We start from the raw sequence: 124,783 nt of genomic DNA, 5'->3' as shown, positions 1-124,783 counted from the left end.
GTGTTCTGTAGCTTAAGCTGGATTACGATATTACGGTCAAAAGCTTGTGTTCTCCACACCTTTTCATATCCTTCCGTGTCTTAACAACAACTGAACAACTAATGTGCGTGATAGACATGCAGCTACACAACTGTGGGATGATGTCACATTACAACTTGCGAGTATAATACTAAATGCTTAAATTAATAAACTTAATGGACTTAATGTATAATGCTTAACTAGCAGACTTAATGCTTAATGCTTTACCAATAAATTGAAATGAATTAAACACAACAACAAATCACAAGAATAAAATATAGCCCTTACATGCTCAATGACTGATTCCCTGCACATATGGAGTGGAGAATTTTGTCAGACAATCGTGCATAAGACAGGGGAATTTTGGTTCTTCTAATCTGAGAGAGTTTAAGGGGCTTTTTTACAAATTTCCAGCGGTCTGTTATTTGTCTTTTAGAAGCGAATGTCTTCTCTGTCCATATATACGGTGCAATGAAAAAAGAATTTTTAATTAAGATAATCTAACAATTTTTATATTACACAAAGATAACCCAAATAAATACAAAATGCAGTTTTTAAATTATGATTTTATTTATTAAGGGAAAAAGCTGTCCAAACCTACCTGGTCCTGTCTTAAAAAGTAATTGCCCTCTTCCTAAATCATGAATGAACTGGGATTTTTGGAAAGCCGAATTAAATTTCACTTGCCACACTCAGGCCTAATTACTACCAGACTTGTTGAATCAAGAAATCACTCAAATAGAATCACTTAAATCACTTAAATCGCTACTGCTGAGCAAAAAGTGTAAAGGAATAAAGTGTTTGTTGGGTTTTTTAATGCCAACTGGGTTAGAAAAGAGGATTTAAACTGAAAGGAAGATGAGGGAGATTAAGACCAGAAGGTGGCAGTAATGCAACATACATTAGTGGATGCCAACTGCTAAACACTATGATGAAAAAAAGACAAGTAAAGCATGCTAAAATACCTCAAAAAGCAACAAGATCCAAATAAATTTGAGAACAGATGAGAAGAAAAGTAATTGACATGCAAGTCTGTAAATGGTTCCCAAGTAATTTCTAAGGCTTTGGGACTTCAGCAAACCACAATATGAGTCATTATCCAAAAATAGAGAAAACTTGGAACAATGCTAAACCTTCCCAGGAGTGACCGGCCTACCAAGTCTTTTTGGCAAATATTCTGTTGACTGATGAGACAAAAAAAGCACTTTTTGGAAGGTCCCATTACATATGACATAAATGTAATACACCATTACATAAAAAGAACATCATACCAACAATAAAACATGGTGGTGGTAGTGTCTGAGGCTGCTTTGCAGCTTCAGGACCTGGACGACTTGCCATAATTGATGGAACTATGAATTATCTGACTCTACAAAAAATACTGTGCGGCCATCAGTTTGTGATGTCAAGCTCAAGCGCACCTCAGTTATGCAGCAGGACAATGATTCAAACACACAAGGAAGTACATCTCTGAATGGCTAAAAAAATACAAAATAAAGGTATTGGAGTGGCCTAGACAAAGTGTGGACTTGTATCTGATTGAGATCCTTAAACATTCTGTTCATGCTTGAAAATCTTTAAATGTGGCTGAATTAAAACAATTCTGAAAAGAAGAGTGGGATTAAATTCCCCTACAGCAATTTGAAATACTTATTTTCAGTTATCACAAATGCTTAATTGAAGTTATTGCCACCAGGAGTAGCACAATAAGGCATTAGATTAAAGGAGCAATTACTTTTTTACATAAGGCCAAGCACGTTTGGACAGCTTTTTTACCCTTAATAAATGAAATCATAATTTAAAAATTGTATTTTGCATTTACTTTAGTTATTTTTGTGTAATCGTAAATCAAGTGTGACAAATATGCAAAAAAATCAATAGGCAAATACTTTTTCACAGCACTGTATATATGTGGTACACTGACAGATGATGTGAATAACATTGATTATCCTGGTACAATGGCAACTGGTTCTTAAGTTAAAACAGTTCTTAAAAATTGACAACTTTTCCTGATCTAGATGACTTGGACAAGGGCCTGATTGTGATTGGGTACAAAATAGTGGGTCTTTTGGGGTGTGCCCAGAATTCACTGGTTACTGTCTAGAAAAAAAGTGGTCCAGGGAAGGACAACCAGTGATCCAGCAACAGGATCATGCATACTCAAGGCCTAGCCCATCTGTCGGTGAGGTATTGTAGCACAGATTGCTGAAAAAAAAGAATGCTTGTTATAATTGAAAAGTGTCAGGACACACAGTGCATCAGAGCTGAGAGAGACACAACGAGTGAGCGTCCATACTTAATAACTGTCCACCACTGAAAGCACCAACAATGAGTAAGTAAAAATCATAACATGGAGCAATAGATGCAGATGGTTTGGTCTAAGAATCTTAACTGGTGAATAGACTGTACCAGGATTCAATTCACTAAACTGATGAGTTTAACCATGGTTTTGCCAGATTCACACCATTTTACAATCAACCTGCTTCACCAGGACAAAGTACCACCAGCTCTGTCAAGTTAGGCCCGATTTTTTTCAAGTAGAAAGGCTTAAAACTTTCACATCCAAACCTGTCAAAGCCTGACAGCTCTGTAGCATAACGCATTAGCAGTATGTGATACCAGGCTATTGTTATTTTTTGTCTAATAAGGGTGGCATGGTGGCTTAGTGGTTAGCACTGTGGCCTCGAACCTCCAGGGTTAAACTTCCGATTCCCACTTTGGGGTCTGTGTGCTTGGTGGGTTTCCTTGGGGTACTCCGGTTTTCTTCCAAAGTCCAAAGACATGCAGATTAGGTTAAAGGACATTCACGAAATTCCCAAAGTGTGTGAATGTGTGCAAAAGTTGGAAATGAATGCAATTTGATTGGACTACAGAGGTTCCTAGATGAATGGATGTCTAAGAGTTCAGTGTTTCTGCTGATTAGATGAACATGACAGCAAAGCCCATGGATAAGAGATCTTGTATATGTTTTTTTTTCCCCATGCTATGTGATGACATAACCCGATGGTGTAATTTATCGTGTTGTGTCAGCGTTGTTTGTCATCACACAGTAGCTGTGCCAAATAATACGTTTATACGTTTTGAAAAGATCACACACGCGCTTCTTTGGATGTTCAGCACAGCACGCACGCACAGCCTCGAGACAAACACACGCGCGCGCGCGCGGGCACACACAAGCGCACACGCACGCACACAAGCGCGCGCTGGCTGAAGAGGGGGCGGCGGCACATTTACTGTTGGGGGAAAATAGCACCGCTGTAATGCACATCTGGCAAGAATGTAGCATAAAACGTCATACTACGTGAGTGATCGTTTTTTCCCCCAATGTAGGGTAAGTAAACGCTACGTTCCCTGAGCTGTCGATTTTTGCAATGAAATATGACTTGCTGTCAGATAATTATTACCTCAGTCGTTGTAAATTACAGTAGGGCTTTGTTATGAAGCCGAACGTGCGTGACTTGCGGTGTGAGCATGCGCACTGAGCTGTGTGTTTAACAGTAAATATCAATCTGTAGATAGATAAAGCTCACTCGAGTAAATTTCCCAACCTTCTGACATGCTGCTTATGTTATTCCCAGCTCATAAAAAAAGTATGGAGAGCATTACCTAGTTATTTTGTATATATTTTCTTTGTATATTTGAAATGGTTTGTGAATACAATTTACAGGGTATTTAAATGTCAGCCACAGATGACAGTATACTGATTGTTTACTTCAGTCATTGAAACAAAGCACATACTGAGCTAGTGGGATCATACAAATGATATAAGAATTACATTAAAATCACAATAAATACAAGCTGCATCAGTACCAACATTATGAATATAATGAGTAACCAGACTCTTAAAAACTAATTGCAATGCAATTACCTTATGTGATAATGGTTTATTGAAATGTCTGTAAGTAAGTGAAACCTCACCTTGGTATTCAGGAACACTGGAATATGTAGAGCCTTTAAACCACAACAGAGCCACAATAATTTAGCATAATTAATTATATATGTACTTTTAAGACAAAAAGTTAATACTTATAAATTTTTCTATTTGCAATTTATTTAAAATCTTTAATATTGCAGTGCTCATCTTATCTTATCCTATCTTATCTCATTCAGATGCTCTAGTGCTTGTTTGCTAATAGACTAGTCTTAGTCTATTAAACATTATCAGTTATTTCATGGTTAGTCTTAGAAGTTTGGATGCAGACGTTTCCGAGATAGAACTTGATTTTTTTTTATTAAATAACATACAAATATATTATTTTTTTAATATTCAGCTACTTCAAATCACCACATAAGAACATCTAAACACGGTTTTGTGTCTCCCACAGAAACAGCACGTTGGTCAGTGTGTAAATTGAAGTGCCATTAGATCAATGGAGAAATCAACAAATGCAACATAATGCAACAAATCAAGAACACTGGAGACTTCACACCCACACAACATTGTCTCCTAAGATCTTACAAACTGAATGCATATATCCATTAAAAGAGACTGCTGCCTGTAATTTTTCTTTAAAGAATCAACTTCATATTAAATTAAATAATGAACAGCTGTTGAGTACCACTAGTTATTTCTTCTGGTGCATCCCTGATTCCTGGAAAAAACAACATGGGTTGTGGAGGCTCTAGGACAGATGCCTTGGAACCACGCTACCTGGAAAGCTGGACCAAAGAGACAGAATCTACTTGGCTGACCAGCACAGATACAGACATCCCACTGTCTTCAATCCACAACATCCCCTCAGAGACCTCTTCCGAGGTTGCGTTTGCATCAGATAAAACCACCAATTCTGGTGAGGAACCATGACAAATAATTATGTAGCTTGTTAGGACCCGTGTAGTGCGAAGGGCCCTCTTGTTCTTCCAAGGATTGTTATTAATTTGTTTACTTATTTTTTTCAATCATCTGGGCACTTTAGGGGGCCTTAAAATATTAAAAAACTTATCAAAATTTGCATACAGGTTGGAATCTGCAGCCGTTAGGATGTCAGTGTGGCGTGGCCCTGGGAGTAGAACACGCACGTCACAGCCCCCCCTAAAAAATCTTGCCTCATAGCTTATACACACCTGCACATATCCTTACAAAATCCAGTATACATTTAGATCTCATCGAGCTGAACAAGTTTCCCTCTGCATGTCATTAGGTCTAATTCACAGGAAGTCAGTTATTTTAAGTTGTTTGCAAAATGCACCCAATGGAATTTGAAATACTGCTCCTAGGGAATTAATAAATTAACACCAACCCAGGCCAACATGATCTCTACACATTCACAATGCAAAATTTAATTTAATATCTTAAACGGTTTAGCCATGGTGATGCTTTAAAATTATGGCACTTAAAAAGAAACAGGAAGTGGCTAATAATTTCTGTGTACATTAAGTTATGTACATGGAACCTTAGAATTATGTTAAGAGTAGAAAGCTGATCACATGATATAAAAACAATGACTCTAAGTCAACTGGCAGCAGGAAGTGTCTCACTCTAATATTTTGTGCCTTACTTTTACCAGATTTGGTTCAAAATCAGTCAAAATAATGGAAAGACATGGCTGATTTGAAATTCTGAGGGATTTTTTGATAATTTGAATTGTGTTGCTATGGCAAGATTTTGAAGAAGAACATTATAGAAAAAAACAAATACTCTTTCATCTTTTGACTGGAATGGCCTAATGTGCTGACCTATGTCACATAGAGAGTGGACCTGGTTTTGAAAAAGACCAGTGTGGCTGGGCCTCGGGCATGGCACAGGGTCTTCACAGCGCCCCCTGGAACTCTGATAGAATCTACCTGCATAACTCATATCCACTTATATGCATGAGACCCAGCAAATATTTAGATCTCATTAAGCTGATCAAAGTTCATCCAGTTGTTGTTGGATTTGCTAAACAGAAAGTCAGTTATTTTGCGCTGGATGAAAAACAAACCCATTGAAATGTGATATACTTCTCTTAGGGGATTTATATAATTTTGACCGACCAGGGTCCAACATAGTCTCAAGACATTGAGGATCTAACATTGTGAAGGGCTGTTCCTTTAGGCATTCTCCCTTAAGTGCACAGGCACTCTTTGCCCACTGTCTTTCTGGTGCGCCCGGGTGACGATCAGGCTTGCAAATATATATATACGTTTTTTTTTTTTAATCAGCTGCACTGATCCAGTGTATTGCCCTTTAGGAAAATACTGTCAAAACACCAGTACATTCAGCTTCAGTTGTCATGGAGACAGTTCTGCGGCTTACTAGAAGGGGATGGGCTTTGCTCTACACAATAAGATCTTTTAAAAATTTTGTGAACAGTGTTAAAGATAAAAGATTTCAATGGTGACAAGGACAATTGTGTATGAGCTACCCATACGCATTTTTTTCATAAAAAAAAATATATATATATATTTATATATATATATATACTCAACTGATATATCAGTTGAGTAAAAATATATAAATAAAAATCCTAACAATCAGTTTAAATATTCATAATTTTCCATATGATTTTGGCTTACAGCTAATGAAAACCCAAAATTCAGTATTTCACAAAATTACAATATTATCTAAATAAAAACTTTTTAAAACATATATAGCACTTAATACTTGGTCAGGGCTGCCTTTGCATGAATTACTGCAGCAGGGAGGCGTGGCATGGAGGCGATCAGTCTGTGGCACTGCTGAGGTGTTATAGAAGCCCAGGATGCTCTGATAGCGGCCTTCAGCTCTTCTGCATTGTCAGGTCTGTGGTCTCTCATCTTTCTCTTCACCCTATAGATTTTCTGTGGTTTAGGTCAGGAGAGTTTTCTGGCCAAATAAGCACAGGGATACCATGGTCCTTATACCAGGTATTAGTACTTTTGGCAGTGTGGGCCGGTGCAGTCCTGATGCAAAATTAAATAAGCATCTCCATAAAGCTGCTCAGCAGCATGAATAGCATTAAGTGCCCCAAAACCCGGTAGACGGCTACATTGACCTTGGACCTGATAAAACACAGAGGACAAACACCAGCAGATGACATGGCTCCTAAAACTACCACTGACTGTGCAAACTTTATACTAGACCTCAAGCAAATTCTGTGCCTCTCCTCTCTTCACCCGGACTTTGGGACCTTGATTTCCAAATGAAATACAAAATTACATTAGTGCACTGATGTTGATCCACTGCGCAACGGTTTAGTCCTTTTTGGTCTAGTCCGGTAAGACGCCTCTGATGTTGTCTCTGATTCAAGAATAGCTTGACACAAGGAATGCGAAAGTTGTAGTCCGTGTCCTGGATACATCTGTGTGTGGTGGCTCTTGATTGTTTCACAATTATCTCAAGGCTGCAGTTATCCCTGTTGTGCATCTTCTTCATGCAGACATTTTCCCTTCCATTAGACTTTCCATTAATGTGCTTGGATACAGCGCTCTGTGAAGAGCCAGCTTCTTTAGCAATAACTTTTTGTGTCTTACCCTCCATGTGCAGGGTGTCAAGGATCATCTTCTGTACAATTGTCAAGTTAGCTGCTTACAGTGCAACACATGAGTCTCCAATATTAAAATATTTTACAATATTCTAATTTTCAGAGATACTGAATTTTGGATTTTCATTAGCTGTAAGTCACAATTATTAAAAGAAATAAACACTTAAAATGTACCAGTCTGTGTGTAATGAATCTATATGAGTTTCACTTTTTGAATTAAATTACTGAATTGAATTTATTTATTCTATGTATATAATGGTTGAAACTTGACCTACCTAACATTTTTGGATAGATGCTTGATTGCCAAAAGGAAGACTTCACTACTATTTTTGCTTCCTCTCTATTTGCACTGGCAGATATTTTCGATGATGGCCTACCAGCTCCTGCTCAGGCATACCTGAAGGTGTGTTCTGCCATGTCTGAAGTTAGTCTTAATGATGTGAAAAGTGGCAGTCCTCATGCTATATTGGTCTCCCAAGAACAGGAAGGGCTGCCCTCATCGCCAGGCACCACACTGCAGAAGAGAAGCGTTGTTCGCACTGAAGAGATTGTAAGTCTGAACTTTTCAATCGACAGAGATGGCTTAGAAACCAAACTTATGATCGTTTAGCTTTAGAATTTAAATAATACAATGTTCCATTGAATTTTGTTAATCTGCAATATACAATTTGCTCTAATGTAATTCTAATTAAAGAGAAAACGTGATTCAACTTACTGGTTCAGGATGAAAGATCAAGTAAATTTTAAGTAAAAACATTGAGATTGTGTTAGATATACAATCCCAGTCAAAAGTTTAATTCCTTTTAATTTCATGTTTTTTTTCTAGTTTTTATTTCTTTTTACATCTGCATAAAACAATGCAGAAAGCGTCCAAAATGTGCAATAATCTCCTTTGTACCGTTAATATTGAGATGTGTCTGCGGCTTATGCTTTGTTAAGATTTCATAGCACCTCTAATCTGAGGTGATGTTAATTGGTGATTTCGAGGCTGGTAACTTCAAATGAACTTCTCCTCTGCTGGAGAGGTAAGTTTTGGTCTTGCTTTCCTTGGATGGTCTTCATGAGAGCCAGATTCATCATTGTGCTTGATGGGATTTGCAAATCCAATTAACAATACTCACTCACTCACTTATCTTCTATACCGCTTTATCCTGTATTCAGGGTCGCGGGGACCTGGAGCCTATCCCAGGAGGCTTAGGGCACGAGGCAGGGTACACCCTGAACTGGTGCCAATACATCGCAGGGCGCATACACACACACACACACACACACACACACACACACTCACACACCCATTCACACACTACAGGCAATTTTGGGAACACCAATTAGCCTAACCTGCATATCTTTGGACTGTGGGAGGAAACCGGAGTACCCGGAGGAAACCCACCAAGCACGGGGAGAACATGCAAACTCCATGCACACAGATGACAGTGCTAACCACTACACCACCGTGCCGCCAGTTAACAATACTGTTCTTGCAAAAAAAAAGACTGCAGATGACTATTCCAGCCATGGTGTTACAATATACACTAATGTTCAAAAGTTTGGGGTCACTTTCTAACTCCATGATCGTTCCTGATTTTTATTTCTTTCTATTTCTAGGGTCTCAGTTTCATGGTATATAATTTGTAAAGGAATGCTGAAGGCGTCCAAAAATTCATTAATCTCCTTTGAACAGTTAATAATGAGATGTGTCTGCTACTTATGCTCTGTAAAGACTTCATAACGCCTCTAATTAGTTTCTAATTATGGTGCTTGACGAATTTTGCAAATGAACTTGACAATACTGTTCTTGCAAGAACTATTACAGAAAGGCTGACCTCCGTGTCATAAAATAACAACTAACTGTTGTTTTTGTTGTTGTTACGTAATTACCTTATTTCATATGTGTTATTTTATAGTTTTAAAATCCCCAGTATTGTTGTAGATTGTAGAAAATAAATCATTAAATAAAAACAAAAACAAAAAACTTTGTAAGTGACCCCAAACCTTTGAACAGTAGGGTATGTAAATTAATATAATATAATTAGGGTATTCCCTGAAGACATCTATTCTACCTTGTGTTATTCTATGTCCAACATAACTTATGTCACTGTGCATAAGTACAAATGAATATGATGAGCAGATGTGCAAATTGCTAAATCTCAAAAGTGTATATATTAATTTCACAATCAGTAATCAACTTCCATTGTTTGTCTTTTTGCATCCTGGTAAACCAAGTGGCAGGACAACAGGATGTCCACTAAGCAGGTGACCATCACAGTAACTCAGAGTATTCGTCAAGTGGACAAGAGTGGGAAGATCAAAGAAAAAACTCACACTACTTTTGAGGTCATGAAACCTCGGGATTGTTTGAAGGAACCAGAAGCAGAATCTGTTCTGAAGTGATACAAGAACTCAACTTAGAGACTGACATGAAAAGATTTACAGTATGTCAAACATCAGTCTTTTAAAAACTGGGATGAACAGAAGACAACATGAAACCAAAAGAGAGGTCTGATTTCTGGCAGAAGAACAGGTCTGTTAAAAAAAAAAAAAAAAAGCTTTTTAGGATTATGTAGTTTTGTGTGATACAAGATGCTCACTATTTTTATCATTCTCCACTGCCATGTCTTCATTGTAATAGGTGCAATGGAGTTGTATCCTGCAAAAAAAAAAAAAAAAGGGTAGATTCGTGACAATCAAAGCACCAAAAAGCCTCTAAAGCTATTAACATGGACTGTTCAAGTCAAACAGGATTGCGCAGAATAACAGAACAGTTATAAAGAGCGTAAAACTACCTTTATTTTTTCTATAATCCACTGCTACACTTATGCGCTTATCCCAGCATTTTCTTGATACGCCAGAGCCATCATCAGCCTCACAGGAGTTCCTGTTATGTGCAAGTAGTGTTGGTGAATGATTGGGTACATTTCCCACAGACAGATGCGTTTCTTGCACGAGTTAGCGACAAGTTATTTGTCGATTTTCAAGAATCAGGAATTATACTTGCTGAATGTTTACAGGAACAACTGTACGGCCTTCTTTAAAACATTTGCACCATTCACAATTTTTTACTGTGGCTACAAGTGTCTTCACCGTACTGTGCTTCAAGTTGTCTATAAATGTAAATGTGCGAGAAATTTCATCCTGGGCTCACTTGGACTGGACTGATTGTATGTGAAAGTATAAACAAAAACATCAGGTTACTTCTGTTTTATGTGGGTAGCACACAAATTGTATGTAATTATCCGGTTAATCAAGAGTGCCTTTTAAAGGTTAAATTACTAATTGACTTTTGCCATTGAGACAAATGGCAGTTTATTGGGTAGTATTTAGCAATTTAATATAATAACTAGGCTGCAGAGTGGAGCAGTGGGTATCGCTGCAGCCTCAAAGCTTGATGGTTTAATCCTGAAATCGAGTCACTGCCTGTGCAGTTTCAAATGTTTTCCCTCTGTTTCCATGGATGTCCTTTGCATTCTCTTGGGTTCTTTCTTACAGCATCCAAAAACATTCAGGATTGGCTATGCTACAGTAAATTGCCCCAATGTATCAACGGATGTGTGAAGGGTGCCTCACTGTGATGGACCCACCTTTTGGCCATGTGTATAAAGACTAGCTCTCAATCTATTATGTCTTTGACCAGAAGAAAATTACTGAAGATGATTGAAAAAATGAATGAATTGCTGTTGGTTTGAAATAGTGTTGGAACAGGCTAAGCTATAACATTATGATAACAAAATGATGTGCTAAAACACCTCCTCTCCTCTCTGCTAATTCATAGGTTAAAGCTGGTTTATTTAATCATGAGCCAACTTTTTGATATGAAAGAAATTATCAAAGGTACGTTTTAAAATCCAAAGCTGTGTTTAATACATGAACAGAATTTTTTAAGTTAACATGACGTGATTTTTTTAAAGTGCTCTGACAGGCACTAGAATGTCTTTAGTATTAAAAGGACCATCACAAAGTGCACTTGATGCACAATTATTTACAAGGATTAATGGCACAAAATGTTTGAAAATAATAAATATTCTATAAAACATGAGTCAGAAAAAGTAGCACAGAAACCTGTCAGCAACCTGATGGTAAAATATAAGAAAATGGCACAATATTCAGAATAAGCAGTGCTTTCAGTTCTTTATATATAGTACATTAGAGCCATTTCTGGTTCTGTCTTTTGGCAGTAGAATGGTTAGATGTGTTTTAGTGCAGTATGGATTTGTCTCTGCTGGTCATATTCGACACGCCCTGCCCGAAAACATGGCTCCTCCACTTCTAACCAGTCCTGAACACTGAACTCGGGAAAGAAGAAAGCAATCTCTCTTTCGGCTGACTCTGACGAATCTGTGAGAGCACACAAGAAATTTAATTAGCTTAAGTACTAGAACGGAGACAAGCAGAAGAACTGATGCTGACAGCAGTATTCACAAGCAACACACACCATCGGTAAATTTCATATCCGTCGGTAAACATCCACTTATATATAATCCAATTCCATTAACGTAACACAGTTTGTTTACAAATGCATGCATGCTGACTGTGTATACAGCTTTATCAGTCTGTTAGATGTGCACAATTGTAAGAAAATGGTCTTTACACAGAGGGAAAAAATAATTGTGTAAAGAAATGGATTTGTACTTGGTTGGGAACAGCAGGAGAACAGATTACTCCCACACCTTGCCTGGTCTGACAAGTCATCTGTATAGGAGGCTTTATATTGTCATCTAACTCTTATATCGGTTCACATCTGCTGACAGCAATTACTCATGATGAATAATAATACGAAAATTGTCGTCATGTCAGCCATCATTCAGGAAATGTTCACATCAAACATTAGAATGGGGGAAAATGTGATCTCTGTGATTCAAAAATGGCACTGTTGATGTCAGAAGGGCTAGTTTGAGAAACTGCTAAGATTTTCACATATAGCAGTCTGTTGAGTTTACAAAATGGTGCAATATCTAAAGAGCATCGAGTTTGCAGAGGTTCTTCAGGGACCTTGTTGATGAGATGGAGGAAAATGACCAGACTGGCATGAGCTGACAGGAACACAAACTCTTGCACTCTTCACAACCATGGTGAGGTGAAAGAATCTTAGCATGCACAACACATCCAGCCCAACCCAATGTTGCCATTTTCCTCTGAACTCTTTTATCAACAAGGTGTCTTCACCCACAACACTTTGATGTTTTTTGGTTCTCCACACCACTCTGTTTAAACTCCAGAGACTGTTGTGTATGAAAATCCCAAAACATTATCAGTGTCTGAAATTCTCAGACCAAGCACTTCTGGTAGCAATATTCATTCCAGGATCAAAGTCCTAGAGATCACAAAGACCCCCCCCCCACCCCCCCTTCTGCTGTTTGATGTGAACATTAACATAAGCGCTTGACCTGTAGCTGCATGATACAGCTGTTCCTAGCAAGGAGAATGGGAGTATACTGTATATTAACATTCAACAGAAATATGGTACTTTCTGTGTTTATACCACTCACATCTGTTCACACGTTGTAGGGGGCTGAGCTTCATCCCAGCTGGCTCCATTACATCAACAGCTTACATCCTGCTAGCGTGTGTTATTATGACGTATGTGACATAAATGACACTGTAAGTCAATTTGCTTTGTAGATCACACTTGCAATCGTGGAAGCATTAAATTATCTTGCAAAAACAGTTTTTTTTTCACAATCTTTTTTTCCTTTTTTTTTAAAGGTGGTTGTTTATTGACGATGTTAGATTTTCTAATGCAAAAGAGCAAAATAATCATAATAGTGATCATCGAGGAGTTAATTATTTTCTGTCTTATTATGTATTAAAATCTATCCATAATGTATTAATTATATGAAGACTTAAAGGACATGTATATACTGTATTTGGTTTTTTTAAGAATCTGTTTAGCAACATTCACTTATTATGATTTTATTGCTTTAAAACGTCACACTTCAGCTGTCAAGAAGACTGTAAATACACAGCCTGGTGTTTCTGTCAATCTGTCTGCTTCCTCTTCACTCGTGTTAAAACATGCAAATGAAAAGATGCGATAAAATGTGTAATGATGAGATTCTCAACACACACAGTATCTCGATTCACTATAGATTTCCCAAGCTGGCACTTATTCGCTATCTGAATATTAACAAACTCTCTTGCTAAGTGTTAAAATTTAATTCTGACTATTGGATTTATTTCAGGATTCACACATTACATTCTGCATGATCATGCTAATAAGTACCTGAGCCATGTGTTGTGTTTCTTGTGTCAGTAAGACCATACTGCGCTCGAATGGTCCTCGGTGACGTGTACTGTGCTCGATACACTTTAGTAGGACCCATCAACTCCCGCCAGTGAGTAACAGCATCCTCTCCTGCTAAGATGTAAGCTCTCATTGGACCACTGTAGTAGGAATAATGAACAAAATAACTGCTAGGGACATTCAAGTTGTGCGACTGATAAAAAAATGTTTTACATTGTACTGGAATTGTATAAACTCTACAATATATTTATTTCAGTTAATACTTCAACACAAAATTCTCAAACCTAATCAACACCTTGTTAGAGATCAAAAAGTTTAACAGCAGTTCTGACACTAGTGGCCGCTGTAATTTCAATCACAGGTTTATATTAATACACTCGTTCTAATATACTATTATTGTATTTCCTCCAAGAGACGTGATGCCAGTCAACTACATCGTTTTGAGCTGCCCCTAGTGCCGCATGCACTCTTAAAAGAAAGTCCTGTCTGCCCTCTTCCACACACATGAGCTCACTATTTTTCTTTTGACTAAAGGGGAGAAAGAGTATGCCACCCTTCCCAATCAAAGGACAGCCAATTTTGTTCTCTAGGAGGGCTGTGACATTGTCATGATTATTACAGAGAGAGAAAAGAGAGGCTGGTAAGGGAACAACCTTTTCTTTCTTCCATGAAGCAAGGAATACCAATCACCACTTCCATGGATGTACCACACACACATAGAAGGTAATTAAAAATGGTTAAAAAGCATGATGCATTATTAATATAAAGAGCAATAAATAAAACATGCACGTGAGTTTTTGCCCTTAAATGTCGGATAATAAACGAGAGTTGGTTGGGTTTGGGAGATGAGTAAATTGAGAAGAAAATAAGGACAAAAAAATAATTAAAAAAGTTAATTGTTGTCAAACTGCTGTGGTATGACAGCAATAAAACACCTTAGAACATGCTGTTATCATCAGGTCACATGACACCACAGTGTTGCTCGTTATATCTGTAAGAGCCTTCTATGTCACATCCATTTTGTGTAAAATAAGATACAGATATGACATCAATGTTATCTATAAAGGACTAGAATGTTTTTTAAGGGTCGATATTAAGCTGTAAATGGAATATAAACAGTGGTGCACATAACTGTTGCTCATGGTTCAAATCAAGAACAGCAGATCCTTTATAAAAGAAGCACTTTGAGAAGACAACCATTAAAGCTCTTCTTTAGCAGAATATTTTCCAGTGTATTTTAACCATGCAGATGTCCATGAGCATAAACATATCGCCCTGTGTTTTTTTAAGTATTTGTCTCTAAAAGATTAAAAAAAGATGTAAGCTCATGCACAATGCATAACCAATATTGTTTGTCCACATGCCAGATATAAGCAGCAGGAATATTAAAATAATGAGCTGCTTCTTTTGTGGAAATCCAAAACACAGAGCCGGCAAACTGTTAGTTCAAGTAGCGTGCTCATTCATCTTTGTTTTCACAGGCTGTAAATCTGCCTAATGACTGGTTGCCATGGTAACAACTGAGCGTATACATCACCGTCTTAGGCTAAGGCATTCTCTAAGAATCAGGCACTACTACCTGTATACCCTACAACATTCACCTAGCTCTGAAGCTTAATTAACCTGACTGTACATTTTTCAGGAAAACTGTACTATAAGATCCCATTTCAGTGAAGAGGCTTTTGTAAATGAAAGATTCAATGACATTCTCTGCAAAAAACCTTGATGTTCACTTATCAGCATTTACGGCTCAATAAGGCATAGACTCTTAGAAAAAATAGCGGTTCACTTTATTTAAACACAATTTATCTCTATTTATTAACTAATGTCTGTGTATTAGACAATTCATATCTATATAGTATGTCACCGTTATCTTATGTTAGCTATAATATTGACATTTCTCCATGCTGAAGACTTTCTAATCTTCAGGAACATTTATACACAAAACCAGCAAAAACAGTCTTACGCTTGCTTTTTATTACTTTCATGGAGCATATGTGGAGCACGACACCTAAAAGTTATTTTTCCCTCTAGCTCACCATACTGAGGCTTTAAGATTGATATAGTCTGTCACAGTATAAATAACACATGGATATGGATTGTTCAAAGCTGCCTATGTTGCTTTCTTGCATTCACACCCAATTAAGATCATATAAAACCAACTTTATCTATGGGATCCAGATGTAGAACGTTTAGAATTCTTCCAGAAAAGTAATTCATTAAAAGTGATAAGTACCTTTGGCATAAAAATTTACACTAATGCACTTACAGTCAAAAACATAATCAATGCCTGCCATAAGGTGAGATCTACTTGTATTTCAACAAAAATAGGTTACAAAGCAAACACCTAAACAATAATTAATTTACAGCCTTATTTTTTTTTTTTTTTTTAATTAAGCAAACAGACTTAAAAGTTTAGTCTTTGAAGGGATAGTTTGGATTTTTTCAAGTCTCTCTTAAATTAAAAGTCAATATGCTTCCAATATGTCTTTGTTGTTATACATTTTCCTGCTCTGTGCACCAACTGTGAAGTTTGTCACCTTGAATATAACTAGATTGTGAGTAATCAGTAGTGGTGGCCAGATAAAGCCTTATTTAAATGTGGAGGCTTCCCAGCCAATAATTTCACTAAAAGGCATTTCATGTAGCTTCATTCAAGGACTCATTGTACTGCCATCTAGTGGACAAATGTTGTGTAGCAATTAGACTTTAACATTACATTACAAGCAGCACAATTTATATGTACAAGTAGCTGCACTGTTCAAGAATATGTTAATGCACATATTTAAGATTGAATCTTTGGAAATTAACAGAAGTGCACGAGCCTTCACTTAAGCGCCGAACGAGTCGGTCACGTGATTCCGGCAAACGTGATTCGAAGCAAAACTTCATTCGGACACGCCCCCTTCTGCTCGACACAAGCGTCGGAGCTTCTGTGTCACAGTTACATCACTAGTAATCAGGGCCAAATTCCACAACCCTCTTTTATTTCCCAGGGAGCAGCCCTGTGACTAACCAGTATGGCTAGTTCCAAGGAAAGAAAAACGTGTAGAATTTGTACTAAATACACTGTAATTTTAAAATTTTTCTAATTTAACTAAATTTAGCTCAGTGGGACTGCAGCTTCATATGAGTCTCAGCTGAACTTTAAAATGCTTTTATGCATGGAATGAGGGTTGTAGAATTTGGCCCTGATTACTTACATTGTACATACATGCCAGATGGCAAACTTCATAGTCGGTGTGCAAATTGATAATGATCAAGACCAACTGCAATGTACCTATATGCACCTGAATTTTGATTAAAATAGACTTTAAAAAAAAACAAGCCCTTAATGCTGCCTGCTTTTTCTTTACTTTTTAATTTGCGAGGTGGAATTTTCATTAGTCTGCTTTATTTAAAATGATGGTAAAAAGATGATAATTATATAATAACTCACTCATACCTTGACATGAATTCAACTAGTCGCTGGTAGAAGAACCGTCCTACACACACAAAGGACACACAAATATAAATGGATTATAATTAAAGAGGCAGGTAGCTTGGGCTTTTTCTCAGTTTTTTTTTTTACTCTTGTTTTTTTTTTAAATGGAGTGCTGAGCAGCAGGCTTTACTGAGGCTGGTGATTCAGCACCAGCATGACTCATAGATGGGTTATAAATGACATATTCAAGGTGGTAAAAACACAGCATCATTTTTGTTGTTTGTGAAAGAAACGGAAAGTATTCCATTGCCCTTTTAGTAAGTAAAATTATTGGTTAGGGAAAAAGATCAGACACAATTTTAACATTTACATAATTTTATTTGGCCTCAAATACAAATTGCAAATACAGTGCATCCAGAAAGTATTCACAGCGCATCACTTTTTCCACATTTTGTTATGTCACAGTCTTATTCTAAAATGGATTTAATTTTCTTTTTTTTTTCCATTCTACACACAACACCCCATAATGACAACATGAAAAAAGTTTATTTTGAGATTTACAGAGACAGGATTGTCTCAAGTCACAAATCTGGAGAAGGAAGGAAAAAATTGTGCTGATTTAAAGGTCCCAATAAGCACAGTGGCATCCATCATCTGTAAGTGGAAGAAGTTCGAAACCCCCAGAGTGGCCAGAGAGTTTCATCAGACCTGAAATTTTGCTTCTCATGGTCTGAGATGGTCTGAAAGTCATTCAAGTTCCTTTTGGCAAACTCCAGGCTGGCTGCCTTTTACTAAGGAGTGGCTTCCGTATAGGCCTGATAGGTTGTCCTTCAGGAAGGTTATCTTCTCTCCACAGAGGACCTCTGGAGCTCTGACAGAGTGACCATCGGGTTCTTGGTCCCAAATTTAACTGAATTTACCAGAGGTGGACTTCAATTAAGCTGCAAAAACATATTAAGGATGATTAGGGCAAACAGGATGCGTCTGAGCTCAGTTTTGAGCTTCATGGCAAAGGCTGTGAATACTTATTATTATAATTATCTAAAAAAAAATTTTTTTATAAATTTGCAAAAATCTCAAGTAAACTTTTTTCCTGTTGTCATTATGAGGTGTTGTGTGTAGAATTCTAAGGAAAAAAATGAATTTATTCCATTTTAGAATAAGGCTGTGACATCATAAAATGTGGAAAAAGTGATGCGCTGTGAATACTTTCCGGATGCACTGTAGTCCACATGTGTCTGAGTAAAAACAAAGATTCTTCCCTACCTTTATGCTCTGCATAAAACCTCTCTGAATCACATGTCCTCCAGATAAGATCTTTCCTTCTAATGATGACAAAGTTGTTCTCTAGAATTTTCTGATGAAGTGCCTTAAACAGAAAAATTATACCTTTTTAAATCCATTTAGAATATTGAAGTGTTCTTTCATTAACTATTAAATAACTATTAATGGGTTAAAGAGTCATTAACTTCTGATATTAAGCATATCCTTACTAGTGCTCTGGTATTTTTACATCAGTGGGATGTCATGGGAAGGTTATATAACTAATGAAATGTCTGTATGTCTATACAGTACAGTATAAGTACAGTATATAAAAAGGCAAAAAGATCCACCTGTCTATCTAAAAGGAACATTAAGACAGATGCTTATAAATAAAATGATCAAAATCGAAAGTCAATAACTCAAAATGTCAAACATTTCAAATAGCGCTGCATGTGAAATTCTGCAAAGAAAACAAAGATGTTTGACTGAAGTGAAATCTATCACTTTCATTTGCATCCATGTGTTCAGATTAAAGCCTGACAGCCTGGGTGTTAAAAGAACTAAAGATAATTGTATCTCTTTGAAGCTGCATCATTTATCATTCATCTTCTGTAACCACTTTATCCAGGTCGGGGTCATGGCAGATCCGGAGTCTATCCTGGGAACACTGGCAAGAGGACCGAAATACATCCTAAATAGGACATCAGTCCATCACAGACACCACATATTCACATTTACACTTAGATCAATTTAACAAAGGAAAATGCCCTGACAGCATTAGATTAACACTGTGACCCCCCACACAGACACAGGAAGACTAGACAGTAACCCAAATTAATATTGAACCAGGGCCTTGAAGCTGTGAGATTGCAACGTTACCAACTGTGCCACCATGCTGCCCTCTTTGAAGTTGAACCTAGATGAAAGGTTCCCAAGGGTTCCAAATTTATGGCCCACACGACCAACCACAAAAGCTCCCACTGGCTTTATTAGGTTGGAACTGAAGTGATGATTAAAAAAGCAATTATAGTATCGCACTGTAATACTAAACCTCGCTCAATAAATCTCACAGTGATTTGGAAATGGACTAGTCAACACCCTATATTTTAGAGTAGGGGGAAAAAATCTAAAATAAGCCATTACTGGTGATGAGACATTAATTTATACCAGTCTGAGAGTAAATGGCAGAGTATGGAATGGAAACATCCCTATTCACCCAGCAAGAGTTGAAAGGACAACCATCAGCTTGAAAATTTATGCTTACAGTTTTTTGGAAAGGAACATTAATAATAATAATAATAATAATAATAAATTGTATTTATAATGCACTTTATATTTAAAGCAAATCTTAAAGTGTTACAAATTGATTCGACCCGAAAGCTCTGATAAAGAGATAAGTTTTAAAACCAGATTTAAAAGCATCAACAGTCTGTGGCATCCTCAGATACTCAGGGAGAGCATTCCACAGTCTAGGAGGCAGCTGAGCAAAAAGCCTGATCTCCCATAGTATGAAGCTTAGTCTTAGGAGGTTTCAAAAGATGTACTGATGCAGAGCGGTGGTTGCATGTGGACATATGTGAGGTAATAAGTTCTTTGAGGTAGGGAGGGGCATCCCCATTAATACACTGGTGGGTAAGAAGGGCAACCTTGTAATCAATTCTGAATGAAACAAAGAGCCAGTGAAGAGATTTAAGAATGGGCGTAATATGGTCGTACTTACGCCCTCTCATCAGGATCCTAGCAGCACTGTTCTAAATATACTGCCAGTAGTCCCAATGAGAAGTGCATTGCAGAGGTCCAGCCTGGAGGAGACAAATGCATGGACTAACTTTTCTGCATCAGCAAAAGTGAGTGCTGGAGGCAGTTTTGCAATATTCCTGAGGTTGAAATAAGACGTCTTAAACAGATGTTTGATATGAGCCTCATATGTCAAATGAGAATTTATTTTAACCCCAAGGTTAATAACAGATGTTGACAATGGGATATCCTGACCAAAAAAGGTGATACTGGTGATGCTAGATGTCCTAAACTGGTCGGGGTGCCTACTAAAATAGTTTCAGTCTTAGAGTTGTTCAGCTGCAGGAAATTTTGCTTCATCTATGACTTTATCTCCTCCAAACAGATGGTCAAAGTGAATAATGGCAGAGTAGATGAGGCGGTTGAATTTATCCTAAGGTAAAGCTGAGTATCATCAGCATAACAATGAAATAAAATATTGTGACGGCTGATGATACAGCCTAGGGAAAGCATATACAAAATAAACAAAATAGGACCGAGCACAGAGCCCTGAGGAACACCACAGGTGGCATTGTGTGTAGCGGATTTAGCCTCTCCCAGGGCAACATGCTCCGTTTTTTTAATAAGATAAGATGAGAACCAGTTGTAAACAGAGTCAAAGAGTCCAACTGTGTGACGTAATCTGTGAAGAAGAATGTTGTGATCAACAGTATCAAAGGCCGAAGACAAGTCCAACAGGATGATTATCAGTAAAAATGTTCAGCAATTAACAGTGCTCATAACAGTGAGATTCTTATTAAACAGCTGAAACCTAAACTTCATATTAAACGCAAAGAAGGCTGCTATCCAAAGACATTGTGATCTTGCATGACGATGCACATCCGCACACTTTTGCCCACACTGTCAACACTGTAAAAACTTCATTTTGAGAATCCTCCCTATAGTCATGATCCTGCTCCACTGGACTTATAGACACCTGTTTGGTCCCCTAAAAGCAGCGCTATGAGGACAAAGACTTACTTCTGATGAAAAAGTGAAGACAGCGGTGCATTTGTGGCTCACAGCTCAGTCTAAACCATTTTCTAATGTTGAAATATGATGTATGATATCTTTTGTAAAGTTTCTACATATGGATTCCTTAACATTACCCACAAGCAACCATCAGGTGGTGTAAGATCAGGGGAATTGGACATTTATGGAAAGGATTTGTTCTGCCACCTTTTTTAAACTTGGTCCCCATTCACGACAACTATTTCCATATGAGCTAAAATAATACTCAACTATAAAATACTTTTTCGAGAGACCCATTTCCAACAACAAATGCACAACACAACTTAGGGTTGTGCCAGGAGTAGGCAGCGTTTTTTATGTCATAAACTCTTATGTCATTAACTTTAATGTCATACTGTAAGCATGTCACAGGCATTCCTCGCATACAGAATCGGGACATTATAACATACTGTACTACAGGCTTGAAACACAGATCGAATCGGCACCAAGGTATTGTGATATCAGGAGGTCCCTGGTCATTGCCATCCCTACTGTATTTCACCCAAAGGTCTTCCATATTTGTAGAAATATCCCTCAACAATCTGTAGTATTATAATAATAATAATAATAATAATGTAATTCTTAACGTCACCCTCCTTTTAAGTACCACTGCAGTACACCCCAAGGTTTGTGCATGACTTATTTCCACCTGACTCCCAGTTCTCCAAGGAAACTTTTTCCGGATCCACCATAACTTTGACCAGGATACCGAGGGGTTACAGAAGATGGATGGCGGATAGATGAATACAACACCACATCCTGATCATGAAGCCTTGCCAATAAACTTATATTATATTATATTATATTAAATATTCTATATAATTATATATCTATATAATAGATGACTCTGGTGTGTGAAAGCTCAGTGACACATCCAGGATCACTGCGGCACCTGTAAACACTGTATGCTCCTCTATCCTTCACCTAAACCACTGATTCTCACTCCTGGAGTAACTTCCCAAACATTTTAGTATTTCTCTTCTCTAACACATTAGCATGTACTAGTAGGGTAAGGGGAAAGGGGCTGAAAACCTGTGTCCTGGACATACAGAACAGATACACAGACGGCAACAGCACTGCTACTTGTATCCTGCTCTCACCTCCAGCATTAGAGGATGAGCGACGGCGTCCGGTTTTACAATCGCAAGAGTGAGCTGCAGCACCTTCGCGCATCGCAGGCGTGACAAACTCATGTTCACCTGTCAGATTAATCCACTGCTGGAAACTTCACATCATCCAGGCGCCCTGTCTTAAAGGCCTCGAGTACCTAACTTTGATAATATAACGATTATTACATTTACGTTGACCCTTTGCTACTTCTGCACGAGTCTGACCGCGGGCATGGGCGCCGCCATTTTGTTATTTCGTAAACGTGGAGAAGCGTCCAATCAGCTTTCTCCCCTCAGATCAAAGGGAAAAGAGCTACAGCTCCTCATACAGCAGCCACATTCTGTCCTACTCAATAGCGGGATAAAACCTAGATGTAATAATATAACTGACTGTTACAGTACGCAGGCATGAGTGTATATACACTTGAGTGTATGTAAGAGTGTATATACAGTATAGACAAATATAGGCATTGTGCAGGTCAAATAAGTAGAGTTATGTGTGTGTGTGTGTGTGTGTTCGTGTGTGTATTATCTCTCTCTCTCTCTCTCTCTTTTGTTTACATATGTCTCTGTATGTCTCTGTGTGGGTACGAGTGTGTATATATATTAAAATAAAGAAAGTGAGAGGAAGAGAGAATATATATATATATATATATATATATATATATATATATATATATATACACAATATATACAGTATATATAACAAAAATATACAGTAATATATATGCGTGTATATATATACACACGCATATATATTACTGTATATTTATATATTATATATATAGACAATTTCTCTCTCTCTCTCTCTCTCTCTCTTTTTTACGTGTGTGTGTGTGTGTGTGTGTGTGTACCCTGCTCTATGCCCTTGTCTCCTGGGATTGGCTCCAGGCCCTCCATGACTCTGTATAAAGTGGTACAGATGGCATAGGATAAAGAGGTATAGATGAGTGAGTGACTTAATATTTGACATACTACCTAATTTGACATTTCCTAAGTATGAATGTAGACCATGTAATGTGTGAATTTCTGCATTTTTTGGATTAAACTGCAAATTGTTTCACTAAATAATAATAATAATAATAATAATAATAATTATTATTATTATTTGTATTATCATTATTATTATTATTATTTGTATTTTTATTATTATTATTATTATTATTATTATTATTATTATAGGTTTTTTTTTTCAATTGTTTTAAATAAAAGGAATTTTATGCCACATACTGTGTGTCTGGCAGCTAGAAGTTCAATATAACAAAAGATGTCTAAGTTAACATGGAACATCTCTGCATCCTCTTCTATTTTCTCTTGCTCTAATTATTATGACTATTCTCATTGTTATAATCATTGCTCTTATTGTATTGATTGTCATTACAGATGTTTTTGTTGTTGTTTGAATATTAAAAATATATTTTTAATAAAAAAATGTTGATATGATGTGTATTAATAAATACAGTGTAATGCTTTCATTATCAATTAAAGGTTTAAACATTCACAACACCCAATTAATCCTTAAATAGTCCCATAAAACCAGCTAGTAGTTAAAAAATCCTCTAGAAAGAACTATTTTTCCGAAATGATTTTAAATAAAGGTTTTGCTCTATTTTGTGTTTTATATAACTTTGCTTTTCCCCTCAACAAACATATAGAGAGTTTTCAATCCACCAGTCTAACACATTACAGTAATGATGCAAACCTTTTAAAATATATTACATGTTATTAAATAATCCGTGTCCTAGGCATCAATTCTCACACGTTTTTCAGGAGATGTCCTGCTTTTACAACACGGGAGCTGACACCAGTTGAAGCCACACACACACTCTTTCTTGACACCCTGTGTTTTTCATGTGCAGTAAAACAGGAGGTGACAGGGTGGGGCAGGTCAGAAAGGCATTTCCTGTCATATTCCCTTTTGGTCTCTTTCTATTTAGTGGTTTGCATGTGATTGCTCTTTTCTTTAGCAGGGCATTGTGGCATAACATGCTTATAAAATGTATTAAATAAGATATTTGTAAAAAAAGTATTAAATGATAATCCAGGAAAGCTTATTTCTAAAGAAGGAACAAAAATGGTATATATTTTTAGTGATCATTTTTCCTCTATGAATCCCTTTTGTCATTGTCTTCCGCTCTATGTATGTCCATGTTTTCTTCTGAGATAAAACTGTCATCTGCTGGCTCTGACTGGCACCTGTTTTAACTTTTACAAGCCTAAATACAGGTCTCCTTTGACCTTTTCTATTCTGATCCCTCTTGCTGTGTGCTGGGGCTCTCTGGGACAGCTGTTTCAAGCTCAGCCCGAGCAACTGGCATCCCCAAGGAAGGAATTCACCTTTAACTCTAACTGTTTTGCCAGCAACAGGTCTTAGTACTGACACAGGTTTAAATGCTACACTGCAATAAAGTAATATTTGAAAATATGTTGAATATACAGTCAGGCAAAAAAATTTAAACACACTTCAGAAAAAGAAAAAATAATATCATCTGCTATTCTGCTATTTCCTCTGACAGATGTGTTGCTGAGTTAAAATTTATATGGTGTTTCCTTTAAAATGTTGATATTCTGCACTGTTTGCTTGCGAGTCAGACATTTTAGTCCCATTGCTTCTCAAAAGTGTTACTGTTTGTGTTTTTCATTTAATTGATAAAAAAATTATCTTAGATACAATACATGCAAAATCTAAATCTTTATAGGTAAATTTTTTTTTTTAAAATGTGTATTGTTGGGTTTTGCATATGATACGTTATTCAACATTTAATTGTTGTTCAAATGATATCTACAATTCTTTAAATTATATGTATGCATTATAACATAATAGTAAAAATATTCTAAACATTTATAAACAATAATAATAATAATACACCCTAGATGTATTATTATTATTATTATTATTATTATTATTAAGCAGTCTTGGGCTTTTGGCAATCATAGAGAATGCTGCATCCATCCATATTCTGTACTCTCATCTTATATACTACAACAACTTATTACAAATGTCAAAACTACAGTGTAGACTGCTATGAATCTGTTTTAAAAGAATGTAATTAGAGGAAATGCTCTTAAGCAGAATAAAGATCCATCCACCTGCTATAGAAAACTTTGCTCAGCTGTTGAATGCGTGGGCCCTAGACAACACTGAGAATAGGAACGGCTTAGGGGATTAGTTTAGCTATACATTTTATCTCATAGCCGAAGATTTGTAAGGTCTGAACTGCAATCAGTGGTAGGTGTCATGCATGTCTGAAATGGCTCTGAACCTTATACGTATGCCATCTGAGCCCAGATCAGCTTTCACACTCTATCATCTCCAGAGACATCACATGTTGCTTTTGCTGCTATGAGTAAAAGAGCAGTGAGCTCCGAAATACAGAGGGATGCTGGCTGACGAATTCATGTGACAGAGAGGAACAAAGTTATTAGCAAGCTGAATCTCATGCAGTGTGTGTCTGAGTTAAAAATAAAAACACTGACCCAGTCTGGAATTGACATCAACACTGAGAAGTCTTGATTTATATTTATGTATTTATTAATTTATATTAAATGGAGCTCAGTAAAAAAAAATCACCTGTTTTTTAATGCTCAGATCACACTTTTAACACATTTTTATTATTTTTTAAAGACAATGATATTAAATTTAGTATCCTGTATACAGCCTGATGAAAATCATCCATCATACTTTGCATAGTTTGGGGTTTGAATTACCAGCAGCATGATCATATGTTTCTCTAGCAGAATATGTCGTTTTTTTAAACGTTTTGTTTTGTGAGTATTACAAGAGTCTAGGACACTGATAGTAGCTATATGTAGAGGGTTTACACAGTTAAAATACTGCAGGGCATTAGGTTTCAGTGTAAGCTTCGTCTGTAGCCCTGCCTTTCTGTGAATGGGTCCAGGGCTCCTGTTGCTCAGGCTCGTTTTAGAACACAGGTGCTGACTTCAGGATAATGCCATGCTTGCTGCAGGGGAAAATAGAGCTGGCACTCTCCTGTTTCTCTTCACTCTCACCAATAACAAGTCAGATGTGCAATCAAATCAGGATTCATTTATGGTAAAAAAATAAAAAAGGAGAAGAAGAAGACGAAGAGAAGAAGGATAGAAAGAAATTGGACAAGCAAATAATAAAAATTCAAACTTTAACTTTATTTTATAATTATTGACTCAGTATTGGTGCTGTTGGAACCACAGTTGTCTTCATTTTCAGATTATGATAAAAAAAAATTGCTCTATATATATTAAAGAAAATAAAGATCTACAGCATCATGCACTCTCTATTAAGTATGTAAATAAGTTAAAAAATACATGATGGATGACACATGTAACTAATCAAAATTTACTGATCTGAGTCTAGAACACAGTAACTATACCCTAAAAACAGGTTGGTTCTAGCCACATACCTGCCCAATATCTGGTAATAAAATCATCCTACAGTTGTTTCCAGAGCCACGCATCAGGATTTGCTGATTTCTTTCAGGAGTATCGGAAATCAGCATAAAAAAGGAGAGCAAAGGGTGTAGGGTGTCTTAGGCCTAGTGTGAACAGCTGAAAGGTGTGACTTGCTCTTCCATGTCATGGCCCTGATTGGGCTGGACAGCAGGCGCAGGAGAGGCCCGGGCTTCTAAAGGACACCAACAGGTGGGAGGCCACCATGGCATGGGGGGAGTGAGGGAGACGGAGGGATAGAAAAGGCCGGGAGGGAGAAGACATGCCTGAGCAGAAACCACAAGCTGGGCTAACAGGAGGATGGGACAAAATGGGCCAGAGAGACGGGTGTGAAGAAGATCGTTAACTTATTCTGGGCAAACTTTTAAAGAGATTGGTGTTAAAATATTTAGGTTTTGTTTTTGTTTCGTTCTGTGATCATGTACTGCTAATTGAGCAGTTAAATCTAGCTCGTAAAGATAAACATACTACCATGGCAAAAGTATTAGATTAATCCATCAAGATTTTTTCTTTTTAAGATAGAGGTAGTGGTTTGTTTGTAAAAGAGAGGTCAATTTAGTTTCCTAGGTTTCAGTAGCCCTCCATCTTTAACGTTTATCTAATGAAGATTTGAGTGAGGTTTTGGAGTTGAACAATATTACTGCATACCTGCTTTTTATCAAACTCACAAATGCCAGATATCACACGTTTGACAGAAGTAATCCATGTGAATAGGTGCGCTGGGAGGAAGCAGAGGTAGAAGTGCCATCAACCTCACACTTATCGTTGCTTACCTTTGATCTACTGTAGGCTAAGAGCACTTTTCCACACCTCTGCAACGTAAAAGGCAGCGGTACAGTTCACGGATGTCTTTCTAGTTCTGTAGATAGTCAACATTCCAGCTCGAGAGGGGATTGTTTTACATTTGCTTACTAAAGCTAAATATACCTTATACACTTCTCTTTACTTGAACCAGAGATGATGACAACAAATATACAACGCAGGACTCCAGTAACATTCAGTAAAGGTAACCTTTAATTTCAGCTACTATTTTACAATAACATTACACTTGAGATTATTTCTTGAGTGACTGCTATATACTTACCCAGAATAAATAGCCTTTTCCCCTTTTTCTTTAGTTGCATGTATATTAATATTTTCACCCTCCTTCTTATTGTTGCACTTAAATTGCTATAAAGTTAATGTAGCGGAGATGCAGTTCCATATAAGAGGGTATTTTGTCTGTGCAGTGCCCCCTGAGAAGACATGCTTCCTTATATCCCCATATGAATAATCCAGTTATGGAATGTAAGGAAGTGTGTGGTTTCAGGGGGGATTTATCATCAGGATTAAGGGTCAACAAGAGAAAAAAAGCTTAAACATTTATGCGTTTTTTTTTTTTTTTTCTTCTTTCAGAAAATACGTTTATATGACTGCATTTGTATCATTGCCCTGTGCAGGGTTGATAGGCAAGCCCTGGATACCAGGTGCTATTACTGTTGTTTATGTGGTTGGTTGGCCAAAGGCATGTGCTCATCACCGTCTGCTCTATCTGTCTCATTGAGCAGACAGAACAAGCAGCTGTTCAAATCTTTCTGTTTAACCTTATGAGGCCTGTCCTCTACATGTAGTCAGAATCCATGTTCTGCTGTTTTCTTATATTTAAATTTTTATTATTTGTGCACGTCATACAAAGTAACATGATAAAAACAAACAAACAAACATCTAAAAAAAAAAAAAAGTTTACACAAAGATACACGTCCCAACTATGCTATAAGTGCCACAAGACTTTAAAACAGAGACATCTAGATACATATGAAAACTAAAGCTATAGTGTAACACTGGGTCAAAAGGTGCTTTAGTCAAAACTGTGAATAATAAACACCACAAAAGGGTTTAAAATAATTATATTGACATTGATATATATTGAGATTGCATCGAGTGGCACTGTACATTTTAATTAGAATTTCTTTCTCTCTCAACAGGTAAATGTCAAGATCACTAGAAAGGATGAAAAACAGTTGAACCCTGCTACTAATACCAGCTTTTCTTCTGTCTTTCCCTTACTTGTCATGAATCCACACACCTTGCTGTGGCTGGTCAAATGGAACCAAGTCAGGTGTTTCTGTGAGGTTTGGTCCCCTTCAACCAGCTACTGCGCTGTGAGTTCAGCCAGCAATTCAGAATTATAGCTAATAAAAACCTGGCTATTTAAAACAAACCAAAAATTAAGTGCCATTTTTAAATTAGTTAAAAGGATAAAATAATTTTTAAAAATGCAATATTTAATATTTCTTTAACCTTGATATAATATGCACAGTTTTTATGCTTATGTAACTTACAATTACAACTGAAAATAAAATGTTAAATGAATAATGAATGTTGTGTAAGAATCACTTAAGTTTTTCATAATATTTTATATTCCATGCCTTTCATATTTTCTGTAAATAAAATAATAAGAAGAACGAATATCTTGTTTAAAGTGATTACTGATTTCTTGCTCTTAAAGCATAATTTAAATTAATCGTGTTACTGTTATAGCAAAATTTTATGACAGTTTATGACAATAAAGTAAAGAAAAAAAAAATTAAACGCACTACAAGCAGAAGGCTACTTGTGTTACAACATATTTTTCCAAATACATTTATCAATCACTGCGATATTATGCTTTTATTTTAAATTCAAAAATAAAAATAATAATAAAAATCAACTGCTGCTGAGTCACATCACAATCAAATTACATATTTAGATCTGCAAGTCAGCTCATACATATAACCAATACAAAGATCCAACTTGTTCACGAGGATTACCCAAATAGTTTTAACTAACTGCAGGAAACAATTACAAAAAAAATTCTATACTATTCTCAGATTGTTAGTTGTACTCGAGTTGATTGTGTAACAGAGCTGGAACAGCCTGAAATCACAAACTAATTTGCTTAGACAGTCTGTTCCTCCCTGTGTCTGTCTGGGACTGAATGTAGGTACAACAGCAGGTGTTATTCCTGAACACGCAATTCTTTTCTGTACTCTAATGAGTTGTGACTGCTTATTTTTAAACTTGACAAAACAGAGTTTAAATTTCTCCCTTAATAAGGGAAAAATAAGATACATAAAATGTTTTTGCTGTAACAGTACGAAATATAATGCAAACATAAAAAAGTAGCATGCATGATTTTTAAGAATTTCCACAAAACCCTAAGTTTTGATGAAACTTATTTTATGTGAAAAAAATCACGAGATCACTATCTTTTAAAATGTGGTTTTAACAGTTTTCCCCTTTGCTTAAATTGTCTCTTATGGGTACATTTTACTGTACATCTCCCCCTTGTCTAATCTGGTACTTTTTGCTTGTGTCTCTTTCTTTTCAATTCTACATCAACCATGTTTCTTCCTTAAATATCACAATGATCCCTATTAAATATCATTTAAGGAACAAGATAAGAGATATTGTATTAAATTTTTTGTATAAATATTATCCCGTTAAATTTTTATTTCTTAATTGTTAAGATTAAGTAAGGACATTTACACCAGGTGCCCTTTCTGTAACTCTGGTTCTAAACCAATTGTATATTGTCCAAATAAGATCAGATATTTTATCCAAAGAAGTTCTTTGAGACTTGCAGCGTATGTGGGTAAGCAATCGCCTCTGGAGTGAAAGGTTGTGTGTTCGAATCCCCCAGCCAGTTCTCTTCTTTGAGGGCAGCAGCGGCTCAAATGGTTAAGGCTCTGGGTTACTGATCTGAAGGTCAGAGGTTTAAGTTGTCACTGTTGAGCCCTTGAGCAAGGCCCTTAACCATATTTGCCCCAGGGGTGCTGTATCCTGACTGCCCCTGCACTATGACCGCAGCTTCCTAACAGGAAATGAGAAAAAATTATTTTCCTGTGCAGTAAGATACAGTTTTTTGGGGGGTTTTGTTCATTTTTCAAAAAAAAATTTCTTTGTCTACAAGAAGTAGGAGAAAAAAAACAGTCATTACAGTTAAGTTATTTGTGAATGCAAATTTAGTCACAATAAACACCTTTTCTTTGTATTTATTAGAATTTTACATTTATGTGATTCCTATGGTAAAAACTAAACTTTTACTTATGTGGTGTATATATTTTTTGCTGAATGCAGTGAAAAATAGATCATAGCAGCGCAAGCAACATAACTAATCTGGAGAAATGTACATCTTTGACAATTGTCAGTTTTTGTGTGTGTGTGAATATATACACAATATATATAGCACCATGATGAAACTGGCTCTCATGAAGACCATCCCAGGAAAGCAAACTCTTTTAGAGTTGCCAGCCTTAAATCACTAATTTACAGCACCTCAAATTAGAGTCATTATAAAGAATCAGACACATTTCAATACCTCAATAACTGTTCAAAGAAGATTATTGCACATTTTTTAAATGTGGAAAGTTACAAGGTGTGTCCAAACTTTCTTTTTACTACATAGTATATATATATATATATATATATATATATATATATATATATATATATAAATCATTGACATATGATATCACTGATGTATGAAATGTTTGCATGTCCATATAGACATATAACAAGCAACACTGTACATAACATATCATTACATAATTTACATACATTACATGTAACACTTTGTGCACATAACTACCATCCCTGATCCTGAAAAAGCCTCTGACTGAGTTTTAGCTATTTATTACAGTAACTGCCTTATTTGAAGATATTACGCCTCTTTCTTGGTGTTTTCATTCAAAAAGCATGTAGCATGTGTTAGAGCCGGACAGTGTGCGGCCACCTAACACTGTTGTAACACGGGAAACTGTCCCTTATGCCCGACACAAGCTTTGGAGCATAGGAGGCATAGTACATCACTGGCAAAACCATAATACTGTAAGAACAAAACTGAAAGATAGAAAAACAACTGAAATATAGATTTAATAATATATGGATAATAAAAAGAGAAAAAACAGATTCAGTGTGAAATCTTAAAATCTCTTATGTGTGTGCTCGTGTGTGAATGCTAACTAAAATTCTTAAACAATAAATTCTTTAACAAGAGTCATAAGAGGGACAGCGACTGGGGTAAACTCAGGAAATGTAAGAGGACCTCAGTACACAAGCCAATAGTAAATATAAGCAGCAAAATAATCTGTAAATGTGTGTGTGAGAGAGGAGAGTGAAATAGGGAGAAAATTTATTTATTATAAAGATAGATACAACCTTCCTAACCTGATACCAGGGGCCTTTCTAGGATTTTCAGTTAAGGGAGGCTCAGCCCCTAACGATGTTTAACACATATTTGGCTTGTTCAGAATCAGCACTCAAATGAGTCTTCTCGATCACACACTCTTTTTACCGTATAAACCTTTTTCTATAACCAGGTACAATCTGAAAAATGTAACCAGAAAACAGCATGTAACATTAAACTTACATTGATTAGCAATATAAACAACACACCTATGAGGCTGGACAATTAAATAAACTGTGTGGGTGCCAATAATGTTAAACATTTATCTGTTAATTCTTTGACAATTGAAGGTTTTTCAAGTCACATGGGAGTACTGTAGGTCTCCAAATGAACAGCAGGTAAGAATAGTACATCTTTTTTTTCATGTGACTTGAAAAACCTTTCATCTACAGTTAAATTTTCTAAGGCTAATTAATGTATTTTACGATTTGGGACATTATTTAATACAATACAAGATTTATTACAAAAAAAAGGATTTTTCTATCTCTGTAAATCACACTGCTATGCAGTTAAAGCGGGTGAACTGAATGCTGTGTCACTATTTTAAATAATTTATGTGCATAACTCTATGGTAGTTAATGCCATATGCACTGTGCAATGTTTTATATAGACAGATAGATTTTCCAATTAAAACAGCGACGGCATGATGGTTTTATAAAGTAGACTATATGTTCATAGAATATGTATTAAGGGGTTTATTTTCACTAGAGGAAACAACTGGTGTGATGAGGGTGAACACAGTGAAGATTTAACTGATTAATCCCTTATGACGTTTTGTAAACTGTATTTATGAGAAAGGACTGCACTGATGCAGATATAACAGTTTATCGAAAACCACACACCTTGCCTTAATCCTCGCTCTGTGATGGTGAACTGAAGACCCGCTGAACGACGGGGAGGAGCCGAAGTCTGCCGCCGCCGCTTTCATATCAAATTTAAAGGGGACGATGGGCGAGCACCAATTTGTGTGAAGTTTATGGAGAATTTTTAGGAGGATTGAGTACAAATGTTAGAGGGGCTAAAGCCCCCTTAAAAATGGCCTAGCGACGCCCATGACTGATACTGATACTAAACTTACTAAAAAAAGAAAAGAAAAAAAATCCCCAGACAAACTTGACTTCTTAGTGAAAGATTATTAGTCACGTGATTATTTTCGCCTTAGAAAGCATAGGAAAAAAACGTCCTAATTTTGTTAAACAAATTTGCTTTAGGTTGGATTTGCGATGCTGTACAAACTGTTTAAACTTAATGACCGTTTAAACATTCAGGTATAAGCCGAATGATAAAATTCGCGCGCACAGGTCAGTTCAGGGCGCACGTCTCACTCCAGCCGCTAGGGGCAGTGTGGTGTTTTTGAACGTTTCTCGACAGATCTTAACCGTAATGTTCGCAGGAAGCTGGAAACATGGCAGACTCAGAGGGAAGAGGTGATTTCAAACAGACTGACATCAGCAGACACACTGCAGGTAAACGAGACAAGCACGTGTCCTAACGGTGTTTGCATTTAAATTAACCGCCACTGACGAATTACACCTGTATTTTAACACTGAAACCATGCTATTTTTCCCCTTTAGTTAGCATATTCTGTGTGACTCAGCTAACGCTAAGTGAACTGAGAATTGCATCATGTTTCTCTCTCACCCGTGTTGTTGTGCGACTGTGATCTGTGTTAATGTGTGGTCTAAGTATACTTCTATGATTGCGAAGGGACAAACGGTTGGATGTTATTTACTATTTAGAAATGTTGATCATTTAATATTCCATAACACAGTTTAGTTCCAGTGGCATGCTGTCTGAATATGCTGCATCATTTTAGTAAGGCTGAGTAATCATTTTACTTTGATAACCGTGTCATGATAAACTTAATCTTGTCTACAGATGGAGACGGGAAATTAGAGGACCTAGTACGAGTGAAGGTGAGCATCATTATACATGATGTAGGATGTGTCTTCTTCACCCTAGGTGTTACAGTGTCTGAAGGTCTAACTGTTTGCAGAATGAAGGCAGGGAACTGACAAAAGAAGAGAAGCAGCGTCTGCGAAAAGAGAAGAAACAGCAAAAAAAGTGCAAAAAAGATGACAAGGGTCCAACAGAAAAAGGACCGGACAGAGAAAAAAAGGCAGTCCCCTCCTCTGCTCAGCAGCCGCTTACACAGGGTCCAGCACAGAAAGGTGGGCAGTATGGAGCTTGGCCATTTAGAGCAACATTTTAGTCTCAGTTGCAAAACGTTTTTAGGCAATTAGTAAAATTCCTCTATCCAAACAGAAGTCATATTCTATTCTATTCTATATATAATATTCTTTAGCTGTAAAAGAGTGGTTCAGATGCCTCAGGTAGTGGAGTGCCACACTATGCATTGAGATGGAAGTTTAGATTAAATTTATTTCATTTTAATTTTTGTAATCAGGCAAAATTTGAATCAAACTACTTGCCTTGTTTCCTAATAGATTAAATAAAATCAAACAAACAGGGATAAATGTTTTACTGCAATAGGCTGCAAAGTTCCTAAAGATACAATTTCAGAATTGGTTGTTCATGCCTTAGCAGCAAACTCGTTTCCCCTCTTGTCTATTCCATCCACTCAGCATTCACCATCACCAGTATACTAATCTCTGGCCTGATCATCTGTCATCAGCTGCACTTGTTTTTTACTTAATGCCTTAAGTCATGCTTAAATGATTCATGGGTCACTGTGTGGCTTAACAAACAAAAACATTACAGGAACTAGACTAAAAACAAGAGCCAAAAAAGTCCTACAGGAATTCCGAAGAACTGTTTCTCTAGACTACATTTAAAAAATACAAAAAGTCTGTCTCTTTGGAAGCAAAATATGAAGAAAAGAATGGTGGCTCTAGATCTTTGCACAGTCTTGTATATTGATGTAAGTTCCTCATTGGAAATAGGATGAATTTGTTGTCATTGATACTGTGGGTATCAATGGCAACAATCTCCATAGCATATTTTTAGCTGCCTTTAAGCAATCAAATGGGCATCAAATGTAACATTTAATCACACACACACACAGAATAATTGAAATGACCATAATATTGTTGAAGAGATTAACAATTAAATAAGACGATTACAACAAATTTGCACTCTCCAGAGTATTAAAAAAAGTGAGTGTGGGTGAGGAACATGCGAAGGTTTTGAGACATATTAATAAAAGGAGGGGAATACATGTGTATATTAACAGTGACATTAAAACATGTGTTGAGATAATCAAGCAGAAAAATAAACAAAAGTTTTTTTTATTACTATTCATATTCATAAGAACACATAAAGGCTAACAAACCTGATTAAGAGAGAACAAAACAAAAATTCAACGTTCAGTGATCTAGCACATGCTTTTTTTCTGATTGAGGATTTGCGTCTAACAAACAGGAAGCAGGATTAGAGGGTTAACTAATTATCCTTTTTTTTTTGTACTAAATATTTGTCTTTCAACATTTAGGACTTATTTTTAATGGATTCTCAAATGTGTTTTAACATTTAGCATATTGTGTAATGTTAGCATTACACACTATCCACAGTTTTTATGTACTTTTATATGCTGTTCATTCATGTGCTCCTGCCTGCCTTTGGTCTTACAGCACCATCAGCGGTTGCAGGTCCTATCAGTGTACCTCCAGCAGAGAGCGCAGCGTCTGCGGACAAGCCGGCTAAGAGTAAAGCAGAGCTGAAGGCAGAGCGAAGGGCACGCCAGGAAGCAGATCGCGCAGCAAAACAGTCTAAGAAAGAGCCAGGCGCCACTTCCCTGAGCAAGACTAAACTTTCACAGAGTGACCTTCAGTCAGGTAGCAATCACTGTGTAAATGAGTAGATGTGTGTTATTTATGTATAACATGTAAGAAATTGACAGTATAATACAAAGACTATTTGCTCCTGCATTGATCTTTCTTTAGACACTGCCTGGTAAAAAAAAAAAAAAAAAAAAAAAAAACTTTTCACCTTTAGCTTTGATCTCAGAACACAATGTGGTTGCTAGTTCATGTGTGAAAATAATTTCTCATGCTCCCAGAAACACTCTTTTACAATTTGAGTTCTGGAATATTCCTGTGCCATCAGAAAAAAAAAAAAATCAATGGATGTGATACCCTGGACATTCACTACATTCAGGTTGTCACCTGACTTCATTTTATTGCCACGTAGACACTGCATGATGTGTGCATCACTTCATGTGCTCCACTTCTTACCATGAATCACGCATCACTCTGGAGAAGGTCCAATTTTGATGCTCGCTAGCAAACTAAAGCTTTTTTTCTGATTACTCTCAGTAAAAAGATTAACAGCTGTTCAGCCCCAACTCTGAGTTCTCATCACATTGTGTGTGTACGGAAATCCTCTTAGTTTCACTACTAAACATAGCTGTGGCTTTTATTGTTAATTTGTTACCATGCAATGTCACAAAGTGTTTAATGAATGATTTCCATTCATGAGTTTCCTTCCGACCACAATTCTTTCACAAAGTTGATGGTTCAACACTATCTTTCCATATTTTAATAATGCACTGGAAAATTCTTAACCCAGTTCCAGTAATGCAGCCCAATAATTTGACCCCTGGTGAGGTTTTTTTTTTTTTTTTTTTTTTTTTAAACCAGTAAGTGTTTGAAACAGCAAATGTCCATTTTCAACATTTCATAAATTTTGTAATGCATACCTAGAGAACCTTCCTTGATATTTTTCGACTTATCCTACTTCTCAGTGGTTAAACGATTACCAGAACACATCCAAGTAGATGATCCTGCAGTGGTGAGAAAGCTGGCCAAGAAGCTTGAAAGACAGCAGGTCAGCAAGTTTTTAGAATTGTTATTTACATGTCTTTGTCACTGCTCTTTCTTTATTCACTTCCTCCCTACTGACCATGTAGCTACTACATCACACTTACTACAGATGCTTTACCTCCCATTTCTTCCAGAGGTCAGGGCAAGCGACCCGAGTAAATGTGTCTCAAGTCAAGGTCTGGCCCCGTACTGTGTGTGTGCAGTGGAACCTCTCTCTCTTTTTATGACTTTTTTTTTTTTTGTATTCGCTTCCTTAATTTATTGTTATTTTCTTTGCACATTATTAGAACTGAGCAAGGCTAGATAAGATGTCACTAATATGTGAAAATATTTATGTTATGTAGATGTTTATTTAAGCTAGCTGGCTGTTTCATTGTGTGCTGGTGTTACTTAGGCTAGTTCTGTTGGGGTTTGAGTTTGTTGTGTAGCAAACATTAGTTTTCTGTTTTGTTGCAATTTTATTCTAAATATAAAAAAAAATGATCTGTATTGTTGCAGTAGCGCTCATCTCAAAGAGGAAAGAATATTCTCTGCACAGTAAAAGCTGACTGTGGCTTTCATTGTGCTGCAGACTGACAGAGTTCACTTTTGCTCTTTACTCTTACAGATTCCTCTGAGGTCAGAATATGGCTACAAAGTCAGTCTGTTCTCTCACCTGCACCAGTACAGCCGCAAGGCACCTCTCACACAGCTAATCAGGTACTGCATGAAGTCCATGATGTACTGCATGAAGTTTTTTGGGGGGATATTTGAGTACAGTGAATTTTGTAAATATGAATATTGAATTAAAAGTAAAAAATAAAATGCATATGATTACCTTATACTCAGATGCAAAGTGCAATTATAGCATGAAGACTGCTTGATTTCACTGTGATAAATTCACTGTGATAAATTCTTTTTTTAACATATTGTTGAAATTTCACTAATTTTTCTTAACAGATAGTTTAATGCATAAACAACCAGTAATCAATTAATCGTTAATTATTAATAAAAACAAGATGCACTTTCTCACAATGCCAATAAATTAGTTATGTGGGAATGAACCTCCAAATAGTTTAAGTAAACAAAATAATGATTGCAAGAAAAGAAAAACAGTAACAATAATGCTGTAGCTCACATGTGGATAGTATCCTATTTATTGGAAAGCTGTCCAATCTGGCAACCATGTTTGCTCAACTTTGAACAACAAGGTAAACTCTAATTGGATGTTTCTTTTCCAGTATGTTAGTACCTACTAGCCTGGGAGTTTTGTAATCTGTTAGATTAACAAAATACTGTAATAATCTTTTTTCTCATTCAACATTAAGGCTTCTAAAAAACATTTAGTAAAAATTATAATACCGTAAATATGCATTCTAATATTGTAAAAGTGAATAAATATGTAAACTACAGAAAATTATGATATATAAAATTGATTATCACCACTTTTATGACAATTCTTAACGGCTATCAACCGATGAATGATTCGTTATAAAAATGTCTAATTTGATAAAATATCTGCTTTTCATATAATTCAGATCCATTGAACAGGTTTTGGATCCTCAGGTTCATAAATCCCCCCTCCCCCCGGACCCTGTATGTAGTATAGCATGTAGCATAGGATATTAACTTGGGGCATATGACATGTTAGCCATCAAACAGACCAGTATTCTTTAGGATTTTATTTCAGTTTCAGTTCCTGCCATGTGTTTTGTTTTATTACTGTAATATTGTGTGTGGTTGCAAACTTTTTAATCAAGTAATAAAATAATAATAATGAATTGTGCATCGCTGTATCTGTTTCATGCCAGTGTTGTGGTCCCTGCATAGAAAGTGTTATTTTATTTAAAAGATAAGGTATTATAATAATGTTACTAATTGAGGCGTCATTTTCAGCATCCCTGCCACAGTTATACACCCCTCCATAGTTCGGTTGGGCCTGCAGTACTCCCACGGCATCATAGCGGGCTCAAACGCACGCTCTGTGGCTCTCCTGCATGCCTTTAAACAGGTTTGATACTTAAACTACTTAAGCATTTTCATTTACAAATTTCTGCAAAACCGTATAACACCAATATCGTTGCAGGTGATTCAAGACTACAGTACTCCTCCAAATGAGGAACTGTCCAGAGATTTAGTGAACAAATTGAAACCTTACATTAGGTAATATAACCATGTCTAGTATATCAATAGTGTGAGAGTTTCAGTATGCATCAGTTTGATAAGATTAATTTGGTGTATAAGTCGTTTCATATTTCTATATTATTTTCTTTATGTAAACTTTACCAGATGTTTAAAATGACACTGAATTTTGGTCACTCTGTCCTTCTCTTCAGTTTTCTCAATCAATGCCGCCCCCTGTCCGCAAGCATGGGTAATGCAATCAAATACGTCAAGAAAGAGATCTCCAATATTCCAAATCAGTGCAAAGAGGAGACGGTGAGAAATATAATTAAATAGTGACATGGCTGTGGTATGTCTGTAAAAATATGAATACATTCTATATGTGAATGTGCTTTGTGTGTTTTAGGGCTTAGCTTGGTTTGCTTGCTAGATGTTTATATCTTTTGTAGCATTATTATTGCCCATTATTATTATTAGTGTCTGTACTGTCTGACCATGTTCTGATTAAGTCAAGAACAGGGAGGATAAACATATCTTTTAGATGAAATGCTAAAGGACAGGGAATTAGATCTTTGTTGTTAAATGAATGAATGTTGTTAAATTCTGTTTTAGAACGTATAGTAATAAATTAGATCAAGCAGCTGCCCATACACTTCAGCCATACAATTGTCAATTGTCCTAAAAGTGAGTTTTTACACTTGTATAACTACTACTTTAATAGATTTTGGCTTAATAGTTAACAATATTCACAATATACAAGGGGCATTCACAAGTCAAATCTGGGCTTGTGATGGAATTTTTCTTAAATGAAAGCATAATACCTTTCATAAAAATTTACAGAAGACTACAAGCACAGAATGTTGAGACTCTTGGCTGCATTAAAACATTTAAATGGTGCAAATGTTTTAAAGTAGCCCGCACCTCTGTGAATCAAAATCCCGGCCGAGGTGGCTCGGGGCCCATTGCACTCGTTCTCGTGAACATTTAGCGAGTGGAACGCCTGATATTGAAATTGGACAGATAAATTATAGCCAACTTGTGGAAGAGACGCACATGTCTGTGGGAAATGTACACACAATCACTCAACACCACCACTAGCACAATCATTCAGTTCCTGGGAGGCCAGCGTTTAAGATGTTAATCAGACAGTCCGATCATGGCTCCGGATGTACTGAGAAAACCTTCTACCTTGATGGTATTTAAGCACTAAATTCTGAAATAATAGGTAAGTGTATTAGTGTAGTAGGGATTACATAGAGAAATAAAAGGAGTTTTTATTCTCATAACTCTGTTCTGTTATTCTGCATAATTAAAAGTCCTGGTTGAACTCCCCTTGTATAAAGGCTTATTAAAATACATGATAAAATGTAAAAAAAAAAAAAAAACCTTCATATGGTAAATCTTTGGTCATTTCAATTATGTAAAAAAAAAAATTTAATGCAAATGTTTCACAACAGCATTAACTGCTTAATGCTTACTGTGCAAGGAAATCACATGTTCTGCAAACAAACGTCTTTAGGGGAAATAAAGCTTTTTTTGAGTGTACATGTATGGCTAAACAGTATTCTGCAAATATATTTTTCATAAAGCATTTAATAAGCAGGGTAAAAACAGCCACAATGGCTTTCAGGAGGTTTCAAAAACCACCACATGGTAAAAAAAATGCCACAGCTTTTTAATTAATATTTAAAAAATATTTCCTGGCTTTTTTTCTCTTTTTAATGTCTGTATAGGCTAAGAAGAAACTCTTGTCGTGTATTGACAACTACGTGAACGAGAAGATCAAGTTGGCAGCCGAAGGCATCTCTAATAATGCAAGTGAAAAGATTAGCGACGGCGATGTCATACTCGTTTATGGGTGGTATGAAAATCAATATCTATCTGGCTGTTTTAACTGCAAGATGAAGTTACCTGATCGTGGAATGTGCAATGACTTAAATGTGTACTGGCATTGTGTTTATTTTCCAGCTCCTCACTTGTTAATCATATCCTGTGTGAGGCGTTTGAGAAACTCCAAAGGAAGTTCCGAGTCATCGTGGTGGACAGTCGGCCCAGACTGGAGGGCAGGGAGGCACTGAGGCGCTTAGTGAAGAGAGGCATTCGCTGTACCTATGTCCTCATATCTGCGCTGTCATACATTCTGCCTGAGGCATGTGACATACACAAGTAGACTGCCAACCCTGTGTCTTATCGCACTGTACTAAACAGTATTCTTCTAATTACATTCGTCTACAGGTGTCCAAAGTGTTTCTTGGAGCCCATGCCCTTCTGGCTAACGGATATGTCATGTCAAGGGTGGGAACTTCCCAAATTGCCCTTGTTGCCAAGGCATACAACGTGCCCGTGCTGGTCTGCTGCGAGACCTACAAATTTTGTGAACGAGTGCAGACCGACTCGTTCGTGTCCAATGAGCTTGGTAATTATGAACAACCTGGATATTAGAATACAATCTAATGATCTGGCATTTTTTAACTAGGTAATTATTATTATTATTATTATATATATTTTTATTTATCTATGGGCCATATTTTTCCCCCTTCAGATGACCCTGATGATCTGATCGTGACACGTAAGGGAAAGACCCAACTGGAGAACTGGCAGAGCGTAAAATCCCTAGGCTTGCTGAACTTGGTTTATGATGTCACGCCTCCAGACTTTGTCGATTTGGTGATCACAGAGCTAGGCATGATCCCCTGTACCTCTGTGCCTGTAGTGCTACGAGTGAAGAATGTAGATCAGTGATGAATGTAGATCAGGCTTTCCTGTTGCATCTGTTAATTCACAAGCCTGCACACACTGCGCATCTGGTCTAGAATAAATCTTCATCTAAAAAGCCAATTCCTTTTCAGTTCATGCTGTTCTGTTATTTTGTTCTTATTGACAGGACATCAACTGCAGCACTTAGCAGTTTCTGTACTTGTACAGTTTCTGACTTTCCTTCAGAGGTTTAGATAGGTGGGTTTGTGTGTGTGTTTGGGGAGTAAAATGGATTGCATTACTATAATAATATGGAATAAAGTGATGTAAAGCAGACACGCTGAGAGCGGGAAAAGACCTGGTAGTTTTTTATTAGTCTAATCATTTACCCAGTAGAAAGGGCTGACTGAATATATTAATACAAGGAGCTCCATGGACCAATTTTAAGCTGTACGTTTCTCACCGAAACAGGTCACGTCTTCAGCTTGTATGTGTGAGGCAGTGTAAGAAAATTTAGAGAATGGAAAAATTAAGGTTGCATTTGACTTCAATGACCAGGGTTGGGATTTGCTATTTATAACTCAGGCCAAAGCTGCACTTCAATTCACTTATTTAAAAAAAATTTTGTTCTTTTTCATACATAGATTTGAAAGTATATATGTATTTATGTTATCTGGAACAGAATTAAATTTGTTAGTAAATGTTTTTGACTACAGATATGACCCAGGCCTTCATACAAATTCAACTGCACTTATTTGCATCTTATATCTGGAGAAAGGCAAAAAAAAAAAACATGCACATGAAACTTCTTACAGCATTTATTTTAACATAAACTTTGTACAGTTCATATATTAATACTAACATTTTTATTTCATGTGAGGAGACAAAGCCAGCAATAATACTATTGAATATAAACACTGTTGGATTGAAGAAAAGTGGTTACTGTTAGACGTACATGTAACATTCTAAGTTTTAGCACTCCTGTCTTTTTGAGGTTCTTTGACAATAAGATGCATATTAGAAGGTGACTAAATTCAGTGTAAACATATTTGGCAAGCACAAAATCATTATACGAGGGTGGGTCAAAAATGATCCGCATTCTGGCTGTAAAGTTAAATTAACTTAAAGACAAATACAGTACATTTATTTTTTGTAGATAATCTCCTTGCTTTTTAATACACAAGCTTTTGTATTCCCTTATTAAAAAAAAATATTTTAGGCCTAGTTGCGAATGACAAATGCACTGCATTGCAACATCATGCAAAATCACAATGCCCTTGGATCAGTCCTCTGCATTTAATCCTCAATTTAGACTCCAGCTCGTCAATAAGCATCTCATTGTAACGAGCACTGTTGATTGTTAAACATTTTTTCTGAGAATGTTTCAATACTGGCCCCAAGAGATGCCTACAAAACTCTTAAGTATAAAGTTTCAAGCTGATGGTTGACTTTCAGTGATTGAGGACGTTTCCGGTCCATACTCTACCGTTTAGTCTGAGGCTCGTATTGATGATTCCGTGTCACTAGTAATGATTCTCTTAAAGAAATTTTCACCTTCCTTAGAGTATCTGTTTGCATTTTGTTTGCAGATATCCAAACACTTTTGTTTATGCTCATCAGTGAGTCGTTGCACCCACTTTTCGAAAACAAATCACTGCATGCTGCTCTTCTGTTGTACAAATCAAAAGTGGGACATTCGTTTTTGCCATTACAAATAAACTGATTTAACATGTTCACATCTGCACAGCGCTGATAAGACAGTGCAGCCAATAAAAGGTTTAATAAGACTAGAGTGTGGATAACATTTGACTCACCGTTGTATAACCTGTACTGAGTAACTATGTATATTTCACAACAGTCAAAAAAACTGCCCCCACTTTATTCCAGGCCTAGTAGCGTTACATTTAGGTTCAATATTTTATCCCATATCCAAAAGACTATCAATGCTTCACTTGAGAAACAGTATGTGATTTAGACCGAACATAAAGAGTCATCGCCACACTTGAGTATTTATTCTGTATATATTTTGTACAGACACACACATTCTCTTAATGTGCACTGCTCAGTAAAACTGATTATGAGCCCCGAATGAAATCTAGTCATTTTGATTAAGAGTATTTACTCCACGCTACAGTATATACCTGCAGTCCAAACGATGCTGCATCCCAGTGTTAAACATACCTGTATGATCATGCAGTTTTTAAGGTGTCGGTTATTCATTGAGCATCAGCAGCTCTGAAGCAACAAGCAGCATCTAAATGACGCATTGCAAAACTTCTCAACCTGATCATGTGATTAGACCAAAGTCTTACGGGTTTTTTGTTGTCGTCGTTAAAAACAGATCAATATTTCGTGTGTCCTTCAGCTTTCTACCAGCTGCCGGGTGACCCAAGAAGGCTGATGTCTTTGATTTTTCGCCTTTGTGTGATCCATAGTAGCACTGAAACAACAACTGTGGATGCACATAATATTGCCAAGACTTCCAGCATAGGGAAATTGCCCTGCAGTTCAGAAAAGAAACACTGTTGACATAGTCTGAACCAATTTTTTTTTTGGTCTTCAATCTTATGAACGGTTTCAGTAATTGATTTGCTCTTTACAGTATAGATGGACTGTTGTAAGCTGATATTCTTACCTCTCTTAGGCACTTGTATCCGTGGAAGTTGTGAACACAGCTGCACTGAGAAAATCCCGGCCCATAAGGCATGCAGATGGAGTTCTCAGGGCAGTCCAAGGCTGAAGTCAGGATGATAAAATCTTTGTAAAATCTTAAAACTGATTACAGAAATGTTCTACGGTATGATTGACTTACACATCTGCCCAGTTTGATTGCAGGCATTCCTCTGTCCTTCACACAGCCGGGTGTCATCTTTAACATCCACTCTGTCCCATGATGTGTTGCCACCAGGACACTCCAAATTGATGGGCAGTATGCTGTGAAGTAGCTAATGTTAGATTAAGTACATAAGACTAACTGAGGTCTAATATGTGATTATATAATTACTTACAGATGGCTCAGATTATTAAAACCTTGGAATATAAAATCACTCATATTGGAAATAGGGTTGCTTGAGAGGTCTCTGCAAAAGAACAAAGGTAACCAATTAAATTCCAAACAGATTATGTGTATTTACACTTATTTACTCCAACCATATACAGTGGTGTGAAAAACTATTTGCCCCCTTCCTGATTTCTTATTCTTTTGCATGTTTGTCACACCAAAAAGGTTTCTGATCATCAAACACATTTAACTATTAGTCAAAGATAACACAAGTAAACACAAAATGCAGTTTTTAATGATGGTTTTTATTATTTAGGGAGAAAAAAAATCCAAACCTACATGGCCCTGTGTGAAAAAGTAATTGCCCCTTGAACCTGATAACTGGTTGATTTTTTTTGGGCCACCCTTAGCAGCAATAACTGCAATCAAGCGTTTGTGATAACTTGCAACGAGTCTTTTACAGCGCTGTGGAGGAATTTTGGCCCACTCATCTTTGCAGAATTGTTGTAATTCAGCTTTATTTGAGGGGTTTTCTAGCATGAACCACCTTTTTAAGGTCATGCCACAACATCTCAATAGGATTCAGGTCAGGACTTTGACTAGGCCACTCCAAAGTCTTCATTTTGTTTTTCTTCAGCCATTCAGAGGTGGATTTGCTGGTGTGTTTTGGGTCATTGTCCTGCTGCAGCACCCAAGATCGCTTCAGCTTGAGTTGACGAACAGATGGCCGGACATTCTCCTTCAGGATTTTTTGGTAGACAGTAGAATTCATGGTTCCATCTATCACAGCAAGCCTTCCAGGTCCTGAAGCAGCAAAACAACCCCAGACCATCACACTACCACCACCATATTTTACTGTTGGTATGATGTTCTTTTTCTGAAATGCTGTGTTACTTTTACGCCAGATGTAACGGGACACGCACCTTCCGAAAAGTTCAACTTTTGTCTCGTCGGTCCACAAGGTATTTTCCCAAAAGTCTTGCCAATCATTGAGATGTTTTTTAGCAAAATTGAGACGAGCCTTAATGTTCTTTTTGCTTAAAAGTGGTTTGCGCCTTGGAAATCTGCCATGCAGGCCATTTTTGCCCAGTCTCTTTCTTATGGAATCGTAAACACTGACCTTAATTGAGGCAAGTAAGGCCTGCAGTACTTTAGATGTTGTCCTGGGGTCTTTTGTGGCCTCTCGGATGAGTTGTCTCTGCGCTCTTGGGGTAATTTTGGTCGGCTGGCCACTCCTGGGAAGCTTCACCACTGTTCCATGTTTTTGCCATTTGTGGATAATGGCTCTCACTGTGGTTCGCTGGAGTCCCAAAGCTTTAGAAATGGCTTTATAACCTTTACCAGACTGATAGATCTCAATTACTTTTGTTCTCATTTGTTCCTGAATTTCTTTGGATCTTGGCATGATGTCTAGCTTTTGAGGTGCTTTTGGTCTACTTCTCTGTGTCAGGTAGCTCCTATTTAAGTGATTTCTTGATTGAAAAAGGTGTGGCAGTAATCAGGCCTGGGGGTGACTACAGAAATTGAACTCAGGTGTGATAAACCACAGTTTAGTTGTTTTTTAACAAGGGGGGCAATCACTTTTTCACACAGGGCCATGTAGATTTGGATTTTTTTTTTCTCCCTTAATAACGTAAACCTTCATTTAAAAACTGCATTTTGTGTTTAATTATGTTATATTTGACTAATAGTTAACGGTTTTTGATGAGCAGAAACATTTAAGCGTGACAAACATGCAAAAGAATAAAAAATCAGGAAGGGGGCAAATAGTTTTTCACACCACTGTAGGTGTACTTTTTTTGTTAAGTCATACAGTAACCTATAAATCTAGTTTTTCAGCATTAAAAAAAAATCATTTAAGCATAAAAAATATCTAAAGTACGGAATGAACCAGTGAGAAAGAGGTGTAGATGATGACAGACGATTAGGTTGGTGATTAATATATGAAGATTTAGACTGTTGAGTTTTAGGAGCTTGTTACCAAATCTAACAGGGTTTTATTCCCATTTGACAATAAAAATCATTCCATAAGGACTTCATTTGGTCTAATTAGAGCTACAACACTGATATTGTAGTGTGTTGTACTTGTGTAAGTGCATCAGTTAAAGACCCATGAATCAACAATATCTGGCCTTGTTTTGTAACAAAAAACTCATTACCACGTACACACTCATGTCTACAGTGTGTGTGAGAAAGCTGTACTTGGATTGAGGCACCTTCCTGGCACCCAATTAAGCAATAAGTGTATAGTTTAAAAGAAACATAAATACATATTATAATTTTTTTTTTTTTACTTACATGATAACCGCTGCAGCAGCTGCATGAAGGTCATCCACTTGTCTCAGAGAACAATTAGATAAATCCAACCTGAAGGATGATGATATACAGTATATCTTAGACACAGCTGCATTTTATGACGTCACACACTTAAGGAGAAGTTATTGCACTGAGTTCCTACCCCAGAATATTCTCCTCTGCATCGTGAAAACAGCACCGACCCTCAATCCTGCCTTCTGCCGCCTGGCAGAAGCTCCACACAGCACTCTGGTTCTGTACAGCTCCTTCACACATCTGGCATAACTACAGAAATCATACATGTACTCTTAACATAGGGGGGAAAAACACTAATCCCAGTTGTTTTTTCTGTCATAACCAGCCAACGGGAAAAAAATAGCGTACTTATAGCCGTACCTGAGCATCCGTAGACAGACAGTCGACGTAGATGATGGATAAAATAAATAAAATGTTAAATAAATATACAGTAAAAGAGGTACAAATGCAAACCCTAGCTATCATTTTAACCCAAAACTCGCGTCACATGACATACTCTGTGTCACGTGACCTGTTCATTGATGGCAAACCACTCGGCGCTGCATTTGCGCAGAAACCACTTATTTCATTAAGAAAAACACTAGTTGTACAAACATAATCACCCAAGGAAAAAAACGCAACAGTTTAATTATTTTTTGGACTGACATATGATACTAAATATTAATTATATCATTAGATAAGAATACGTCTAATTTGATGCATGGATTACTAAAGTTTAAAAGCAAGTATAGACATATTTGAACAGGAGTTCATGCGTCTAGATGTTGTCATCTGATCCTACTAACATCACACACAATACTAGTTAGACCTAATTAGATCTCTCTGATTTAATTTTATGCCTTTAATGAAACGCGTTTTAATCTACCCTGCGGACTCGGACCGTACCATGACTTTATTCGAGGGTGGAAATGTGTTTAGAAGTAAAATGATATTTGGTAGCACAAAGTAAATGTATCACGTGCATGAATGATTAAAGGTTGTCTTGAAATAACGTGTAACAAAGTATCACACAAAAGAAACATTTAAGGCGGTACCATGTAAAGTCGAATCCCCCCCTCTATTTTTCTTTTAAATGGCTTGAACCGAAGGACTGTTGCAATGCTTAGAGAGAGACTGAACACACACATTGAATATATTAGCGACCTTCGGTAGAGTGGAAGGAAGGGAGGCGTTGTAATGCTAGCCAGGGTGCTTCCTTATCATCGGAGTTAAAGATCGTACAGGCGATTTTGGTAGACAAATAATTCGCCGTTTGTACATTTTTTATTTTTTATTTTGCATTCGTTTCATTTACTCGTTTGTACCGGGGATTTTGCACACCGCACATTTCCATGCAGTACGGTGTTTCGAAGTTTATCTGGTTTGGGCGTCTATTAAAAAACGAGTTGTTGTTTTTTTGCTGGTTTCTTTTTTTGCACTTTGCATGGGAGACAGATTTTGTCTAAACATGCTGAAAAAGAGCCAACAATGAAGGCGGAATTACTTCCAATTGCAACATGGCTGCTGCTGCTGCTTCCCAGACGTCTATGGGAGAAGTTTAGTCCCTGACGCAGAAGTTGTTTTCTTCAAGGTTTGTCTTTTCCCCCACCAAAGCTCAGGACTTGTCCATCAATCTTGTCTTTTGCTTTTGGGTTGAAGGAGATAAAACTGCGCAGTGAAAGAGACAAGGGCGCCTCGGATACTCCTGTATCCAATCTCTGATCACAGGACTTCACTCGGATGTACAGATCTGTTACTTTGTAACATCTGGTCCTTGATCTCCAAATCCAGTCTTATTCCATTTCATCTCATCTCTCAATCTTTGTTGAAGAAGACAAAACAAACAAAAAAAAACAATGCATTTTTCTATTCCTGAGACCGAGGTGCGATCTGGTGAAAATGGATCTACATATGTGGTGAGTGCTTTGGGAGTGTGCTGATTTATTTGCTTTGCTATAATAAATATTTCTTTCATTTATGTAACCCTGTCTAGTGTGCACACTTATTATTCATGCTTTCCATCCTGAACATTCCTCAGCATTCGAATTGTTCTACAGCTCTCTCTCTCTCTCTCTCTCTCTCTGTGTTTTATAAACATGTCATTTTTTTTCTAGTCACATGGAATAATTATGACCAGGATCTTTAAAAAAAAAAAAAAGAAAAAAGAAAAGAAGCCATATAAAAGGTCATCAAGGTTGTTACCATGTCATGCAAAGGGCTGTTCAAGATAATTAACCTCAGTCTTTATGGAAAGTGTGCTGTCATCCTCCTGACAGTGGAGTCCAACAAACAGCACACTCAGGGAAAGGTTGCTCATGGGAAATGTTTCTAGCTTTCTATATAAAAATAAATGGATAAAAAAAACTCTTTAAGATATCCATCAGAGAAGCAAGCGGAAACATAATATAAAAAAAAGGGGGGGGGGGGGGGTTGCAAATACTTTTCCTGCTTTCTAACTGATTAGTGTATGTGCCTTTGTGTGGTGACGCAGACAAAATCAGATTTGGTAAACAGGTACGCGTTTTTAGTCTGCCTTCCTGTCTGGTATTTGTTTTTCCTCATGTACAAGGCTTCATTTTGAAGAAAGTGCACTGTATGTCCTGATAATATGTTTTACCTTCCTGCTTAAATGAGGAGTCAGCCGTACTGGAGGAAAAAATATATATTTGATGTCTACAGTTAAACAAGTACACACAGTGCCCACAAATTAATGAATGTACATTACCATGGCAGGGCCACCAACAACTTTACTAGCTGACCGATATTAATATAAAACATCAGGCTACAGAGTTAGGGCTGTGTACAAACATTTATTTATTATTATTTTTTTAAACCACAGATGGTTTTCGAACTGTTCGCTGTAACTGACAAATTGTATTGGAATAGAAACGCTGACTCCTCCTTTAATTTGTGTATCTACAGTAAATGTCCTAGCAAGGCAAAGCTTCTAGTCCTTCAAAGACCATTTCATCTATAAGGTTGCGTTCTTGGCATGGACATTAGATTATTTCCTTAGTAGTTTATTTGTACTTTTTATGGGCAAAAGTCCAACAATACCAAGGTTTTTTTGTTTTCAAGCATAGACAGACATGTATAGATGTAATTTGGGAGCCAATTTCTTTCTAGACCAGACTGTTGATTCATGCAGTGATGGTCAAGTCAGATGATTAAACGGAATGAAACACAGCCTGGTATTTTTCAGCCCACTTCATTCACATTGAGTTACTGATCAGAAGATTGAGGGTTTGAGCCAACTGGGTTATGCGGAAAAAAAAAAAAAAAAAAGATTTTTTTTTTTACTGTGCTATAAGGTCTACATGACAAATAATTGAATTTAAATTCAATGAGTACAGAGGACAGAACAAAAGGTTACAACTTTTCATGTAACACCTAGTCAGCCAAATGTCTCCCAACACCAGTCTTATTGTGCGATCAGTGCAACCTTGTGATATAATATATTGCTTAACCCTAATAGTTTCATTATTAATCTATTGATATTAGATTTTTACCCTTTGTCACTTCCAGTTCCTGTAAAGCACAAAGAGTAAATAAAGTAGGGTTCACTGTAAAGTGCAGTTAACAATCAAATGGCTTATCAATTTATAAAAAAAAAAAAAAAAGTGGCATGATGTGTGTGTATAGTAGTCCATAGTCTACCTCTATTGGAGTAGAGCAAAACTTTAAAGGCTGGAAAATATTATTCTCTGAACACTTTCTTTCATGTTATATGAAGCTATACTTTTTAGTTATTTCTGGCTTTGGAAAACTGCTAAAGAGCATCGTAAGTGACTATCAAGAGCACTAAGCAAGGAAAAGATGGCTGGATGCCAATGCATCGCCTTTATTTAGTCCTTTCTGAGCATTTCTGGACCTCTGAAATGCACAGCATGGACATGTGAACATATGGAGCTCAATTTATTTGTTCCCCCTTTTTCTCCACTCAGTAATTTACAGCAGAAACGTTTCATCCAGGTGCAGCATGTGTGGAATGTGTATCAGTAACGCTGCCAAAATTCCTGCCGTCTGAGTGAATATTTTCAGGATCTCTCCTCCTATTTTTCACTTCGGTACCCGATTTCTCTTCAAGAACAGTCTTACTGTTAGCATGTTAGTGTTAGCATCATTTAAACAGCATGCTTTGGCTCAAGTTGGCTGCATGTGGATGTGGACGAATTGTCCCTGGTGTGTGTTCGCTCGCAGAAATGTGCACACTCTGCACTTGAAGACTCCAGCGGGGGGAAAAGGGGAGGATTTTCACTCTAAATGGCACACTTCCTGCGCAAGTGAAATGTATTCTCAGTGACCTCTCACACTTCCTGCGTAATTAAGGGCATGGTTTTCCTTCCTTTTGTGTGGAGTGGAGATGCAAAACTGAACATTTAGTAAGGAAGGCATCAAGATCTCACATCTTTTTGACAAGTCACGACATGACTGTTTTAATGCTGTTGCTGGTGATTGATGTTGACTCAAAAGAATGAACTGTTATAATATGAAAACTTACATTTAATATACAGTACTGTATTGATGTAGTTATGTAATGAAGTGTATTTTGTTTTTTGTTTATTTAATAAAAGGACTGTTACTTATTTGTTTCAGAAAACTGGTAAAAAAAAATCTAAAATCCATAAAAAAATATTCCCAAAAAGTAACCAGCTAACTAGAAGTGGAAGAAATGTTTGTTTGTTTTTTTTCGTATTGGACATTTATTTTTTCATTCAGTTGTTAATCTTTTAGCTTTAAGAAAGAAAGATGCCTGCGAGCACACGCACTAGAAATGAGATGGAGAATGCAGATTTCTGCCTACTAGTTGCCAAATCTTTATAAAATATGATTGCGCGTTTAGAGTTAAAATGCTTATTATTATTATCTAAAATAGACATGGTCATTGTTTGTTATATTTTTTGTTTATATTAACTTTTTTTTAATTGGGGGAAAAAAATACAATGTCCATTAGAGCTTTAAGGAGGATCAAATAAAACAAAGAGACTGAACTGTTCAGAATTATAATTATCCATTTGTTGATCTTTAAATGTCAACAGATTTCTGACATTTGTACCTGCTTTGTACAAAGTTCAGATGATTCCTCAGATTTATACCTACTTCTGGTGAACGTGTTCAGACGACACTCCCGTGGTTTTGACCGAACATGAATCATCAGGGCTTGCAGTCCAAGACAGCTCAAGTGCAGTCGTGTCATTTTAGCGAGTGGGAGGATGTACCAAATACTAAGCAGATTTTACATTTATGTAAATAAATGCTAGTATTTTAACTTTTCGCTCTAGTTACTAGAGATTGGGGGTGAAACATCTATTTAAATGATTTATCTGGATTTTTTTTTGTGTAGCAAATCATGTATGGCCACACTGACTTAATTTATTATTATAATTTTTTTCAAATTTCTTTAATGTACATACATTTGCCTTCAAGGTGGTAAAATGCAGCAGTTTCTCTATAGCCCTACAGGTGGTGCACTCTAAACTATTCACACGTTGACAGGCAGCACATCATCCTGTGTTGTAGGAGCAAATTCTTTTAGAATGATAACAATGTATATTAAATAGGGATGTTTTATAAAATAATTGCAGTATTGTAATTCAAATCTAATCAGGACCTAGGTATTGTGATATTGTATCAGCTGGTCCCTGGTTATTCCCGTCCCGACTAGTTACTGCTGATAATTTAAATTGTAATGAAACATTTTGTATTCAGTTATTAAAGAATGCAGAATGGAGTCTTTTTTTTTTTTTTTTTTTTTTTTTACTGCATTTGGTTTGTAGAGCCGAGAATGATTGACTATTTGCTTGTAAACCTTGCCACAGTCCAAAGCCTTGAGAATGTTTGAAATGATTAAAAGCTGCCTTACTTAAAGGAAACTCATAAAACACTGCAAAAAACGAATGCGTCAACCGACCTCTGTAACAACATAAATGCTTCTCGATTATTCATTCCTCCTTCCTCATTTTCCCACTTAGACATGGTCATTGGGAAGAAATGGAAGTAAGTTGCATTTATCTTTCGAATGACAGGTGAAAAACAGTTCATGGAACAACTTTGAATAATACAAGATGAATTGTAATATCCTCTTTGTTCCTAAAAGAAGGAGGAGGAGGAGGATTTTGGCTGGCGTACAAAATCACAGTGATGACCTAAAATGTGGGGGGAAAAACATCTAAACATGATCCATTACGCTTCCCTTTGTTATTACAGCAGAAAGGGAAGGGCAATTACCAGCCACCACCCGTTGTGTGTATTGGCATGGGTGCAGTGGAAGCAGCATGAAGCTGACTCTGTTCTCTGCACTAAGGCTGAGATGAAACCAAGGCCTCGTTTTCTGGCGCGAGACACTTGGGGGGGGGGGACCAATTTTCATGGTTTGCGGATCTCTTTTGTTTATGGCCTTAAGGAAGCTGAAGCTAGTTCATAAACTCCCATTGTCTTTTTATTTATGGTTCCACCAGATATGCTGTGGGTTTTTAAAGTTTCCCAAACTCATACCCTTATGTATGGTTTGTGCGTCATCACAAGTACTTTTGTTTTTAGTTGTCTTTTAACCAATAAGGGCAGGAAACCCAGAGAAGCGACAGGTGAAACCACATATTAAGTGAACCGAGGATGTGGAACTGTGGCCTCTGAACCGGTCTCATGGGAAATTCCAGCCTACTACATGATGCGAAGATTTAAACTGGCTTGAAGTGAAATATGAAAAAAAAGAATCTAACAGTCAAACTGCATTACGTTGACTTTAAAAAGCTTTCACTGAACTAACAAAGAAAACTGCACCCTTTATGCTTAGTCATTCAGAAGAGTAAACTACAAGGGGCATCAAACCGGGAGTTGTAATGAAATTTCTTGTGAAGTCATAAAAGTGATTGACGTTTACAGGAGAATTCAAGCACAGTATGGTGATGAGACTGTCTTCTTCGCTATAAAATATTTGAATGATGCAAAGGCGCTGAACCTAATGCAGTTGTTCCTATGAACATTTGGCAAGTGGAACGCCTTGCGCATTACAGGAACTCGGCTGGGAGTTATTGCCTCATCCTCCCCCCGTACAGGCCTGACCTCACTCCACATGTTTGGGGCATTAAAGAAGTTCCTTTGTCCCCAGCATTACAGATGTTGAAGCTGGCAGTCTGATCATGGCTTCCTTCCTACCTTGGTGGTGTCCAAGCACTAGTGAAACACTGGGATAAGTGCGTTAGTGTAGCAGGGGGTTATACAGAGAAATAAAGGGTGTTTTTACTTTTATAACTGTATTCTGTTATTCTGCACAGTCAAACGTCCTGGTTGGAGACTTGACACCTTAGTAATTTATCACACAGCCATAGTAAATTATTAAATCTGACTGGTCAGATGGTGTTTATTTTTGTTATGGTAGTTCCAGCTGTAACATTAACAGTAGTTTCATATTAATATGCCAGTTCTAAGGCATTATTGTTTCTATAGTAACAGCTCATACCCATTTATGTATACCTATCTATACAGGAGACCTTTATTTAATGTCGATGGAATGAGTGATGGGTCAGTACTTTCCTTTGCCAAGATTTGCAACCCAGGAAAGTCTTTAGGATAGGTGGTACGGTGGTGTAGTGCTTACTGTGGCGTCGCACCTCCAGGGTCAGGGTTCGATTCCTGCCTTGGTTCTGAGTGTATGGAGTATGCATATTCTCCCCATATGAATATCCACCAGGCTTTTGTCCTACTTTGTGGAAAAGAAAATGTTTGTGATGAAACAATTGCATATCGTTAATAACTGGAACTTGCTGGTCCCATGGACATTCCACAATATTAAACCTAACTGTAATCTCTTGAGATGTGCATGTGTTGTTCTGTAATAAAGTAAATAATATAATTCTTGGCAAATTTCTGTGATATAACTTGCCAACGTGAATAATGCACTCCAGATGGAAATAATCCATCCACAGTCCGTCATGTGTAATTGCGAACATAACTGAACTCTTTGCAAGAGCAACGTCCAGCGCTGTGGTGTTAGAAATAAACAACTTCAGGAGGAAAAAAAGTTAACTCTTGCAATAGAATACTTGTCGGAGGTGCTGTATATTGTTCCAACCGCATGCATTTTGCAAACATTTACTGAATCACTTAAAGTAAATGTTCTTTTTGGATCTTTTAGATTAGTAGGTGTTTTTAAGTGAGCGCTTTTAAGAGCGAGCACATAGTGTGCAATTCCAGATGTTGATACAGGGTCAGACACAACGTCGAGGCTCTCGCCAGTGTTTGCTTCTGGTTGACACGTCTGTTCGGTGGCAGTTTTTACACTTTTAACGTCTGCTAAAATGCACCCGTTGAAATTCCAGATGACTTTAACGACAGATTTTACTCTTCATTCATTTACATCTTTATTTTAAGCTCTTTTTTTTTTTTTTTTTTTTTTTGGAAGCATAGTTTACCATGACGCTGCAGATTGATGGCATATAATTATAGAAAGAGCTCTGAACCCTGCTTTAGAGATCATCACTCACAACCCTGCAGCCATGAAATCTTTTGACACGACCCATCCTGTTTTGGTGACAGATTAGTGAGCTGTAAAAGTGGCATTACTCTTTTCAATAATGCATGAAGCGTTAAATGGATAGTAGATTGAAAGGGGTAATACTGTGGCTGTGAGGACGCCCTTGGAGCTTTGTACGGTGTCTGTCATTAAATGTCTCTCGTGGCATGTGATCAGAAAGTCAGTCTTTGTTTGAAATCCATCTTTACACTGTGCACTTGTATTCCTCCAGATACTGATGCTTTCTTATTTTTTTTTTCTTTCTTTCCTCCTCAGGCCTACAACATCCACGTCAATGGGGTCCTGCACTGCCGCGTGCGCTACAGCCAGCTCTTAGGCTTGCATGAACAGGTAACGATCTCTTGGGGGACTTTAATCAAGGGGTCTTGGAATAGAGAAATAAAGCACTTTATGTCTTGTGTAGATTAGTAGATGGATAGAACAGTATGTTAATGGTTTCTCCTCTGGTGAGAATAACATTCAGTTCTTTTAAAGCATTTTTATGTTTCGTGTACAAGCACACCAGTGTTTTCCGGTGAAAGCGTGTCTTTGACCTTATTGAATAAGCTTATTGCAAAGAACATTTAAGTCATGTGGATATCCAAGCATTTGTTGATGAATGGAGAGAACTTGTGTGTTTCTGCCAGCAAAGCCGTGTTCAGTTCTATGGCTGCTGCTGTTGCTAGGTAACAGAGCATGTGTGGTCAGATGATGCACCCTGGTTACTGGGGTTGCCATGGTGGAGGGCTGTGGTCGACTCATTCTCATTGGCCCCAAATCTAATTACCTCCATTAAATTATGAATGGTGTGAAGATGCATTATTGTTTGTGTTTAGTAATATATTTCCTATTATGGTGCATATACAGAAGTGTGCTTCTATAGGATGCATCGTGCACAAGGCGTTTCTATTGGTTTTTCAAGCTATATAGCTTGTTTACATTGAAACAAATGTGGACTAGTGGTTAGGATACGGACTTGTTCAAGTTTAATTCCTGGTTGGGGAACCAAATGCAGCCACTCGGGTTAGCACCAATAAGCTCTTGACCTCTAACATGAACAACAAAAGTGGAACAACAAACCGTGCGCAACACATTATAGTACAGTGGTGTGATATGCAGGACTATAGAATGTAAAAGTACAACTGTGTGCACAAATACATGTTAAAGCATTACATTGGCATTCCTCAGAGATTTCTTACTAAAACAAATGTGAATAGTTCACCTTAAAATCCTTGTTGCATTTCCTGCAAACCCTAAATTCAAATTTGATTTGTTATATACACAACCACACACAGTATGGTATGCAGTGAAATACTTATGACTGTCTGTGACCCAAAAATGGAAAGAAATTCCCTACAGTTGTAAATATTGCACTAGAAAATACAGGGTGATTCACTCGAAAGAGGCCCCGAATATCCTGTAATAACTCTCGCTATGATAAAGCAATCTGAACCAAAAAAAAAAATGCACTACATACCTTGATGTAGTCTTATGCAAAAGTTTAGGCACCCCTTGATAAATAACAGATTTTGGTGATTTTTTTATTTTTTATTTTTTTAATTGAAAAGATGGTGAAACTTGGTCTCTCTTGAAAATGGAAAAAATGGACAATATTTTTAGCAAACATTGATGCATAGTTACTTTTTGTCTTTGAACATAGATAAAAAATAAAAACATTATTGTGGCACTGTGCAAATGTTTGGGCACCTTAATCAGTACTTGGTAACACTTACTCTGGAAACAATGTTTCCTGTGCCACTGGCTGCAACACAACCCCAAAGCATGATAGATCCACCCCTGTGCTTAATAGTTGGCAAGGTGTTCTTTTCATGAAATGCTGCTCCAAACAGGTTTTTTGCAGTCAAATGGGGGTTTTGATTTGTCTTTCTGACCAGCATACGAGCAGTTCTACCTGAGTTTTCATTTCTCACTGCGGAAACGGCAAGCTGACAACGCTTTGCTATCTTCTTGTAGCCTTTTCCTGCATTGTGGGCATCAATAACTTTCAGTTTCAAAGTCTTCTACAGCTGCTTAGAGGAACCCATGGTTGTTAAGTGTCCGCAAGTGTGTGCCCAAGATTTGAATAGTCAAAGTATTTGTAAAGCTTCGAAATTGCCATTTACTAATGACAGCTGTTGTCATACATTAGACCATTTTTTTCCATTTCCAAGAGAGACTGTGTTAACATCTTTAAAAAAAAAAAAAAAATCTAAAATCTGTTATCATGGGGTTCCTAAACTTTTGCATAAGACTGTATGTGTAATCAATTGTAAGACAAGCGATGCTGGAAGTGATCTCTGGTTTCTGCCGGACACATTTCGACACAGTGCTCAATGTTTCTGAACTCTGTGAGGGTATCTGACCCTTTTCTCCATATTAGCACGATGGCTATGGCGCCTACTGTACCTTATCGGTCTGACTCCTAGCCTATATGAAGCTTCATGTACTGAGGAGGACAGTGTATGATGTTTCGTTCGGATTGCTTCATCTTTTGTCAGAGTAATTAAAGAATATTCAGGGCCTCTTTCAGGTGACAGTGTGATTGTCTGTATCCTAAAGTGTCCTTGTTTTATTAACTTGGAACTGAGAATTATTTTAGCTTATGACTGGTCTATCTAACTTGCACCGAGATTATGTTTTTATGATATTTATTATGTGGTACAATGTGTCTGCAATTAGCCAAAGTAAAATCCTGTACCTGTATCGCACACATACTGTAAGATACAAATAGCCTCGCACTCGGGACTTCCTTTTCTCAGTTCCAGTAGTTTTTTGGCGAAAGTGGTTGCTGCATTTAAAAATCCCCAATTTCTCTGAACACGCTGGATCAAGGCAGCTTCAGCAGACACTGTTTAACTGTCTGCCTGGCTGCGGTAAGCTTTGCCGCTGCATTAAATGCTTCAGCAGTTACTCTGCCTGTCTTCCAAGTGACTTTATGGAGGTCGCGGACCACATAAATTATAACGAAACGGTTTCGGAGGGGGGTTGTCGGTCAAGCGTAGGTTCAAAAGAAGGAATGTTTGGTTTGTTTATGCATGCATCTTCTTTGTGGTCTGGTTTCAATTCTGAATGTTTATGGTTCATTGTATTTACTTTTGGAACAGATTAAGAAAGAGTATGGAAACAATGTGGTACCGGCGTTCCCTCCAAAGAAGATCTTCACCCTCACACCTGCAGAGGTGGAGCAGCGTAGGGAGCAGCTGGAGAAGTACATGCAAGCTGGTGAGTTTGACAAAATGACAATGTACATGTAAACGCTCATGCAGTCTTTGATGTAGAAGTCAAATTGCATTCGGAAACTTGTATAGAGATGTGGTAAGTCCCTTAACTGACGTCCTGATCCTGTTTTGCATTTATAATGAAAGTCCAGCATGGATACTGGTATCTTCTGGTTCAGTACAAATTTGTTTTTACTCTGTACAGAAATACTTTTCCAATGTTACTTTTAATCAGATGGGAGGGCTGGTTATCATCATGTTTACAAGCCAGCCAGGGGTGAAATTCTCTGCATGTAAAGGCAAATCACTGGAGTATGGCAGCACCATGAGCCGTTTGTTCTAATCCATTTCAGTCCTGGCTCATGCATCCGAACAAGCTAAGCCTTGTTGAGCGTATTTGCTTATAGTCTGGGAGCACACAGGCTGTTCTTGGCTGGCCACTTGCACCGTTACATCATGGTTTAATGCGGTTCTGGAAAATTAAGCAACGCACACACGGCCTTTTCAGAGCGCACACGTTTGTTTGTTTACACAAATATGGTGTGCGCCTTTGAGGCCTGCTGATGGTCAAAGTGCTATAAATGTGCAAGTATTTAGGTTTATCCAACAATCCATTTGAAGCTTTTCAAGTCCAAAAACAAAAAAGGGAATAAACTTTTCTGATGTACACAAGGTTCCATTTGGAGAAACAATAATACATAAAGCCTAAACAAATTTGTGTGTATGGATGGTAATGGCTATAATTAAAGTATTTAAGAGCAGTATTTTATTTATTTATTTATTTATTTATTTATTTGCATTTTATAGATTGTTTAAGAAATTTTTTATTCCCTTTAAAAATAGAGAGGCATTTATAATTGTAGCTAAAATAAATATTTATACGCATGATTACTACTTTTTCGGCATAATAATAAGCTAACATTTATGACTGCTTTGTGTCTGTACATATTTAAGTGTTTACCAATGTACAAGGGTCGTTCAAGTCACACCAGGACTTTTGATTTACTTCTCTCTATAATCCCCTGCTACACTAATGCACTTATCCTAGCATTTCACTAGTGCTTGGACACTATTAAAGTAGAAGGTTTTCTCAGAGTGCCAAAGGCATGATTGGACTGACCTCACATTTGGAACGCTGGCCTCGCAGGACCTTCTTTAACGGCTCAAACGTGGAAATGGCATGGAGCGAAGTCAGGACTGTACGAGGGTTGTAAGCCATAACTGATTAGCGTTTCACTCGCTAATTGTCCACGGGAATGACTGCAGATGGGCTCTGAACCACCTTAGGCTGGATCGGCATTCACGGACACCCGGCCTTTTTTTTTTTTTTTTTTTATGTTTGCAGCATTTAAATTCTTTACTGCGGCTAAACATGACATTTGTGCTTGAAGTTTTCTGTAGATACCAGTAAGTCTGGGGGGGGGAAAGGGCCTGGTTTGACATCTGAAATCCATAAATCATAATATAAATAAGGGTGAATGCGTCACGCAATATGATCAACATAAATGCCATCAAACCATAAACTTAACCATAAAAAGTAAAAATGAGTGATTTATGTTAGAAATGCATTACTAGATACGTGTTTGCCTGTTTAATTTTGTTTTCAGTGTTGTATTTTTCTCAACTTTCTTTTGCTATATTTTTCTGGCACTTGAACCTGTTAATGAATGTCATTAAAACTGTGTACGTGTGCGCTTTTACATATCACAGTGTTCCTGTCAGAACTTGACTTTTTTTTTCTTCTTCCCTCTATTGTAGTGCGTCAGGATCCTCTGCTGGGAGCTAGCGAAATGTTCAACAGCTTTTTAAGAAAAGCTCAGCAGGTATGAACTGCTGTGGTATTTAATCATTTTGTCCTCTAATATTTTTAAATACTGTGCATGTGGGATAAGAATCATCTTAAGAGTGCTTTATTAAACCCTTTTTTAATTTTTTTTTTTTTTATAACCTTTGTTTACTCTAGTGCCCGTGTGTATGTGTGTGTGAAGTCATTTTGGGTTGCCTGGCTCCATAAAGTGTTGTTTTGGACCGGTTTTCATGTGCATGTTAGCTGGTCTGAGTGAGGAACAGAATGAGAGATTATGCAGGCTTTGCTTCGTTGTTTCATCTGGTCCACAGAGAACTGCAGCTATTTGAGAATCCTCCCACGTTAGCAGAAGTTTATGATTTTAATAAGCTGGAGTATTCAGCCAAAGGTTTGGTTATGTAGATCTATGATTCTCATAGACGGGTCTGGGGAGGCCTGAAGCATGTTAGAAATAATTATACTTATAAATAATGTCAACTGGAGTCTAATTTAGATTTAATTTAGTTCAGAAATACAAAACTAGGGCTGGGTGATTTTGATTAAGAAAAACATATTGCAATTTTTTGTTTTTATATAAAAAAAACAGTTAGAGAATTCCTGATAAATTTGATGTTAACATCTTAAAAAAAAAAATTCAAGGATGCAGATGATTCCTGGCTTTTCTTTGTCCACAGCATATACATTTTCAATCATTTCCCCAAACATCTATTTGCACTGCCTGGTCAAAGAAAGAATTTAATTTGATCACCTGTACAGCTTTGATTAACAGCACACAATGTGGTGACCAGATCATGTGTGTAAAAATGATTCCCCTTGCTCTCAGACCCACTTTTTTACAATATGAGTCCTGGAATAGACCTGTGCCATCAGGTAAAACAAAGTGCATTGATGTAATAACCTGGTCATTTAGTACATTCAGGTCATCAGTTGACTTTATTTATTGTAACATAACGTTGCTAAGCCTAGGCCGTAGACGAAATGCATGCCAAGTGCATCGCTTCATGTGCTTCCCTCCTTACCCTGACTATTCTTACCATTGCTCTGAAATAGGGTTAATCTGAACTCATCAGACCACATGTCCTTTTTTTTTTCTTCTTCCATTTCTCCAAAGTCCAATCTTTATGCTCCCTAGACAATTCAAGCATTTATTTTTTTGATTAGTCTCACTAAGAAGTGATTGTCTAATGGCCAAACAGATGTTTAGTCCAAATCCAGTGAATTCTCATCTGTGTATGTGTGTGTTTGTGTAAATGCTCTTACTTCCATAGTTTAATAGTGTTCTTCCACAAAGCTGACGGTTCAGCACGATCCTTTCAGTTTTTCTGTTAAATGATAATGTGTTGAAGGCTTCTTAACCCAGTTCCAGTAATTCCATATCTCAATTGTTTTCTTTGCTTGATGCAACCCAATTTGACCCTTCTGAAATGTGAAATGGCAACCTTTTTTTTTCTTTATTGTATTTATCAGACATCTGATGTCTCTCCTCAATGTTAAGTTGTTTATCTACTTCAGAGGTTTATCTGCAGTTTTCCAAAGACACGCTGTTCAGACGCTTGCTGTTTTCTCACTGCCACAGGAGACACAACAGATCCCCACTGAAGAGGTCCAGCTGGAAGTACACTTATCCAACAGCCAGAAGGTCAAAGTCAACGTTTTGACGTCAGACCAGACTGAAGATGTCCTTGAGGTAAAGGCGCTGTGGTCTGGGATGGTTTTGTGTTATGCTGTTTTAGTACTTGTGCAAGAATTTAAGCTATGGTACAGTATAAGCTAAGGTTGACAGACGGCGTTATCAGGAGGCATTCCTATGGCTTATCCGTTTTTCCAGCTGGGATTCTTCAACTGATGCGCGTTTGTGAAATTTTTTTTTAATAAAAACGTACAATCGGCTAGCCAAAAAATAAATGACCATGATGGCGGCTTTAAAGCCTGCTGGGAAATGTCCGGTCAGACTTGAGCTTCACTTGAGTGACTCATGTCTTTGGAGAGAGAAACATGCTCCAAATTTGTTGTTCACACAGAAAGGATTTACTACTGAGAGCTTAAGATTCCTGCCAACCCCCAAATCCAGAAAAGATTAATTTCAAGGAGCTTCATGTTTTCACATTGGCGCTTGTTCATTTTCTGCTTCATTTTATATCCAAATGGGAGGTGCAGTGCCCAGCTGAACGCTGTCTGAAGAGTGTGAGGTACACTTTCGTGTTCGCTCGAACACTGTTTCTCTTGCATTGCATGTGCTAAATGTTTCTCTCCATTGAAGATACTCTGCGTTTCTCACAGGTCTAAAATATACTCGCGGTGGTAGGCCTTAGACAGGGCTGACATTTTTATATTTGCAAGATAGAGACAAGGAGAGAGAGGCATTAGGGAAGAGGGTTTTATAGCATTATATACAGTATAGTGCTCAGGGTTGTGCACAACCTAGGGAACCAGCTATACAAACATGACTTAAAAAATAAATTAATATATATAAAATATATTTTACATATTTCACGTAGGCAAAGAAATAGCTCATATTCGCTTGTTTTTTTTTTTTTTTTTTTTTGGTTGCTTCTGTGACCAATAACAAAAATACGCGCATTTTAGGTTTGCATTTTTGTGACGTCATTCTCATATTCCAGACAAGATGCTTGTCTGCAGAGCACGTGCGATTTTCACTACGGCCTTTCTACACGTTTTACGGCAGCTGGTATCCGCTGCGTTTCCCGCCTCTCAGTACACCGCGCTCACGCTACCGCTCCTGTACATGTTTGTTCTGCTAGCGCGCGCGATGTGTCCGCTACTAATTAATCAATCGCGAAAGGCAGATGGACATTTTTTTTAAAGTGTCTAAAAAATGCTTGATACAATAAACTAATACTGTTGTTTTACAGTACTGTTTTCTTCTTCTCATAAACATTTTACTGCATTTGTCAATGTGTATGCCCTGTGCACGTACGTTTGTGATTGAGCAGTTCAGGGTTGGCGTGTAGCCCAGTATAAATGCACAATCAGCAACAAAGTCTTCCTTTTATACAGCTGAGTTGGGAAGATTTGAGTTGCTGTAGCCACCAACCTGAGTCAGCAAACACGTTGCAGTTTTAATGTTGCGCCATATAATGTACAGTGTGATATATATATATATATATATATATAATATTAGAGAGAGAGAAAGAGTTCATTGTAAAAACACAAGCTCATCAGAAAGCTAATATGACTGCTTGATATGTTAAATTCGTATAAGCCTTTAAACAGACATTTTCTGCTCGTCATTTGCTACGGTGCATTGCAGAGCTAAAGGGTTTTATTATGCAGCACTCATCAGGTCTTCACTGTGGCCTTGTACAATTGAGTGCCAGCTGTGTCACCTGCATAGTCCTCTCCTGAAGTGCATTTGACCGCACAGATGAGAAAACAGCAAGCTTGCCTTCTGCGTTACAAGGATCAGTCGTCAGATCTTTAGCACCTAATGATGCAACTGTGTTTATGCAAGCTATCAAATTTTTTTTTAATTTTTTTTATTTCATGTCTAACCTATCCTATCTACATAGTTTAACATGTGTCAATTGCATTGAATGTTCAAATTCATGATTTATGATAACTGTCCTCTCTGTAAGCTGGCAGGTTGTCGTGCTATTGATCCTAGTTTGTTCGTCATTTATCTAAACACCATGAGATGTTTCTGAGGTGGTGTATTACCAGGCACAGTGAGTATTGAAGATTAATTCTCTGTGGTGTCTTTTCTCTCCTTAATAGGCAGTCGCATCGAAACTGGAGCTGCCAGATGATTTGGTGGGTTATTTCAGTCTCTTTCTTGTTCAGGAAGGAGCAAACGGAGGGTATACATGTGAGTACCCAAATTTTATTTCCTGGTTGATGTGTTTAATAGAAATTTCTGTATGAATATGCTTAATTTGTAAAATCTCCTTACATGCTGGATGGAGCTGAGCTGTGAAATGCAGTTTAATTGATCTCTTCTTGGTCAGTTAATTGAATCGATAAGTCAGCTGGTGAAACGGTGGCTTATTGGTTAGCACTGTCACCTTGCACCTCCTGGGTTCTCTGTGTGTGTATATATCTGTGCATATACGAGTGTGTGCGTGTGTCCCACCCAGGGTTTTTGTATATAGAAATACTGAATGATTATGCAGACATGACAAACATATATATATATATATATATATATATATATATGTATGTTTTTCTTTTTAATTGTACAGATATGTGACCTGTACTTTAACTGCATGCGGCTTCTATTTGCACTTCTGGTGGATGCTAAATTGTGTTTTGTTGCTGGTCACCTTTAATGCGCAATAACAAACTTCATCCATTTATCTATCTTATTTATTCTCGCTTTCTCTGGTCTGTTCGGTAGGTAAGTCAGGATGTTTTTATCCAGTGTTCGTATATTAAATAGTTTCCGTTGTGCATATAAAGGATTTAAACATTAAATATTTAGCAAAATAATTCATATTTTCTCAAATCTGTTCATCTCATGTCATGTGTATTAGGAGTTGGGAGGCTGTTGGAGCAAAAGCTGTTCATTTACAAGGGGAAAACAGAATTCCAGAGGGGAAGTTATAGTAAGCCTGTATTAGTATGACATTAACAACCTTGCTGCAGGCTCATCACCTAATTAATGACTGTTTAAGAAGCAAGCGAACTTTACTTTATTAATCAATAGCATTTTTTTTTTTTTTTTTTTTTTGCTTCAGCTAGCTGTTTTTCAGTTTCGCAGTCAGTTGCTTTCCCTTCAACATACCTGACATAAAGGGAAACATAAAGAAAAAGGAAATCAATGACTTTGTATGCAAAAAATATTTCTGTACTATATATTTAGGATTCAGAACATGGTATTTAGTGTACAATAATAGTTTGTCACGTTATTCCCTCGGCTTACTCATCAGGGACAATCTAATAATTTTGATGTATACAGTACATATTTTTTCACACAGTTCAAAGTCCTTTCTCTAATTTTCTTTTTGATTCTGTAAACCTGATTTGCTGACAATGACTATTGGTAAAAGAGCTATATAATTAAAACTAATTAAATTTAAGGTATTGGAGGCCCAGATATAAATACTTTAGATATTGCTTAAAAAAAAAAAAAAAAAAAAGTATGATTTGTGTCTTTTTGTGCATCTCTTTTATGTTCAGGAAATTATCACCACTTTACCACTGGTTGCACATTTCTTTATGGTTAAATTCTAAAATATATATAGTAATATTAGTTAAAGTAATGGTTAAATTCACAATAAATGCTAAGAAAACCGAACCATGACTTTTGCATACCGTTATACCTCTATTTAAAACCAAGGCTTTTTAAGGACAGTGGTCTGTAAACAGTGAGATGTCCTGTTATTGTGCTTTTTTCTCCTGAAGTCTTTCACTAAATAAAAATCTATTCTTGGCTGCCAAACCTGCAGCCTCAGCAATATGCAAAGCGAATTAGATTAGATCTATTGTCCTTCAGCTGAGATGCCCTTCACAGCTTTCTTATTTCTGATTTTTCTGCATTGTTTTTTTGTTTTTGTTTTTTAGTCTTTGCTCTTTCCTTCTCTCGTTCACTGTCTGTATATCCATTCCTGCTGTTTCTTTAAGTCTTCCTCATTTTGTTAGTATAAGTGTATTTTAATGCAAGTTTGATTGCTACTTTGCAATCTGTCTCCACCAAGTAGAAATACAGACGTGCACTTTTCCTAGAGGAATTCTTTCTCTCTTTAGTCTTCCTATCTCTTATGTTCACTCTTTCTTCTCTCTCACTCGCTATATCCGTCTTTCTCCCACTCATTTGTTTGCCAAGGATTTCTTTGGGAGCAGGATCGAGAATCTGTCAGATATGAGAAAACGCACGATCTATAGGAGGCCAGAGCAGCTGGAGAGTCATAGGGGGCTGCATATGGTCTGTAGGGAAGTGAAGAAAAACCGTATCAATTTTTAAAAAGAGCAGATGACCATGTTAAAACAATTTAATAAATAATGATAATGGTTCAATTACTTGTCACATGTACCTTACAGCTCAGTGAAATAATTTTCCTCGAACCCCCGACCTTCCGATCAGCAACCCACAGTCTTAGCCAATTGAGCCACATCATCCCAAGTTAGCACTGAAATAGATAGCTGGTACAGGAAATGAAACTCTTAAAGCCTTGCAATACTGTCCTTCCTCCACACAGTATTCTTGGTATGCTGTTTATCCCATTCATTTCAGAGGTTCACCTTGACCATTTCTTTCCCCTATTCGACCCTCGTCGTTGTCTGCTCTCCAGAGAAACGAAAATCTTAAACAGCTGTTTTGTCTGCCGGCTCCTCTCTCATATTCTCAGCTCGCCAACTTATAAACCTGTCATTCGGCCAGATGGATTTCTCTTCATCGCTCATGGTTTGTTTTTATCATCAGAATGTCCTTAAGGGCTACTCATACACTTTCTCCTGTCTCTCTGTTCTCTCCTGCTGCGCTGCAGTCGTGAGAAAGCTGCAGGAGTTTGAGCTGCCCTACGTGTCGGTCACCAGCCTGCGCAATCCCGAGTACCACATCGTCCTCCGCAAAAGGTACACCATGACCTCAGCATGTTTGATCACTGCACATGTTATCTTTGGGTTACTGAGCCATTCATCCAGGGTGGTATTTTCCCTTGTTACAGTTACAAGAGCGTGCTGCGTCAGCACTCGCACATAGTGTTCGGCAGTGGTTTAGGAAGTTTAATAAACCGATTTTTAAATCCATATTGTACATAGTGGTTTTGTGCACACACACGTTGAAAAAAACAAGGTAATGGAACCAAAGTGAGACTTTTCTCACAAGAATGACTAAGACATTCTTGCCATCTGGGTTTTCTTGTAATCCTTTCCTGTCGCTTATTTAAACGTAGTGTATAGGTTTACTTTCCTACTCCATTAGCCCAGCATGCTTCTCAAAGCAATTCACTAGACAAGGCAAACCGGCTTGACGCAGCATGAATTGGGCATTCTTTCTGAAACTTTAAACAGTTGAGCATTGGTGCTCAAATCAAGGTTCCATGTAGGATAATAAGTCATGCATGCATGTAGATAAATATTTAGATTAGCTTAATTATTGATACTGCGACACTTTGCCCTCTGGCAGGCTTGATCTGTGTTGTGAAATTGTTCTACTCGTATTCTCTCACCGTTTCACAATACCCTGTCCCCCTGTCCCATTTACCACACCCACACCCACACACACACCCACACACACACACACACACACACACACACACACACACACACACACACACACACACACACACACACACACACATCCCTTTCCCCTTCCCACAAAGAATCCTGGTGCTTCTAAAAGGCACAAACAGCATTTCCCCTACTTGACCACATACATGTGATCCAGTCCAACTGGCCAAGATTTCAATCTAGAATGTCTGAATCTCAATGTTTAAAAAACATTTGAACAGCTAGGGTTTCGACCAAAGCCGCACAGTTTCAAAATAATTTCTTAATGATTTCTCATGCGCCCCAGCCAAGCATTTCTAAAGAATATTCCTATAAACCTCTTAATAAGCATGAGACTGACTGTGGTCTCATCAGATTATTGCTCCTTTGCTTACATTCGGCCAATCACTGATCAGTCCCTGTATTTTCCATTTTTGGTCGTTTAAAAAAAAAAAAAAAAAAAATAAAAATACGATTCTCCAGTGCTTGTATTTTTTAGTTAATACTTGTCTGTTAAATTAACTTTTATTCATATATCTAAACCTCTAATTCTAATGTACTCACCTGAAATATTTTAGTTCAATTTAAATAACAGAATTTTAGAGCTTTCCTTTTCAATAGGGCTAAATGTCACAAGGGTACACTGGTCACACTAGGTGTGTTCTGTTTTTCCACAGTTACTGGGACTCTGCATATGACAGTGATGTAATGGAGGATAGTGTGGGTCTTAGCCTGATATACGCTCAGGTACTGTCATTTTTTTTTTCTTCTTCTTTCTTTAATGGGTTCTGGTGTTTTATAGCTAACATTGCTTATTGAGGACACATGTATGTGCTTTAAATGTAAAAAAAAAAAAAAAAAAGTGGCGCACACTTTTCATTTGACTAACTTTTTGCCTTTCTTGGGGCACACAATGCGTGACGAAGTTTGTGAAAATGCTGACGTCATTTTATTGCCACATAACGCTGCTGAGACTCGACCTGACCAACTGAAGCAACTCTAGATCATAAGACTGCCTCCAGAGGCTTGTACAGTAGGCGCTATGCATGATTGGAGCATCGCTTCATGCACTACCCTCCTTACTCCGACACGTCCATCTGTCTAGTGATTAATCTGTCATCAGTCTGAATTCAACAGACCACATAACCTTTTTTATTGCTCCAAAGTCCAATCTTTGTGCTTCCTAGCATGTCGAAGACATTTTCTGATTAGTCTCACTTCTAAGTATTTAAGCATATACATTTTTTTTATGCAACTTCCCCAACGGTTTAAGTGATCTCCAAACACAATTTTATTATAGACACATTTCTTCTGCAAAGTTGATGGTTCTTAACCTAATTCCAGTCATTTCAAATCTACATAGTTGTTTTCTTGTAATGGAATAAATTGCATTTCAACTTGTCTGAAAGGTATCATAAAATATTATGTTAGATGCTTATGGAGCAAGATTGCTTACAGTCTGACTTCCCTAAGGAACTCTGGGGTTTATTTTTTTTTTTTACCCTGATGCGTTAATACGCGGACGCATGGAGGTAAAGCTTGCCTTTTCTTTTCAGACGGTGTCGGACATTGAGCGAGGCTGGATTCTTGCCAACAAAGACCAGCACAGACAGTTGAAATCCCTGCAGGAGAAAGGCTCAAAGAAAGAGGTGAGCACAGACGCGTCTGATTCCCGGAGCTCCAGCATTTCTGTTACTGAGATGGAATTTTTTCCAAGATGGTAGCTGTCATTTACTTTAATCTATGCTGCCTTTTATAGTTCATCAGATTGGCTCAAACCCTGAAGTATTTTGGTTACATCAAGTTTGATCCCTGCATCACGGATTTTCCCGAGAAAGGTTGCCACGTTATCGTCAGCGCCGGCAACAACGAGCTCAACTTCCATGTCAAACTACCCAACAACCAGATGAAGGAGGGAAGCTTCAAAGTCACACGTATGAGATGCTGGCGAGTCACGTCATCAGTAAGTGTCGAATGTTGTCTGACAGCGTCAGCTTTGTGTTAAAGGGTTGTTTAGATTTAACTCTAATAACCTAGATAAGCTGCTAGGCACTACAGATTCAGTTGGGTTCTACAAGCTGCCTTAGAGACAAAATATGAACTAATGATAACATTAGAGAAATAGCCTTGACGTGAGGTATGTAAAATGGCTCTCCGCCAGTTTCCATCACATTTTGCTGCAGGCAGAACAAGAGCGTGACTCCCCTCAGGCAGCAGTGGAGTAAATATTTCAGTTCCGCCGAGCTGAGAGAAGAGTCAAAATAGTTTCTGGTTTACTGTAATTGGCTGAAAGCAGGCGCTCTCATTAAGAAGCAGCACCCACATGAGCCTGCCATGCATCCATCTTAGTCCTGGCATTTAGGTAATTATTCATCTGCCTCAGTGCGGAGATATATTTTCAACAGAACGCCTCTGCATTCCAATACACTAACAGCTTATTGGCACTTCACTGTGGATTATATTACTCATCTCACATTTGTTTTGTTTTTTTCCCCCACCTAAACAAATTAGAGATTGTTTCTCACATTTTTGTTTGGATCGGGATATAAAGCATGTATGCAAACTGTCTTGTTTTTCTAGGTGGAAAGTACTGCAGGACTGGTTTTAGCTTTTGAAGGAAGCATTTTCAGACAAAGTGGCCTCCCACGCAGATAGCCAGTCTCCTGTTATTATTCTGGGGTTTTCAGAAAAGGATGTGGAAACACTTTGTGTATTTTATTTTTCAGTTCTTGTTAGCTAAAGGGCGGTTGAAGACAAAGCAGCCTCTACTCATCAGAGCCATAAATTAAAAAAAAAAAAAAAAAAAGGCTCTTGGGAGCACAGCCTAAATAAGAGAGGTGTTGCGAATTTGTCTTGTGTGAAATCTGATACTTGCAGTTTACACGTTTGGAAAATTGGTTTCTTTAAAATGCAATCCCTAGTGGAGCTAATGAAGATGATTAATGATGCAGCTAAACGGGAACAACTAGGGATTTGATCCTAATTAAAATGTAAATTGCTGGTGTTATTAAATAGTAATAATCATTTTGATTATTCTGCTTCCCCTCTGTAGCAAGTCCCCGTGGCCAACGGCACCGCTAATCCCTGCACCTCTGGCAAGTGTGAGGTCAAACTGGAGCTGGCCTTTGAGTACCTGATGAGCAAAGACCGACTGCAGTGGGTCACCATCACGAGTCCACAGGTCAGAATAGCATCTACATATAGCATAATAAACCATAGATTTTTCTAGTACAGTTATTACAAAGTCATATTGATTAATCACTTTCGATACAATGTTTCATATTTACTTTCATGCCCTATTTAGCTTGATGTACATCTTCTACATAGGGCAATAAACCAGGCAATACCAAATGGCTTTCTCATCCTTTCTTCATTCATTAGGAGAGAATTTATCTGGCTGAGCCAACCTTGTATTTTGTTCTATTTTGAAACTGTGCGAAATGTATTTTGGACTTTTTAACCAATAGACCACAAACAGCCAGTGTGAGAGAGCACTAGAGTTCCTCCTTTACGTTAAATATTGAGGTGGCACAGGGCTGTATGCTGAGTCCCCTATTCTACTTCCTCTTTAAACATACTGTAACTGCAAACTCATTCACAAGATTGTCATCATCAATAAAGTTTGCAGATTACATCACCATCATAGAACTGATCTCAGACAGTAATGACTCAGACTATAGTCTGTAGTCAAGAACCTAGAGATGTGGTGTCGTCATAATAATAATAATAATCGTCTGGCTCTTAGTGCAAAGGAAACCAAAGGACTCATGCTGAGCTCCAGAACAGAAAATAATGTTCACCCTCCCAGCAGTGGGCACAGTAAAAAGGTTGAGGCAGTAAAATCCTTGTGTGCTGATCACAGCGGTAACCTTGTGTAACACACAATTTGTTCCTCGATAGTCTAAGTAATTTCTTAATTGAATATGTTGTAAAAGTATAGAAAATAGCCTTCAAACGCAGATAATAATTTTTAGAAAAAACTATTTTCTAGGTAAAAACATGTATGCATATTTGCAAATAGTTATTCACAGTGGCTTGCAAAAGTATTCACACCCCTTAAACTTTTCCACATTTTGTCACAATACAACCACAAACATATTTTATGTGACAGACTACCACAAAGTGGCACATAATTGTGAAATTGTAAAATGATGAATGGTTTTCAAACTTTTTTTTGTTTTTTTTTTACAAATTAAAATCTGAAGTGTAATGTGCTTCTTGTATTTGGCCCCCTAACTTAAATGGAACCAACTGCCTTCAGAGGTCACATAATTAGTTAATAGGATCCCTCTGTGTGTAATTTAATGTCAGGATAAATACAGCTGCTCTGTGAAGCCCTTAAAGGTTTGTCCAAGCATTTCACAACTGCACTTTCCTTCCACTTCACAATGATGTGCCACTTTGTGTTGGTACATCACATAAAATCCCAATAAAATACATTAATGTTTGTGGTTGTAACATGACAAAATGTGCAAGAGGTTTGGATACTTTTACAAGGCACTTTATATAAGGTCTGAATAAAACAATATATTGATCAAGATTTTTTTTTTAGCTATACAAAACGTGAACAAAAGTGTAGAAGTAGGGTTCTTTTCCCGCCTAAGATTTGCGATGTAATGTAAATCACGTTTACACATCAGCCCCCCAAATTTAGTCTCATGTTTTTCATCATATGATAATAAAGTAAATCAAATGTGTATAAATCATAATTATAAGACAGGGGTGATGATGACGAGGAAAAACTCCCTGAGAGTGTGTCTGGAGAGTGTTAGCTTCATCATGTCAGTGCTGATAAGTTCAGATACGTCTGTGTGTTGACTTGGGCAGCTATAACCAAACTGCAGTGGTGTGCCTGTGTGTGTGATAAATATACACACACGTACACATTGATTCATACGAATGAGGCCCCGAATATTCTGTAGTATGTCCGGCTAGGACAAAGTAATATGAACAAAAAACATGCAGAGTGCTCCTCTGGATAAGGAAACGGGATACCCCTGAGTCGGACTGATAAGGTAGACGCCAGACAGCAATCACGCTGTTTAAAACTGTACCCCTTCACTCAGTCACTTCACTTATAATGCAATCTATTACACATACTGTACGTCGAGGTATGCATGTATTTATTTATTTATTTATGTTCAGATTGCTTTATTATAGCGAGAGTTTTTACAAGATATTTTAAGTAAATCACTCTGTATGACGCACAAACACACAGGGGCCCAAAAAAATATATAAATACTTTAACATAAAAAATGTATGCCGCTGTTCTGATGGTCACATGATGGCATCATTGGTGGTGTGACTACTGACATCTTTAGAGAAAATATAATACCACAGATTGCTGCCATAATTCAAGTTTAAGCTACAAAGCATAGCTAACAACTGTTAAAGTGTGTAAACATTTTTTGGGCCTCTTTTTGACAAATCTCAGCTGCTCAGTTGGAGCGCCCAGTTCTGGAAAATTGGTATAATAGAAAATTTCCTTACCCAGGTCCCAAAAGTGAAGTTTGAGGGGCAAAAACAGGACATGGTATTTTCCATTTACTTTAGGCCCAGAAATAAATATAATAGGAGATATTACTTTTTACACAGGAATGAGTAAAAAAAAAAAAAAAAAAAAGTAAAAATATTGTTACACAGTGTAATGACCCATCATGGTACATCAACTCGACAGTGATGAGCAAAAACAGGCAGGCTAAGAAGGCTAAGGTTACCTATGCACAGTGGCCTAGTCAGCTCTTCCTGTTCGTGCATCTCCACAGTTGCACCATTGACTTCCTGATCATATCCTGCATACGAGTACTCCTCCTGCACCTCAGAGGAATAAAAACTTCCCAGTGCACAGAAACCTCCGTTCACAGCCTCCACCTATGTAAAAAATCTGCACCTTTTGTCCATGTAACCTTTCCAAAGTACCAACATGCCACTGTCCAGTAAGTCTCCCAAATATGAACATTTGAGTTCCGAACTTTCGAAGAGACGAAAATGCATTTGCGATACTTCGGTCACATGTCCAGGGTATACATCACGTTGCTGCAGCGTGCATCCCAGGATGTCCAGACGCAAGCGTAAAAGCAGCAGTGATGAAGCTCGTACTGCTAAGAAGAGCCAAGCAGTAACAATGGAGACAAAAAGGTGAAAATAATTGAGAGGATAAATAAAGTGTAGAAAGGTAGACATTGCTTGCTCCTTTAAAATGACTTGTTCATTTAACAGTACGATTTTAAAGGACAAGGACAAGATGGAACATACGGTGTTTTAGCTAATTGTGTTAGTATGCCAGTACCTTGGACTTGTAAACAACTTGGACTTGTAAACAACTTGGACTTACAAACGAGCCTTTGGGATGGAAGCTGTTCATACGTTGGAGTATCTGTATAGCATTTTTACCAGTTTGGCCTTGAAAAAAAGAACCCTGTACTTCCATACAACCCGATTGAGGAACAGGTTATTTTCCAAAGCCCCATCGTGGTTGCATACGTCAACATTTGGCGGTTACTTCCCCTATTTATACCAGCACCTTACATCACTCTGTGATGCCACTACTTGGTAATCAGCTGTTAGAGATATTCTGGACATACAAGAAATCCACTAAGTTTTTAGAAGTTTAGAATTTTCTGTGCAGTACCTTATACTACACTTGCCTTATACTACCCCTTTGTACCTATAATCACAGCCACGCAGTGCCATGTTTAAGAATACCATTCAGTAGCACTGTGTGTGTGTGTCTATCCATCTCTCTCTTATATTATTTTTTTATATATATATATATATATATATGTATATATATATATGTGTATATATATATATGTGTGTGTATGTAGATCTCATACGGTTCATGTTTTTAGGCGATCATGATGAGCATCTGTCTCCAGTCCATGGTGGATGAACTGATGGTGAAGAAGTCTGGAGGAAGCATTAAGAAAGTCAGTTTCTCTATTTGCTGTTATGTAACTCTTTGCCTGTCTGCCAACTCTTATGAAATCCTTCTGCTTTAGATTTTTAGTGCATGTGGTGTTTGTGCATAAATGTGTACGCTTACAATCTCTAGTGGATATCTTAACTCGAGGGTTTATTCAACTCGTGTATATAATTGTGTTTATTGCACTCGTTTATTGTTGATCTTTCCTGTTTTGCACACTAGCTCACACTAGCAGGGACTAGAAATGTCATTGATTTTTGCAAAGTACAGTGTAGCATTGCTCTCTAGTCAGTAGAGGTTATGCTTTATCATGATCCATGGTGGTAGAGGGAATTGTGGTCTCCAAACGTGTCGTGTTTTCCTCAGATGCAGAAGAAGCGTCTAAACGGATCCATCCATCGATCCAACAGCCAGCAAGCTGTGAAATCTCCTCCATTACTGGTGAGAGCTTATTAATTACAGCAAGCTTTTTTGAATCGCCTCGAAACGAAACCAGGTTGATCTAATGCTTCATTTTAATTACCAGGATTCTCCAGATGCAAATCGCGAACAAGTAGTCAAGCTTTCGGTAAGTTCAGCTTTCACCTTTTTTTTTTTTTTATATATAGCTTGGAAATAGTGATCAAGTGGTAAACTCATAGATTCTGTGTGTTTGTTTTTCTTACATATTTGATGTTCAGACCAAGCTGAGCTCAGTCTCCCTACGTGGGATCAGCGCATCAAACTCGGCTAACGATCTCAGCGGCAGCGATTTTCACGGAAACTATGCCTTCGAGGGCATCGGGGACGATGACCTGTAATGCTCCTTTCAGACTGAAGTACAAAACAGCTGAGCCAAGCCAGGCAGCTTCAGGCGGAGGTCGCCGCGTCTGATTCTGCAAGATTCTAACACTCTGTTGTCCCGTAGCATTTCTTCAGTAGTCCGAAACAAATCACAAATTACGAAGGGTAAGGGTCTTGCATGTAATGAGGTGCCAACTTCAATAGGTGAAACACAAGCCCAATGCATTAACAAATAAGCAAAATGTTGATTGAAGAAAAACCTTGAACATGCACTGATGCATTAAATATCATGATTCTGATTAAAAATCCGCGTATCTGCCAGGACCTGATTGGAATCCCAGTCTGCCATCATCTTAGTAAGCGGGTGGCTCGGTCGCCCAGATCTGTCTCGTATCAATCCACATGACAGGCATTCATGGCAGTAGAAATGTCTGTGTGTGTGTGTAAGTCTGGGACTGCAAATCTAATCCGAATTCATATCATATCACATCTTCACAAAAAGTTAAAATCATTCATACATTAAAAAAAATGTAAAAAGAACAAAAAAAGAAATCTATATTTAGTATTGTAACTGTTGCACCCTTTGAGCAAACATGGAGATGCATCATTTCCTGCATCCAGTCCATGCAACGTTAAGCTGCTTCTGATGTTAACCTCTACTGAATAGTACTTCCTTTTTTCGAGACTCAAAGCTGTGCTTTCTCATCCTTTATGCTGTAACCAATGATTACGCGTTAGATGAGCTTCATGCTGTCTTGAGCTGACGTCTACGATGAAAGTAGATCTGAGAACACTGATCTGAACAAGGACAAACGTGCTAAAGTCAGCTGTCTAAAACTGCACGTGCAGATTCTGAAAGTCTGTACTTTATCGGTTAAAGAGTTCAGAAGGAATCGCTGCCTTCCTGCGCAGCGTGCCAATCCTTGCCGTTTTTATATACCTTTGTTTCGCCTGCTGTTATCTAACAGAGCTTTTCAACGCCTCTCGAACTCATCACAGCTTCGTAAGTAGTGAATAGAAACTGTTATACAGGTTCTGAACAGAAACCTCATCCTAATTAGTTCATCACACAAAGAGCCTTTTTTTTTTTTTTTTAACTTCTTCCCCCGCCAGCTCTTTGCCTTACAGTAATTTAACCGTCTTACATTTCAAGCTTTTCAGTTTTAAACTCGTTTCAGTGTTGGGTCGTCGTTAATGTAAGCTCTGAAAAATCTTGCAGAATTTAGAAAGAGTTCTGTTGGTGTCAGGCAGAACCGCTTACACAAGCTGAACTCATGATTTTGCACAATATTATCCAGACAGATGGCGTGATTCATCATGGAAAACATTCTGAACCATATGTGCATGGTGTTGAAGTTTTTTTTTTTTTTGTATTATTATTATTATTTTTTTTATCTTGGCTTTCCAACCAATATTTTGTTCAAGGTTTCTCATAAATGCCAAAATTCTAGTTTACTAAAGCATTTTGCACAAAAGAAACATAAAAAAAAATCAAGGTAGTCACTTTTATAAATGTACATGCAAATAAAAAGTATTCTGAAGTATTCGTTTTACTAATATATGTATTCTCATTAGTATGTTGTAATCAAATGCAGTAGATCAACTATATCTAAGCTGCGTTAAAAAAAAATAATGAAATAAAAAAACAGAACATACTGCTGTTTACAGTAGAAAATTGAGAGTAGAATTTAAAAGAACAGTGTTTACAAATTCCACATCAGAATTCCAATTGTATTTTTTACTTATTACATATTCCATATTTTAAGAACCATAGACTATTTTGTGCTTTATAAAATACATCGTAGCAATCATCTCAGAGGACCAGGTGGGAGGGGGAAAAAAGCTGCATTTCATATTTCACGCTGGTGGATTTTCATAAAGTCTCTGCATGACAACTTTCCAATTGAGCAACTGCAAAGACATCAGTGCGAGTTGTGTTTACTCAGTACAGCAGGAACAAAACCGATCCGAGGTTTGTTGTTGAAGATAATTGAGATTTCGTCTGGGACTTAATGATGATTATTATTACTATCAAGGAACTCATTCTCATCTTGATCAACTGTAAAGATTGAATGTGTTTTCTGATTATATGTGAGTGTCAACTTCATTATGTTCACCAGCATATCTACAAGGGGTTATGGTATATATTCATAATGTCACACAGAGCCTAGCAGTTCTTTAAAAATAAATAAATAAAAGCAATGTCATGGATTTCAATAAATGTAGGTGCCAAATCTCTGCATTTCCCTGTTGTGGTGTCTTTTCTTCGCATTTGAATGTTTACATAGTTAATATAATTTCTATGATGTGACTGGCAATTAGTAACATTATAACATTAAAAGCACATATGGTTCTGGTTTCCCTTTATACCAGCAAAACAGTTCTAACCTCCTTGAACCACACTTGTTTATCTATCATATTGAGGTCTGGGTAGTTTGAGGACGGATCAACATCCTTGAACTCTTTGGCTCCTTAATATGATACACTGGTGTTCTGATACATTTCTCATCATAGCCAGCTTTAACACTTTTCAGCAATTTGTGCTACAGTGGGACAAAAAAAGTATTTAGTCAGCCACCAATTGTGCAAGTTCTCCCACTTAAAAAGATGAGAGAGGCCTGTCATTTTCATCATGGGTATACCTCAACTATGAGAGACAAAATAAGAAAACTTGCTTAAGCAGGGGGACACGTCTGACACTGCAGGATTTGAGTCCCGGGCGGTGCAGTGTGTTACTGATGGTAGTCTTTGTTACTTTGGTCCCAGCTCTCTGCAGGTCATTTACTAGGTCCCCCCGTGTGGTTCTGGGATTTTTGCTTGCAGTTCTTGTGATCATTTTAACCCCACATGGTGAGATCTTGCATGGAGCCCTAGATCGAGGGAGATTCTCAGTGGTCTTGTATGTCTTCCATTTTCTAATAATTGCTCCCACAGTTAATTTCTTTACACCAAGCTGCTTACCTATTGCAGATTCAGTCTTCAGCCTTTTGTTTCTGGTGTCCTATGATAGCTATTTGGTCTTGGTCATAGTGGAGTTTGAAGTGTGACTGAGGTTGTGGACAGGTGTCTTTTATACTGATAACTAGTTCAAACAGATGCCATTAATAGAGGTAACGAGTGGAGGACAGAGAAGCCTCTTAAAGAAGAAGTTACAAGTCTATGACAGCCAGAATTCTTGCTTGTTTGTAGGTGACCAAATACTTATTTAAAAAAAATCCTACAATGTGATTTTCTGGATTTTTTTTCTCCCATAGTTGAGGTATACCTATGATAAAAATTATAGGCCTCTCATCTTTTTAAGTGGGAGAACTTGCACAATTGGTGGCTGACTAAATACTTTTTTGCCCCACTGTACATTGGCTTTTCCGTGGGATTAGATGAGGACGGCTGGCCTTTGCTTCTCACAGGCATGAAAAAGCCTTGGGTGCACATAATCCTGTCACATGTTTACTGGTACTGTATATAATTGAAGGTTTCATTTGCAAAAACTAGGGATGGGAATCACCAGTCACCGCCTGATACAATGTCACGATACCTAGTTGCAGATTTTATTAATACAGTATTGTGATTGTGTCTTGACTTTATAAATAGCCTGATTTGCTATTAAATTTTATTTATTTTTTATTTACAATTTTATAACCTTAAACCCTTAAAATAATAAAGTTGCCAACACCCAAAAGCCTTTCCCCTATAACATTAGTTTTTTTCACTTGTGCACCATTTAAACAATACAAAACTTTAAATCTAAAAATCTACATTTGTGTCAGCCATTCACTATAATTATTATTGCTAAACAAACTTGGCAAATAATTCACTCCTACCACACAGGATGCTAGTGTGTATGAATAGTTCAAAGTGCCACCTGTGCCTTGAGCACATTTTGAGCAGTTAGTCTCAGCTTGTAACACATTTTGCGAGAATAAATTGGTGTTTTAAGACTTATTTGCTCACAGGATTTGGAGACAAAGGCAGATTAGAGGCTTTTAACTTGCACCATCTTTGATAATATAACCCCATAAAAATGCATTTCTGTTTCAGAAGCTTGTGCACAGAGTCCGTTATGTCTAAGGCTGTTCGGTCATGGCTGATCAAGCTGAAAACCAGCCAGTCCCAGTCAATCGGTGCATCTCTATTATAAATGTAAAAATAAATAAATAAATGGACTCCAGTAAATATTAATCAAATTGGTGTGTTGTTTTAAGATAAAAACCTGCTTTAGGATAAAAAATGTGGCATGTATAAAGAATTGTACACGGCAGTCATCTTTTTTGAAGAATGGTTTTATGTTTTTGCAAATTAACCCTTTGATTGTTCATGTTTCATTCAGTGTACCTGGTGGTGGTAACACACCCTCTTCACTTAATCAGCTAATTAACAGCCCTTCCAGTGTTGAAGGAGTTAGAGTAGGAAAAAGGTTTGGCTATGAATCCCAGTGAAATCCTAAAGAATAAACGTGTTCCGCCCTGAGCTGCACTTAACCCTATGAACGCGACGCAGCTTGACATTTTCCCCGAAGCCACGTTCATGAAGAAAACGTAGGTACACTGATCCACGATGTAGCTGTGTTATGCAGGCTTGGGTCTGTAAAACTCAAATGACACATCTATCAAAAACTCGTTTTTAAAAAATTGCAATGAGTTTATAATCTCCTCATACATTTCATGCCATTGCTCATTATCATGCATCATACACAAATCTCACCACAGAGTACTTTATTCCAGGATATTTAAGGCAATTATGAAACGACTGCATAATTACAAGAGAGCACTTAAGCACCACACATCGAAAGGAATCCATCTCGAGCATTTCTTGGCAACCTGAAGGTTATAAACTGCATATGAAATTCATGGTCCCTTTTCTTTTAAGTTTTAATGCCACTTATGGCAAATGCATGCCAAACATTCTTTTAAACAAACACATACAAAAATAAGTGCTTTACATAAATCATGACAATCTAATGCTTACTACGCACTATTTAAACATCAGACAATTTCACAGTTAAGACATACAACCAAGGAGCAACACTGTCACCAGTAAATAAAATGACGTTTGTAGTTGCAGAAGCCGCAGTGGTTAGGACTCAGTTTTGGCACTGTAATGGGATGTAGAAGGTTTTAAAACTATCCATCCATATGAGCAGCAAAGGCCTCGGAGGAACCACGGCGGGTTCGTTGAGTAAAGACGATTCTGTGGCACTGCAGGTCAATGAACATCCATGTAACCTATAGACTAAAGAAGGAACTGGATTTCATCTAGGTAGTATTACGAAAAAGTCTGCATGGCACCGAAGCAACAAGGGCACTCTGATCCAGAGTCTTGAAATATTCATCTAAAGATCATGAAAACTAACTTTCTTTTTTTTTTTTTTTAATCGTGTGCACAAGTCCGATTAGCAGCTTGAACCTATTCAAGAAACAATGACACAAAGGAGAAAAAAAAAAAAAAAACAAGAACTAAGCTTCTGCTGGTAGTGTAACACTTTATCTCAGTTTTAAATAAACTCATCATACTACTATTGTTCCAACTATTGCAAGGCTCACACTTCTTCTTCCTCATCATCATCAATCTCTGCCTCATCCTCGTTGGCAGGCAGCGGCACTTTATCCCACTCTTCGGTTCCTGCTACGTGCTTCTTCTGGTGCCGCTTGTAATTGTCCCAGTGGCCTGTGGTGTACGTGCACGCATGGCACTTGTGTGGCTTTTCACCTGTGTGACGCAGCATGTGCCGCTTTAGGTTCATGCTCTGGTTGCAGCTATAGCTGCACACGGTACACTGGAAGGGTTTGGCGCCCGAGTGGACCCGCTGGTGCCGCTTTAGGTTTGCCAAATTACCGCAGGCGTAATCGCACAGGTGGCACTTGTAGGGCTTTTCGCCCGTGTGCACACGGTGGTGCCGCTTAAGGTTGTCGAAATGGGCAGAGGCGTACGGACACTGTGGGCACTTATAGGGCTTCTCGCCGCTGTGCGTCTTCATGTGCCGGGCCAGGTGGTTGGGGTAGTGTGTGAGAAAGGGGCAGGCAGCACACGTGTACACTCGGTCCCCTCTGTGTCCACGCTCGTTGGCGCTCCCTGCTGCATCTTTAGTCAGCATTTCCAGCGTGCACTTGGCACAGATTTGTGCTGATGACCCATCCTCACCATCCAGGACCAGGCCACAAAGCCTGCATGTGAAAGGGAAGAGCAGAGGAGGTAGGACACCAGGCTGTGCCCGTGTGCACGACTGCTGCTCTGACTTAAGCCTCGAAAAAGCCTTGAGAAAGCCGCTGTCGTTGCTAATGCTCAAATTCCCTTTTATTTCTGAGGCTTGAAGCACTGAAATTTACACAAAAATGAATCAGCAGGTTGAAATAAAAGGGCATGAAAATAATGTCGCTAGATAATATTCAATATTTATTAAGACTTCAACATCTGCGTGTAGTTTTCCAATACAAGTAAGGTATAAACATGTGTAATATAAGATATAAACAGGGTTTCTGTCATTTGCCCAGAAGAATCCCTTTAATTCTTTTAATGGTTCATGATTCTTATGTTTATTTAGGTCATCATATGGCATCATATACATAGTATATAAAAAGTGGGTGATTAGGTTTTAAATAAATTGATAACCTATTTCACCAATTTATTTAATTTAACACTTGCAACAAGCCTGCTTTTACCATCTCCTCATCAATACCCCTAGATAAAATTCCCAATAAAGACAAATGAAAGCTTACCTTCCCTCGAGGCACGGGGAGCGTCCTCTTTCAGGCTTGGGCATCCAACAGGCCCTCGAAGGCTGAGGCCGCTCATCATCCGCTGTGTATTCTGTGCAGTATTTGTGACCGTGTGCATACTCGGGTGTGTATTTGGGCCTGGATTTACAGCAACGTGTATTGACTGGTGTGCATTCTGAGCAGGACTTGCGACAGCGTGCATGCGCTGGTGTCTCTTCAGGTTGCCCAGGGAACTGCAGGCAAAGGTGCAGTGCTCACACTTGTAAGGTTTTTCTCCTGTGTGGATGCGCAAGTGGCGCTGCAGGTTGACTAACTGTGCGGAAGCGTAGGAGCACAGCGAGCAGCGGTATGGCTTCTCGCCATTGTGCGTCTTCATGTGCCTCTTGACATGGTTGGTGTAACGCGAGGAGAAGCCACACAGCGGACAAGCGTTCAGCTTCTGCTGGCCATTCTCGGATCCTGATCCCTCTCCCTCGGCTCCTTTAAACGCAGACTGGGTTCCTACATGAACGCTCCTGCTGGGTCCATCCCGTTTCGCGCAGCGTAGACACAAATGCTCGTCCTCATCGAGGAGCTGACCGCACCCCCTGCAGGAGACATAGAGGGGGAATGCGGGCTGGGGTCTCCCACCCTCTTGATCGTTCTCAGCAGTGCGGAGGTCGTGGGTGTCACTCTCCATGCTGAGGTGGCTGAAGGAGGAGCTCTCTTCGTCACCCAGTTGAAAACTAGGCAGATTGATATTAGCTGTATGGGTCCAGAGCAAAACAGGAGAACTTAGACTGAGCCTTGAAATTGCGTTCAATTAAAGTTCTTTTTTTAGACATTTACAGATAAATAAATAAATGTTGCATAAAAATATTCCTTTACCAAAAAAAAACAACTTGTTTTATACTCACACAGTTAAAGATGTTGCAGTATTCCGATAAGAAACAAACATTGATACCCAAAGCACAAACTATGCTGCCTGCTAGAAAACGGCCCTTTCTCGTTCTCTTGTTCTCTCTCGCTCCACACACGGAGGAAATGAGAACGAGATCCTGAGTCGGCCTTTATATTGGGCTTGCAAGAAACCCTCGGTGGATGATTACCCAGCCTAATGATAATGATGATGACTATAATGGCTGTGCTGATCATGATGAGGGGTTGATGATGATGATGATGATGATGATAAAGGCACAGAGAGATGATGATGATGATGATGATGATGATGATGTATAAATGCCTTCCTGTAATGGTGTCCTTGATGATGATGGCTGTCTTGATGACCCTTATAATGGCAGCACACTGCTTCTTTTCTGATTTGCTATTTTCCGACTGCACGCTCTGACAGAATGCTGCACCCTTTTAGCTGTGCATGAAAATAAATCTTTTTCCCCCCAATGTATTCTGCCATCTAAACCCTAACATTAAAGTCTGATATTTTTATGGGAACACATCTGGCAAAAAATAAAGCAAGAACATTAGCTATTCAGACCTTCCCATCAACACACCGTACTTACTCTGTCTTGTAGGATTTTTATTTGCCTGGTTATTTGATAGAGACTACTAATTTAGACGGTAGGCCATAACCGTTGAAATCTAATCTGTCTCATTATCATCACCATCATCATGCTTTTGATAGCATCGCTCACATTCCCTTTTGCTTATAATAAGAAAAGGCCCAAAAATGATCTACAATGTTCCCCATCGCATATTTTTACCTTCAGTTTTACATTTTGCTTTCTTTTTCTAGTTGTAATAGTTTTTTTAAGTGGTGGATTTTGTTCTACAAAACACTGGTTTTAAAATTATGTATCACTATACAATTAGTATTTTGTTATACTGGGATTGGGAATAATAAAAGCACAGAGTCTCTTCCTGTAAGAACTAACAAATTTGGAGACATTTGTGATGAAATTCAGCTGTGGAGTCAGTATTCCCAGACTCAGAAGGTCACAGAAAAACAGTGATGTACTTACTTACTAGCTTTCATATTTTACAACACTTACCTATTTTATGAAATTGTTTACCAACTTATTTAACTTATTACATACAGTACTTGTAAGTTGTTTTGCTTATGTACTTCTTTACGTACTTATTTCATTATTTAATTACTCATTTGTTTACTTACTTATTACTTACCTATTCTACTAACTACTAACTTATTTACTAAACTATTTTACTTACTATTTTCTGACATCATTTACTTAGTTTACTTATTTTTCTTATATAATTACTTACTGTACATATTTGGATATTTAGTTACATGCAGTATATATTTTCTCATGTAGTTCATTATTTAATTATTTAATTCCTTACACTATTTACCCATTTTATTTGCTAACTTATTTACTACCTTATTTTACTTATTACTTACAGTACTTACTTATTTACTAAATTATTCCCTTACAAACTTTATTTATTTTACTTGTGACTTATTTAATTTATTTACTTACTCATTTACTTACAGTCCCATGTACTTGCTAATGTATTATTTGGCTTATCTCTGTTTATGACAATTTTCTGGCTGAGAAAACTGATTTGGTCTGAACTATCCAGACACACTGCATGTGAGCCATTGGAGCATCAGCCACAAAACACAAACAATCCAGCACCATATTGTATATTGGGTTACAAGTGTTTTTCTTGTATGTACAGTACTGTAGTCAGCCATACAAATTAAGTGGAAGACCAGAAAGCTTAATTTTGTTTTCTTTGATATCATGGTGCCCATTTTCACTCACACTTGGTACTACTGTAATTTAAGCAGTGTATTTTGAGATGGTCTCAAATGGTTCCTTTTTGTGCTTAGGAAAGTATTGTTTTTCCTTTTAACCATAGGGATGCTGTTAGCACAGGTTCAGTTTCTAGCAAATTCCAAAACTATTTCCTAAATTTAAAAAAAAAAAAAAAAAAAAGTTGCACACTAATATTTTATTGGAAAATCTTATGATTACATCCACGGCATAGTTTGGGTAATCAGCTGACCTAATTTTTTGGGCACATAAAATTGCTAAACCTAGACCTGATTATATGACAACACTGTCTCTAGAACATCACTAGGCATATTGGAACAGGGTAAATCTGGATTCTTTTTTTGAAGTCCATTCTTTATGCTCCCTAGCAAAATGAAGGCTTACTGATAAGTGGTTTTCCTAGGGTTACACAGCTGTTTAGTCCCAATCCCTTGAGGTTCCATGTATGCCATGACCACAGGATATGCTGTCTGACATGATTGTTTAAGAATCGAGAAGCTACTTAATGCATCAGTTATATAACTTGTTGCCAGCTGAAATGCACAGTATTAAATCACCGCAGTAAATATCCAATGGAAGGCTCTTTGCTTAGATAAATCCAGGTGGTCACTTTTTTTTTGGTCCTTTTACAACTCAGGGCTTAAACAAGCCAATTAGATTTTTCATTTATTATGACCTTGCATAAGATGATACCCTCCCACAGCTTGTTGCTCAGCTCTTCTGGTGTCTGGCAGGTGTGGCTCAGCAGTAGCTCACTGACATACACACGGAAATGGCACATTTGGAGCAGGAGTGAAATAAAGGGAGTGTGAGGTATGAAAAATGCATTATCTCAAGCTGGTTCGTTTCAGCTGGTGCGATTACACACATACTTTGGGGAAGCTCTGAGACCTGTGTTAACCTGTTAAAAAAATAGTAGGAAAAAATAACGGATCTTTAAAACAAACATTTCTGATGAGAATTCTTTTACAAAAAAACATACTTTTTATATTTGAATTGTGCAGTATTAAAGCTTTATTTATTTATTTAATTAAACTTTTATACACTATACCTCCTTGATCACTAGGGATAGTATATAACATCCATTAGGCTTGGTGTGTTTTTCGGGAGTTACTGCACAGCATTTAGCTAGTCACTAACTAGTCACTAAGTGTCTGGATCTCTTGTAATTCAGATCGAATCTAAGTTGGCAGGTTTAAGGCCCCTCAATTTACACAGCTTTATTTATACAGTGCTTGCTCCCTTCATGGTTTATTTATTTATTATTATTATTAAGATGTGCAACACTTAAATGATTCAGATCATTAAACTAATTTTATAATAATACACAAAATATTACACAAAGATAACCTGAGTAAATACAAAATGCAGTTTTTAAATGATTATATTTATAAAGCCCCCTAAACCTAATAACTGGTTTTGCCATCCTTGGCGGCAACAACTGCAGTCAGTCATTTGTGATAACTGGCAATAGGTCTTTCACGTTGCCGTGGGGGAGTTTTGCAGAATTGTATTAATTCAGCCATATTAAAGGGTCTTCAAGCATGAACGGCCTGTTTTTTTTTTAAGGATCTCAATTGGATTTATGTTCTTTTTGGTCAGCAGGGGCTTTCCCCTTAAAACTCTTCCATGCCATTTTCTAGTTGTTTAATCATGAACACTGACCTTAACTGAGGCAAGTGAGACCTGCAGTTATTTGGATGTTGTTATGGGTTCATTTCTTCGTCATTGTAATCCTGGAGTAATTGTGGTAGGCTGGCCTTCAACACTTCAACACTGTTTTTCTCCATTTGTGGATAACGAGTAGCAACATGGTTCACTGGAGTCCCAAAGCCTAAGAAATGGCTTAGTAACCCATTCCAGACTGATACATGTCAAATGCTTTGTTTCTTAATTTTCACTGTTCTTGATTTTTTTAGATTACCGCATGATGTGATGCTTTTTGAGACCTTTTATTGTGCTTTACTTTGTCAGACAGAATCTATTCAGGTGATTTCTAGGAGGGGGGCTTTTTCACATAGATGGTTTAGACAGGTTTTTAGACAGGTATAGACAGCTTTTTCCCCTTAATAAATGAAATCATTATGCATTTTGTGTATACTTAATTGTATAATATTAAAATTAGTTTAGTCATTTAAGTGTGACAAATATGAAGAAAAAAAAAATCAAAAGTGGACAAATACTTTTTACTTTTTCACAGCATTGTGGCAATCACAATCATGGCAAACTAAAACTAACAACAACCACAAAAAAAAAAACAGTTTGGTAACTCTCTACATGAATCAACTGAATAGATCAACGCTCATCATGGCTGTGAAATCAAAGGCAGGATGTGAGGCAGTTTAACTTGAAGGTTGGCACTTCATAACATTATCTCTCTCATACTGTAGCTCTGTGGTCAGTTATTCTGCTCATCCCATACCAGATAAATGCAAGAAAGCATTCAAGTACGTGTGGATGGTTCAGTAAATAGAATGGAATGCTGAACTTTAATAACAAAGGGGAGATAGGCATGCTCTTGTTTGCCGCTGACTGGGCACTATGGTATGTGCTCTGGCCAATACAGTACATACATAAATTACAGGGCTGATTTGGTCATATGCCCGTCATTGATGCTGGTGTTGCATTACTGAAACACATCACTGATGACTCCTAATGATATGATACAACACTGCAACAAGTGTGGCAAACCCTGATGATATGCCTGCTAATTTGCTTCTAGCATTGGATTAGTCGCTTTGGCTCTTAACAGCTGTTAACAGCTCTGTAAAGGAGTTTATTGACCAATCACTCTTGGTGCTGCAACACCTGGGACAAAATGTGGAGCAAATTTGTTTCCATGTATAGCCAGGTGTGGTTCTGCCATCCACTCTGTCTGCTGTGTGCATATCGGCTATGTCAAACCCACCTTGTGTGCGGAGGACACTCTTTGGATCAGCTACAGAAGCACTTGATAAGAAGTGAGTAAAGGCTTCTAAACTATGCAATCAAAATGGCTTAATAAAACATTCACAAGCTGCTCTTTTGGACACCTCGCCCTACTTTCAGGAGGCACATCTGTTTTGCACTTGATTTAGATCAGGGGCCCAATTATTTGACTTTTTCCAAGTGCTTGATTGCCCATCATCTACGCTGCCAAGTGAGACATAAATTGGGAGACAAAGGCTTGCTATACAGCTAGCCCTTAGCTTTTTTTTTTTTTAAGGTTTCACACTGTTCTCTTTTGGACAAAGGTGCAAAAAAGATTGTACACAAGAATATTAGTTTCTGCCCATATTTTAGATTTGAGATGGATAAACAACTTTTTTGTTCCCCTCCTTTTTCATATACCCGTATTACGAGTGAAATGCAGTATGTGGTTCAGGCCAAGCACTGGACTGATTCACATCCACTCACCTGCATGGTCCTTATTTTTGTGTTCCCAAGAATGCATATGCCTAAAAAGGTTTGCATTATAAAGTCCTGTTCTTTGGCCAATCCCTAACACCAAATAGTTTGATAACATACAAGTGGATTTGTCTCCTCTGATGGCCACTGGCATCAGGATACTGCCATATTTGGACACCTGGCTCCTGGGGCCTACCCCAAGGAGCAGGCCATCTGGAACATGTCCACCCTCCTCTTTTATACTGTGGTGTTGAGATTCATAAAGAACACAGAGTTCCAAAGCAGGTCATACAGTCAATTGACATGAGACTAGCTTTACTAAGAATTATAGATATTCCTTGAAAGTGTGGCAGATATTATTACAGTGTTCAAAGAAATACGCAGTAATCACTGTCTCTTGAAAATAAACTAATAAAGACAACAGTTTCCTCCCTGTCCAGATTTGCTGTCTCAAACGGTTGAACACATTTGGCCACTTTGGCAAACGAAGCTACCCCTGTGACCCCTCAGAATAAGTCGCCAGTTTATAACTGTTAACAGTTTAGAACTTGTGTGCAGGATCGCATAAGCCTAACATGGTCTGAAGAGAAGATTGTTCTTTTAATAACATTTCTTCTTACCAACAGTATCCTTTACACTTAGCAAGTTTACGTGGACAAAATTCTGTACTCAGATTAAAATCATCCTAATTAGAGACTCTGTCTCAACTGTTTAGATGGTCACTGATCATTTACATGATCGAAACATTTAATTTAAATTGAACTTTTTGTGAAGAGTTTAACCTGCTGGAAAATATAAGATTTTTTTTTTTTTTTACCTCCAACTTTGAGGTTATGTTTGGCTTCCCATCTTTTAAAAAAAAAAATGTCTTCTGCATTATGATTGGTTACAACAATTCAGTCTCATCCACGTTAGTTAACTGTGAAATGGTGCCAATGAGTGCTCCTTCCTCCACCAAAGACTGAGTGGATGAAAGTCCGATGTAAACACAGGTGGAAGAGGGTTGTTCTCACGGACTTTACCGATCAGAATTAGAAGCATAATTTCCTTCCTGGAAACTTGTCAAGTCACCTAATGTTACACCATGTGGAGCAAACATGCAGAACATTCATTCCAATCAGGCCAGGTCAATCTGTCTGTTTTGACTAAGGTGTTTACACAATGCATTTTACTCTAATTGGGCTATTATTCTGATTATTAGTGGAATATTTGTTATTCATATCATTATGGAAAATTGTTAAATCATCTACTTTAAAGTTCTGCAGAGTAGTCGTCACAGTGCACTACAGCGCTAGGTCACAGGGTCCTATAAGCTGTATAAATGCAATCATGAACATGCTTGTAATATATATGTGTGAGTGACATCCATCAACACATGCATGCAAGTAGAAAGTAACTAAAACTATGTCATTTTGGCCCAACATTTGATTGATGTATAATGGTAGTAATTATAATAATTACAGCATATAATTAGGAATATCTATACATAAAAGGAGGCTGTTTAAATACAGAATTAATTTGTTGCCACAATTTGACACTTAACAAAAACATATAGATGGGGGGGGGGGGGGGTGTAAGCAACATTAAGAGCTATTTATTGTATAATTACTGTAGTGATTAATATTTTTTGGCTGGCAACAATGTTTTTTAACTGATACAGTGAGAAGCCTCTCGTGTCTTAAACTACATGTCAGAAGACATAACCCATGGATGTGGAAAATATGTTATGGTGTTTCAGAAGGTCAGATTACTGTCTTGCATCAAGCGAAGCAAACAACTACAGAGATTGCTGAAACTACTAGAATTGGGGTAGATCTGTCTAACGCATTAATAAACCTGGAAGGATAATGCTAAACCATCATCTAATTATCAACGTAAGATAATTCTGGTCAGAAAAAAAAAAGAGAGAGACACATGAATGCATGTGATTAAAAATCAAATAAGCCTTTGGTGAAGTTGCATCATTAAAAAAAAACAAAAAAAACAGTAGAAATCACTGTTATGTTTAATACTGAAAGTAGGAGGATTTCCACACCAAAAAAAAAAATCAAAAGATTGCGACAACAGTTGTGTGACCATAAGAAAACCAGTTGTTAGTGACACTAATCAGAAGAAATGCTTGAATTTGTGGAACAGAAAAAGTTTATGTAGCTTAAAGAGTCCAGATTGGCCCTATTCCAGAGCGATGGGTGTGTCAGGGTAAAAAGGGAAAAGCGTAAAGCCCATCATGCTTAGTGGCCTTTGTACAAGCCTCTAAAAGCAGTGTTATAATCTGCGTGGATCAGTTAGTCAGGTTAAGGCTCAGCAATGTTATGTGGCAATAGAGTCAGCTGATGGTATGAATTTACTAAATGACCAGGGTTGCATGTATACAGTATGGAGTTTTTCTTCCTTGATGACACAACCAAATTCTAGGAAGATAATATCAAAATGCAACAGGTTTAAATTGTGAAAGAGTGGTTCTGGGAACATAAGAAATCATTTGCACAGATTAATTGACCACAAAGTCCTGACCATTATCCCGTAGAAAAGTATTTGGAACGAGTGGAAGAAGACTTTACAGAGTGGTCCAGTTCTTTTATCAAAAGATCTTGGCCAAAAATTTTATGATATTGCAAGTTGAATGCACACCATAATTAAAACTAAAGCCCATCCAGTGAAACTTTTTCTGGCCAATGAGAACAGAAATAATTGGTTGCATTTTGTTAATCAGTAAATTATTAAATTAATATTAATTAATACAAATAAATCAATACAATAGCAGAGAGACATAGCCAGGAGACTTTTTCATAAATCTCAGTACAAACAAGATGCTAATCATTTAAACAATTCAAGTACTTTAGAAATTACAATTTTCATAAACTTTTATATAGAATGAAAAGCTAGTTTTATTCCCTTCCGTTCTTTCCTACTCTGTGACAAATCTAAGATCAGCAACATGGTGGCACTATAATGCATAACCCTTTTTTCACCCTGAGGCGTGAAGAAAATGTAAAATCATGTAGTTGGCTCCAAATGTAATGTTTGTAATAAACTAAATGATTTTAAAATAAATCAAAACTTGGGCACATAGGTGTTAAATAGAAACACAACTGAAGCAGCAGCCAAAGTTACATATTATCTTAAGTTTCTACAGGATGGGATACGAGTGTACTAGATGTGTCATTTTGTAGTTTTTAATTTTGCTTAATTGGCTGCAAATGAGTTCAAGAACACCAGAAACATCAATAATTTTGAGGGCGAAAAATAACAAAACTGTCACAAATGTGAAACTGACAATACTCATCACAGCATATAAAAAGTAAAAATAAACTAAGTAAATGCAATTAATGTAGCATGTTAAAGCAGATAGAAGTTTTAACAGCCTTTGGGAATAATTTACCAAAATAATTATTGAAAACTTAAAATTACTACCAAGCATTCTTACATTAAAGAAGCTAAAAGCAAGAGACATTTTAGCTTAAATATATACAACAACAGCATGTGCGAACCTGCATATCAAGCTTACTATTCTGGAGCTGAGCCCATCACTCACCTGAAAACTTCTCCAGACCTAAGATTTTGCTGTGATCAGCATCTGTGAAGTCAAGGTCTTGGCCCAGAAGGAAGTCACTCTCAAAAGTAAGTGTTGTTGCTGGATTAATGCTTACACCATCTTCAGAATCCACTAAAAAGCAGCAGAGGATGATTTATAGACTCATGCATAAATATTTAAACAAAATAACACCAACAGCATGTGCATCCGATACGTTATACCCATATGCACTTGCATCCAAGGCCATGTGTTTCCCAATAGAACTGCTTAGATCTAACTGCACAGCTTGAATAATTAAGAAAAGAAGCTTTAGAAGGTCAAAAATTCCATTCAAGGGCATGCATTTATTTATTTATTTATGTTTTTATTTATAATATTTTGCTGCCATCTGCTGGGCATGGTACGTAGCGTTAGGCCATGGTGTAAAGGAAATTGATGTAAGCTGCCCTCAGATAAAACATTTTATAAAGTGTAAACTACAGATAAACTAATAAGCAATTTAAAAAGAATAAATCTGATTTGCTATAAAGACTTTAACATTTTCACAGCTCTGCATATTGTAATATTTATAGATGTGTAGACATATAATGCATGCATGTTTGTGTGTGTAATATATACAGATGGTACAAAAAAAAAATGCACACTTCAACAACTGCCTTTTATTAAAACTGGAATCTAGAAAACTGGAAACTATTTTTCATGTTGAAGTTTGAATACGGAAAAATACAGAATTTTAGGGCTCCTCTGTATACATACATACATACATACATACATAGACACACAGACTCATTCTTCGACTATGCCGCTTATCCAGTGCACAGGGTTGCGGGTGCCCGGAGGCTATCCCAGGAGACTTAGGGCACGAGTCGAAGTACACCCTGGACAGGGTATCAATCCGTTGCAGGGCACACACATACACAATATGGATAATTAGACAACACCAGTTAACCTAATTTGCATGTCTTAGGATATATATATACTTAGGCTTTGAACAGGCAACACGCACTTTGGAATATGAGCTTGAGTGAAACTAAGTGAAGTAAAAAGAAATTCTATTCAAAGTATTTAATCTGGGCAGCACAGTGTCTTAGTGGTTAGCACTGTCCAGATTTGATTCCTGCCATGGGTCTCTGTGCATGAAGTTTACATGTTTTCCCCGTGCTTGGTGGATTTCCTACAGATACTTTGGTTTTCTCCTACAGTCCAAAGAAATGCAGATTAGGCTAATTAGCGTTCCCAGATTGCCTGTAGTGTGTGTACGAGTGTGCATGTATGAGTGTGCATGTGTGAGTTTGCACTTTGTGATGGATTGGAACCCCATCCAGTGTGTACTCCTCCTCGTGCCCCAAGTCTCCTGGAATAGGTTCCAGGCCCCCGCGACCCTGAATACAGGATAAATCAGTGTAGACAAAGAGTGAGTGAGAGTGAAGAGTCTTTAATCTCCCATCATAGAATTATTTCAGAGTCATAATATAAGTTTGAATTATATTCGTAAAGTACTAAACTATAATTACTATAAATAATACTATTATGTATTAGATATAAAAAGCTTCATGTAGATTATAATAATGGCCTATTAAAAATATTCAACTTAATTGATTGCGAAAAAAATGTAGACATTGATTAAAGTCTCTAAAAAAAAAACTTAAACTTACACTTTACAGGTTGTGGATTCTGTTGTTTTCTTCTTGGCATCTTCCAGCCAGCCTTTCTTGATTTGTAGCTTCTACCACAAGCCCAGCTACAATCAGCTCATTCTTCCTAAAACAACACACACACACACACACACACACATACATACATACATACATACATACATACATACATACATAAACAAACAAACAAAAACAAACAAAGCAGCACTTTCATTAAGCACTGCAGTGAAGCTGTCACTCTCTCTCTCTCACTCACACACACACACACACACACACACACCTAACTACACCGGCTGTTTGTGGCACAATTAAAACACTAGCACGTCTCCATTGCACTCGCTGTCAGACTGTTAGCTTTCTGCGCTAATCATGTCTCAGTATATAACAGAATCTCAAAGGCACTTGATCTGCATCATTCACATTATTACTTGGATTCTAAACAGTTAAAAATAACCTGTTTATTGTTATTTAATTGTCTCAAAATGCACGTTCAAAACATGCTATTAAGATGTATAATGAAAATCACAAAGCTAGCTAGTCCCAAAGCTAGCAGAGATTTCCTCACCCCAGCCCAAGCCAAAGATGGAACTAAATATTTAGCTAGCTTTAACATGCTAACATGATTTCATCAATATTATACCTTTTGCTTTCTCCTTCAGCCTTCAGTTCGCGCTCTGTGTGCGAGTAAAACGGCGTTGTGTCAGAGGGTGTTAACACGAGCTGTCCGCCATGCCATATCGCGTCAACCACGAAGAAAGGCAATTAATGGTCTTTTTTTCATAAGTTAATTGATTTCTAGATTGCCATTGTATACATTTTCTTCCGGAATTTTACGTGTATCCGCTTCCGGAAGTTGCGACAGAACGTAGTTCTCTCACCCCTGGGATTTGTAGTTTGTAGTCAGAGCATCGAGTCGTTCACTATGGGGACTGCGTTTGTCAAAAAGTGGACAATCAGACAAGAAATTAAATATATTAATAACTAAAGATTATTAAATATTAACGTATTGTGAAGGTGCTGTTGATAGCTGTTTTGTAAATTTATGTAAAAAATATGTTTACTTTAAAATTATTAACCTTTTACACATTTTTTTTCATAAATAAGATCTCAACATTTCCTTTTTCTTCTACAATAATAATAAAAATAATAGTAGTGCTTCGCTTCGCAAACACCACTACTAACACCAATAAGCATGCCGAACTAACAACTTGACCAATTCACAACACCCAATCAAACACACACACACACACACACACCACTTTCCTGATATGACAAAGAAGTTACCCCTCCCCGTATGTACAAATATATTAATTTCATATGTTTACAACTTTAGTCACACCTTTCTCAGCCTGTTCTTGCACACTCAACTATCTGCACTGCTTTGACTTCATGCACATAACAAATATGAACAAATCTGCACTTTGTTATGACAGTCATAACTCCTGCTGCTCCATCATTCCAGTAAACCATGTTTCCAGTTTTATATTTTCTTTTAAACTGTATTTTAAGTTAAAATGTATAAAGTTTTTGTTCAATTTTAGATTTTATATCTTCTCTTGTAAATCTAATTCTTAGTTTATTAGTTTTGATAATAATGTAAATGTTATTTTTGTGTAATTTGACTTTAATGTAGATTTATTTAATGTTAATTTTATACTCTGGTCACAGACAGCAGTTACATTGTAACATGTATGACTGTGTGTGTAATAAAGAAAATTTTTATATTGAAATTGCCATTGCTATTTTTATTATTATTATTATTAGTAGTAGTAGTAATAGTAGAAGTATTAACATTGATAACTTATAATAAATAATAATTATGTTGCAAAATAATAATAAATAATGAGCAATAATAAATAATCATTTGACTTGCAGGCGGCATGGTGGCTTAGTTGTTAGTGTGGCCTCACACCTCCAGAGCCAGGGTTGGATTCCTGTGTACCTGGAGTTTGCATGTTCTCCCTGTGCATGTGCTTGATTGGTTTCCCCCGAGTTACCACCCACATTCCAAAGACATGCAGATTAGGCTAATTGACATACCCATGTTGCTGTAGTGTGTGTGAATGAGTGTGTAAGTGTATGTGCCCTGCGATGGATTGACCCTGTATACAGTACAGGATGAAGTGGTATAGATGGTGAGTGAGTGAGTGAGTGAGTGAATTTGACTTTGCTATTGTTATTATTATTATTATTATTATTAGTAGTAGTAGTAGTAGTAGCATTAGTAGTAGAACACATTTATAAATAATAATAACTTATAATAAATAATAAGGATGTTGCTTAATAATAATAATAATAATAATAATTATAATTATAATTATAATATTAATATATTATAATAAATGATCATAAATTGTAATAATACATTGATTTTGCTATTATTATTATTATTAGTAGTAGTAGTCGTAGTAGAAGAAGACGTTGAAAAAGTATTATATTGTTACATAATAATTATTTTGCTATTGTTGTTATTATTATTAGTAGTAGTAAAAGTTGATAAATGATAATAAATGATCATAAATAACATTTAACAATGACATTTCTAAATTATAATAAATTATAATAAATAATCTAAATAGTAATAATTAATTAACTGACGTTGCTACTATTACTATTATTATTACTATTAGTAGTAGTAGTAATAATAATAATAATGCTTTGTTATGACTGAGGCTGAGTATCGGCTTTAATGCTGTAATGCGGATAGAGAAGGTCACAGGGTGTTTATGGGCGCTGGTGAGCGTGAAGGGGAAGTGTTTCTCTTACTCGCGCGCGCGCTGAGGTTAACGGGGATCTCCTTTCCCACGTCACTCGGCGTTTCTCTGACCGCGGTGTCGCGCGCTCCCTCCCGCTGCGCTTGTGGCCGTGTTCTACAGCAATGGGCGGGGGCTGTTCTCGGCGGTTCGGTGGGCGGATCTGTTCTCGGCCGTTCAGTGGGCGGAGCTAACCGACGGGTTCCGAGCAGCACCACGATAACGCGGCGGAAAACCAGCAGGTAAGGGACAGGGTTTGATTATTAGTATTAGATTGTATTTAGTTTTTATGATTCTTCCATAATGACCAGCGGACTGCTCTTAACGTGCTGAACCGGTGACACTGACTCAAAGCAGCTGCAGAGTGCGGAGGGTAATAACCTTGCCACTCCCTGCAGTGCTCCGTGTGTGTGTGTGATGCCTGCCCCAGAGCCTCGGAATCATTAGAAAGAAATGCGCATACATTTCGGCATGGAGACGGGTTTCAGCACCGTCATGTCCGTGTATCGCTGTCCTCTTGTCCTCTAGAGAGTGTGTCAGTGTTGAGTGTGTATTTGGTGGCGAGAGAGAGAGAAAGAGAGAGTCAGTGTTCAGTCAGTGCTGCTGTGTGACGATGATGATGATGATGATAATGATGATGATGATGTCCAGCCGCGCGCACACAACCAGGTGTGTGGGAATAAAACTGCTATAACGCATCACCATGCCATAACCTACAGTGAGCAGATAATACCTTTTTGACATGCATGTTGTCTAATTTAAACTAGTGCTTTTACATGAGAAAAGTTATAGCTTTCTTCTTTTTTTATTTTGGTCTAAAATCGGTATGATGTCCTACAATCAATTTAGCAAACTTCACCACATTAACCATTGCTAGCTCTCTCTCTCTCTCTCTGTATATATATGTGTCTCATTGCTTTGTTATGAGTGAGAAGAGAGAACTGCTTCCACATTTTATGGTCTGGGATTATTTTTTATTACATATATTTTTTGAATCTGCCTTTTGGTAGGACCTAAATCAAAAAAGGCGGCACTGTGGTATTGTGGTTAGCACTGTGGCCTGGCACCTCCAGGGTCAAGGGTCCGGTCCCCACCTTGGGTCTGTGCACATGGACTTTGCATGTTCTTCCTGTGCTTGGTATGGGTCCTCTGTTTTTTTCCTCCCACAGTTTAAAGACATGCAGGTTAGATTAGGTAAACCTGAGTCTCCTGGGATAGCCTCCAGGCTTCCACGACCCTGTCCAGGATGGGCCATAGATCAAAATAGTTTGATAGGTCTAAGCCTGATTATGTAATCCTGCCTGAGTAGGCTGATGCTAATATTTATCCTGAGACAAAGACCATTGATATTGGTCATATCTCACAATTCACTCTATAAAAATGTAATACAACTTCGTCAAGACTCTAATGTTTATTTTAAGAGCTTTGTAGGCAATCTGTCCATGTAATACTCTTGAGCATTCTGGTTAAATACACATTTGATTACTGATGAAAGTTGGGTTTGTTTGCTTGCAAGTTCAAATATAGTTTGGTGCATTGTTTAGTGATGTGAAACATGTGCACACAAAAAGGAACACAGTGTTTTCTAATAAGCTTTGTGAAAGGTATCCATCCCAAACTTATCCTGCAGCTGTTGCTTTGAACTATAGGGAATGTGTGTTGCTAAGAGGGAAAAGTCCCAAAGGACTGGGGATTGTTGTTCTCTTAACCCAGCAACTTGTTAAAAATATTTCTGATTATGGAACTCCAGAGACATAATATTAGACATTTTTACATTAATTTAAAATATTACTGTTATTGCATTTCTCATGCCTTTCTCTTTCTCATTCTCGGCATCTCTGTACAAAACTCATGTTTATGAAAATACATAATTCACCTTTGATTAATATTTTATATAGTGTGTATATGGGTTATTGGTTGGCACACTTAATCAGTGATTTCTTTATTTTTGTATTGTGACAAAGACATGTCACATTTTAGCAATGTTCATGCTATTACTTGTAGTAATCACCTGTTTATTTCACTGTGTACAGTACCAGGCAAAACTTTGGACACACATTGGACACACCTTCTAATTTTTTTATTTACTAATTCATTTTTACAATACATTTCAAAACAATTACCTAATTCCATATGTGTTATTTCATAAAGTTGTTATTTGCTGCTATTTTAGGACACAAAGGACAACTGTTCCATAACAGTTCTTGCAAGAAAAGTATTGTTAAACCCATCTAGCACCATGATGAAACTGGCTCTCATGTAAAGCCATGTAAACATCTCATAAAATCCTGACCCAAACCAACCCCTGCTGCAGAGGAGAAGTTTATTTAAAGTTACCAGTATTAAAAATCACCAATTAACAGCACCTCATATTATAGTCGTTATGAAGGCTTTACAGAGAAAAAGTAACAGACACATCACAATATAAACTGTTTAAAGGTGATTATTGCATATTGTGGTTGCCTGCAGCATTGTTTTACAATGTAGAAAAAAATAAATATCAAAAAAGACCCTGGATTTATGATGTATGTCCAAAATTTTGACCAGTAGCGTAACTTGGACATATAACTTTTTTTTAAATGTCGGTGGACAAATTAAATGTTCAGATAAAAGGTCTGGCAGAATATTGGCACTCCTGATTTTGCACTTAAACATCTCCCAGCTGATTTCCCACAAATCCCCAGAATGCTTTTCCCCGGTTAACCATTAGGCTGTTAAATGATGCAGTGTCTCCCTGTAGCTTCTGCCTCCATTTCTCTTTTAAGCCCACATTAACAAAATGGATGGAAAAAAGCATCTCATCCTAAATTTCTGGATATAGCTTCTGTCATATTTTGGAACTCTGTTTAGCACATTTTAGCTTCTCATATACGTGTATGAACATGGTATTATAATTCTTGCATGGTTTTCAGTAAAAGCATTTTGCCTTTAGATTCTTGGTGTCTGTGGCTCACTGCACTCACATAAGTTTGACCCAAGTTGTGAGTTTCAGAAAAAAAATCATCCTGTGGTCTGCACTGCCATAGCAGCACATTTAATTAACAGGATGCGTTTGATGTCTCTACACTTAAGTTTCACCCAATTATGGAATTCACCTGTTTTGATCTGCCCCATTAAGCCCAGTAACACTTATAATTGGTAACAAAATGGAAATTATTTACTACAGTTTATTTGACCAAGGGTTGTTCGTTTTACTGTTCACACAAAAATAACGTCATGCAGCCAACTCTGCATATCTGTGGAACACATTTAATATTTTTGTGTGTATCAGAAGACAACACTAGGCAGGTTCTAGCACTACGAGACAAAGTAAGATGTAAAAATTACCTTCTTTTCTTGAAAAATCCCACCATCTGCATTATGATTGGTTCATTAGGTTGCGAAGCACTGGAATAGGAGCCAATCCTAGAGGGTAAAAGCAGGACTTAAAGGCAGCTCAGTTATGCGCCTGTTCAGTGAGAAATAGCAGGAAACTGGGGAGACAGTGATCCCTGAGCAGTGGCCTGCATTTGGTGAGTGATGAAAATGTGCATGGGTAGCACCTTAACACTTAGTTCACCCACCCTTGTTTTTCTGAAAGCAGTAGTATAGGCGGTATTTCTGGCGCATGTGGTATACAGCACACTCAACGCAAATGCTTTTTTAGTAAACGTAAGACCTACTTTCTGCTTAAAAATGTTTGAATGCGAGTACTGAGTCGGCTTAGCGCCAAATTTATGGGTCTTGTGTGAATTTTAAAAAGGTGAGGGAAAGTTTGGTAGTTAAAAAAAATGTGTTAGTCAGCATCTTTTTCTAATTAATACACCTTTAATCTCTCTCTCTCTCTTTTTTACGTGTTTCAGGTTGATAAGTTTGTTGTGGTTGAAGAGGATGACTACACTACTGGATATTCTGAAGGATGATGATCTCCACCAGGACTCACTCTTTTAGCTCTCTGCCTTACTCTCTCCCAATGTGTGCTTTAATGCATCTCAGCTTTAAGTCATAAATGTCCTGTACTCACAATCTGAAAAAGATCTGACTCGCTCATGTTGGTTTGGTTGGACTGTCACATTTGCTGCCATGAAAAGGCCGAAGCAGCAGTCGCAGGCCTTTAGCTTCCTCAGTTTCTTTACCCGCAAACCGAAATCAGACCCGAAGAGTGAGAAACCCACAGCTGCCTTGAATCGAGATGAAGTGGTGATTACGCTGACACCCAACGAGCACGAGCATGCACAGAACGTAAGGGAGTGCCATAATTCAGTTTATTCAAGCTATATAAGTACTTTTAGATTTTCTTTTCTGTAGATTTTTTATAGTGTTTTTAAACCTGTAGTAAAATTATTACAGTAAACACTACAGTGTACTACAGTTTGTAGTCAATTAATATAGTAAATACTATAAAAAAACTACAGTATACTATAGTAATCTGTAGTAAAACCTATATTTTATCTATCTAAAAAAAATAAATTTTCTTTGGGATCAATAACATATCCATCCATCTGTCCGTTCGTCCGTCCGTCCATCCATTTATCTATCTATTGAGTATTTTATCCCATGGTCTTGTGAATGTGTTTATGCAGGGATAGTAGTATTGCAGTGAAGAACAAATAATAATTGTATTTGAGTGATTAAAGAAATATATCAGTTTGTAAAAGTTTTCTGCCTCTCAGGAACAAGCTGCTAAAAATATGCTCACACTGCTGTTGTACTGTATGTAACAGCAACCAAAAATGGTAATAGTAAACAGTTCACACGCAAGATGTGACTCAGGATTCGGTCATGCTGCACCGGTGAGAGTTTGAGAGATGCTGCTGAGCACAGGAGTGAAAACCTAGCTAGATTAACCAACTTTATTTAATCTTATAAAGCAATAATAATGGAAACACTTGGACAGTATGGGCATTTCCGAAAAAAGAAAGCACACAAATAAATGTTTCAAGATTTGCCCAGACTGACAGATTTGAACTTCATTCTTCTTAAATTCTTCATATTCAGCGATGAAGCTTTCCATTGTCTTATTTGTAATATACATGCTTAATTACTTAAATAAACGTAAAATCCTGTAGTCACATTTTTAGCTGAGCTTTATCCCCTTAGGTCGAAAAGAAGAAGGCGGTGTAATTTAGAATGTTAGGATTATTAGATATTTCTTTGTTGTCACATGATACCAGTTATTCTTGACATAACTGATATTAAGCACCGGTCTGGAGCCTGAGATAGTCATGGAAAAACATTGATACATGGCTTTTTCTGGTAATATTGACACTCTCATCTGTCCTTCCTCCCCACTCACTAATATTTAATTAGTGTTATTGTAAGGGTCGCCTTGCTGTTGCCAGGAAACAGTGGTTTCGCCGCACAGTTTACCCCTTCCACATGAATACACATGCACACACTCGCACACCTCCACACATACACCATGTACACAAAGTCTCCGGAGGTTGCCTGTAGGGTTATTAGGTGCTATAAAGGATTGAGCGTTCAATCTTAAATTGCACCCAAGAGATGAAGGTGAGTTAGGTCTTTCTAGCTGGAGCGGACTTTGAATGTGTAGAACAAACTTACTACTGTAAATGCTCTTGTGTCCCCCAATCTGTTTTTTAGTTTCTTTGGGGAGCAGGTGATGTAATTCCCTACAGTATGCTTCTGCTGCAGTGCAAAAATACCATGGGGGAATTCTTAAGACATTCGGATAAGCAAGAGCACAAGCAGGAAGAATTTTTAGGTGATCCAGCAGAATTTGATGTTTGATTCATTGCAGCTGATTGATTAGACTAATAAACAAAAATTCAGATGCCAACATCCAATTCCATGTGACTCTTCGAGACATTGTTGCATGGATGAACAGATGATATAATATGACAGATTTCATGATTAATGATTCAAGAATAGCAGCCTGTAAACTGTGCTTTGTTAAAATGTCAAGGGCAGACACTACAGCTTTAATGTACAGATCCGATATCTGGGGTAAACATAAAGCTAAATAAAATGATCAGTGATGCCCCTAATACTGATTTCTGACCAAGAGTATTCACTACTTAAACAGAAAGTGCAACATGCTTATTGAATCTTACAGTATGTATGGAAATGATATCACTACATCATCTACATAATGTGGTTACTCAAGCTATGTATAGAATATTTGTTTGGGAGTGACAGATACGGGTCAGTTTATTTGCATTCGCTGTTACTACCTGCCCCACTGGCAGGTGAATATGCTTTTGAGGAAACATTTTCCCTCTAAAAAAAAAAAAACATACATAAAGACAACAATGTTAGTCATGTCAAAGGACAGCCGTCATATACAGAACTATAATTTGGTGCAATTAAGGAATCAGATTTTTTATTTTTTTTTTCCTAAACAGAATATTTAATTAGCTTGTTTTTTTCCCCTGTAGGAGCCACCTCACAGTGAAAGAGATGGAGGTGGTGAGGCCACTGAAACAGGCTCCGTTAAGGCTGAAGTTACTGAGGTCGAGCAGTCTGCGGAGCGTGCGAGTAGCGGCTCCACTGGAGTCGTGTCGCTTTCCTCCTCTAGCCAAGAGCAGCTCCTCGAGCACTTGGTGGAGTGTCCGCTGTGCCTGCTGAGCCAGCCACGTGCCCACTTCCCCCGTCTGTCCTCATGCCCACACCGTGCGTGCACTGACTGTTTGCGTCATTACCTGCGCATCGAGATCTCAGAGAGCCGTGTGGGTATCGCCTGCCCACAGTGTCCTGAAGCGCTAGCGCCACTGGATGTACGTGCAATCCTAGATGACAGTGCATTGCTTGAACGTTTTGAGGAGTACCAACTCCGCCGTTTCCTGGCTGCCGACCCGGACACGCGCTGGTGCCCAGCTCCGGACTGCAGGTTGACGTCTATTACTATAACAAAGCATTTTCCAATGTTTTAAAAGCCAGATCAGGTGGGAAATTGACTAGTTCCCTGGTCACTATTGAATTTCAAATGTGCACACTGATGATAGTATTGATCAGTGTTGAAAAAAAAAAAAATCATACACAAGAAATTTCCGGGAATCTTTTGACATATTTTGGTTTTGTGCAGTGATAAAAGGATTTTTATGATGTGATTTGGCTATTTGACATCTTGCCTGTAGTAGTGGACACAGGGCCTTCGTAATCGAGTTTTTCCTCACTGTTGCATTATGCATAGCTCTAAAGGCCAGGGTTGGATTTCCTCTCAGCAACTAAAGAGGCCTAATAAAGGGAAGCTGGGACACACTGTAGGGTTGATTTTTATATGTTGGAAATCTCCCGCCCTGATTATACTGTATATACTGTGCAACTCTCACATTACACTTTCTTAGTCTTATTTATTGTGTTTCTATACTAAAAACCCTAAAAAAAAAATAAAGGACTCATGGTAGCCAACTTCCAATCAGGTTAATTTCAAACAAAAATACAGCTATGACAGCCTCTACACACCCTTCACAAACTGAGCTCCCAGTGGCCCTTTCTTGGCAAGTTACATACAACAAAAGAGAGACCAGAGATTACTGTAGATATGTGTGTTAACACTCTTGACAGTGGCTCAATCCATGTAAATTGGCTCCAAAAGACTAGCTGATGCTTATTTTAATTGAGTAACCCAGTCATTTTTTAGAAACAAAGAAATCCTATAGCGCTCATTTGGTTGACCGCGCTCAATTCTTTGCTGTTTCTCGAACCCTGGATATAAATCTATTTAAGTAGTTTTTAGTTAAATTAATGCAATCTATAGCAGCTATATTGTTTCTAATGTTTTGGATAAATATTAGGCGGCATGGTAGTGTAGTGGTTAGTACTGTTGCCTTGTTGAGGTCGTCCGGGTTCGATTCCCACCTCTGTGTGCATAGAGTTTGCATGTCCCCCTCGTGCTTTGTGGGTTTCCTCCCACAGTGCAAAGACATAGAGATTGGAAAATTCCTTGTAGTGTGTGAATGAGTGTGTGTGCCCTGCGATGGATTGGCACCCTGTTCAGGGTGTACCCCACCTTATTCCCTACGTCTCCTGGACTAGCCTCCAGACCCCTGTGACCCTGTAAACAGGATAAAGCGGTATAGATGATGAGTGAGGTCTTGAAGGTCAACCTCGCCTGAGTATTTTGACCAATTTTGAAAACAGGCTAAAAAATCCTAGGTCTTGTGATTAAGTTCAGAGTTTAATGAGTAGCTAATGTCAGCACGTCCAGTATAGTTCTCAGTCAGATTGCTGAGGGTGATGTTGTTGGATTTTCGGCTGCTCCCGGCAAGAGGTCGCCACAGCGGAATACCCAGTCCGCACTACAACTTGGCACAGGTTTTACGCCGGATGGCCTTCCTGACGCAACCCTCCCATTTTATCTGGGCTTGAGACCGGCACTGCATCCAGTGGCTGGGGATTGGGCCCTGGCTGGGAATCGAACCCGGGCCTTCCGCATGGCAGGCGAAACACCTACAGTTCCATGGGGCACATGGAAATAAAGAGCTAGGTCGTCTTTCTACATTTCTACAAAAAACTGCTTAGTTTTACTGAACATCATGTAAAACCAGTCCCTGCTTTTTTATTTGGCCTAAAAGATCAATTTATTCTATTCAGATTTAGTTGTACATTCAGGTTGTGCAGATTATTTAGCATCTGTTAGGCTACATATTCTAAAATAATGTTAAACAGATGTGCTGATGTGTGACATGTTACTGTTTGATAGTTACGCAGTGATAGCTTATGGCTGTGCCGAGTGCCCAAAGTTGAGCTGTGGCCGCGAGGGCTGTGACACAGAGTTCTGCTACCACTGTCGTCAGCTTTGGCATCCAGACCAGACGTGCGATCAAGCCAGACGACAGCGTGCCCGCCACACATTGGGCAGCAGCGATGCCTCAGCACTCTACGTTTTCAGTGAGGAGCCTGGTGGAGGTACAGCACAAAATGTTGAGGTTAAACATAAAAGGTCTGTTTAAAGACCTTGCCAGATATCTTGTTCTTTTCAATATTTACAAATTAATGTTCTCAGGATGGAACATCCCTTATAACATTTTAAACTATACCCAGTAACACTTATTATCAAAGTATACACTTTTTATATGAAGGTGACACACAGAACCTTCAGATGCTAAGAGAAGAGGATGGAAGTAATGTAACAGGGACATCTGGACTTCACCAGAGTCCTCTTCACTTGGGTAATTTTTTTCCTGTGGCATGTGTTTAGAAGCAGAGGAGATAAAAGCTTGTCCACGCTGTGGTGCCTATATCATGAAGACCAACGATGGCAGCTGCAACCGAATGAACTGCACAGTTTGTGCTTGTCAGTTCTGCTGGCTGTGTATGCAGGAGATCACAGATGTCCACTACCTCAGGTGTGTAACCCAATCACACACACTGACAGATATGCAGTGTTGTCAGAGACACAGTACATGCCAGTCATTACAAGAAAAAAAGCGTTACAGCTAAAAAATTGCGATGATTTGATCAGTGGTCATTCAGGTCATACGTTCAGATTGTCAGCTGACTTCATTTTATTGCTGAGCCTAGACTTGACCAACTGAAGCAACCCTGGATCATAAGACTATGCCTTCAGAGGCCTGGACAGTGGGCACTATGCATGATTGTAGGGGTCAATCTGAACTCATCAGACTACATGACCTTTTTCTATTACTGCAAATCCAATCTTTATGCTAAAGCCCTTTTTAATTAGCCTCACTGGCAAGTGATTTTCTTATGACCACACAGCTGTTTATTCCCGATCCTGTTTTGTCTGTGCAGATGCTTTACATAGCATTGTTGAACATACAGTACATAGCATTGTTGAACATACAGTACATAGCATTGTTAAATTCTAGATTCATGATGGTCAGATGACATAAAATGAAACTGTTATAAATTTTGTTTTAAAAGCAAATTATAAAATATTAATTTTTTTATTGTTTTCACTGACTTTCCTTTTATAGAATTTCTCTACGCACTTTGCATAGTACTGCATTAAATATTATCTTTGTCTAACATCTATATTAATTCAATTCAGTTTGATTTCCATAGCACTTTCAACAATTGTCATTGTCTCAAAGCAGCTTCACAGAAATATTAACATTTATGCAACTGAACAGACCCTGTTTAACTTTATTAAGAAGGACCGCAGACTTTAAGGACAGGTGACTTTTTACAATGCACCTTCAACATGAGATACATATGTTAGTCTCTAGTTCTACCTGAGTGTGTTATACTTAATCAACACATCTCCCTTCGTATTTCCTTGTCTATGAAATCAAACTCCTGTAATTTACCCGAATGAGTAAAAAGCAAATAAGCTTCGTTTTAAGAGTACGCTGCTTTAATGAAGGTGGCGCGGTGGTGTAGTGGTTAGCACTGTCTCGTCTCTGTGTGCATGGAGTTTGGTGCGTTTCCTCTGGGTACTCTGGTTTCCTCCCACAATCCAAATATATGCAGGTTAGGCTAATTGGTGTTCCCAGATTGCCCGTAGTGTGTGTGAATGAGTGTGTGAGTGAGTGTATGTGTGTGTGCCCTGCGATGGATTGGCACCATGTCCAGGGTATACCCTGCCTCGTGCCCTAAGCCTCCTGGGATAGGATGAATAAAGGATAAAGCAGTATAGAAGATGAGTATGTGAGTGAGTGCTTTAATGAAAGTTGAGATGACTATTTGGTTTTTAATTGACTGAAATCTATACATTATTCAAAGGTTAAATTCACCAAAGTCGTTCAATATATTTTTAGTAGTAATAAAGAATAGGGACTTTTTTAGAAATTCTTTAGGACTGTTTTTTTTTGTCATAAGACCAGACTCAAGTCTAGAAGTGGTTTAATGTATTAACAGATCCCTGATTGGTAAAACAGGCATGAAAAGATTTTGATCAAATGCATGTAAGTGGTAATAGGACATCAATAGTGTTTAGATATTGGCTGTATAATATATCTGACGTACCAGATTGGATGCAATAGCTCACTTGCATGGTCTAAATGTTTTTTTTCGACTGTAAAGCCTAGCCTAATGTTACAGCTAGCTACTGTAGGTAAATATGAGGGCCAGGGGTCAGGGGTAGCTCTGTGGTTAAGGCGTTGGACTACGTTTCGGAAGATCCCAGGTTCAAACCTCACAACCACCAAGTTCTCACTGTTGGGCCCTTGAGCAAGGCCCTCAACTCTCAACTGTTCAGATGTGTAATGAGATTTTTTTTTTAAATTAAGTCGCTCTGGATAAGAGCGTCTGCCAAATGCCTAAATGTAAATATGACTCAACTCATAATATAACTTGTTTGAATAATCAGCAAGTGATTATTGATGCTATTCATAATAGTATTTCACACTGATAATGTGTTTATCCATAGTGGCTGGTCATTTATAAAATACAATTAAATATCAGTGCTCTTGAGATCATTTGTTAACGATGAGAGAATATTATATTATAATGAAAAATACTAATTACTTAAATTCGTGACAGGTTCCAACTCTCCCTCTTCATACTGTTTATATTTTATGCCTCTATTATTGCTGATTCCTTTTTTCCTATCTTTCTTCTTTTTGCCAATGTGCACAAAAAAACCCACAGCAATATAAATAAATTGCAAGCTGTTGTTTTTTTTTTTAAACATGATTGCATTGAAATATTATTTTTGATAATATGATAACTCATTCACTTATTTTTGCCTGGGACACTATTTCATTATTGAAATGTCTTTCTTTTAGGACAAAAACAGTTGCCCAAGAGTCTCTGTATGTCCAAAATATATCTCTATGCTGTAGACCCATATTTCATATGAAGCTTATTATATAAATACATAAGAGACTTCAGAAATTCTGAGGTTGACTTACAGCACAGTAGATTAAAAGCTAGCAGGCATCTTGTCATGAAGATATTTCACTTAGCTGAAGCCAGTTGTAATGTCTCATAAGAAATCCTATACAATTGACATTGACATGGTTGATACTGTTGATGGATGTTAAATATACTCTGTGTAGACTTGTTAGACATCCAGTGGATGACATGGGAGTGTGCTTGCACGTGTGGTTGAGTGTGTGACGGTGTGCTGTAATCGTGAATGTCTGTCTCTATTCTTCCCAGTCTGAGATTGTCCCTTTTTAACATTGAGGACAAAGCAATGCTCTTCTTACAGACCATTTCCTTTTCAGCTGTTAGGACATTTTGACAATATGTTTCTCCTTAACCCTGTCAAACCGTTCATTTGAGCATTGCGTTCAAATGTCACACTAGCTCTTTTGTTTTAGTGTCCTACATGGATCTCAGCTCTTAAGCTGTCTAAATTGCACATACTGTACAACGAGAAGTACGAGATCAAATTGAATAAAGCCATGACACTTTAATTAATTGAGAAGAAATTAATCATAGCTGTCAGCCAATTCAGTAAAGCTTCTACATGACAGAACTTCGGCTTAACTCGAACAATGCAACAAATGTTTGCTTGTAAATAGAGATCATCCATTCTTTGGATCCAAACATTTTGCTTCATAGCACAATTACATTTGCTGTCATTAATAGAACCAGGCTACAAACATTTTTCCTGTTCCTTAATTAAAGCGAAGGTGATTTAGGTTAAGATTGCACATTAAATTAACTTTAAATAGTATTATAAAAAAAAAATAAGAACAATACTCCATACTAAGATGGTGTGATCTTTAAAACTTTATACCACGTTAATCTGTCAACAATTAAAATATGTAATTTTCACTGCTTCGGCAAAAAAAAGGTCACCAATTCGGTAGGGTCAAATTATTTGGCTGCATCGGGAAAAGAAAACAACTTGGATATTTGAAATTATTCCTAAAACCTGTAAGAATAGTCCTGAACCATCTGAATCATCTTTGTCAAAGAATTGTCAGGAAATAAAATAATGAATGAAGATCACTTAAACACTTGGTGAAGTAGCATGGTAAAAAAAAAATCAGTAGTAAAAACCAGTGCTACAGTATGTTTAACAGTGACATTAAGAGCATTTCCATACACACACAATCACAAGATCAAGACTATACAGCTGTGTTTGAAGCAAAGGAAAAAGCTCATGTGGTCTGATGAGTTCAGACTGACGCTATTCCAGAGCGACGGATGCGTCAGAGTAAGAAGGGAAACGCATGAGGCGATGCAGCCATTATACAAAGTCCTCACTGTATAAGACCCTGGAGGCAGTGTTATGATCTGGGTTTGCTTCAGTTGATCAGGCAATCAATGGACGACCTCAATGTGCTGAATGACCAGGGAATGACAATCATGGCCTTTTTCTTCTCTGATGGCATGGCTGTATTATAATACTTATGTATGTGTGCGTAAAAGTAACTGGAAAAGAAATGAAATTTGCAAATTGTCAGTGTATGTATGTTGGCGTAAAGTGAATATTGTCATTATTATCATCTTAAATTGTGAAAAAATGGTCCTGGGAGCAGAGAGAATAATTTTTACTCATGAACTGGTCACCACACTATAATCAAAGTGTGTGATCACAGTGCTGTAATACAAACTGAAGGTAATTAAATGATTTTATATTTATTTTCCAGGCAGTGTATAAATGAATGTAATGTAAATTGTTAGAGCTATGTTTAAGGTTGTGGAACATTTGAGAGACAAGTTAGTTCCTGTACTTACTTGCAGTATAGTTCTGTTAGACAATAGTTCCCTCGCTTGCCTGCCTCTTTCTCTCTAACAAAAAAATGTAAGTTTTCTATTTACCATGTAACCCCTCCGGCAAGAAGAGTTTTTCGTTGAAGCATTGTGACTGTTTTAAACCACTGACACACAATAATATTTGTGGAGAAAATCCAATCCAGAAGTTAGCCTGTATCTGATTGAAGTTTTTTTTTTGTTTCCTGCTTTGCCTCGTATTTTCCACAGTCCCTCAGGCTGCACTTTCTGGGGAAAGAAGCCGTGGTCCCAGACAAGAAAGGTCCTGTGGCAGGTGGGAATGCTGCTTGGGGCTCCAGTAGTGATCTCACTGATTGCAGGCATCGCCATACCTGTCATTATCGTAGGCATCCCGATATACATGGGCCGCAGGGTATGTGTTTATTATATTTAATTAGAGCTACCGTAGACAGAAGTGTCAGTTGCTTATGTCAGGTTTTCATTCACACCTGGTATTTTCATGTGTCATTTGAGTGTGTCATCTCTAGAAGAAAGCTGTAAACGTAACCCAGTGTCACTTTAAAACCCGACACAAAACTCAAAGTGTCATTTTTGTTCCAGATCAGACTTTCAGCTTATAGATTTTCACATCTTTTGTTTCGCCTTATTCAATTTACTGAGACTGCGAACAAGGCCTACATCTAAGATAAAAAAAAACATGCTCCTCTCACGGTCCTTCTTTGCATTTTTCAGGTCCATGGTCGCTGTAAGAAAAACAATATCTCAGGAAGTAAACACTACTTGACAGTAGCCAGCGGGGTCATGACATCAGTGTTCGTCTCTCCAGTCTTAGCAGCCGTCACCGTGGGTGAGATAATTTTTTACATACTGAATGATTTCAGTACATCGGTCATAGTATTATTATAGCTCATAAGATCGTTCTTTGTTGTTGTCGTGTGAGGCAGAGAATCCACCTCATCGCAAGTAGGCTGTTACTCATGTAGGTGGCTTATGCAGAAGGAAAGTGCTGACTAAGAGTTTGATGTCCTACCTCACTCCCACAACATTGCTCTGCCTCCTGATGCAGATCTCCGTCTGAGTAAAATATGCTGTGCATATACAGTATACTGTGAAATCCCCATGCATGCTCGCGCACATAATCATATCCTTCCTCATATGGTCATACTGCGAGCGCCATGGCAACAAATCAGAGAATCGCTATGGGTCTTTTCATGCACAATGATGCCTTCGAGTCTTGTTTTCTCACACATATGTTCGCTCCTCTAGCCCCTTGATGAGTCATATGTTTCTCAGTATTATGGCCACAGCGAGGGACTTAGTGGCAAAATTACAGCAGCTTGTTGCCACTGAAGCGTCAGATCGATCTCCATGGCGTGGTGTGAATCCACATTCATATTGTGTAACATCCCGCCTCCTCTCTCTCTCTCTCTCTCTCTCTCTGACTGTGAATAGCGTTATCTGCCTTCAGCTCTGATCCAGTTTTAAGAGATTTACAGAGGGGCCCTGTCCCCTGAGCACAAGACTCTACAGAGTGGTGTAAACAATGCTACTCTGTTCTGCTCTGCACCATGGTGAATGATGACCTTTTGTCCCCTGGCTAATGTGAGCCACGACCCCAGTCTCTGTTGCTTGGATTTTTCAGCAGTATGTTGAATTACTGCTCTGTGTGTTTTTTCTTTCCTGAAGGCTAAGAAGTGTGATTTCAATATATGATATACTCTAGGCCACATGTTAACGTTTGACTTTTTAGGCTTATCAGTCATATCTGGAGACTCTTCTTGCAATATATGTAATACTTTGTATCAGAGCTGTATACTGTATTGGTGATAGGGAAAATAATAAAACATAATTACACGGGTGAGTCAAAAATTTGCCGCACTCTGTTACTCAATTAATTACAGCTTCTGTTGGTCGCACTGTCTTATCAGCGCTTTCCGTTAAAGGCTACTTTCTCCCTAGTCACTGCTGTGTAGGTGTGAACATGTTACACAGTTCATACGCAGGATTAAACTTGGAGGACTGCTACCCAAGGGCATTGTGATCCCACATGTCCACTTCTGCCCACATTGTGGACACTCTGCAAAAACTACATTTTCAGGTGTTAAAACATCCTCTCTATAGTCCTGACCGTGCTCCATCAGACTTTCACCTATTTGGTCCCCTGAAAGCAGCTCTGCGAGGACGAAGATTCACTTCTGATGAAGAAGCTAAGACAGTGGTGCATGCGTGGCTCGACACTCAGCCTAAAACACTTCTTTTAAAAAAAAATATGAAAGCTTTTTGACAGATAAAAAGTGTGCTGAAAATAAAAGAGATGATCCAAGTAATAAAAAGCAAAGAGATGATCATATCAATATGATGATACAGTATATACATACAATATACAGTCCTTTGCTGTTGCTTAAGCAGTTGGGTGGCAACAAAGGAATGCAAGCTCTCAAAAGTGGGAAGCCATTTAAACTTTTCTGCTCTACATTTCCAGCGGTTGGAGTGCCTCTGATGCTGACGTACGTTTATGGCGTCGTCCCCATGTCCCTCTGTCGTAATGGCTGGTGCAAGCCTCAAAATGAAGCCGGTGAAACAAGGAAGATCCAGTTGGAGGACCTGGCCACTTGTAAGTCCACTATGAGATGCTAGTGCACACCCCAGGTACCTTTCTTTTGAACCAGATATATTCAGAACATTATATGTGTAATATTTTAAATCTAAACTAGCTAAATCATTATAGTAACGAAATTGGAACACATTCCTCTTTTAGTGAACTGTATATTCATCTTGCCTGTGGTGTTAGCTCCAATTTCAAAATCCATAATATATTGTTTTGTTAGCAATTCAACCTTCTGATCTGATGTGGTTTCAACTTCCCTTGAAGATCTTATGTTTTCTCATGTAGTCAGTGATCACTGGACCGGGCAGCCCAAGCCAACGCTGAACGCTAGCGGTCTCCAGGAAGTGAGTGTGGAAGAAGCAGCAGTAGTGTTACCCAGTACCAGTGCTGTCCTCTCACAGCCTGAGGGATCCCCTGATCCACCTGATGTTGTACAGGTGATAAACATCAACCAAGACAACAAATCAGATGATGTGGATGCTATTGAGGAATGCGTCTTTAGCAGCGCACAGACTTTTGCTTTGAGGTACGTTCAAATATACCCAAACTAGAGACTTAAGTGAAATTTTAAAATTTACTTTAGATTTTTTTTTACTGTATTTATTTATTTATTTATACAGTGACTATATATATATATATATATATATATATATATATATATATATATACACATACACTCACCTAAAGGATTATTAGGAACACCTGTTCAATTTCTCATTAATGCAATTATCTAATCAACCAATCACATGGCACTTGCTTCAATGCATTTAGGGGTGTGGTCCTGGTCAAGACAATCTCCTGAACTCCAAACTGAATGTCAGAATGGGAAAGAAAGGTGATTCAAGCTATTTTGAGCGTGGCATGGTTGTTGGTGCCAGTCGGGCCGGTCTGAGTATTTCACAATCTGCTCAGTTACTGGGATTTTTACGCACAACTGTTTCTAGGGTTTACAAAGAATGGTGTGAAAAGGGAAAAACATCCAGTATGTGGCAGTCCTGTGGGCGAAAATGCCTTGTTGATGCTAGAGGTCAGAGGAGAATGGGCCGACTGATTCAAGCTGATAGAAGAGCAACTTTGACTGAAATAACCACTCGTTACAACCGAGGTATCCAGCAAAGCATTTGTGAAGCCACAACACGCACAACCTTGAGGCGGATGGTCTACAACAGCAGAAGACCCCACTGGGTACCACTCATCTCCACTACAAATAGGAAAAAGAGGCTACAATTTGCACGAGCTCACCAAAATTGGACATTTGAAGACTGAAAAAATGTTGCCGGATCTGATGAGTCTCGATTACTGCTGAGACATTTAAATGGTAGAGTCAGAATTTGGCGTAAACAGAATGAGAACATGGATCCATCATGCCTTGTTACCACTGTGCAGGCTGGTGGTGGTGGTGGTGTAATGGTGTGGGGAATTTTTTCTTGGCACACTTTAGGGCCCTTAGTGCCAATTGGGCATTGTATAAATGCCACGGGCTACCTGAGCGTTGTTTCTGACCATGTCCATCTCTTTATGACATCCTTTGATGGCTACTTCCAGCAGGATAATGCACCATGTCACAAAGCTCGAATCATTTCAAATTGGTTTCTTGAACATGACAATGAGTTCACTGTACTAAAATGGCCCCCACATTCACCAGATCTCAACCCAATAGAGCATCTTTGGGATGTGGTGGAACGGAAGCTTTGTGCCCTGGATGTGCATCCCACAAATCTCCATCAACTGCAAGATGCTATCCTATCAATATGGGCCAACATTTCTAAAGAATTCTTTTAGCACCTTGTTGAATCAATACAACGTAGAATTAAGGCAGTTCTGAAGGCGAAAGGCGGTCTAACACCGTATTAGTATGGTGCTTCTAATAATCCTTTAGGTGAGTGTATATATATGTATAAGAGAACATCCTTAAAAAAAATATTATACAGATTATGAGCATTAAACAATGCAAAGCTGGTACTCTTGCCCTGTTTGACTGCAGGGAGGGGACCAACATTGAGGTGCGGGTAGAGATTGAGGCTCAGCCACGTGGTGGACGTCAGCCCAGTCTCAGCAGCGTCCTCTCTAGCCGGAGCCTGTCAGCCGAGTCCCTCCATCAATCACACGATCCTCTCAGTGTCTCCCAAAGGCCAGAAGACCTCCAGCCAGTTACGCAGACAGACAATGTCTGACCTTCTGCCGCATTCACCACCCACTGTACCTCCGACCAGCTGCTTCTAGCCTCTGTCTGTTCACACAGAGACAGAGAAATGGAGAGCAATGGAGCGAGAGAGGATGAGAAAGGGAGAGAGAGAGAGCAAGATAGAAAGGAATCAGTATCATGAGACAGGGCATGGGGATAAAATGTCCAGGGCCGCTGCCAATATACCACTATGATGACTAATGATGATAATATGAACTAAAATGACCGAAAGCATGTTCGCAAGCCAGTCTTGTGGTCGTTAGCCTTTTTTTTTTTCACTGTGGTACTATGAAAAGAAAAAATTGGCTATCCAGATGGTATTTAATTTTATTTATTTGTTCAGCCCTTCTTATAGCTGCAGTATACTTTTTTATTAAGTGGCTGTATTATTTCATTTCTTAAAATATAACAATAAATTCCAGAACCACAGCATGCTTTTCTGTGAAGCAGTGAGTTTTCTAGTTTGACATACAGCTTTTACACAATATTATGGACACTATTGCTTCCTTGCCTGGAGAGTACACTACTACTGGCAACTGTGCGGCAGGGTATCTTGTCATTTCCATGTGACGTTTATTCATTTAAATTATACAAGTTTTAACAGAATACCAAGTACTGTTCTATTTAAGTTGCAGTGGAAAATAACGGGACTACTACTGCTACTACTAATCTCTTAAAAGTTCCCTGTATGTAGCAACTAATTAAACTTAAGCTTTGTTAATGCAGTTGTAAGGAAGGTGTCTTGGCCAAAAAAAACTATTCTCCATAACTGTATTGCATCCAGTGTGTAAGACGACAAATTGTTCACTGAAATTCATTGGAACTTTTATACAATCTTTGAAAGGCCAGTGTGTCCTATTTCTTTAACGATCGAGCCAATCAACTGTGTTCAGCATAGATAATACAAATAGATGAGCACTTTTCCGGACTTAAGATAGTAATGAAAGAGGTATTATGTTTGTCCAGTTCTTGTATACAGAAGAAATCCAGGAAATTATAAGGAATATGCTCAATCACATGTACTGCATAAAGAGACATGAAGGTACAGGAACGCAGCTTGCAGAAACCACCTAGATTTGCTTGTCTTCGAGTCAGCAGTAAGCACCAAAGCGAAATCACACATCAGCATGTCACCTGAGGCCTCTTCGTTCCCAAGAAAAAAACTGATTGGTAAATAGGAAGCCAGTATATCTCACATGTTCGATGAAGATTACATTGTGTGGGTGAATATACCCACTGATCCAAAGTTAACTAAATGTATGTGCAATGTAGATTTGAAAAACTGAAATGGTTTATGAATAAACAGATCGAATTAAGAAAGTTATTTTGTGTTTTTGGTGAATATGTGTGTTGTGGAAGTATTTGCGCATGATTAATATGATATAAGAACATTGCATCTATAATAAACATCATTAACAGTATTTGGCCACTTACTGAACTTCGAAAGTCACTGTATTTCTTGGATTAAAGATGTAATGCAATAACAACACAGCACTTCTAGAGGGAGCTAAAGGACACGCTATAGACCGATGCTTGCTTACCCTTATCTGGTAACCTTATTTTAATTTGTTTAATTGTAATTTGTCACTGATTAGTACTGTTCAATTTGTCAGTTATGTTGGAATAGTTGTGAGAATTTTCATGTTGGCTATATGTACCTAAAACATTCATGGATTCAATTCCAGAATTTCTACTCAAGTAAAACGTACATTAAACTAAAATAAAAAATATATATAATGGAAGAAATTGGCAGGTTTATGTTAAACTCATTATATAGTATTAAGTACATTTACAACTAAAATTTATTTTACTATAGTTAACAGTTAACACTGTGGCCTCACACCTCCAGGGTTAAGAATTTGTGTTCTGCCTCTGGTCTGTGTGCATGGAGTTCATGTTCTCCCCGTTCTTGGTAAGTTTCCCCTTCAGTACTTCAGTTTCCTCATACAGTTCAAAGACATGCAGATTCGTCTTAGCCTATTTCCAAACTGCCGGAGTGTGTGCATGCCCTGTAATGCATTGGTACACGATCCCCAAGTTGTGCTCTAAGTTCCCTACGACAGGCTCCAGTTACAAAATAAATGTATTGAATGGTTGGTATTTTGGAAACTATGATATGTACTATAATTTACTACTTACCCTGTAGTATTATCATACTACTTCAGACATTATGATAGCAGACACCATAGGATTCTATAGAGTACTACAGTAGGTTCTGTGGCACTTCAGTGGGTAACATTGTAGTACTATGACAATTGTTGCTTGGTGAATTCCCTCGTACGTATTTTAGCATATTTAAGGTCATCAGGTCTCTAATATGGTATGTTTGTACATACTGTACCATACCGGATATGTTAGTACATATGTTAGTACATAGAGTTTTGACAGTATGGTATTTAATTAATATCACATCCATACAGTGGTAGTGTACTATATAAATATGATCATTAAGGTACATAAACATGTATTACATATTATTACTGTATCCTGGAATGTGTTTCATGGTACCATACAGTAATACATGTACCAGTGGACCATGTCCAAGAACATACCATGGTAGAACCATGTACCATAGTGTGGAGCATGTACTCCATTTTATATCAGCAAATTAGTAGCATAGTACTGTAAAAAAAAAAAAAAAAGTACTATATATCATGGCGGCACTGTGGCTTAGCGTTAGCACCGTTAATTGCACCTCTACGGTCTGGGTTTGATTCCCCCCTCAACGTATTTGTGGGTATGTGTGGATTTCTGGTTTCCTCCCACAGCCCAAAGACATATAGATTTGCTAAATTGTCCATAGTGTGTGAATGCGCGTGTGAATGTTGACTGTGTGTCAACATCACAGTTGTAAAAACGAGAATAAATACAATGGTCACCATTGGCCTCCACGGTTGGACCTACTTGGAGGTTCTTAGATGGATGGATGGACTATATATCATGGTTCAAGGATAGAGCTACTGTGGTATTTATACCATGGTAAAATTTCTTATAGGAAGTCAGATGAAAGTGCCAACCCATTACACACATCCAGTCATATACTATGTGCAATTTGGCAACAGCAATTGTGCCAGGTGAGAATCGAACCCACAACCTTGGTGCAAGACAATAATTCACTGAGTCACTGTGCTTCCGGAAAGGAAATGGTTTCTAAAAGATAGTTATTTTTAAAGAAGATAAGAGTGAGGCAAAGATATTCTACCAGTTTGATCCCCATTTAGTATTTTGGTAGCTGGTCAGTACAAACTGGAATTTTCAGCAGAGTTAGTCTATTGTTATTATTTTTCATTTTCATTCCATATTTAAGTAACAGTAGCCGTTAGCTGTTTTCTGAGAACGCATATATATATTTACTGGATAATTATATGGGCATGTTTTTGGCATAAACACGACAGGAGGTTAGAACCCATCCTCATCACGTCGACGCCTTTAAAGCGGAACTGGGCGTGGTGTGCACGAGCACCTTTCCAGTCGTCCTCAAGCAGCAGCGCACGCGCAGAGATATGAAAGCGTTAACGGCCACGCACATGGCATCACTCTGCACACGCCACTGCACAGCGCCGGGAGTGCGGTCCTGTCAAGCCTTCGTTTAGCGCAGTTCCCTTTAACGCATTTACCACGGAGTTATAAACAGGACACCTGACCATGGACGCGTTAAAATCAGCCGGGAGAGCCATCATAAAAAGTCCTGGAGTTCCGCGGCACACATGGGGAACCGCCAAGCACGAGAGTAAGTGTTCAGAAACTCAATATCTACAGTAACTGCACATCGGAGTCTGTGATGCCTGGAGTGATCACTGTAATGCCTGTGTATTCAGAGCGGAATGTAATAGCCTTTATATCAGGATTTGATCATCGTTTGTGCTGCAAATAAGGCAAATGGATGATAAATTACTGTATTTTTTATGCAAATGTAACGTTTTATGCATTTATTATTAATATTATTATTATTATTATTTGTTGTTGTTGTTGTCTTTTTGTTGTATTTAATTATGCATAGCTGTTCAAACTTTTCTTTCATACCTGTTATTTTTTTGGAATGTACAGTAATAGTGAAGTATATTTATTTATTTATTATTTATTTGTTAAATGTATAATGTTTATTAGGAGAACGAAATAGCACAAGTGAATAAGTGTTCCATATTTTTAATAAATAAAATGCAACAACAAAAGCAAATAAATTAGGAAAGAGGGTCAAAACGTCTCCTCCTAAATTACTATTTCAACCCACTTACACATAAATCTGAAAAAAAAAAACTGAAAAAGAAAAATAGAAAGTAAAATTAAACAATACCTAAGTACAAATCAATAAATAGATAAATAAATAAATGAAAATGCAGAATGATTCAACAACAAGAAAACAGGAGGAAGACACAATATCAACAGTTTGCATGCTCTTCACTCTGGATATAAAGGGAAGATAACGACTGAACACCCAAAAGTTAAAAAGCCTGCTGTTTTATGAAATTGAGCTTTAGAGCCCATCACGTTATATTTAATGTTTTCCAAATGGAGGAAAGACAGAAGGTCTTCTAACCATAAAGAAAAATGAAGTGGGACTTAATGAGTTCAAATGAAAAAAAGTAGTGATTTTTTGTAATTGTCCCAGACAATCAGTAAGAACCGTTTATAACTGTCCTTTCATGGACTGATAAGCAATTGAGAGATGAACATACGTTTAAATCCAGCGTAAAAATCCACTCTTTACCAATCTGTCTTTTTTTCACTCTTTGCAATCTTTACCCACCATGACAGGCGTACCGTTTATACTGTATACTGGTTACAGAGAGAGTTACATAAGCCTACAGCCGTTCACTCAGCATCTTCCTACATCAAGAGTCAGAGATCAAAGTTCACTTCTGCTCAGCATCCTTCTAACACAAAGCACACACCAAAGTCCACTTATGCACAAAACACAGTTAGTTACCATGAAAACAAATACATCCACAGGAAATCCTGAATCCTGAAAAGACATATTTGGATTTTCAAATTTTTTAACTGACTTACTCATTCATTGTATATATCGCTTTATCTTGTGTATATTGTCGCGGGGGGCCTGAAGCTTATCCCAGGAGACATAGGGCAGGGATAGGGTGTCCACACAGCTTAATCTGGATGTCTGGACGGCGGGATAAAACCGGAGTACCCGGAGTAAACCGAGCAAGCATGGGGAGAACTGGCAAACTCCATGCACACAGACCCAAGGCGGGAAGCGAACCTAAAACATGGAGGTGCAAGGCGACAGTGCTAACCATCTTTTTTTTTTTACCTTTAAGATTTTCATGTTCACATGAAATAACATACATACAATGATTTTGAGACTATAAGGGGGCAAAATAACACTTATTGTGAAACTTTCAAAAGGACTGCTTCAGATTAATTTATGCGAATTCAAGTAAAGTGTGTAAAAAAAATCACATGATCATCATCTTTCAACCTGCTTAAAATGTCCATAGTAAAAACACTCATAAATAATCCTTTATTTATTTTTTTCACAATCTATTTATTAGAAATTTACAAAACTTACAAGTGGACAGTGCAAATATATTGGCCAAAATAATTATTATGAGATAAAGACTATACAAACTGAAATCGAACCCAGCCTCAAATCAACATTTAAACTTTTACTTGGTAAAATGATACAACATTTATAGTTATATTTTAAAATATAAGTGTCATGCACACTCAAGCCGCGACCGGCACTAGGACCCGGAAGTAAGGCGGTCGCAAACCAGGAAGTATAAAAGGAGTAAACAAACCTCAGTACAACGCTCAGTCATTGAGTTGCCCGATGTTGCCTCGTTTGCGGTCATCTAACTGTGAGTACTCACCCTTTTGGTTTCGCTTTCTTGCTGAGTGTGTATTTATAGGACGCGGGTTAGATTGTGTCTTTCCCTTGCTCCCCAATCGTGAGAGTCCTTAGACTAACTGCGTGATTATCCTGCCTATTCGTGTCCCTCCGCGTTTGGGTTTACCAGTCACGCTACACAGGGCTAACCGCTAAAGCTACGTCTTCTGGTCATCTCAGGTTAGTTCTTGACAGAATACCTGAGCCTACCGCGGTGAACCCAGCGGAGCATGCGCGTCTCTGCGGTGTGGTGGATCAGCATGCCGCGCTCATCAATCAGCTAACCGGAGAGCTCGCTACTCTGCGTCAGAGCGTCCAAGACGTCGCGGCCTTGCGCCGCGAGGTGGCGGAGCTCCGGCGGGAGAACGCGGATCTCCGCGCGGCTGTTGCTGACGCGACGAGCCGGCCACCCGCCGCGGCGGCCGCAGCGCCGCCTCCCCCCCCTTCAGATGTCTTTCTAGCTCTACCAGATAAATGGGACGGCACGGACGGAAGATGTAATGTGTTCTTGACAGCATTAGATCTGGTGTTTGAGTTCAACGCCACCAAGTACTCCACCGATCGGCTTCGCATTGCTCTTCTCGTATCGTTGTTGTCCGGGCAGGCAGCTGAGTGGGCCACGGCAGTGCTTCGAGCAGACACCGATACCGCTCATTCTTACAACGAATTCACCAGCCAGCTCAGACTCACCTTTGAACATCCTGCGGGCGAGGTGGAGACCGACACAAAGCTCTACCATCTGCGGCAGGGAGGATTGTCCGTGAGTCGCTATACTGCCGAACTCCGCACCCTCGCAGTACAGACAGCCTGGGGAGACGCCGCGCTCCGGACATCCTACTACGAGGGACTGGCTTCACGCATCAAGGATGAACTGGCCGGACGAGAACTCCCCGCCACACTGGAGGGGCTAATCCAACTCGCCCTCCGCATCGACCAGCGCCTCCTCTCTCGTCCGAAGCCAGCCCCGAGGACCCTGCCGCCTGCTCCAATCCACGCCTACACGTCACCTCGACCATCCACCACCTTCACTCCCGCCATCACTGAACCTGTCGGATCTCCACCTCCTGCCGTGGTTAACACCGGAGCCGGGGAACCCATGCAATTAGGACGCGCCTCCCTAACCGTGACAGAACGAGAACGCCGGTTCCGAGAAGGGCTGTGCGCCTATTGTGGGTCAGCGGCCCATCACCGAGCGATCTGTCCGCTCCGCCCGGGAAACGCGCAGCCCCGGTGAGCAAGGGGAGAGACTCACCGGGCGCCATCCACCTCTCCACCACCACCCACACCACCACTTCGCGTCTCACGGTTCAGGTAACCCTCCAATTTGGCCACAAACGGGTCCGAAGTACCGCGTTCATCGATTCCGGTGCCGCGGGGAACTTCATTGACTCCACGTATGCCAAAGAAATGGGGGTAAAGATCGAGGCGTTATCCCAGCCGCTTCACATCACCTCAGTCGACGGTCGGCCCCTGTCATCTAGCCCCATCACTCACCAGACCCAACTTCTCTCTTTCATCATCGATCAGCATCACGAACAGCTACAGTTCTTCCTCACACCTATCTCATCACCTCCGGTCATCCTCGGTTATCCCTGGTTACTGCAGCACGACCCTCTCATCTCATGGGCACAGAACCGGATCCTTCAGTGGGGGCCGACCTGCACCGAGCTCTGCCTCCGGGCACCGGCTGGGACGTGTCCCAAGGAGTCCGAGGTCCCCGACGTCGACACCGACGCCATTCCACCTGAGTATCGAGACCTGGCTGAAGTATTCTGCAAAAAAAGAGCCACTCACCTACCACCTCATCGCCCATACGACCTGGCGATTGAACTTCAGCCAGGCTCCGCCCCCCCCCGCGGCCATCTTTACTCTCTATCGACCACCGAGACACAGGCTATGGAGGAGTACGTCGCCAACGCCCTGCGCCACGGTACCATCCGACCCTCCTCCTCACCAGCCGCCGCGGGGTTTTTCTTCGTGAAGAAGAAAGGGGGCGAACTTCGCCCATGTGTCGACTATCGGGGGCTAAACAAGATCACAATAAAGAACCGACATCCGCTGCCACTCACCAACTCTGCCCTGGACGCCCTCTCTGGTGCCACCATTTTCACGAAGTTGGACCTCCGGAGCGCCTACAACTTGGTGCGTATCAGAGAGGGCGATGAGTGGAAGACGGCGTTCATCACACCCACTGGACACTACGAGAGCCTGGTCATACCCTTTGGACTCTGCAACGCACCCTCGGCCTTCCAACAATTTATTAATGACGTCCTCAGAGACATGCTGGGCCGATGGGTGTTCGTCTACCTGGACGATATTCTCATTTATTCCCATAACCTCCAGGAGCACATCCAACATGTTCGGGCGGTTCTTAAGAGATTGCTCGCTCACCAACTGTACTGCAAGCTGGAAAAATGTGCTTTCCACGAGCACTCCACCACGTTCCTGGGTTTTGTCATCTCGCCCCAGGGTGTGGCCATGGATCCTCAGAAGCTCGAAGCTGTGCGTCACTGGCCCCTACCCAGGACCCTCAAACAGCTTCAACGTTTTCTGGGGTTTGCGAACTTCTATCGTCGCTTCATCCGGGGCTACAGTACAGTTGCAGCACCATTAACTGCTTTGACCAGGCCCTCGCTTCACCCGTTTCGCCTTACACCTGCTGCCATCTCCGCCTTCCAAGATCTGTGTCATCGTTTCACCACCGCTCCCATCCTTCTCCACCCAGACGCCAACCAACCTTTCGTTGTGGAGGTGGACGCGTCGGATGTGGGCGCCGGCGCTGTTCTCTCTCAACGAGGTCCAGACCAGAAACTGCACCCGTGTGGTTTCTTCTCCAAAAAATTCAACCCCACTCAGCAGCGATACGGGGTAGGGGACCGCGAACTGCTGGGCATAAAGTGGGCCTTGGAGGAATGGCGTCACTGGCTCCAGGGCGCCAGTGAGCCGTTCATCGTCTGGACCGACCATCAGAACCTAATCACCATCAGGAACTTAAGACAACTGAATCCACGACAGGCACGGTGGGCTCTATTTTTCGAACAGTACGATTTCCACCTATCGTACCGCCCGGGGTCCAAAAACACCAAGGCCGACGCACTTTCGAGACAACATGACGAAGACCTTCCCCGGGCGGATCCCGTGCCTGTCATCCCCGCTTCCCGGATCATCGCACCTCTTCAGTGGAACTTGGAGACGAGGGTCCGCCAGGCACAGGCCGCAGAGGCCGGGCCGGCAGGCGTGCCGCCTGGACGACTCTACGTACCCCAGAACATGAGATCAGACGTCCTCCAATGGGGCCACTCCTCCGCGATCGCCGGACACCAAGCGACGAGAAGGACCCTCTCATTCATCCAACGGGCGTTCTGGTGGCCGTCCATGAGAAGGGACATCATCGAGTTCGTCCAGGCGTGCCCGGTGTGCGCCAGGGCCAAGGACACCAATCAGCCACCCCCGGGAGAGCTTCAACCACTTCCTGTTCCTCGACGGCCCTGGACGCACATCGCCCTGGACTTCATCACGGGCCTGCCGGTTTCCGAAGGGAAGAACACCATCCTCACCATTGTTGACCGGTTCTCCAAGGCTGTGCACCTGGTGGCCCTCACCGGACTCCCATCAGCCAAAACCACCGCTGAGCTAATACTGGAACACGTAGTCCGCCTGCATGGGTTCCCCAAAGACATCGTCTCGGACAGGGGGCCCCAGTTCACCGCCCGGTTCTGGAAGGCCTTCTGCCGTCTGATCAATTCCACCAGTAGTCTGTCATCCGGATACCATCCTCAGACTAATGGTCAGACGGAACGGACCAACCAACAACTGGAGCGCTACCTAAGATGTTTTGTGGCCGACCGCCAGCGCTCCTGGGCCCGCTACCTCACATGGGCAGAACTTTCCCACAACCTACACGTCTCCTCAGCCACCAATCTAAGCCCATTTGAGATATGCTATGGTTTCCAACCTCCGATGTTTGCCCATCAAGAACCGGAGGTCGACGTACCATCGGCCCAACAGTTGGTCCGTAGGTGTCGACGGCTCTGGAACCAAGCCAACCTCGCTATCCAGAAGGCCAATCAACAGTATACCACTCAACACCGCCGTCGACACCCTCCGGGACGTTTGTACAGAGTAGGTGACAAGGTATGGCTATCCACAAAGAACCTCCACCTTCATACCGAATCCAGGAAACTCTCACCTCGCTTCATAGGACCATACCGCATCACCCTAAGGATAAACCCTGTCACCTACCGGCTCCAGCTGCCTGCGGCGCTCCGGATCCACCCGGTTTTCCACACATCTCAACTCAAACCCTTCATCACCTCTCCAATGATTCCACCCACCCCCCCTGCTCCTCCTCCCCGCATCATTGACGGTGGTCCCGCCTACACCGTGCGTCGGATCCTCGATTCACGCCCTCGGGGCAGAGGCACCCAGTACCTGGTCGATTGGGAAGGCTACGGTCCCGAGGAACGATCGTGGATTCCGGCCCGGTTCATCCTCGACCCCGAACTCATTCGAGACTACCGTCGTCGGGTATCCTCCACCCCAGGACCGTCAGGAGCCGGTCCTGGACAGGGGGGTACTGTCATGC

General features: G+C 38.5%; 8 protein-coding genes across 10 annotated transcripts in view; 5 read left to right on the top strand and 3 right to left on the bottom strand.

The window, feature by feature from the left end:
- Positions 1 to 3,249: 3,249 nt before the first annotated feature.
- Positions 3,250 to 10,489, top strand: baalcb (BAALC binder of MAP3K1 and KLF4 b). Its single transcript, XM_053488503.1, has 4 exons — positions 3,250 to 3,349; positions 4,344 to 4,808; positions 7,817 to 8,010; positions 9,684 to 10,489. Exons 2-4 carry the CDS (start codon positions 4,625 to 4,627, stop codon positions 9,849 to 9,851), a joined length of 546 nt encoding a protein of 181 aa, XP_053344478.1. The 5' UTR covers positions 3,250 to 3,349; positions 4,344 to 4,624; the 3' UTR covers positions 9,852 to 10,489.
- Positions 10,490 to 10,512: 23 nt separating this feature from the next.
- Positions 10,513 to 22,523, bottom strand: nme6 (NME/NM23 nucleoside diphosphate kinase 6). Its single transcript, XM_053488502.1, has 5 exons — positions 22,273 to 22,523; positions 18,389 to 18,491; positions 17,144 to 17,183; positions 13,678 to 13,838; positions 10,513 to 11,792 (listed from the first exon to the last, which is right to left on the bottom strand). The coding sequence occupies exons 1-5, from the start codon at positions 22,363 to 22,365 to the stop codon at positions 11,641 to 11,643; spliced, it is 549 nt and encodes a 182-aa protein (XP_053344477.1). The 5' UTR covers positions 22,366 to 22,523; the 3' UTR covers positions 10,513 to 11,640.
- Positions 22,524 to 33,298: 10,775 nt separating this feature from the next.
- eif2b4 (eukaryotic translation initiation factor 2B, subunit 4 delta) lies at positions 33,299 to 41,871 on the top strand. Its single transcript, XM_053488418.1, has 13 exons — positions 33,299 to 33,399; positions 33,812 to 33,849; positions 33,930 to 34,104; positions 35,524 to 35,727; positions 36,636 to 36,718; positions 37,322 to 37,413; positions 38,590 to 38,704; positions 38,780 to 38,856; positions 39,030 to 39,132; positions 40,551 to 40,678; positions 40,786 to 40,966; positions 41,053 to 41,233; positions 41,360 to 41,871. The coding sequence occupies exons 1-13, from the start codon at positions 33,339 to 33,341 to the stop codon at positions 41,557 to 41,559; spliced, it is 1,638 nt and encodes a 545-aa protein (XP_053344393.1). The 5' UTR covers positions 33,299 to 33,338; the 3' UTR covers positions 41,560 to 41,871.
- A 1,640-nt stretch (positions 41,872 to 43,511) lies between these two features.
- On the bottom strand, positions 43,512 to 47,410 carry atraid (all-trans retinoic acid-induced differentiation factor). Of its 2 annotated transcripts, none has more exons than XM_053488623.1 (7): positions 47,343 to 47,410; positions 46,974 to 47,095; positions 46,814 to 46,882; positions 44,523 to 44,594; positions 44,327 to 44,448; positions 44,150 to 44,250; positions 43,512 to 44,015 (listed from the first exon to the last, which is right to left on the bottom strand). In XM_053488623.1, the coding sequence occupies exons 2-7, from the start codon at positions 47,084 to 47,086 to the stop codon at positions 43,884 to 43,886; spliced, it is 609 nt and encodes a 202-aa protein (XP_053344598.1). In that variant the 5' UTR covers positions 47,087 to 47,095; positions 47,343 to 47,410; the 3' UTR covers positions 43,512 to 43,883. The 2 variants fall into 2 exon arrangements, with proteins under 2 accessions (XP_053344598.1, XP_053344597.1); XM_053488622.1 differs by lacking the exon at positions 47,343 to 47,410 and adding an exon at positions 47,207 to 47,328.
- A 555-nt stretch (positions 47,411 to 47,965) lies between these two features.
- On the top strand, positions 47,966 to 77,479 carry snx17 (sorting nexin 17). The gene is made up of 15 exons (XM_053488621.1): positions 47,966 to 48,741; positions 55,614 to 55,688; positions 58,442 to 58,559; positions 60,314 to 60,378; positions 61,939 to 62,049; positions 64,098 to 64,188; positions 66,806 to 66,893; positions 68,207 to 68,276; positions 69,086 to 69,178; positions 69,289 to 69,492; positions 70,582 to 70,710; positions 74,381 to 74,458; positions 74,821 to 74,895; positions 74,981 to 75,022; positions 75,135 to 77,479. Exons 1-15 carry the CDS (start codon positions 48,682 to 48,684, stop codon positions 75,252 to 75,254), a joined length of 1,419 nt encoding a protein of 472 aa, XP_053344596.1. The 5' UTR covers positions 47,966 to 48,681; the 3' UTR covers positions 75,255 to 77,479.
- A 2,453-nt stretch (positions 77,480 to 79,932) lies between these two features.
- znf513a (zinc finger protein 513a) lies at positions 79,933 to 94,078 on the bottom strand. Its single transcript, XM_053489400.1, has 5 exons — positions 93,903 to 94,078; positions 93,263 to 93,368; positions 91,608 to 91,739; positions 81,951 to 82,694; positions 79,933 to 81,549 (listed from the first exon to the last, which is right to left on the bottom strand). Exons 2-5 carry the CDS (start codon positions 93,300 to 93,302, stop codon positions 80,774 to 80,776), a joined length of 1,692 nt encoding a protein of 563 aa, XP_053345375.1. The 5' UTR covers positions 93,303 to 93,368; positions 93,903 to 94,078; the 3' UTR covers positions 79,933 to 80,773.
- A 2,120-nt stretch (positions 94,079 to 96,198) lies between these two features.
- On the top strand, positions 96,199 to 115,666 carry si:ch211-278j3.3 (E3 ubiquitin-protein ligase RNF19B). 2 transcript variants are annotated; one of them, XM_053489555.1, is made up of 10 exons: positions 96,199 to 96,257; positions 99,858 to 100,236; positions 102,396 to 102,847; positions 104,663 to 104,868; positions 105,161 to 105,308; positions 109,807 to 109,969; positions 110,290 to 110,404; positions 112,040 to 112,171; positions 112,451 to 112,691; positions 114,150 to 115,666. In XM_053489555.1, exons 2-10 carry the CDS (start codon positions 100,078 to 100,080, stop codon positions 114,337 to 114,339), a joined length of 1,806 nt encoding a protein of 601 aa, XP_053345530.1. In that variant the 5' UTR covers positions 96,199 to 96,257; positions 99,858 to 100,077; the 3' UTR covers positions 114,340 to 115,666. The 2 variants fall into 2 exon arrangements, with proteins under 2 accessions (XP_053345530.1, XP_053345529.1); XM_053489554.1 differs by having other exon boundaries at positions 112,430 to 112,691.
- A 2,253-nt stretch (positions 115,667 to 117,919) lies between these two features.
- The window catches only part of si:dkey-71h2.2 (low density lipoprotein receptor adapter protein 1), a 37,876-nt gene continuing 31,012 nt past the window's right edge, over positions 117,920 to 124,783 (top strand). Inside the window, exon 1 of the mRNA XM_053488501.1 lies at positions 117,920 to 118,080. Within this exon, the coding sequence (XP_053344476.1) occupies positions 117,996 to 118,080 (85 nt within the window). The 5' untranslated portion in view covers positions 117,920 to 117,995. The remainder of the gene's footprint in view (positions 118,081 to 124,783) is intronic.

This window comes from Clarias gariepinus, chromosome 27 (genome assembly GCF_024256425.1).
Source record: "Clarias gariepinus isolate MV-2021 ecotype Netherlands chromosome 27, CGAR_prim_01v2, whole genome shotgun sequence".
Classification (NCBI taxonomy): Eukaryota; Metazoa; Chordata; class Actinopteri; order Siluriformes; family Clariidae; genus Clarias; species Clarias gariepinus.
This window is presented reverse-complemented; position numbering and strand designations above follow the sequence as displayed.

What these genes read in the sequence shown, in the direction of transcription:
- baalcb (XM_053488503.1), top strand. Translation starts at nt 4,625, where the DNA reads ATGGGTTGTGGAGGCTCTAGGACAGATGCCTTGGAACCACGCTACCTG. An exon ending in AGATAAAACCACCAATTCTG is followed by an intron (nt 4,809 to 7,816) that starts GTGAGGAACCAT and finishes TTGCACTGGCAG; the next exon opens with ATATTTTCGATGATGGCCTA. An exon ending in TTGTTCGCACTGAAGAGATT is followed by an intron (nt 8,011 to 9,683) that starts GTAAGTCTGAAC and finishes TGGTAAACCAAG; the next exon opens with TGGCAGGACAACAGGATGTC.
- nme6 (XM_053488502.1), bottom strand. Translation starts at nt 22,365, where the DNA reads ATGAGTTTGTCACGCCTGCGATGCGCGAAGGTGCTGCAGCTCACTCTT. An exon ending in GTTTTATGCAGAGCATAAAG is followed by an intron (nt 17,184 to 18,388) that starts GTAGGGAAGAAT and finishes TTGTGTGTGTAG; the next exon opens with GACGGTTCTTCTACCAGCGA. An exon ending in CTAGTTGAATTCATGTCAAG is followed by an intron (nt 13,839 to 17,143) that starts GTATGAGTGAGT and finishes TTCCTACTACAG; the next exon opens with TGGTCCAATGAGAGCTTACA.
- eif2b4 (XM_053488418.1), top strand. Translation starts at nt 33,339, where the DNA reads ATGGCAGACTCAGAGGGAAGAGGTGATTTCAAACAGACTGACATCAGC. An exon ending in AGGACCTAGTACGAGTGAAG is followed by an intron (nt 33,850 to 33,929) that starts GTGAGCATCATT and finishes AACTGTTTGCAG; the next exon opens with AATGAAGGCAGGGAACTGAC. An exon ending in ATCAGTGCAAAGAGGAGACG is followed by an intron (nt 39,133 to 40,550) that starts GTGAGAAATATA and finishes ATGTCTGTATAG; the next exon opens with GCTAAGAAGAAACTCTTGTC.
- atraid (XM_053488622.1), bottom strand. Translation starts at nt 47,311, where the DNA reads ATGATAGCTAGGGTTTGCATTTGTACCTCTTTTACTGTATATTTATTT. An exon ending in GTCTGTCTACGGATGCTCAG is followed by an intron (nt 47,096 to 47,206) that starts GTACGGCTATAA and finishes TGATTTCTGTAG; the next exon opens with TTATGCCAGATGTGTGAAGG. An exon ending in GCAGAGGAGAATATTCTGGG is followed by an intron (nt 46,883 to 46,973) that starts GTAGGAACTCAG and finishes ATCATCCTTCAG; the next exon opens with GTTGGATTTATCTAATTGTT.
- snx17 (XM_053488621.1), top strand. Translation starts at nt 48,682, where the DNA reads ATGCATTTTTCTATTCCTGAGACCGAGGTGCGATCTGGTGAAAATGGA. An exon ending in CACATCGTCCTCCGCAAAAG is followed by an intron (nt 66,894 to 68,206) that starts GTACACCATGAC and finishes GTTTTTCCACAG; the next exon opens with TTACTGGGACTCTGCATATG. An exon ending in CTGGAGGAAGCATTAAGAAA is followed by an intron (nt 74,459 to 74,820) that starts GTCAGTTTCTCT and finishes TGTTTTCCTCAG; the next exon opens with ATGCAGAAGAAGCGTCTAAA.
- znf513a (XM_053489400.1), bottom strand. Translation starts at nt 93,302, where the DNA reads ATGCCAAGAAGAAAACAACAGAATCCACAACCTGTAAAGT. An exon ending in GAATCCACAACCTGTAAAGT is followed by an intron (nt 91,740 to 93,262) that starts GTAAGTTTAAGT and finishes GCTGCTTTTTAG; the next exon opens with TGGATTCTGAAGATGGTGTA. An exon ending in TCCCCGTGCCTCGAGGGAAG is followed by an intron (nt 81,550 to 81,950) that starts GTAAGCTTTCAT and finishes TGTAAATTTCAG; the next exon opens with TGCTTCAAGCCTCAGAAATA.
- si:ch211-278j3.3 (XM_053489554.1), top strand. Translation starts at nt 100,078, where the DNA reads ATGAAAAGGCCGAAGCAGCAGTCGCAGGCCTTTAGCTTCCTCAGTTTC. An exon ending in AGCACGAGCATGCACAGAAC is followed by an intron (nt 100,237 to 102,395) that starts GTAAGGGAGTGC and finishes TTTCCCCTGTAG; the next exon opens with GAGCCACCTCACAGTGAAAG. An exon ending in CGATATACATGGGCCGCAGG is followed by an intron (nt 109,970 to 110,289) that starts GTATGTGTTTAT and finishes TGCATTTTTCAG; the next exon opens with GTCCATGGTCGCTGTAAGAA.